Source organism: Phascolarctos cinereus, unplaced genomic scaffold (genome assembly GCF_003287225.1).
Source record: "Phascolarctos cinereus isolate Bilbo 61053 unplaced genomic scaffold, phaCin_HiC Scaffold_9;HRSCAF=440, whole genome shotgun sequence".
Classification (NCBI taxonomy): domain Eukaryota; kingdom Metazoa; phylum Chordata; class Mammalia; order Diprotodontia; family Phascolarctidae; genus Phascolarctos; species Phascolarctos cinereus.
Window position 1 is genome coordinate 255117340 of NW_027556402.1, and position 133707 is coordinate 255251046.

General features: G+C 53.9%; 10 protein-coding genes across 21 annotated transcripts in view; 8 read left to right on the forward strand and 2 right to left on the reverse strand.

The window, feature by feature from the left end:
- Positions 1–2115: 2115 nt before the first annotated feature.
- PLCB3 (phospholipase C beta 3) lies at positions 2116–22965 on the forward strand. Its single transcript, XM_020968221.1, is given in 33 exon segments — positions 2116–2416; positions 5042–5119; positions 5767–5835; positions 6017–6157; positions 6457–6536; positions 6746–6799; positions 6973–7048; positions 7155–7255; positions 8627–8793; positions 9421–9567; positions 12546–12786; positions 12867–12951; positions 13047–13233; positions 13623–13706; positions 13792–13862; positions 13975–14071; positions 14190–14274; positions 14536–14660; positions 14756–14910; positions 14999–15160; positions 15384–15483; positions 15691–15795; positions 16087–16178; positions 17735–17882; positions 18191–18226; positions 18402–18582; positions 19437–19578; positions 20627–20703; positions 20797–20863; positions 20865–20887; positions 21695–21752; positions 21891–21977; positions 22064–22965. Coding segments are annotated over 33 exon segments (3666 nt in total). The 5' UTR covers positions 2116–2317; the 3' UTR covers positions 22310–22965.
- Positions 22966–28359: 5394 nt separating this feature from the next.
- Positions 28360–36381, reverse strand: BAD (BCL2 associated agonist of cell death). Of its 3 annotated transcripts, none has more exons than XM_078148919.1 (4): positions 36171–36256; positions 33372–33571; positions 28804–29027; positions 28360–28574 (listed from the first exon to the last, which is right to left on the reverse strand). In XM_078148919.1, exons 2-4 carry the CDS (start codon positions 33547–33549, stop codon positions 28449–28451), a joined length of 528 nt encoding a protein of 175 aa, XP_078005045.1. In that variant the 5' UTR covers positions 33550–33571; positions 36171–36256; the 3' UTR covers positions 28360–28448. The 3 variants fall into 3 exon arrangements, with proteins under 3 accessions (XP_078005045.1, XP_078005046.1, XP_020823922.1); XM_078148920.1 differs by lacking the exon at positions 36171–36256 and adding an exon at positions 34672–34762; XM_020968263.2 differs by lacking the exon at positions 33372–33571 and having other exon boundaries at positions 36171–36381.
- Positions 36382–41973: 5592 nt separating this feature from the next.
- Positions 41974–45792, forward strand: GPR137 (G protein-coupled receptor 137). 5 transcript variants are annotated; one of them, XM_078148916.1, is made up of 8 exons: positions 41974–42054; positions 43055–43427; positions 43701–43750; positions 44104–44329; positions 44457–44606; positions 44722–44850; positions 44964–45082; positions 45516–45792. In XM_078148916.1, exons 2-8 carry the CDS (start codon positions 43071–43073, stop codon positions 45766–45768), a joined length of 1284 nt encoding a protein of 427 aa, XP_078005042.1. In that variant the 5' UTR covers positions 41974–42054; positions 43055–43070; the 3' UTR covers positions 45769–45792. The 5 variants fall into 5 exon arrangements, with proteins under 5 accessions (XP_078005042.1, XP_020823621.1, XP_078005043.1 ...); XM_020967962.2 differs by having other exon boundaries at positions 45410–45664; XM_078148918.1 differs by having other exon boundaries at positions 41983–42681.
- Positions 45793–47086: 1294 nt separating this feature from the next.
- On the forward strand, positions 47087–53630 carry KCNK4 (potassium two pore domain channel subfamily K member 4). Of its 3 annotated transcripts, none has more exons than XM_020967966.2 (7): positions 47087–47338; positions 48976–49251; positions 50675–50795; positions 51308–51468; positions 51859–52045; positions 52250–52389; positions 52993–53630. In XM_020967966.2, the coding sequence occupies exons 2-7, from the start codon at positions 49063–49065 to the stop codon at positions 53350–53352; spliced, it is 1158 nt and encodes a 385-aa protein (XP_020823625.1). In that variant the 5' UTR covers positions 47087–47338; positions 48976–49062; the 3' UTR covers positions 53353–53630. The 3 variants fall into 3 exon arrangements, with proteins under 3 accessions (XP_020823625.1, XP_020823626.1, XP_020823631.1); XM_020967967.2 differs by lacking the exon at positions 47087–47338 and adding an exon at positions 47469–48630; XM_020967972.2 differs by lacking the exons at positions 47087–47338; positions 48976–49251 and adding an exon at positions 49305–50013.
- A 733-nt stretch (positions 53631–54363) lies between these two features.
- Positions 54364–56607, forward strand: CATSPERZ (catsper channel auxiliary subunit zeta). The gene is made up of 5 exons (XM_020967975.2): positions 54364–54534; positions 54965–55298; positions 55597–55670; positions 55817–55883; positions 56404–56607. The coding sequence occupies exons 1-5, from the start codon at positions 54397–54399 to the stop codon at positions 56502–56504; spliced, it is 714 nt and encodes a 237-aa protein (XP_020823634.1). The 5' UTR covers positions 54364–54396; the 3' UTR covers positions 56505–56607.
- A 740-nt stretch (positions 56608–57347) lies between these two features.
- On the forward strand, positions 57348–62712 carry ESRRA (estrogen related receptor alpha). Of its 2 annotated transcripts, none has more exons than XM_020967960.2 (7): positions 57348–57452; positions 58964–59321; positions 59931–60047; positions 60181–60309; positions 60411–60578; positions 60658–60927; positions 61448–62712. In XM_020967960.2, exons 2-7 carry the CDS (start codon positions 58979–58981, stop codon positions 61711–61713), a joined length of 1293 nt encoding a protein of 430 aa, XP_020823619.1. In that variant the 5' UTR covers positions 57348–57452; positions 58964–58978; the 3' UTR covers positions 61714–62712. The 2 variants fall into 2 exon arrangements, with proteins under 2 accessions (XP_020823619.1, XP_020823620.1); XM_020967961.2 differs by lacking the exon at positions 57348–57452 and adding an exon at positions 57559–57665.
- TRMT112 (tRNA methyltransferase activator subunit 11-2) lies at positions 62561–64067 on the reverse strand. Its single transcript, XM_020967977.2, has 4 exons — positions 63899–64067; positions 63704–63805; positions 62956–63048; positions 62561–62837 (listed from the first exon to the last, which is right to left on the reverse strand). The coding sequence occupies exons 1-4, from the start codon at positions 63992–63994 to the stop codon at positions 62730–62732; spliced, it is 399 nt and encodes a 132-aa protein (XP_020823636.1). The 5' UTR covers positions 63995–64067; the 3' UTR covers positions 62561–62729.
- A 3411-nt stretch (positions 64068–67478) lies between these two features.
- PRDX5 (peroxiredoxin 5) lies at positions 67479–71012 on the forward strand. Its single transcript, XM_020967976.1, has 6 exons — positions 67479–67650; positions 69369–69503; positions 69818–69949; positions 70049–70087; positions 70447–70508; positions 70774–71012. The coding sequence occupies exons 1-6, from the start codon at positions 67504–67506 to the stop codon at positions 70877–70879; spliced, it is 621 nt and encodes a 206-aa protein (XP_020823635.1). The 5' UTR covers positions 67479–67503; the 3' UTR covers positions 70880–71012.
- A 23461-nt stretch (positions 71013–94473) lies between these two features.
- CCDC88B (coiled-coil and HOOK domain protein 88B) lies at positions 94474–121445 on the forward strand. The gene is given in 28 exon segments (XM_078148597.1): positions 94474–94590; positions 94824–94948; positions 95111–95222; positions 95482–95551; positions 95642–95700; positions 96000–96083; positions 96930–97073; positions 97466–97611; positions 97949–98030; positions 98284–98442; positions 99082–99228; positions 99382–99490; positions 100524–100581; positions 100583–100658; positions 100783–101982; positions 103920–104047; positions 104486–104597; positions 107184–107315; positions 107398–107538; positions 111539–111795; positions 114037–114180; positions 114372–114558; positions 114651–114796; positions 115153–115251; positions 115434–115588; positions 120363–120563; positions 120731–120787; positions 120940–121445. Coding segments are annotated over 28 exon segments (4446 nt in total). The 5' UTR covers positions 94474–94530; the 3' UTR covers positions 120996–121445.
- Positions 121446–128869: 7424 nt separating this feature from the next.
- RPS6KA4 (ribosomal protein S6 kinase A4) overlaps positions 128870–133707 on the forward strand; it is a 16931-nt gene continuing 12093 nt past the window's right edge. For all 3 annotated transcript variants that reach the window (XR_013484104.1, XM_020968226.2, XM_078148620.1), the window contains exons 1-8: positions 128870–128976; positions 129108–129179; positions 130052–130270; positions 130351–130466; positions 130644–130751; positions 131817–131897; positions 132001–132104; positions 132297–132447. Coding sequence is in view for 2 of the 3 variants with exons in the window: in XM_020968226.2 (XP_020823885.1) it covers positions 128922–128976; positions 129108–129179; positions 130052–130270; positions 130351–130466; positions 130644–130751; positions 131817–131897; positions 132001–132104; positions 132297–132447 (906 nt within the window). In the remaining variant the exon portion in view is untranslated. The remainder of the gene's footprint in view (positions 128977–129107; positions 129180–130051; positions 130271–130350; positions 130467–130643; positions 130752–131816; positions 131898–132000; positions 132105–132296; positions 132448–133707) is intronic.

A 133707-nucleotide genomic window follows, 5' to 3' on the forward strand; every position in this document is an offset into this window, starting at 1 on the left:
GTAAGGAGAGCAGACTTTCCAAGGGGCATCCTGGGTATGAGACTCGAAGGGCTGTCCTGCCCAGCCAACAGGCAGTTTGTCAGCTGAGGCTACGATAGAAGCAGGCCGAGTAAACGGGCAGCTCAATGCTAGTGACTTGTCCAGGGTCACACAGTCAGGATACCTCAGAGGCAGCACACAAACCGAGGCAGCTAGGTGGCGCCATAGTGCACAGAGCCCCCAGCCTGGAGTCAGTGAGACCGGAGTTCAAATATGGCCTCAGACACACTAGCTGTGTGACCCGGGGCAAGTCACTTTGCTTTGATGGCCTCAATTTCCTCATCTGTAAAATGGGGATAATCATGCCATAAGACTTCTCTCCAAGGGCTGTGCTTAGGAAAGGGCTTGGCAAACCTCAAGGCACTGTAGACATGGGAGGAATCGTTATTGCAATTTTTATAGAAAAGGAAACAGAGGTCCAAGGAGGCCAAGAAACTGGCCCAAGGTCCTGAAGGTAAGTGGTGGGGGGAAGGGACCCAGTCCTACACTCTCCCCTCCCCCCCAGCATCGAACTTTTTGCAGGCTGGCGCCCTCCTGTTGCTTCTGCAGCTGGAGACCTCACCACCCTCCCCCTCTCCCCACCTCCCTGTCTTTCTGGGTTTCTAGGTCCAGCCTTAGGTAAAATTGTGGCCTGCACAGAATTTGTGTTCAGCCCCTCTAGAGTTGTCCTGCTCGGAGCTCCAGCTCTGGCTCGGGGGTGGGGGGCCCACAGGCAGGTACACTCCAGGCAGAGGCCCCTACAGTGGTAGCTGTCCACACAATCCCCCTGCCCAACCCTCTCCTCCCCGCCCCCATCCCTTTATTTTTCTGCAGGAGGGCTTTTTTCCCTCCTTGGAGGTTAGCTCCTTGAGGGCAGGGGCGGTGTCTAGCCCTGAGCCAGGAACACCGGATCCGGTAGGTTAAATGGCTTCGAGAGTCTTCTGGTGGGGGCTGCTTTTTGCATGCCTGCAGACACACCCACCCACACCCACACATTCAAACTCCATTGTTTCTCTGGGTCACCAGAGTTTGGGGACCCCCTCCCCCATGGGTGCAAGGCCTCAGGGCTAGTCAATTTGGGGGTGGTGTCCCTTCCCCCAGGATAACTATCATTGAGGCAGAAACGCTATGGTTGGCTTGGGGAGGAAGCCTGAGATTGGAGGGGTCCGGGTGTCCCACCCCTGGTGTAAAGCCCTGCGCCATGCAGTCTGAAGACTGAGTTTGAATCTTCTTTCAGCTTCTTGCTGTGTGGCTTTGAGCAAGTGACCTCCCCCCTCTGGTTCACAACCCAAAGATTTACAAATTTATGAAGGAAACAAAGGGGTGGGGTGCATGGGACTAGCCACTATCTGGGCTCTGAGTGCTGGGGCTTTGGGGCCAGCACCCCCAGGGCTTCTGTGGTTCTGCGGGGGGAAAAGGGCCATTAGGCAGCTAAGTGCTTCCGACCATGGGAGGGATCGGGGCTGCAGATGAGGGGGGGCGGATGGCTGGCTGGGGGTGAGAGGAGGAGGGATGGGGGGCTGACTGGGGAAGGGAAAAAAGGGTTGGGGATGGCTAGCTGGGGGAGAGAGGAGGGATAAAGAGGTGGGGGGATGGATGGCTGGGGGTGAGAAGAAAAGGGGTGGGGTATGGTTGCGGGGGAGAGGAGGAGGGATGGAGAGGTGAGGCATGGCTGGGGGAGAGAAGAAAAGCAGGGGATGGCTGACTGGGGGAGCGAGGAGGAGGAGTGGAGGATGGCTGGCGGGGGAAGAGAAGAAAAGGGGTGGGGGGTGGCTAGCTGGGGGAGAGAGGAGGGATAGAGGGGTAGAGGGGATGGCCGGCTAGGGGAGAGAGGAAGAGGGACAGGGAGCTGGGGGTTGGGGCAGGACCCCGGGCTTCCAGGGCAGAGCGAGCCTGCGGAGAGCCCAGCCGGGACCCCAAGAGCCTGGACCCCGGCTCCTGGACCTCGGGCCGGGCCTTCCCAGCCTGGCCGCCAGGGGGCGAGGGCTCCTGCCCCAGCCCCAGTTCCAGCCCCGGACTCCCGGGTTCTGGGAAGGCAACGGGGCCGGAGGGGGCGGGGGGAGAGGAGGGGCGTGGTCTCCGCGGGCCCCGCCCCGCCCTGCCCGGGCCGCCCCGGGAGAAAGTCCCGGACCGCGCTGCCTCCTCCTCCTTCTCCTCCTCCTCCTCCTTCTCCGCAGCCTCCGCCGCTGCGCTCGGGCGCGGGGAGCCGGACCAGGACCGGGACCGTCGGGGTTCGAGCTCCCAGCCCGGTGCGGCTCGCCCTCCGCCCTGGCCCCCGGCCCCGGCCCCTAGGGGAGCCATGGCCGGCGCCCGGCCCGGGGTCCACGCGCTGCAGCTGGAGCCTCCGACCGTGCCCGAGACCTTGCGACGGGGCAGCAAGTTCATCAAGTGGGACGAGGTGAGCGCGGGGCGGGGGGCCGGGCCTCTGCGCCCCAATTCTAATCCTCTGCACCCGAGCCCCCGCCCAGGGCCCCCGCCTGGGCCTCTATACCCCGAGCACCCGCCTGCGTCTCCGCGCCCGGCCGCCCCATCTCCCCCGCGGCCGGTTCTCACGTCTCCCCGGGGCCTCTCTGTGCCTTCCTCCCACGTCGACTTTCCCTCCCCCCACCCCAGTCCCGGGAGCTCGGGGGACCATCCGGCGCCGCTGTCCAGAATCCCCAGAGCCCCCCTTTTCCTCCCCGCCTAGAAATCGAAGAGGGAGACTTTGGCTTCTTTCCCCCCAAAACTTCTACCGGAGCAGTCTTCCAGGGACTTAGCACCTCCCATTCGCTGGAGAAGAGACTTTGAACCCCAATAAATCTCCCCAGCGTCTTTGCCCGCCACCCCCCCCCACTCTATAGTCACAGCCGCTCTGTGGGCGCTCCCGAAATCTCCACCTCCAGTCCTCACTCCAAACACTCACACTCGGGGTCCCCGGGGCTCTGCCCCGCGCCGCTCCCCTTGTCCCCCTGCTCCCCGCGGCGCCCCGCTAGCTACTACCTCTCTCTGCGCCTTCCTCCTTTCCCTTCTTCTCCCCATTCCGACTTTTTCTCATCAGCCTTCGGACCTCCTTTCCTCCGAGACCCTTTCTCTTCCCCAGGCCTGCTCCCACATGCCCGTTTCCTCCCCGTGTCCCAAAGCCCCCCATCCTTGCCCCAGTTCCAGGCCCTCGGGTCCCCTCCCAAGCCGAGCTGGGCCGGAGGCCTGGCAGGATTCCCTTTTCCTTTCCGGCTGGGTGGGGCTGGGGGAGCTTGATACAGCTTTGGGTGGCCAGGAGAGCAGAGGGAGGGGGCCGGGGGGTGTGGCCAGAGGTAACAGGTGTGGTGGGGCTCTACACTTGGAGAGGAATCAGGTGCTGGGGAGGGGGACGGGAGAGGGTGCCCTGAGTCTGGGGGAGACCCTGCCCCTGGCAGGCCTCAGGCAGGAAAGTTAGAAAAAGTTTCTCCTTTTCCTTCTGGTGTGATAAACCCAAATAAGGAAGTGGGAACCAAGGAATGAGCCTGGGGGGGAAGGGGGGCTGTGGGGGGCCAAAGAGGAGCGCTAAGAGTCTGTGAGGCTTGGTCACCGGGCTCATGAGATGGCTGCCCCCATCCGAGGGGACCCCTTGCTCTACAAACACATACTGTATTAAGGCTGACTTCTAGGACAAGAGGGGAAAGCTGAGGATTTGGGGGACCCTGGAGAACAGAAAGCACCTGGGGGAGAAAGGTTCTCTTATGGCCCTCTTATTCGCTTCCCCTCCCCCAGGCGAGAGCTGAGAAAGCCCCCTCCCTCCCTCCCTCTGTCTCTCCTTGGGATTGGCTCCTGCTGGGAAGGCTGCTTCCTCTGGGGTCAGAGGTCACTGTCACCGAGCACTGGGCAGTGGGTGGGTGGGAGGGTTGAGTTTACTGCCTCTCGGTCTTGGACATCCCCTGCCGGGCTGGCACTTGGCAGGCTGGCCGTCCTCCCCTGCCTCTGCTCCTTCCCCACTGCTCCACCCTGGGGGTCTGAGCTCCCCAGTGCTGAGTAAATCTGCCCTGCAAGGGCAGTAAGGGTGGGGTGGGGCAGAGGGTCCTGGCATTAGGGCTGAAGCTCTGGGGGGCAGGGGTTTGGAGCTGGGAGTGCTTGGCTCCCTTGCTAGGAGCTCCAATCCTCGTGGTGACCTCTTGTCCTGCTAAGCCCCACAGGTTCAGACTTGTGGTCCCCCCTGCCCCCCCCCCCCGGCTGCCCTGGTATGTCAGATCCCCACTGGGGTGGGCCCTGGAGCTGTGTATGTGGGGGGGGGGGGAGGTACGGTGGCAGCCTGGAAGTGCTGTTAGAGTCAGAGCACACCCTGAAGCCTTATAGTTAGTCTTAGACCTCCAGCCTAATTCTGGATGGGACAGATCTTTCCAGAGGGTTTGATAGAAAAGGGGTGTGTGTGTTGGGGGGAAATGGACTTGTGGGTCAGGAAGACCTGGAAATTCTGGCTCGAGTGATTGCTAGCTTGGTAACCCTGGGCAAGTCACTTTATTTCCAGTGAGCCTCAGTTTCCCCATCTGTAAAATGGGGGCAGCATTAGCATCTGCCCCACAGGGGTTGTTGTGAAGATCAATTTAGACCCCAACTGGCTTGTGTGACTCCGGGCAAGACCCTTAACCTCTGAGCCTTCTCTGTAAGCTGGCACTGCCTACCTTGCCCCATAGCTGTGGGGAGTCATTCCATTGTTTCAGTTGTGACTGACCCTCCATGACCCCATCTGGGGTTTTCTTGGCAAAGGTGTTGATATGGTTTGCCGTTTCCTTCTCCAGCTCGTTTTACAGGTGAGGAAAGTGAGACAAGCAGGGTGAAGTGACTTGGCCAGGGTCACCAGCTATGAAGTGTCTGAGGCCGGATTTGCACACATGATGATGGATTCCGGACTCCAGGCTTGGCATTCTGGCCATCTAGAGGAGTGTTTGCAGCAGGCTGTGGTCACTGAAGGCCGTTGCTATAATGGTTTTACTGGCAGGTCCAGATTCCCTGTCTGGTCCCCAGCCCGTCCCCCGTGGCCCAGCCCTCACTGGCTTCTTTCCCTACTGTCCAGGAGGCTTCTAGTCGGAACCTGGTCACGCTCCGAGTGGACCCCAATGGCTTTTTTCTCTACTGGACCGGACCCAATATGGTACGCATGAGCTTCTGGGGCTTGGCTCCCCAGGGCTCAGGCCCGGATGCTCCATCCCCTCCTCCATACTGCAGCCCCCGGATCCTTGCCCCCTGCCCCAAATTCCCAAAGCCCTCAGGGTGGAGGCCTCCTAAGCTGGCTGACCCTTCCCACGGCCTGGCTGGACAGGAAGTAACCTCCCACCCTTCCCCACCCCTGAACAGGAAACATCCTAGCCCTCTCCTCTCCTACCCAGAACCGCCCCCTGAGCACAGAGGTGAGCTTAGAGACCGGAGTCTAGGCCCAGGTTAGCCTACTAGTATCCCGCGGCAGCAGACTTTGTGGGGCTCCCTGTTCCCCCTGTCTCTTCCTCATCTACCCTGGACACCCCTTGTTTCTCTGCCTCATGGAGTCAGATGGCTCCCCCTGCCACAATCAGTGCTGGGAATCTCTCCAAATATTTTGTTTATTTATTTGGGTCTATGTCATGTCCTTTGGACAGAACATAAGCATCTTGAGAGTAGGGGCTTTACATGTTCTTTCTCTCTGGATCCCCAGCCCTCAGCACACAGTAGGCATTTCTTAAGTGCTTACTGAGTGCAAAGGCATCTCGCCCTGCTTCCCCTCTACCCTCGTCCCACCCCCCTCCAATTTCGGGCTTTCCCTAGGAAGTGGACACTCTGGACATCAGCTCCATCCGGGACACACGGACAGGCCGTTATGCCCGGCTGCCCAAGGTGGGTTCTGTCATCCCCTGGCCCCTGTTGGATCCTGGCCCAGTTTGACAGCCGTTCATTAGAAGCTGGCAACATGCAGAGCCCCAGTGCTGGCTCTGAGATGGGCTGGGAAGGGGGAGGAGGGAGTGGGGTAAAGGCTGCGTGCCCAAGAAGGCTGGCGCTCAGACTCTGACTCTTACAGGACCCCAAGATCCGGGAAATCCTAGGTTTCGGAGGTCCTGAGACGAGGCCAGAGGACAAGCTGGTGACCATAGTGGCTGGCCCTGACCCTGTAAACACTACTTTCCTCAACTTCATGGCTGTGCAAGAAGATATTGCCAAGGTGGGGAGTGGTCCTAGGGAGGGACCTGGGAGGGGTGCTTGGGTGGGACAGCAAGTCCGGTAGAAAGGAGCCTGGAGCCAGGAGCCAGAGGATCTGGCTTCCAGTATGAGCCCTGCTCTGGCCTGTCTTTGGGACTTTGGCCAAGGTGTGGGAGCTTTCTGGGCCTCAGTCTCCTCATTTGTAAAACAGTCAGGATTTTGGGATCTGAGCTCCTGTGAAAGCTAAGGGGGAAGGACTCTTGGTGGGAGGCAGTGCCCCCGCCCTCACTCCCTCCTCAGCCTCTTCTCTGTTCCCACCAGATTTGGGCAGATGAGCTATTCAAGTTGGCCATGAATATCCTGGCCCAGAACGCCTCCCGGAACACCTTCCTTCGAAAAGCGTGAGCTGGGGCTGGGGAGAGGGGGCTCCCGCTAGCTGGGGTGCGGGCCGGAACGTCTGGGGAATGTGCAAGGGGGAGCCAGAATGAGAGGGAAGGGGGGTCCCCAGGGTGGGAGAAGGGAGAAAAGGTAAGGGGTGGGCCCCCGGCATCCCCGGGGCTCCACTGGGGCTCCCCGAGACAAGGCTTTTCTGCCTCCCTTGTTGTTCTAGGTACACCAAGTTAAAACTTCAGGTGAATCAGGATGGGCGAATCCCAGTCAAAAAGTGAGAACTGTTCTGGGGGGAGGGGGGGGGGGGGAGGAATCGTCCCCCAGAACCACCACCACTTTGTACCACAGCGAGAGGTCTGCCTTCACCCTTGGTGACCTTTGAGCCCCTTGACCCCAGCGGCACCCCCTTCTCGCCCCCTTGTCTGACTCCACACTCCTCACCCCCAGCATCCTTAAAATGTTCTCTGCTGACAAGAAGCGAGTTGAGACGGCACTGGAGTCCTGCGGCCTCAATTTTAACAGGGTACGTGGGGAGAGGGAGGGGGTTCGGGTGGAGGCAGAGGGGGGCCTGGCCCCTCGGCCTCCCCGGGCTTCCCTGCTCACCCTTCCTCCCTCCCCCCTCCCCGCAGAGCGAGTCAATCCGGCCAGACGAGTTCTCCCTGGAGATCTTTGAGAGATTCCTGAATAAACTGTGTCTCCGGCCCGACATAGACAAGATCCTGCTGGAGATGTGAGAAGAGGGCAGGGGACCGCAGGGGGCAGGAGACCCCTCCCTGAATAGGCTGCTGGGCCTCCGTTGCCTTGTTTGTAAAATGAAAGGGTCTCCCTCTTTAGAGCCATTATCTGATTACTTTTTGCACACATTGAGATTCTTGAAAACAGGGACCAGGCAGGCTCCGTAAAACAGGATCGGTCCTTCTCCCCTCCCCCACCTGTCCTCTCCGCCCAGCACCAGGAGGGCTCGGTGCCCACCGTACTCATTGATCTGCACAAGCAATTCACAGATATTTACATTTGTGGTTGGTGTTCTGTCCTGTCTGACTCTCCGTGCCCCGTTTGGGGTTTTCATGGCAGAGACACTGGAGAGGTTTGGCATTTCCTTCTCCAGCTCATCTGACAGATGAGGAAACTGAGGCAAACAGGGCTGAGTGAGTTGCCCAGGCTCATTCAGCTAGTGAGCATCTGGGGCTGAATTTGAACCCCAGTCTTCCTGATTCCAGGCCTGGCTCTCTATCCACTGTGCCACCCCACTGCCCCGAGTGACTGTCAGCTCTGATTATTACCTTCTTCTTGCAGCCCATTGTCCTAGGCTGGAGCTGAGATAATATAGACAGGGGCTCCGCCTTCCAGGAGACCATGGCCTAGTTTTAGGGTAGAGAGAATTTCTTTCTTTTTTTTAACGTTTTTATTTTTTGCCAGATCTGAGGTTTAATCAGCCTCACACTCAGCACAGTCTGAGAGCACTGGCTGGGGCACTTTGTGGTGAAAGGACTTGCCCAGGGTGGGTCAGGCAGGACCCGAACTAAGGTCTTCTGGCTCCAAACCCATTCTCCTATCCACAACTCTGCAATGCTTCCGAAGGCACCCACGAACCGAAGAACAGACGCTCTTGCTTTTATGGGGCTCTCATAGGGTGGACAGGGGGCATTCCTGAGGTAGGGAGTTAGAGATAGAAAATCCCCATTTCACAGATGAAGATACTTTGGCCAGAGGCAGAGCAGCTTGGCCACGGCTGCCCAGCAGATGGGAGCAAGGGCTCTCAAACCTTTTTTTGCACCCTGGCAAAACCTAGAGACCCCTTCTAGGGATGCATGAAAAGAATTGCATGGGGTAACCAAGGGAGCCAGTTATACTGAAGGAGGGAGCCCAGGCAGAGAACCCCAGCTCTAGATGCCAGGGCCCTACAGGTGATGTGAGAGGGCAGAGGATGCCCAGGGAGCAGATGTTCAAGGCTCTGGTGAAATTAGACTGGATTTGAAGGTTGGGAGGAATTCTGAGACCAAGTGTGGGCCTGAGGAGGAGGAGGAGGCCTCTGCGGCCACAGCGCTCTGGACCCGAATGGGGCCTGACCTGCCATGACTCTCTCTCTGCCCCCCTCAAGTGGTGCTAAGGGGAAGCCATACCTGACCTTAGAGCAGCTCCTGGACTTTGTCAACCAGAAGCAGCGAGACCCCCGGCTGAACGAGGTCCTGTACCCGCCACTTCGCCCGGCCCAGGCCCGCCTGCTCATTGAGAAGTATGAGCCTAACCAGCAGTTCTTGGAGCGAGGTGAGGACCGCGGCCCCTGGGCTTGTGGGGCGATGGAGGGCGCATGTGGCCTTCACAGGCACCCCAGGTCCTGGTATGGTGACGTTAGGCGAGTCACAAAATAGGGGCCTGGACTAGGTGGTCTCCATAGCCCCTGCCAGTTCTGATGGTCTTAGATCAGCATTCGTAGCATTGAAATTGTATGTTCTGAAGCCTTTTTCATCTCTTGACATTCTGTGTTCTAAGGCCCTCCCAGCCCCGACCTTCCATGTTCTAAGATCCCTCCCAGCCGTGACCTTCCATGTTCTAAGGCCCTCCCAGCCCTGACCTTCCATGTTCTAAGATCCCTCCCAGCCGTGACCTTCCATGTTCTAAGGCCCTCCCAGCCCTGACCTTCCATGTTCTAAGATCCTTCCAGCGCTGACCTTCCATGTTCTGAGATCCCTCCAGCCCTGACCTTCCCTGACGTTCGCTGATTCCTGCCCTGTGCAGTATGGTGGGGAGAGCCACAGATTGGGAGCTGGGAGCCCCAAATCCCAGTCACTTCTCTGTGTGGCTATGGAGTCACTTGCCCACTACCCTGGCGGGGGGACGAAGGGGGCCTGTAGGGCTCTGACCTGACCCCTTCTCCTCTGGCCTCCCCCCCAGACCAGATGTCCATGGAAGGCTTTAGCCGCTACCTGGGTGGGGAGGAAAACAGCATCCTGCCGCCAGAGACCCTGGACCTGAGCAGTGACATGACCCAGCCCCTGAGCTCCTACTTCATCAATTCCTCCCACAACACCTACCTCACAGGTACCTCCCAGGTCGGGCCCCCCCCCAACCCCGCCCCCCAGCACTGACCCTCCTGAGCAGCCCAGTCTGAGGGTCACGTCGGGCCTCAGACGCCTCATCTCTAAAATGGATACAGCACTGCCTTTGTTCACTGGTGGGGTGGGGGGGAGGGCTCTGTGGGAATGAGAGTAGTTGGTGGTTTTACCAGTGTGGTTACTGTTTCTGAACTTGACCCCAGCTGTTGTAAGAGGCAGAACCTCTCCAAAAGCCAGGAGGACCAGGGCTCAAGGCCTGTCCCTAATACCTGCTGGCTGTGGGAGCCTGGGTATCCTCTCTGTGGCCAGGAAGCTCTGCAGATAGAGTTCTTAACCTGAGTCCTTGATCAGAGGGGTTCGTAAATTGTCTTTAATATTTTGACCATTGGGTTTTAATGTGATTGGTTTCCTTTGTAATTCTATGTATTTAACAAGATGATTCTGAGAAGGGGTCCTGCCCAGGGGGTCCAGGACACAAAGAATCCCACTTGAAGGGGCAGAGAAGCTTCCAGCCAGGATGGGTAAAAGGACTTTCCTCCCCTGGGTTTTCACTGTTATCAGGGAAGTCATGGGTCTAGGCTCACTCTCTTCCAAATGTGAAATGTTTGTCCACTGACTGATGATGAAAGTTGTCCCTGGACGTGAGGGAGGCTCCTGTGAGCTCCCTATGGGGACAAACAAAGGGATAGGCACCTTTGGCTTCCCAGGGTTCCCAAAGGTAACCAGAAAGAGCCTCACGTGGGACGCTTGGGCATCTCGTCCGGCGCACGAAGGGTGGATGTCAGCCAGAAGAGCAGAGGGAACAAAACTGTGGCATGTGAACGGGCCAGCTTTGGTGTTAGAGCATGGGGAGACAGAGAAATCCTACAGAGGAGACAGGATTCTCCAAACCAAGGCCATCTGGACCAATGCTGGGTCACTCACATGCAGTGATGGAAAACGGGGATCAGGTTGAAAAAGTGGAGGTGTCCGCGAGGCTGTAGACTACCCCGGAAACCTTCTGTCGATGTAGCATGATCACTTTTTCTTTTGTATTACTGTCTCCCATCAAAGTTCATAAGCATTTAGTAGGCACCCAGTACATGCCAGGCACTGAGCTAAGCACTTCACAGATATCTCCTTTGGTCTTCAAGTACTTGACCTCTTTACCAAGCAGAGAGATGGCAGACGAGGGCAAGTACTAGTTTAGAGAAAAGCTGGTTTGTAAGGCTGTGAGCACCACGGCCTCTTGACAGACCCAAAAGCAGGGAATGCAAGAAATTAGGTCTGAGAAAACTTGACGCAAGACCCGACGAATCCCCATCATTTCAAGAAGTAGCTTGGACCGGTAGAAGGACGACAAATAGGCGGGACATGGAACATATTTGCCCAGGCTTCTGTCACCTCTCGTCATAATCAGAATAACAGAACCACCATATTTGGGCCCTCACACTCTCTTTGGGATGGATTATGGAAAGACACTGTAATGACATTCAAGAGGTAGTATTAAGATGAGCATCTGAACCAGACTATGGAGGAGAAATCTGTTCTATAGACCACACAGTCTTGAAGCCATTAAGAGATCATTTTACAAGATATTTCGTGAAGGGCAGGATGCCAAAGTATGGGGCATGGGGGAATGAAAAGTAGTACTTGGAAAGGCCAGTTATGGACGTCAATAAAGGCTGGCCCATCCCCCTGCTAGCTCATCTCTGTGATAACGTTCTGTCCACGTAGAGAGGGTGTCCTTGATGAAAACAGAAGAAAGACACAGGCTCCCCCGAATGCTTTCTGCAGCAGCCGCCATCTTTGCAATCCTGCAGTTGAATGCATGGAGTGGAGAACAGGAGACCCGCTTTGTTCATTGATTTTGAGGAGGCATTTGGCTTAGTAGAGCGAAACTCAGCCTTCAACGCCTTCCTTCCACCGGAAGTCTCATGCACACGTAAGATCTTGCAAGATTCCTTGGGTTTGCAGTCAGGACCTCCGCTTGGTAATGCCAAGGGAGGCGTGAAACAGGTAGGCCTTCGCCAAAGGGGCTGGTCACTGCTGTGGAAGGTGTTAAGCTGAAGACCAAGACGCTCTGGATTGGAAGTGCTGGCGTGCTAACGTCAGCGAGTCCCACGGAACACGAGATCAATCAAAGGATGTTGACTTAACAATCCATATAGCAAAAGCCAAGTGGATGAGAAATGTCTGTTATCTAGACTATGTCATGGAAGGGGATGGCTGGACCGTTGAGCTCTCTGGGGCAGGCTGTACAGATGGACAGTGAACAGGAGAGGCCCAGAATCGAAAAGGAGGAATAGAGAAGGCTGGGTTGCACTCAGCAGCTAGGGGGCACATGGACATGGAGTCAGGAAGACCTGAGTTCAAGTCCTACCTCAGGCTGTAATTCTAAGTAGGACTTGATTTCTGTCAGCCTCACTTTCCCCATCTGTACAATGGCATGATAGCACTTACCTTATAGGGTTGTTGAGAAGATTAAACGAGATAATGTGGACAACACAAACGTTAGCTATTTGGGAAGCAGAAGGGTACTTTCAACCATCCCAGGATGCTCTCTGGTAAAAACAAACAGTTATCGTTTTCACACAAATGTTCTGCTGATATGGTACGGCTGTAAATCCGAACACCGCTGTCTCTGAAGAACCAATTTTGGGTGACCCAAGGGGTAATGGAGAAGGGCATGGTGGGAGCCAGTAAGGTTTCACTGATGATATGAACAAGTGTCGGTGGAAGGGATGAAGCTGCCATGTTTGAGCAGAAGGGGGGCGGGCTGGTCATGTGAGAGGGATGGGGCCTGGACTGCCCAAACACCATGTTGGTTCCCATGGATGGTCTCCAGCCCACTGGGGATGGGATTCACGCGCATAAGGCTAAGATGAATGAGACCCCAGGTGCTAACGTGCTCCCTGGGCTTCAGGAAAGCCAAGCGCAGTGGGGTGAACATCTCCCCATGCTGACCCCAGACCTTTCCCACAGCGGGGCAGCTGGCAGGGACCTCGTCGGTGGAGATGTACCGGCAGGCGCTGCTTTGGGGCTGCCGCTGCGTGGAGCTGGACGTGTGGAAGGGCCGGCCCCCAGAGGAGGAGCCTTTCATCACCCACGGCTTCACCATGACCACAGAGGTGCCGCTGCGTGACGTGTTGGAGGCCATCGCGGAGACAGCCTTCAAGACCTCGCCCTTCCCCGTCATCCTCTCTTTCGAGAACCACGTGGACTCGTGAGTTTCCTCTGCACAGGGCTCCGGGCGCTTGCGGTGTGTGCCCCTTGACCCCTGCCCTCTGTTTTCCCCTCAACCAGGGCGAAGCAGCAGGCCAAGATGGCCGAGTATTGCCGCACCATCTTTGGGGAGGCGCTGCTCATAGATCCGCTGGATAAGTACCCGGTAGGGGCTGCTGGGGGCTTGGGGAGATGTGGGGAGGCGGGCAGGGCCGGGGGCTCTCGTCTGCCTCTCACCAGACCCGTGCCCTCCTCCCCCAGCTGGCCCCGGGAGTGCCCCTGCCCAGCCCTCAGGACCTGATGGGCAGAATCCTCGTGAAGAATAAAAAGCGTCATCGCCCGCCCCTGAACCCCTCAGACGGCTCGGTGCGCAAGCGGCCCTTGGAGCAGAGTAACTCGGCCCTGAGCGAGAGTTCCGTGGTCACTGAGCCCCCTTCCCCGCAGCTTGGTATGACCCCACCCAGTCCACCGTCACTGAGAGCCCTTTCTTCCTGCCTGTGCATGACCCCTGACCTACGACCACCTCAGCAGACCAAGTCCCTGGGGTCTTCCTGCTCTTCCCACAATTGGGTGCGATCACACTCCCCCCCCCACCCCGTCCTTCGTCACAGATGGATATAGGTTCTGACCTCACCCAACTCCTGGCCGCTGGCCGCCTTCTCTCTCTGGCCTCTCACCTCATCCTCTAGTGCTCTGTCATTCGTTGGCCCTCGGACCCCCTCTTAGTCCGGCCCGAGGGTCACGCCTCAGCATTCCACCGATGCCGGGGCCACACTTGGCAAGCAGATGTGGTGTGTGAGCTGGAGGCTTGTGTCTCTGCCCTTCCCCCAACCCCAGGCTCCCCCAGCTCTGAGGGCTGCTCAACCCTGAGCAGTGGAGAGGACCATCTGGGCTGCAGTCCTGAGCCCCGAAAATCCATTGGTGAGAGGAGGGGTAGGCGAGAGGGAAGGGCTCGAGGTGGTGGAGGCGGAGGAGAAGGGGCTGCAATCCTTGTTCCTCCCCACAGACCGAGAGGCTGAAAGTGAGGAGGAGGAGGAGGAAGAGCAGGCCGACCCCAAGAAGACCTCAACAGACGAGGTCAAGCTCAGGAGGTGGGAGGGCGGGGGAAGGGACGGGGACACGGTGGGCGGGGGAGGGGAGACTGGGGGTCCTGGGATGGAAGTCGAGGTTTGGTTTGGGGGTGTTCCAGGGCACGGCCAGCAGCGAGGTGAACGCCACGGAGGAGATGTCCACCCTTGTCAATTACGTCGAGCCCGTCAAATTCAAGTCCTTCGAGGCGGCCCGGAGTGAGTGGGGGCGGGGCCGGGGACACCCCAGGCTGGGCGGCGGGCGTGGGGGCCCGAGGAAGGGACACTGGCCCTCGCCCTCACCCGCAGCTCTAATGCGGCTCTCCCCACCCCACAGAGCGAAATAAGTGTTACGAGATGTCGTCCTTTGTGGAGACCAAGGCCCTGGAGCAGCTCACCAAAAGCCCCATGGAATTTGTGGAGTATCCACCCACACGAGAGGAGGGGAGGCTGGGAGCGAGGGAGCTAGCAACCTAGAACATCAGCTGAGAGGGGATCAGAACCCAGAATGGGCGTGGTGGAGCTGGGAGGGGCTTGAGACCATGGCGTGGGAGGGGCCTGAGAACATGGCATGGCAGGCGGCGAGCAGCCGCTCGGCGCCAGGCGGGGCGAGTGTGGCGTGGGTCCCAGGGGAGGGCTTGAAGTGCCTTCTGGAGAGTGTGGCCCGTGACCGCCTCCGTCAGATACAATAAGCAGCAGCTCAGCCGCATCTACCCCAAAGGCACCCGCGTGGACTCGTCCAACTACATGCCGCAGCTGTTCTGGAACGCGGGCTGTCAGCTCGTCGCCCTCAATTTCCAGACCCTCGGTAAGCCAGCCCGGGGCCCCCCCGAGGCTCCGCTGCCCGGCCAGGCCTCGTGCTGACGTGCTGACGGCCAGCCGTGTGCCCTCTGCCTCCCCCAGACCTCCCGATGCAGCTGAACGCCGGCGTGTTTGAGTACAATGGGCGCAGCGGCTACCTGCTCAAGCCCGAGTTCATGCGGCGCCAGGACAAGTCCTTCGACCCGTTCACGGAGGGCATCGTGGACGGCATCGTGGCCAACGCTCTTCGGGTCAAGGTTGGCCGTCTGCCGGGGGGGCGGGGGCGGCCCGGGGTGGGGGCGGGGCCGGCTGGCGCCGTCATGCCCCGCCCCCCGGCTCTTCCAGGTGATCTCGGGCCAGTTTCTGTCGGACAGGAAGGTGGGCATCTACGTGGAGGTGGATCTCTTCGGCCTTCCTGCAGACACACGGCGCAAATACCGCACCCGGGCCTCCCAGGGCAACTCCTTTAACCCGGTGTGGGACGAAGAGCCCTTTGACTTCCCCAAGGTGGGTGTTCACGGGCCCGGGGCCGTACCAGGTGCTCTGGGGACAAGGTGAGTGACATGGAGCAGCCTCTGCCTGCCCTCGGGGTGCTTCCAGTCTAGTTTCAGAAATGAAGTGGACGTTCCAGAAAGCTGTGGGTCAAACCACCTTCTCCCAGGCCCTAGCTTCTGGGAGGGCTCAGTTCGTGCTGGCCCCCTCACAGCCACTGAACTCTCGCCCTCCCTAGGTGGTACTGCCCACACTGGCCTCCCTCCGTATTGCCGCCTTCGAGGAAGGGGGCAAGTTTGTAGGGCACCGCATCCTGCCGGTCTGTGCCGTCCGCTCAGGTGAGGCTTGCCAGACTGGCCCTTCCTTTCCTTCCTTTCTCCCTCAGCCCGAGTGTGGGGGGGTTGGCTCCAAGGACAGGGGTAAGAGAGGGGGTCCTCAGGAATCAGACCAGCAGGGACATGGGGGAGGAGGGTGGTACCCGCCTCCCCTTCCCTGCTGGTCTCCACCTTTGCCTCGGCCCCTCCCCGCTTCCTGACTCCACACAGGGTACCATTACATCTGCCTAAGGAATGAGGCCAACCAGCCCCTGTGCCTGCCTGCCCTGCTCATCTACACGGAGGCTTCTGACTACATCCCTGACGATCACCAGGGTGAGGGCCCAGGAGGGGAGGGGTGAGGGAAGGAGGCCAGAGAGATGTGTGGGGATGAGAACGCTGCAGGAGAGTACGGGAGCTGGGCCCGAGTCTTGGCTCTGGCCCTTCCCCCCCACTTAACCTTGGGAAGGCCACAGTGCCAGCCTCAGTTTCCCCATCCGCAAAATGAGGGATGTGTAGTAGGCGTTGCCCAAAATCCTTTTCTAAGAGTGACCCACGACCTGGGATGGAAGGAGGGAGGTGGAGATGTTGGCTTGGTATGTGAATCTCCCCTTTCCCCTCCCCAAGACTATGCCGAGGCTTTGTTCAACCCCATCAAGCATGTGAGCCTCATGGACCAGAGGTCAAAGCAGCTGGCCGCACTGATTGGCGAGAGCGAGGTGAGCACAGTCATCTTAGTGCCTCCGGGACTGGAGGGGAAGTAGCGAGCTTAGCTCTGGGCGCCACTCCTCCCTCCTGTTCCACGGCTCCTCCCTGCAATCAGTCTGTGTTCCAAAGTCCCTCCCAGTCCTGACAATCACTTTTGTGCTGTGGAGGAGGGTGTCAGCCGGACCCATTAGTGGCCGTGGGCGGGTTCCATTGCCCCAAAGCAAACATTGGCCAGGTGCTTGAGAGACAATCGGGCCTGTATTACCTCTTATCTTCCCGGACCTGCTGTGTTGCTTCCCCAGCTGCACTGTGCCACCCATACCCCACCAGAGACGCAGGGAAATTACATCCAGCCAATCAATTTAACAGATATGTCATTTTAAAAAGGAGCTTTATCAAAGCCTTTCTTTTTTACATCACAGACATTTCGGGGCTCCTGCCTCCATTCAAATTCTCCTTTTAAACAAAGAACAGTTAAGCAAAGACACCAATTGTGTATGCAGCATTCTGCCCTAGTAGTCCCCCACTCTCTGCTGAGAGAAGGGACCCATGCTCTGCTCTTGGAAAACGTTATTAGTTCCTTGATAAGGGTCAGGTTTCATTGGTTTTTACTGGGCTGTGATTGTACTGGGGTAATGCAGATCAGCAGTGCCAGTCTGCTTAGGGAGATGCCTGGGCCCCTGACGGGCTGAGCAGTTTCCCCCAGGGCTACAGCCAGGTGTTGGAGGCAAGCCTTGAACCCAGGTTCAAGTGGACTTGGTTTTTAAGTTGCTTAGAATTTAGCTTCTCGACAAACGTTGACTAATCTTATGCTGAGGCTAATAAGAAGTGACAGTGTTCCCTTCCCTGCAGGCCCTTCCATTCTACGGGGCGGGGGGGGGGGAGGACAGAGGCCTTGAAGGAGAATTCGGGGCCACGTGGGCTGAAGCAAAGGGGGTGAAGAGGAAGGAGCAGAACAGCTATGTCTGAGACATATTCGGGGACAGCTAGCTGTGCAGTGGATCAGCAAGACCTGAGTTCAAGTATGACCTCAGATTCTGCTGGCTGTGTGACCCTGGGCATGTCACTTAACCCCAATTGCTTCAAAATTAAAAAAAAAAAGATTTGTACATGTGTAATCACTTCCTCCTCTCCCCTCTCCCCCATAAACATGCCCCAGTAGAACTCTCTTACAACACCAGTACAGTTATCCAAAGGAAGAGCAACATCTCGGCTGGTCCAAGGGTGTATGCCTCATTCTGCACCTGTAGTCCACCACCTGTCTTGCCAAAAGGCATCATGCTTCGTTTTCCACCCTCTCCTCCAGGTGACACAGTAAAATAGCAGATTAGCAAAGCTGCCTGACATGCTTCCTAGGCAGGCCTTTATTAAGCACCTACCATGTGCCAGGCAACGTGCTAAATTAAGCACTGTGGAGATACAGTGCCTGCCCTCAGGGAACTTACAGTCCAGCTACGATGCCAGCATGCAAGTGAGGGCACAGACACGGCCAGCCCCGCCCCCTTCAGAAGCCTGTGAAGACGGGCCCTGGGCTTGTTTTTAGAAGATGAATTTCTCCTCCCTGTAGGCTGCTCCTGAGAGCCCAGAGGAGTTGCCTGCTCGACCACTCGGACCGCAGCTGTCCACAGGCTCTGTACAAAGCTCCTTGGACTCTGGAGCCTCCCGGCCTCCGGGCTCATCTACCTCACCCACCAGCCCTTCCATGAGCAGACCAGGTACGGGGGCGATGGGGAGACAGCTAGGTCTGCAGGACCTGTGGTGCTGGGGGGAGGGGAAGAAGGTGGCAGGACCTGGGGGGAGGGGGAGGTGTCCTCCCCTTGGTCATGGGCACCAGCTGCTCAGTGCGCTGAGCACTAGTGAACTGGGTGGCCTGCTGTATTCAGAGTCCTCCCAGCTCCGGCTCTGCCCCCACCTCCCCAGGCCTCAGTTTCCCCATCTGTAAGGTGGGGGTTGAAGGCCCGGTAAGGTGGTGGATGCTTGTATAACAAGCTCCCACCAGAGATCATTGTCCTCTTCTCCCCAGGTCAGTGTGATGAGCTTATTGCCAGCATCCTGGGAGGTAAGGCACAGGGGAAGCCTTGGGGAGGGCTGGGATGGGTCCAGGTGCCCATCCTCAGATCCCTCCCTCTCCCCGACATCACCCATCAGCCTGTGTGGTCTGTGAGCCCTGGGGAGGGGAGCGTGCTTCTTGTGGCTCCAGCTCTGACATCCTCCTTCCTGGCCCTGGGTTTCAGAGGTGTCCGTGATCCCCCTGGTGGAGCTGCAGGCCCACAAGTCCCTGGGGAAGCTTCACAGCCGGCAGGAACGCGACCTGCGAGAGCTGCAGAAGAAGCACCAGCGAAAGGCAGCAGCACATACGCGGCGGCTCCTTGGCCACCTGGCCCAGCATCGGGGGGAAATGGAAAAGAGGCGCAAGTAAGGGTCTTGGGACACTCGAGGCCATCAGGCCATTCTACAGGTGGGAAGACTGAGGCCCGGAGAGGAGAGGACTTGTCCAAGGTCACACATCTAATAAGGAGTAGCAGAGGGGTCTGACTCCCAGGGCAGAGAGTGAACTGCCTCCCTCCTGGAACCTCAGTGTCCAGAATGAGGGAGGGATTGGTCCTGCTGTCCTCTGTCCTGAGCAGGCCACTTCCAGAGTTCAGTGTTTGGCTCTGGGCACTGCATTCTGGGAAGGGCTTGGGTAAACCGGGGAGTGTTGAGAGGGGATGGGGAAGGGTCTGGAGTCTGTGCCATGGGAGGGTCTAGGGAAAGAAGTGGGGACATATTTCCTGGTGGAGAAAGGTTTTGGGGTGTGTGTGTGTGTGTGTGTTTGTGTGTGTTTGTGTGTGTGTCAGAGAGAGAGCGAGAGAGAGCCTGATGGTTGGAGGTGTCCATAAGTGGATGGGGCTGCCTTGGAAGGTAGTGAGTCCTCATCGCTGGAGGTATATGACTACCTGTTGCTTGTCGAGGCTCAAGAAAGGGATTCTGTTCCAGCTCAGGTTGGACTGGCTGAGAGCTGCTCCAGCTCTGAGGTTCTGGGACAGTTCCCTCAGTGAGTGGTACAGGTCAAGGGCCTCCAATATTGGATATCTCCCCCCAGGGAGGTCCAGAGAGGTAGGAAGGGTGTCCCACTTTTGTCAGGCCTGGCAGAGAATGTGGGCCCAGTGGATGGAAATGTGAGCAGGGCTGGGCCATGGGTCAAAGGGGCCAGGCAGTGGGGTGGGGCTGTGGCTGTCAGGACACCGAGTCCTCCTGTCCAGATACAGTCAGGGGGTCTCTGTGCACAGGAGTGGAGTGCTGGATGAGGAAGAGGAGGAAGAGATGAGGAAATACCGGGAGCTACAGAAGAAACAGCTTCAAAGTCTGTTGGATTTGAGGGAGGCCCAGGCTGATGTGGAGGCAGAACGTCGTCAGGAACACCTGAGACAGGTGAAAGGGACAGGTGGGGGAGAAAATACCTGAGACAGGTGAAAGGGTTCCACACACCTGAGACAGGTGAAAGGGACAGGTTGGGGGGGAAACACCTGAGACAGGTGAAGGGTCCCACACTCTGAGAAAGAACTGGAGTCTGAATGCAGATGGAAGCAGACTGTTTTTTCTCCTTTTCCTTTGTTGTTTTGTTTTATTGCTTCATTCTTGTGGTTCCTCCCATTAGTTCTAATTCTTCTCTACATCATGACTAATGGGAAAATGTGCTTAACGTGAATGTAAAAGTAGAGCCTATACCAGATTGTACAACGTCTGGGGAGGGGAGAAAACTTGAAACTCAAAATCTTATGGAAGTGAATATTGAATACTACAAATAAATAAATTTAAAAAAGAAAAAAAATCCAGCCTGTAAACCCCAAGATATCCAGTGAGTTTTCAGCGATCAAAATTAGAGGGAAGGGAAAGAAAGGAGATAATTATTCTTGTTATGGACATACTAAGCTTGAGGTACCCACTGGCAATCTAGTTGTAAATGTATTGTTCCGAATGGAAGAAACCCATTTTTATAGTACTTATTAAATCATGATATTTATTTTTCAATAGTTTTTTTCTAGTTTTATTTGCTGTATTAACATCTTTCCTGATAACAATCAGTTGTTTTAAATTAATTAGAATGTATTCAGGGAGGGGGGAAGGGAGGAGGAAAGGGAGGGAGGATAGAATTTGAAACTTATAACTTTAAATAAAAATATAAAAAAGAGAGAGAGAGAGAGAGAAAAGTGAAGGGTGAGATGCCTGAGACAGGTGAAAGGGACATGTGGGGAGGAGAGAGAAAATGCCTGAGAAAGGTGAAGCTGAGACACACCTGACTGCCCCTGAAGCAGGTGAGGCTTCCCTGAGAGAGGTGGGGGAGGAAAAGGAAACCCCTGAGAGGAGTGCGGGGGAGCCCACTTTGGAGGTCAGTGAGGGGGTTCGCCATCGAGGCAGCTGCGAAGGCCTTGCCCAGCCACTCAGTCCACGTCTCTCCTCTTGACTCTGCCGTGGACAGGCCCAGCATCGCCTTCGAGAGATTGTCCTTGAAACACACGTGGCTCAGTTGAAGAAACTGAAGGAGACCAGTGAAAAGTGAGTGGGAGAGCACGGGAGGGCACAGCAGGGCACAGCATGCATTCCCCCTCTGCTGCTGGCTCTGCAGCCTGACGACCCTCCCCAAACCAGGGAGAAGAAGGAGCTGCAGAAGATCCTGGACCGGAAGAGACACAATAGCATTTCTGAGGCCAAGACCCCGGGAGAAGCACAAGAAGGAGGCGTAAGCGGGTGGGGTAGGGCGGGGCAGGGTGGGGCTTTGTTTTGCTGTTCAGCCAGATCACACTCTGGGAACCCCATTTGGGGGTTTCTTGGCAGAGATGCTGGAGTGGTTTACCATTTCCTTCTTCAGCTCGTTTTACAGATGAGGAAACTGAGGCACACGGGGTCACCTGGTTAGTGAAGTGTCTGGGGCAGGATTTGAATTCAGGTCTTCCTGACTCCAGGCCTGGTGCTCTATCCAGTGTACCTAACCTTGCTACTGTGGCAAGAAGGCTGGTCTGGTTCAAATCCTGGCCCTGCCACTCACACTGCCTCCGGCCTCGTCTCCAAACCTTCCTTTCTTCCTTCATAAAGTGACAGAGGTAGATGCAAGGGTCTCGGAGGTCCCTTTTAGCTCAAAATCCATGACCTCATGAAGGAAACCAGCATTGGCTAAAGGCCCTCCTCACAGCCATCCCAGGAGGTAGGGACTGTTATTGCCCTCATTTTACAGATGAGAAAACTGAGGCAAACGGGTTAAGTGACTTGCCCAGGGTCACACAGGTAGCAGAGGTCTCGGACTGGGTTTGGACTCTTAAGCCCAGTGTTCTCTCTACTCACTGAGCCGCCCAGCTGCCTAGTGACTGCGACATCACTGCCCTCTCCTGGGCCTCAGAGTGGATTGGGTTAGAGGACCTCAACGTTCCTCACTGCTCCATGACAAGCACCCCAGAAATGCCTGCAAGGCTTGGCGATATTGTGAGAGGTGGGTGAAGGGGACTCAGTGGGGAGGAAGGGGGCTGAACCCCCATCACCTTTCCCTCCACAGGGAGCTAACGGAGATTAACCGGCGACATATCACAGAATCCGTCAACTCCATCCGAAGGGTGAGGCTTAGACCCCTGCCAGTCCCTGGGGAGGGGGCGTCCTGATGCTGGCACCCACCTTGCCTCCCCCACTGCGGGTGTCCCTGGACCTGCTGGACACCCGGCCCCTGCTGACCCCTGCCCCTGCTCACCCTGTAGCTGGAGGAGGCCCAGAAGCAGCGCCAGGAGCGGGTGGTGGCCGGACAGCAGCTGGTCCAGCAACAGCTGGACGAGGAAGAGCCTAAGGTGAAGGGTTGGGGAGGCCCGGGAGAGGAGGGCCATCTGGGCAGGGGCCTCGGTGTCCAGGCCCTGATGGGGCGTGTCCCTTGCAGGCGGCATCCCAGCTGGCCCAGGAGTGCCAGGCCCAGCGGGCACGGCTGCCTCAGGAGATCCAGCAGAGTCTGTGGGGTGAGCTGCGTGTGGACGAGGACGGCCTGGCCACCCACGATGGGTCCAGCTTGGGCACCGGCAACGGGCACGCACTGGGGAGAGCTAGCAACGGGCACGCCCTGGGGGGCAGCACCAGCAATGGGCACGCTCTGGGGAGGGAGAGGCAAGAGGAAAACACCCAGCTCTGAGCCCAGAACGGGCGGGGGCGAGAGCAGAAAGGGAAGACACTAAACTGGTTTTTAAAACTTTATATTTTTTTTTTAAATTTTTTATTTTTTTAAATTCAGGAGGGCAAGAAATCCCCACTAACCCTCCTCCTGAACCCTCTCCAGTCCCATCTGGTATGTGCCTGTGTCTGTGTGTGTGCATGTGTGTGCATGACTGTGCAGGCGTGTGTGTATGTGTGTCTGTATGTGTGTGTATATGTGTGTGTCTGTGCATTCCTGTGTTCCCTGGCCCCCTCCCTAGAGCTGAGAACAAGAGTGGGCCCTGTCCTGCCCAGGGCCAAGGATCAGCTGGGGGGGTGAGGAGAGAAGGGATTAAAATGGAGCCTGCCCCCGCCCCCTTCACTTGATGTCCACACTCCAGAGGCAGGAATGCTCCTCCCCTTGACCATACTAATTTTGGAGGGGCTGGGGTAGGGTAGGGGGTTGGAAGTGTCCCCCTCCCCACACTGTGCTCCCCAGACCCAAGAGGCCTTTGTGTTTTGGGGGCCAGGAGGGTGGGGCTGGTTTGGGGGCACATGTCCTCCCCAGCTTTGGGGATCAGAAGCATCAGTTTCTGTCTCTTACCTTCTGCTTGTTTTTGGTTTTTATGTCAATAAAAGTGGATTCCAAGGCCTGTACCACCTGCGCCTGTGTGCTCTGGGATTGGGTGAGGGTGGGGATCTGGCAGATCTCAGGAGCCTTATCCAGGCCGGGTCACTCACTTCCAGAAGAAAGGGTTGCATGGATGAGATGATTCTGAGGTCCCCTCTAGTCCTGTACCTCTAGGTGTCCCCTCTGTCTCCTCAGGACTGTCCCCAGGCACAGTTGGAATGCCCTTCCCCTCCTGCATTCCAACCCAACCTTCAAGGCCTGGCCACCCCAGGCAAAGGCCGGGACCTAGCTACATTGCTACAAACAAGTCCTAGGGTGTGTCCCCTGAGGCACAGGACCTTATCTTCTAGCTGGTACCTGTGCGGAGCAGATCTTGGAAAGCTGGGATGCTGTGTGTCCCCTTGTCCCTAGAGGGCCCAGAGCAGTGCTGCTTAATTATTCAATGCTCTTTATTCAGGGCTTTCCAGGAGGGACTTGAGCAGCCCCTTTGGGGAATGATGGCTCACCCAAACCTCTGAGGCTCATCCTTAGAGAGTATTGTTCAACAAACATCCTCTACCCAGATTCCACCCTCTTCCCCCCAAATTAATCAATAAACCAGTGCCTGGGAATTAGGGCTGGTGCTAAGAGTTGGGGATATAAAGGTTTTCCCCTCAAGGAACTCAGAGTCTAATGGGGGAAGACAATAAGCAAACATTGTATAAATAAGCTATAGACAGGAAAAATAGGAAATAACAGAGGGGAAAGCACTGGGATTAAGGACTGGGGAAGGCTTCCTGTAGAAGGTGGGGTTTTAGTTGGGATTTAAAGGAAGCCAGGGAGGTAAGTGGTCAGCAGAGCAGGGACAGACAGCCTTAGGCATGGGGGACAGGCATGCCTAGAGAATGCCCAGATGGAGGGTCCCGTTCATGGAACAGCCAGGAGGTCGGTGTCACTCGAGTAGTGTTGGGGAGGAAGGTAGGAAAAGTTGAGGAGGGCCAGGTAATGAAGGGCTTTGAAAGTCAGGATTTTGTGTTTGTTCCTGGAAGTGATAGGGAGCCACTGGAGTTTACTGAGTAGGGGGTGATAAGGTCAGACCTTCCTTTTAGGAAAACCCCTTTGGTGGCTGAATGAAGGATGGACTGGAGGATAGACACTTGAGGCAGGAAGCAGCTGTTGCAATAGTCCAGGTGTGAGGTGATGAGGGTGTGTATCTGGGTGGTCATGTCTGGGGTGGGGGGAGAAGGGAGCATCTTAGAGGTGAAATTGATGAGAGATGCACAAAGGTGAAATCTAGAGCTGTTAAAAAAGATGAAATGTACAAGAGATCTACAAGAGATGTGCCAAAGGTGAGATCTACAAGAGATGTGCCAAAGGTGAGATCTGTAAGAGATATGCCAAAGGTAAAATCTACAAGACATGGTACAAAGGTGAAACTGATAGGCCTTGGTGATAGCTTGGATATAAGGGGGATGGTGGAATGTAAGGGGTCCAGAAGGAATCCTAGGTTGTGAGCCTGAGGGACTGAGAGGATGGTGGTGCAGTAATAGGGAAGCTAGGAGTAGGGGTGAGGGGAAGACCATGAGTTCTGTTTTGGACATGTTGAGTTTAATCTATCTACTGGCATCCAATTGGAGACATTTTCAAAGGCAGACGGAGATGAGAGACATTGGAGGTCAACAGAGAGACTGGGGCAGGAAAGGTAGATTTGAGAATCAACAGCATAAAGATGGTCGTTAAATCCATTTTTTTGGGGGGGGGAGCTTTTTGGCTATGCAATGGGGTTAAGTGACTTGCCCAGGGTCACATAGCAGCAGGGGTGCTGAGGTCACATTTGAATTCAGGTCCTCCTGACTCCAAGGCTGGAGCTCTATCCACTTTGCCACCTGGCTACCCCATCATCAAATCCATTTTTAAAAAAAATTTATTCATTCATTTATTATTTTTAGGCAATTGGGGTTAAGTGACTTGCCCAAGGTCACACAGCTAGTCAATGTGAAGTGTTTTGTCTGAGGCTGAATTTGAACTCAGGTCCTCCTGACTTCAGGGCCAGTGCTCTATGCACTGCACCACCTCGCTGCCCCCATCAAATCCATTTTTAACAAAAAGGATGGATGTGCCCCTTTAAGTTGGGAGCCTGGTTCTAACCTTGGCCTTCATGTTTGACTCATGTTGGCTGCAGTTTCCTTAGCTCACATCAGCACAATCCTGTTCTCTTCCTACTCTGACATTTCCTCCACTTCTTCCTGGATTCCTCACAGTGTCATTTCATTCTAGGATGTTCACCTCCCCTACCGGTTGTCCCTTCTTTGGTCATACATCTTTGGTCCAGTTTTTCATTACCTTAAATACTGCGGCTGTGATATTTACTTTTGTCCATATGAGTCTCTGACCTCGCGGTATTGTCCTAAGAGTGAAATGTTTAGGTCACCGTAGCCCTGGGGTTCTCCAGACCAAGAACAAGTACCCCTCCTCAACATCAAAGACTTCTGAAGAACCTATGTTTGTCACAGCATGTAGCCAGAGAGAAGTAAAGATAACAATGACAGTATTTGGTCTGCAAAGGATTCAGAGATTCCTCATGATAACTCTCCAGGCACCTTAGGTCCCCATTTTGGAACCTACTAAATCTAGTGCCGTCGCCTCCTCGTTTTACACGCTAGGAGGGAAACACGCAAGCAGCAGAACCAGGCCTGGAGCCCAGGTGTCCTGAATCGGGGTCCTTGGCTCTTGCCGGCACCCCTGCTGCTCTACCCCAGCCATCAGAAGCTCCCAGGCTGCAGGTGCAGGGGAGCTGCCTAATCTACTCCACTATCACTTTGCTGAAGGGCTGAACCCTGGGGAGAGCCTCACCGCTGGGCAGGGTCCCTGGGGCAGCTATTTCTGGAGTGTACTTTCTATTTAAGGTGCATCAAGCTGGCGAGCTGTCCCCCAAGCACGTGCCTCCCAGTATGGCTGTGAACCTGTGGCCCAGCTGGGGCTCTAGGCAGCAGCAGAAGAGCTTCGGCCAGCCCTAGGAGACCAAGGTAAGGGCCACCAAAAGGCTGGCCCAAGGGGAAGGCAGCCTGGCCTGGTGGATTTGAAGTCGGACGACCTGACAAAAACCCAGGCTTTGGGATGGTGGGAATCTCAGGTGAATCATTCTCTGCTTTGGCCTTCAGCTTTCCCTTATCATAAAAGTAGGGGGTCAGATTATCCCTCCTAGCCCTGATATTCCATGTTCTAAGGTCCCTCCCAGGCTGACATTTCCTTGCTCCAAGGCCCTCCCTGTAGGGACATTCTCCCTTCTCAGGCCTTCTCTAGCTTTTGTGTCCTGTGCTTTCAGGTCTCCCCAGCTCCGATGGCCTGGGATCCTCAGTTGACCTGTTTCCACAGCCCCTGGGTCAGACTGCTGACTGAAAACTCTCCCTAACCCCCTCTTGCCTTCCCACCCACTAGGGCTTAAATGCCTGAGCTGGGAGAGGAAGGCAGCTTCTTATCTCCTGCCAATGAGCCGTCCTCTCTCTTTCTCTTTTTGCCAAAGTCCAGAGCAAACAGGAGATGGGGTGGGAAGGAAGGGAGGCACAGGGAAATTACAAAGAAGTAACAGCTTTGCCAAGGAGTCCCTGCCCCAGCTCCTTGGTGGTCACATGGATCAGCAGGATGGACAGACGGAGCCCTTCAGGACTCCTTGCTGGAACCAGCCAGTTTCTTCCTTGTCCCCCTCTCCCAGGGTTTGCTAGTATAGTTTTGGGTTGGATAATCTCAGCTTGGCTACTTGTCAGTTCTCAGGGCCTCACTTTCCGGATCTGAAAATGAGGCTGGACTAGATGATCTGTCCCAGCTAGCTCGTAAACCTTTCTTTTCAATGTTAAGTCCACATGGACCTTCCTGACATTCAAAGCTTCCCAGCATCTGGCTTCCCCTTCTCTCTGGGTAATCAATCCCCAGTTATGACCACCCTTCCTGGCTCCCTCCCTCTTGCTTACATTCCCCTTCCCCTTCCCCTAAAGCTTTCTCTCCCAGCCCAAATCCAAGCTCTCCTTCAATGCTCATCTTCAGTGGAAAGCCGTTCTTGAACAGGAAAAGGTCCCAGCTGGAAGGCACCAGGGAAGCCATCTACTCTCTCTCCCTCCTTTGACAAAATGAAGAAACTGAGGCCCAGAGAGGAATCATAGGATCCCTGAAAGGGAACCCAGAAAGGGTCTAGTCTCACCTTCTTTAGGAATTAGGATTAAAAAGTAAGCTGGTTTTGCCTTTCTCCGTAGGCTTAGCTCAGTGCTTGGCACAAAGCAGTCAATTACTGGCTTGGGACACTGAGGTTGTTGTGGTCCAGTTGTGCCCGACTCCCTGTGACCCCATTTGGGTTTTCCTGGCAGAGATACTGGAGTGGTTTGCCATTTCCTTCTCCAGTCCATTTTACAGATGAGGAAACTGAGGCACACAGGATAAAGTGACTTGTCCAGGGTCGTCTTTTTGACTCCAGGAACAGCACTAGCTACCCAAGGAGGGACAGAGCACATGGGTCCAAATTCCACCTTGTGTGACCTTAAACTGTCCAAGTCAGCTGCTCTGAGAGATGATAAGGTTGGACATTAGATGCCATGAGGTCCCTTCCAGCTCTAGAAACACCATCCTATGAAGCCTTTCTGACAACAGATCAGTTTATGATTCTAGCCATGAACTGGGAAGGCAAAGATACCCCACCCCTCCCAGGCTTCCTGCCTTCAGAGGGCTTATATTCTACAAGTGATAGATCAGGTAAGCAAATACAAGGGATTGATGAGGCCAGATCCATAAAAAGGACTACTATGACAACCTGAGGAAGGAGGGGGGAGAAGGGTCAATCAAAGAAGGCTTCTCAGCAGAGGCAGCACCTAAATTGGTCCCCAACAGAAGAGGACTCTGCATTCTGAACCTGGTCCAGTCTGGCTGGAACCAAGCGGGCTTGAAGCAGGAGTAAGATGCCAGGACAGGAATGGGGAGCCACGGCAGGTTCCTGAGCTTCGGAGCAGGGATCGGGATATCAGGGACCTGAACTAAACAGGCCTCGAGTGCCTGGGCATGACCCGGGGTCGGCCCAGCCCCAGGCGTGGGAGAAGAGAAGCTGGAGACACAACAACAAATGATCTCGTCTTTACTGCCACGTTCACACGGAGAACCTAATAGTCAGCTCCAAGAGCAGCTCCCCGGGGGAGAAATGGTTAATCTCGGCTCTGACCGAGGCGCAGGCGCAATGAGGCACCGCCCACAAGCCGATTGGTAAGGGCGGCCCTGGAAACGTAGTAGCAGCCCGCTTCCGGCGACCATGTTGGCTATGGGCGGAAAAAGCCTGACTACTGTCATGTTGAGATGCCGGCGCCCTGGCTCCCCAAATAATTCGCTTGGCTCGGGAAAGACTGCAGTCACGCCATAGGCTCTTCGACTCCCTGAACTTTTGCGCTTGCTCCTGGCCCCGGAAATAGCGGCAGAGCACTTCCGCCCTTACCCAACATGGCCGCCAAACTACTTCGCGGTCGAGATGCCTGGGAAAGAGGGGAAGGGGTGGGGGTCAGTGGGAAGGACCGGCGCCCCCTTTCCCCAAATTCCGGGTGAACCAAGACTGGAAGGTCCGGGCCCAGCCGTGGCTCCGACGCATCTGGCTCGTAGTGCCGGCGCTCTTCGGGCGTGGAAGACCCTGTGGGAGGGCAGAGTGACAAGAGCAAAGGCGTTACCGTGATTGGCCATCTCGGGCATTTGTGCCACCTCCCACCCGACTTCCGGCATCCGCCCTTTTTCCTCATTTCCGCCCACCGGCTTTCCCTCCCACCTTCCCAGAGCTTCCTTTTCGAGAGGAAGCCTCCAGGAACTGTGCGACTACAACGACCAACGTGCCCTGCGGCCACCTGGACGCCCTCTACGGATACCTTGAAGGTGCAATCGAACTCGTCGCTCATCCTGCGCAACTCGCTGCCATAACGCCGCGCAGCCCAGAGGATAGGGGGCGCTGAGCTGGAGCGGCTCCGGAACAGGCCGCGCTCCTCCTCCCCCTCGGACCACTCTGCCTCGGGCTCCGCTTCGGGACTCGCCTCCCCGAACCCCTCCCGAAGTGGGGGGTAGGAGATCAGGCGGGGCCTCCTGTCCCCTGCGCCTGCGGAGGAAGCGGGGAGAGCGCCATTCATTCATTCACTCACTCATGTGTTCCTGCAGTCATTAATTCTCCCAGACATCATTCGTTCCTCCCTTGGTTCTCCCATGGGGCTGCCTCATCTTCGGCCTCTCCTTCCCTTCTACTTACCCACCCCTTATGCTGCCTTCTCTCAACCTTCTTCATCAACACTTATTAGGCACCAATGGTGTGCCTGGCACCATTGATGCAGAGAGGCAAAAGACGGCCCCTGCCCTCAAAGCTGCACCCCCCCCCCATGCAGCCTCTTCTGTGCCCTCAGGTCACCTCCAAGGGCACACTGGGGCTCTACCCTAGTTCGGGTCTCTATCAACCCTTCCCAACCGATACACCCAAGACACAGACGTCTCCTCGCTTGGGCACAAACATCTTTCAGTGGCTTTGAGAACTTGAGAGTGCCCCTGCCACTGCAGCCCCAGACGGCTGACTCATATTGAGCTTGGAGTCCACTCAGACCCCTGTATCTGTTTTCCTGACAATATGCTCTCTAATTGATGCCTCCTCAGTCTTAGTACAGCTTTTTTTTTTTTTGGTACCCAAGGGTCAGACTTTACATTTAACCCTACTGAATTTCATCACTCCCTTGGGGTCCCCAAGGACCTTTCAGGGTGTCACCAAGGTCAAAACTATTTTCCAAATAATACCCCGACATTTTCATTTCTAACACACTGACTACTGACAGAGAAAACCCATATGAACAAGAGCTCTTTAAGAGTGTAAAGGCTCCCTGAGGCCAAAAAGATGGAGTACTAAATGTGAAATGGCCCAGCGCCCTCCCGGATGCCTGGGGACATTCCACTGGGGACCCCCTGGGGCACTGACATTGAACGATTAGCAACAGCGCTATCATTCCGGCAATCCAAGCAGTTCTGAAGCCCTCTAATCACATTCTCCTTAAAATCCAGATCTCTCCATCTTCTCTACGAGAACAGCACGAGGCTTTGCTAGAAAACGGGCAAAACTGACAAAAGGGAATAGGCAATGTTGGAAGACAGTGCACGCTGATGCATTGTTGGTGGAGCTGTGAATGGATACACCCATTTTGAAAAGCAATATAGAAATTATGCAAATAAAGTGAGATTCCACTGCTCAGCTCATACCCCAAAGAGGTCACTGACAAAAAGAAAGGGCCCCTCTAGACCAAAGGATTCCCAGCCCGACAAATGGGGGCATGTGAATGTCATGGAATATGACTCTAAGAAATGACAAACATAAGGAACACAGAGAACACTGACTCATGGAAATCGATCAGGGCCAGGAGTGCCATGTGAAAGGATTACAGTATAAATGAAAGAAAACCATCACAAAATAATGGAGCAAGGATGCCCCCGAGGAAAAGATATGAGAAAAGACCTTCCCTCTTCTCGGCAGAGGTGGGGGCCCAGGGGTGTGGAACAGTGTATATGAGGTTAAACTTTTTTTTGAAGCGTTGCTTGGTTTTGCTGAATTTTTTTTCTTGCTCTCTTAAAAACATTGTTTTTTAAAAATAAAATAACAAAAAAATATTTAATAAAGGATGGCTCTCTGGCAGGGTGGGTGTTGGTGACAGAAAAACAAAAGATTAATATCTGATATATAAGATGGTATTATTATTAAATGTGTTGGAAATCTACTTATTATATTTGTATTTTTCTATGTCATTTACAGGACCACAGAACGAGTGCTGGAAGGCCCCTCAGACACTGTCTGGTCCAACCTTTTCCTTTTTCAGTTGTGGAAACTTAGGGCTAAGTCAGTTAAATGATGTGTCCAAAGTCAAAACTGCTTTGATCCTCACAATGACCTTGGGCACTAACTATGATCACCCCCATTTTACAAGGAGGAAACAGGCTGAGACCGGGTTACTTGCCTAGGGTCCTAACTGCTAAGTGTCTCAGGGGCAGGATTTGAACCCAGGTCTTCCGGATTCCAAGGCCAATCCTCTTTTCTCTGTGTCATGCTGCCTCACTTGACTTAAATCCAGGACCCCTGCTGTATGGCCAGTGGCCATCCCACTGCCCCTCACTAGGGTCCCCCCTTCCTTCAAGAGCTGGAGGCTTGAGGCCCAAGCAGGGGTCAGCAGAGCTGCCTGGGAGCGTGACCCGGGGAGCATTCTTGGATGAGGCGTGCCAGGCTGGCTGGGTTTTTCCAAAAGCCGCTTTGAAGGAAGGGAGGGTCATGGCTGGGCAGTGGGTGGGGTGATCAACAGAAAGCATTAGCTCTTGCAGTCCTGCTCTCTGCTACAAGCACACGGTGTGCCCGGAAACCTCATGGGATGGGGATGGGCTGGGCTGGCCCCCAGACCTTAGCAAGGACACCGGGGAGGCCCAGGGGAAGGAGGCCGTTCTCTGTCCATCTAGTAAGGCTGAGAAGGGGGGTGTGACCAAAGGAAGACCTGAGTTCCAATTTCACCTCTGACGCTGTGTGGCCTGGTCTTGTCCCTCCCCTATAAACCAGGGATGAGAATGCCTGCCTCCAGAGGGTGGCTTTGGGGTCAAAACTGATGGAAAGGGTTCTGCTGCCGGAGGGGCTCTGGAACCTCTGAGGTTCCTCTCAGCCAGTGTCCAGCCTGTCCTTGGCTGTCATCTCAGATCTGGGTTCCAAGAGGATTCCCGGGATAGCCCGCCTCCTGCTCCTCCTCCTCTTCCTCCTTGGATGCTCTCTGCTGCCCTGTGCCTTTCCTCCTCCTCCTCCTCCTGCTGTCCTCTCCTTCCTCCTCTTTCCCCTTCCTTCTCCTCCCTCCTCCACTCTCCCTTCCTCCTCCACTCTCCCTTCCTCCTCCTTTTCCCTTTCCTTCTCCTCTCTCCCCCTCTTTCATCCTCTTCCTCCTCCTCCTCTTCCCCTTCCTTCTCCTCCCTTCCTCCCCCTCTTCCTCCCTCCCCCCTCTTCCTCCTTCCTCCTCCCTCCCCCTCTTTCTCCTTCTTCTTCCTCCCTCCCCCCTCCTTCTTCTCCTCTGCCCAGGCCTCTGAGGCTCTCTGCTGCCTAGCTCCTCTCCCTTCCATCTCCTTGGACTTTTATACCTGCTTTCCCAGACTTCTAGCCCTAGAGGAGGCCATGGGGTGTGGGGACAGTCTAAGGAACCCAAGGGGAAGGCCTCAGAACCTTGGATTGGTTCAAGGCTCTGGACAGCAGAGGCCCTGGGGTTGGCAGGACCACGCATGAGATGATAGACCCATCTTTGGAAGGCACCGTGAGGCTGGTCAGCTACTCCGAGGACCTCAGGGCACCAGTGATAACGTGCTCATGGGCCTGGGGCCTGACTTTCCTGAGACCCTCCTTCTAGTCCCTAGGTCACACCTGCTGCAGTAAGGAAGTGTCTTCTGGAGACAATGCCATGGGATTTTGACAGGATCAACTTGTATAAATTCAGTAATTACAAAGGAGCTTGACATTCATTCACTAAGCAAGTCAGAGTGCTGGGGTAGGGGAAGGGGAGCTCACACTTTTTTTTGACATCCTCTAGTCCCCACACTCAAATCCAGGGCATCTGTGACCTCACTTATTTGGAATGCAAGTCCTAGGCCACCGAGGCTCGCCCAAAGTAAAGGTTAGTCCAGTGAATAACAGCTTGGGTGTTCGAGGTGGGGACCAAGCCTAGATTTAGATCTGAACGGAGCTAATCCTGGTCATTCAGGAAAAGGCTCTCATTTTATGGGGCCCCAGGGCCCCAGAGGGAAAGGGCAAGCCTTGAAGACTTCACCGGGCCATGCTGGGGCTTGGGGAGCTGGGCAGCGTGCTCCCTCCTTCAACTCTAAATCAGGACTTATCACAAAAGGACCTCCGTCCTACAGGGGTCAGCTCAAGGGGGGCTTTCCCAAGCTGGGGAGGGTCCAGGCTCCATCCCTTCCTTCTTTCCAGTGTGCCTCTGAGACTAGACATTGAGAAACAGCTTTTCCAAGTCCCCGAGGGTCTCCTCAGAGCCCCCTCCCCAGTGCCTCAGGAGGCTGGAAAGAGGCTGAAACTAGGGGATTGAGTATCTTTGAAATATAAATCAATGAAACTGTGTCAGGAAGCGTTTCAGCAGGGAGGTGGAGGCTGGCAGACAAGCTGGGCAGAGATCCTCAGATAAGAACAATGAACCCGGCTTCTTTCACAAGGTGGTGGCTGAGTAGTTGCAGACCCTGAGTCTCAGTTTTCCCATCTGTAAAATGGAAATAAAAACAGCCCCTCCCTCTCAGGTGTCCCAAAAGTCTTCAGTTTCCCATGTACAACACGGGTGGTTCTGAAGCTGGGCTTTGACCACCCCGGGGGGTATTGGCCATCTAGACCTACCACAGCCTAGACTAGAAAGAAGCCAAGATCACAGCCAGGCTCGGGGCGTGCACCTACCCTCATGGTGGTGGGCTCCAGGTGCGGGTCTGGGTCCAGGCCTGACTGGGGCCAGGCTGGGGGCAGTGGTGCTGTGTTTGCCCAGCCCCCTGGACTCCCCTGGGGCACAGGCAAAGCCGTCTTCTTTGGGATTTTCCTGCTCACTGGGCTCAAACTCTGAGATCTGAAACATGCTCATGGGGTGGGAGGCATCGTCTGGCCTGGGGAGGAAAGAGAGTAGAGGGGCAAGGTGGGTAGGGTGGGGGCAAAGCCAGAGCCGTCTTCAGAGGAGGGGAGAAGAGGAAGTGGCGGCCTGGTGCCAGGGCAGGGCTGAGAAGAGGGAATTCTGATGAAGACCAGCTAGGTTCCCTTCCCCCTTGCTGGGCTCCAGCATTATTTCTAACCCAATAATAAACACATTAAGAAGGCAACAAGGCACAGTGGATAAAATCTTAGCCCTGGAGTTGGCAAGACTTGGGTTCAAATCCTGCCCCAGATGATTACTAGCTATGTGACTCTGGGCAAGTCATTATCCTCTCTCTAAAATGTTGTTATAGATGGCCAGACATCGGTCCCACAGTGGGTGGGGAGCTTCCCTCACTAATGGAAGCACATAAAAAAGATCCGGATCCCTGGTGCCCTCTAACCCCCTCATTTGACAGAAATGGAAACTGAGGCCCAGGGAGGTGGGGTCTGAGGTCACCCAGGTAGTGTCCCAAGGAACGCCCATGGGGTTGCACCCCCACTCCTCAGACCCAGGCTCTTTCCATTGCCCTACTGCCTGAAACCCCAAGGCCTGCTCCTTTGTAGGCCTCAGTTTCCCATCCATAAAAGAGGGAGAATACCATTTTCATTGCTTCTCCCCCAAGGCTGTTTGGAGTTGAAGGGGGGAAGGGGCTGTCTTTCACTATTTGGATGGGCCCTGCTTGTTACAGTGAGTCTGAGCCACTCCAAATCCTAAAGAGATAAGGTCAGTAAGTGAAGGGACAGCCTGAAATTCAACAAACATCTATTAGTACACCCAGTGGGCCCCCATGCTCTGGGGGTACAAGGCCAAGAAGGAAAGGTTCTTAGCCCAGAGGAGCTACCAACCTGGGGAAAGACAAAGAAGCCATCCACCAGGGTGTGTGACCGATCACTGGCCTCACCTGGCCCAGCAGGACCCACTGTCTCTCTGGCCATGCCCCAGACAAGTAGGTCCCTCCCCTCTTCTACCTCTGGTGGGCTCAACTGTTCCTGCCAAGGACATACCCGCAGCTCTCCTCGGGCTCCCCTCTGCAAGAAGCCCTCCCCAGCCCTTCCTGCCTCCTCTCCCACTGACCCTGTCAACAGCCCTCAGCTTGGACCCAGTGGTTGGCGAGCTGCTTCCCCATTAGATTAGGAGGGCAGGGGCTGTCTTCTGTCTTCCTGTGTATTTCCAAATCTTGGCACAGCACCTGGTATACAGTGGGTATTTAATAAATGTTTGTTGACCGACTGAGCTACTAGTAAGGGAAGACAGCACCTATTAGGGAGTGGTGTTCTTCTGGTACCCTTGTAGTTTTTTCATTGTTTGACTCTGCGTGACCCCACTTTGGGGTTTTCTTGGCAGAGATACTAGAGTGATTTCTCCAGCTCATTTTACAGATGAGGAAAGTGAGGCAAACAGGATGAAGGGACTTGCCCAGGGTCACACAGCTAGGGAGTGTCTGAGGCCAGATTTTAATTCAGGAAGATCAGTCTTCCTAACTCCAGGACCAGTGCTGTATCTACTGTGCCATGTAGCTGTCCTTCTGGCACACAGTAGGGTGTGTGTGGGGGGTCAACAAGCATTTATTAAACACCTACTCTGTGCCAGGCTCTGTGCTAAGAGCTCCAGATATAAAAGAAGGCAAAATATATCAGACTACCTAGAGGTCTTGGGGAGGGAGGTGGGGAAGGAGGGGGAGAAAAATTTAAAACTCAAAAGCTTATGGAAGTGATTGTTGATAAATCAAAACAAATTAATAAAAAAATCAGAAAAAAATAAAAGAAGACAAAAAACAGCCCCTGCCCTCAAGGACCTTACAGTCTAATGGGGGAGACAACCTGCAAAGAATGAGGTAGAAATGAGTCACAAACAGGAAAAAATTGGAGTTAATCAAAGGGGCAGGGACTGCCTCTCATTTGCCTGGCACAGTAATTAATCACTAAAATCCTTCGTGCACGTGGCCAGATAAAGGTTGGGGGTGGGATCTGAACTCAGGTCCCCTGCCTGGAAAGCCAGAGCTCTTTGTATGGTTCCAAGGTCACTTGGGGAGCAGAGGGTCCAGCCTAGCTCCTGTGACTTCCAGGCCAAGGGTCTGGGACTCCGGCCCAGCTCTCTACAGACGGATGAGTCCGAGGTAAGAACTCCCCTCTCTACTGCCCAGTACTCTCAGCTCAATGATATTTACTCCCATTTGACAGAGGGGAAAACTGAGGCCGGGGAAGGCGTGCCTTGCCCAAAGCCGCGCACCCTCAAGTCCCGTGCCCCAAACTCTGTCAAGGGGGTCATGGGGAGCGACCCCTCTCCCAAGGATTCAGGGCAAGGCTGGGGCTGCAATCCACACCAGCAGGGGGCGCATCCACTCCGCGAGGAGGGAGGTGGGGCCGAGATTGTTTTCCCCGTTAGACAGAGGAGGAAACTGAGGCTGGGGAGGCCAGCTCCGCCTCCATGCCTCCCGATTTCCTCTTCCCCCGGGCAGCCCCAGGACTTCCTTCCCTCCTCTCCTCCCTCCCAGTCCTGGGAGCCCGCTCCCCGGCTCCCCCCAGCCCAGCCCGGGCTGGCCCAGGCCGTGGCCGTGAGTGCAGGAGGCTTACCCGGATGGGCAGCCCCGGCCTTCTCGCTTCCTCTGGGTCTCTGACGGGGGCAGCGCTGGGGCTCCCCGCACTCGGGCTGGCCTCGCTCCTCCTCCTCCTTCCCTCCCTCCTGTTTTCCTGGGAGCCCGGCCCCCGTTGCCTGGGTGAGAGAAACTGTCATGAAGCTGAGCCAATCAGCTCCCGCGATGTCACCCCGGCTGGGAGGGAGGAGGACGGGAGGAGGGGGAAGAGGGAGGTGGGAGGGCCTCCCCCGGGCCCCTCCTTTTCCCTCCCCCCCCGCCCCGGCCCTGGGCCCCTCCTGCCCACCCCACTCCACCCCCGGCCCCGGGGCACGGCCAGGGCCAGGCTGGCTGGCCCCACTGTCCCCTCGGCCACTCTGGGCTCTTCTGATTCTTCCTTCCTCTGGTCCTGAGCTCCCTTCCTCTGAGGACCGAGGGCTGGGGCTGGGGGGGCGCCGAGACTGCAGGAGCCTTGGGGCCCCGTGGCGGCCTACCCCCCCCCCCCCAGCCGCCTTCCGACTGGCTCCAGTCCCCTCCCCCTGAGAACCCTCCCCATGGACACAGTGTCCCCTCGTGTCCACTCGTGGCGGTGGCTGTGGTGGTTTTCCTCTTTAGAAGCTAAGCTCCCCGAGGGCAGTTACCTTTTTCTTTCCCTTCTCCCTGCACTTAATAAATGCTTGTGAACCAATTTTCTGAATGACCCACCCACAGTCGTGAAGAGTAGGAAACCGAAGCCCTTGGAGGGTGAAGTGACTTGCCCAAGGTCACCTCACCTAGATGGGGTGAAGAGGCAGGTTTGAACCTGGATGCTGTCCCCCAAAGCAGAGGTTTCCATGAGGAGAACGTTAGACCCCCCCCCACACACACACTTTTTCACCCACTCCTGCTTGGACGTCTTGGCTGGTCTCGAAGTTATTTTTCTCTGCTTTCTTCATTGCAGGATGATGACTCAGTTCACTTCCCTGTCTGAGTCAAGAACCTACTCATCTTCAGTTTAAAACCAAGAGTGGTTGTCTGGGGATTGTCTTTGGAGTCCAAGGACTTGGGTTCCAATCCTGCCTGCAACACATTACCTGTGTCACTCAAAGCCTCAGTTTCCTCTTCTGTAAAGTGGGGATGCACCCTTTGCTGGCTGAAAAATGCTCTCCCTGGCTCATCTCCGGACCCTCGGACCTCCCAACTAAAACCCCACTCTCTACAGGAAGCTATGCCTCCCCAGCGCCCTTAGGCCTCTTTCTCACTTCTTATTCATCCTACATATCGTGTTCACACCTCTTGACTTGCTTGTCCCTCTTGGATCGTGAGCTCCCAGAGAGCAGGTCCTGTCTTTTGTCTGTTTTTGAATCTCTAACACTTAAGACAGAGCCTAGCACGCAGTAGGTCCTTCATTGTTTGTTGACTGACTAAATGATTGTCACGAAGAGTAATTAATGATAATAATAGATATTATTTAGTTGGGACTCATGAGGTCCTCAGTAGAAGGGACCTCCTGGACTCTCTACTAATGTAAACCTGCAAAAAGGTTGGCAGTTGTAGGCCAGGTACAGTGGACTGATGGAGATTGGAGTCCAAACAGGGTCCAAGGATCTGGACTTGACTCTTGGGTGTCCTTGGGAAAGTTGCTTCCCTTCCCGGGCCTCCCTTTCCTCATCTGTAAAGAGGTCTGAGGTCCTTTTTGGCTCTAGGTCAACGTTCCTAAATTAAAATACTCTTGGGGCATCATATGGGGACCACTTGGAAGTCAAGCAGTGACTTGCCCAGGGTCATACAGCCAGGCTGTGTTAGCATCTAGACTTGGACCCTGCCCTTCTGACTGCAATCCCAGCTTTCTAGCTACTCCCCAACACTGCCTTTTACGTTCTCAATGTCATTAATGTAACTATAATAATTATTTTCGCCATTGTCCAGTTGTTTTCAGTTGCGTCTAACTCTTCATAACCCCATTTGGGGTTTTCTTGGCAAAGACACAGGAGTGGTTTGCTATCTCCTCCAGCTCATTTTACAGATGAGGAAACTGAGGCAATTCAGGGTTAAGTGACTCGACCAGGATCATACAGCTGGCAAGAATCTGAGGCCAGGTTTTAATTCAGGAAGATGAGTCTTCCTGACTCTGGGTTCAGCACTCTATGCACTGTGGTGCCTCCTACCTGCTCATAATGAAATAGGCCAGCTGGCTGGTGCAGTGGCTAGAATGCCGGGCCTGGGCTCAGGAAATCTCATTTTCCTGGGTTCAAACCTGGCCTCAGACACTCCCTGGCTGTGTGACCCTGGGTGACTCACTTAACCCTGCTTGCCTTAGTTTCGTCATCTGTAAAATGAGCTGCAGCAGGAAATGGCAAACCATGTCAGTGTCTTTGCCAAGAAAACCCCAAATGGGGTTGTGAATTGTGGATTGGACCTAACAGCAGCGACAGAGAGATAGCACCCCCTCCCCACTGTAATGTACGCCCTAGGAAGTCCCATGGGGCTGAAAGACCTCGGAAAAATAAAGAGGAAGGCCTTCAGATGCAAAGTAGGCATTCGCCAGCTTTAGCTGAGTCAGAGGCTTGAGTAATTCACTTGTGTGGAAGAAGCCGTTTAGCCTGAGAAAGGGCTTCTGGGGCACAGACTGAGGTCCTGCCTTTGTCCAGCCACTCAGCCCTAGAGCATCCCAAACCCTGAAGAGCATCGACTGGCTGGGCTGGCTCTGATCGCTTTGAGCCAATCAGTCTGTCAAGCCGACAATGACTGAGCTTACTAAATGCAAGACTGTAAATTCTGGGGACAAAGAAAGGCAAAATGCTACTGCCGCTATCACCACTAACAATAATAATCTACTACTACTGCTACTCCTCCTCTACCTGCTTCACATTCTCATAGGGGAGATATGTCAATAACGGGCATCTATGAGAAATATACAGAGTACATGAAGATTCATCTCAGGGAACGGCACTAGCAGCTCCTAGGACTGGGAAAAGCCTCCTGCAGAAGGTGGGATTTGAGGTCAGTCAGTCAGTCAGCAAGCATTTATGATGCACTTACCAGTGCCAAAGGCTGGAGAGACAAGAATAGGCAAAAAGAGGAGCTCACAGCTTACAGTCTACCAGAGAAGACCGCCTCCAAGCAACCACCAGGTACTTGAAAGACACACATAGAGTGAATACGAGGTAATGCCAGAGGAAAGGTACAGTGTGGGCAGGGATGACCTGGAAAGGCCCCTTGCAGAAGGTTGCATTTGAAATGAGCTTTGAGAAGTGCAGGGAAACCAGAAGGCCAAGGTAAGAAGGAGAGAGTGTGTTCCGAGCATGGGGGACAGCCAATGCAAAGGTCTGGAGTCTGGAGATGGGTGGTCTTGTTAGAGGAACAGAAGGAGGTCATTGGAGTTAGACCCTAGAGTCCTGTGGAGGTGAATAAATCGTCAGCAGACTGGAAGAGGCCCCGTCGCAGAGAGGATGGTCAGACTGAGTGAGGGTGCCTGCCTTTGGGAGGCCTGGGCATGTTTGTAGGTAGCTGGGAAGGAGCTGGTAGCCAGGAGGAGACTGAAGAGCAGAGAGAGGGAGGCTTCTGGAAAGGGATGAGAAGGAATGGCTCCAGTGGAGGGTGGGGGAAGAATACAAGGTTTGCTTTGTGGCAGTGAGGGTTCAGGTGAGATCAGATGCGGTCAGTTTGTAATGGGCCCAATCAGCCTGGTTTTGTGATCCCTACCCCCCCACCAATGAAGTGGAGCAGAGGAGGCAGGAGCTTGGCCAGATGTGATCCCCAGTAGGGAACTGAGGGTAGAGAAGAGCATGGTGTTCACTGAGTTGGTTCAACAAGGGGCTGAAATATTGAAGGAAGGATAGTGTGGCTGGTGTAAGGGTGATAGATGATGTCACGAGCTCAAAAAACAGGCTCAGGGGTTTTAAGGCTGAGAGGAAGTATGGAATGATTGGATGAAAGACTTTGGGAGTTTGTGAACCTGGAAGTGGAACAGGGAAGACCAGCATTGTGATCATCCATCTCTTCTGCATACAGTTGGGGTGTCATGGAGGCTTAGGTCCTAGAAACTGAGTGGGTTGGGGAGTGGAGAAAGACAGTCGGCTAGGCCCAGAACTCCAAGTGGAGTGACTTACTGAGGGAATGGGCTTTGAATCACGAAGGATGGGCTACAACTCTTCTACTCCTGCCTGGACTTGACAGGTCTCAGAATTAAGGCTCCTAAGGGGTCAATCCTAAACTAAGGGTCGTTGCCCTAGCTGAAAGAACATAGCAGGACTCCAGCTCAAAAACTACAGTGCCAGTGAAGGGAAAGGGAATAAGCATTTATTTATTAATGGGGAGGGGGAAGGTATTGGGAATTAAGTGACTTGTCCAGGGACACAGCTAGTAAGTATCTGAATCCAAATTTGAATTCAGGTCTTCCTGACTCCAGGCTAGGCACTCTATCCACTGTGCCACCTAGCTGCCCCAGAATAAACACTTATTATGTACCTATTATATGCCAGGCACTGCGCTATGGGCACAGCCATCCTGGGAGGTAGGTCCTATTATTATCATCTCCATTTTATAGATGAGGAAACTGAGGTTAAGCGACTAGCCCAGGGTCACATAGCTAGTAAATTTCTGAGGCTGGATTTGAACTCAGGTCTTCTTGGCTCCAGGCCCAGGACTCTATCTACCTTACCACCGGACGCCTCTGAAGATGATGAAAGACCACCACAGGGGGAATCTGGGCTAGCTAAGACACTGTGGCTTGTGGGGAAACAGAAACCCTTCCATGTCATCTTCGTGAGTTACCTCGGTGGCCACGGGTTCTGTGCCTCCCCTCACGGGGATGTTTGTGGGAATGTTTTGTGACTCCTGTTCTTGCTGGGACATTTCACTGAAATATCTTTACTGAAGAAGAGAGGATACACTGAGATATTCATGAAGCGCTTTGCAAACCTCAAATGTCTGGCTGGGTGCGAAGGGGAAGCCCGCCAGTGGGGGCTCGTGAATGAGTATTTTCAGAGGACGTCCGCCCACAGGGTCACCCCTAGAGACCTGGTCTCACTAGTGACTGCTCCTCTGAGACCCCACAATCCAGTCTGAGAACAGATGGGGATGTGAGTGTGGCGTTACGAGCGTAATTAATAGCTCCCATAAGTAAGAGCGTGGTTACTATCAGGATTATTAATGTAAAGAAAAGCACCCCAAGGCCGTGCTGTGACTATAATCACAGGCTCCTGCCCTGGACGCGTCAGCAAGTGCAGCAGCTCTGGGCCACGCTCCAGGAGACCTCCTGCACTGGTCTGTAAAGGGTTAACTCCTGAGGAGGCCAGAGCCTGGCGGCCATCTTGGGTTGGGGCGGAAGTCCGTTACTCTAGCTCTGTAAGTAAACTACACTGCTCCAGGCCCCTCGGGAGCCACAGAGGGATCCGGCCTTGACCGGGTTTGGGGGCGGAGCCAGGGTTGCCGGCAGGGATTGGCTGAAACGGAGCGGGCTTCCGAGGCTAGAAGTGCGGCCGCTGCCTTGTCTCCATGGCGACGGCCGCTCCTCCCCCAGGGCGCCCGCTCGACCGCGGCGCGGCGCGAGGCCATTCCCGGAAGCGGCTACGCCAGCGGCGGCGCGCGCACTCCCGGCGCCCTCCTCCCAGCCCAAGGCCGGGGCGGGGCGCTGCGCACTTTGCGTAGGGCCGGGCGCAGCGCATGCGCGGCGGCCTCCGGAGGCGGAGGCGGAGGCGGAGGCGGCTGAGGAGGCGGCGGAGGCGGAGCCGGGGAGCCGGGAGCCCGGGAGCCGGGGAGCCCGAGCCCGGTCCCGGCAGCACCTCCGGCTCCCCCGGAGCACAGCGGATCGCGGGGGCTCCGGCCCGGGCCGGAGCCCGAGGAGGCTCAGGGGCCTGGGCCGCGCGGGGCAGGACGCGTCGTGACGTGACGGGACGCCCGAGGCAGGGCCCGGGGCTGCGGGGAGGCCGCGACACACACCCCGGAGCCCCGGGGCAGAGACCCTGAACCCTGCCCCCGAGACCCCCGGGCAGCCCTGGCGGGGAGAGCCCCTGGGCCCACCCACAGAGACCCCGACACGAGCGGACCGAGGAGAGCCCCGGGACTCAAGCTTGAGAGACCCCCAACCCGTAGGGGTCCCAGAAGACCCCAAGACTTCATCCCCTGACAGGGAGACCCCAGACCTGCCGGCGAGAGCTCCCTGATCCACGGGGGCAGAGCGGACCCCTCCCCCACATCCACTGGGAGGGGGCGCCCTGGGACCGCTGAGGGGCGCCCGCAGGTCCCTGAGACCCAGGCGGAGGCATTGGCAGAGACACACCCTAGACCCCCGAGATTACAGCCCGGCCAGAGCACTGTAGACCTCATCCTTGCCCGGGGTGACCTCCAGACCCCCAAAGACTCTGGGGGACACCTGAGTCCGTGACAGACCCCCCAACCCCTCCCACGGGCTGGGATAGACAGACTCACTCCCGAGGCCAGAGGGGCCCTAGAATTGTGGGCCAACTCATCCCACTGGGGGTGACACCCCAGACCCAGGAGAGAGAGATCCCTGATACCGGGGAAGGGAGGTGAGGACGCCTAGGTCTGTCTGGGAAGGCTGGAGGGAGGAAGGACTTCTCGCGGTCTACTCCGGGCAGGGATTACCCAGAACGGTGGCAAAGCCAGGGCTGCCCAGCCAGGAGCGCACCCAGTGTTGCCCCCAGACCCCTTTCCCTTCCCTCTACTCCCAGGCCCCAGTTGGTTTGAGCCATCCCAGGCTTTGCTCTTCATCTGCAAGGGAGGAGAAGCTGATTTAGTGCAGCAGGGACTCGGGGGAGAGGGAGCTAGCCTGAACCCTGCTGCCCTCTGGCATGCCCTGCTCTGCCCCCATCTTTATTACCCTTTCCTCCCAGGCCCAGCTTTCTTAAGCTCTGTCTTGTCTGATTCATCCTGTCTTCCCAGGCAGCCGCTGCTTGGCATGGAGGGCAACCTGTCTGGGCTAGTTCCTGCTGCGGGGCTGGTGCCCGCGCTGCCCCCGGCCGTGACTCTGGGGCTGACCGCTGCCTATACCACACTGTATGGCCTGCTCTTCCTCTCGGTCTATGCCCAGCTCTGGCTGGTGTTGCTGTACGGACACAAGCGGTTCAGCTATCAGACGGTGTTCCTGGCCCTGTGCCTGCTCTGGGCCGCCCTGCGCACCACCCTCTTCTCCTTCTACTTCCGAGACACGGCTCGAGCCAACCGCCTGGGCCCCCTCCCCTTCTGGCTGCTCTACTGCTGTCCCGTTTGCCTCCAGTTCTTCACCCTCACGCTCATGAACCTCTACTTTGCCCAGGTAGCAATGCCTGGGATTAAGGGCAGGAGAGGGGGCTGAGGGAGAGGGAAGGGGTGAAGGTGGGCAGCCTGCCTTGTGACCACAGTGGCCCCATTGTTGGGCAGCCCACCCCCAAGTGCTATGGCCCCTACTCTGGCTGTGGGGTCAGGGGCCCAGCCTGGGAGTTCCGTGGCCCCTACTGTGGCCCTGCTGTCACGTAACCATCTTGGGAGCGCTGTGGCTCCAGGGTTCTGCAGCCACGGCTGTCATTTACGCTTACCCACTGTGGCCTAGGTGGTGTTCAAGGCAAAGACAAAGCAGCACCCAGAGATGAGCCGGGGCCTGTGAGTATTCCTGCTGAAGGCCCAAGAGTGGGTAGGTCATTGGCCATTCCTCCCATTCCTGCCCCATGAGCCAGACAGGGTGGTTGTGAGACTAAGGTGGACAAGGGGCTCTATTGGGGCAGCTTTATCATTTGCAGTGGTGATGCCCACCTGGTGGCCTCCTCATGGCATGGAGGGCACCTGAGGTCCTTGCTGGCTCCCATGGGGCCTGCAGGTTTGTGGCCAAGGCCTGTCCCCAGAGGCTTGGCCACTACAGCTCGTGAAGCTGCTCAGGTCCAAAGGGTGGGGGTATCCATGTGGCTGACGTAACGGGGGAGCCGGGGAGGGGACTGACCGGAGCCTGTGGGCCGTAGGCTGGCCGTGCGGGGAGCGTTCGTTGGGGCCTCGCTGCTTTTCCTGCTGGTGAACGTGTTGTGTGCCGTGCTGTCCCGTCGGCGCCGGACACAGCCCTGGGCCCTGCTGCTGGTGCGAGTACTGGTGAGCGACTCGCTCTTCGTGATCTGTGCCCTCTCTCTGGCTGCCTGCCTCTGCCTGGTGGCCCGGCGTGCCCCTTCCACCAGCATCTACCTGGAGGCCAAGGTAGGGGCTTGACTCATGGGCTTCTGGGCTGACTGGGGCCTGGGCAGAGAGCTGGAGCCACCAGTTAGGGGGCTGGGTCAGACCCAAGAAGCCCGACTTAAGTAAGCACACTTCTCTGTGTGTCCAGGGGACCAGTGTGTGCCAGGCTGCGGCCATGGGCGGGGCCATGGTCCTGCTCTATGCCAGCCGAGCCTGCTACAACCTGGCAGCCCTGGCGCTGGCCCCCCACAGCCGGCTGGACTCCTTCGATTATGACTGGTACAACGTCTCTGACCAGGTGGGTGAGCTGCTGGGGATCCTCCTTGTCCTCTGAATCTTGTCTTTGGCAGTCGCATCGTCTGCCTTCTCAGTCCTCGGTCCGCCACAGGTCCCTTTCCTCTCCCCCTCGGCAGGCTGACCTGGTGAATGATCTAGGGGACAAAGGTTACCTGGTCTTTGGCCTCATCCTCTTTGTGTGGGAGCTGCTGCCTACCACCCTGCTCGTTGGCTTCTTTCGGGTACACCGACCCCCGCAGGACTTGGTAAGCTCCTCCCTTGCCCACCCTCCAAGGTCCATAGTGGGGGCCGAGGGCACCTGATGGGGGTGGGGAGAGCTTGCACGGAGCCGCTAACCTCCTCTGGCCTCCTCCTGAAGAGCACCAGCCGAATCATCAACGGGCAGGCCTTCGGTTCTCGTTCCTACTTCTTTGACCGGGCTGGACATTGTGAAGACGAGGGAGGACCGTGGGAGCATAGCCGGGGAGAGAGCACCAGGTATGGGGTGCCGTGGAGATTGCAGTGGCTGCCAGGGCCTTATGTGAGGGGGGCCAGGATGCCTTTGTCCATGGGGACCTCAGGGTTTGTCATACACCATCCTTTGGGGGCACTGCCACCTCTGGTCTCCCTGCTTTGGCAGCCATCACTACCCTTCCCGCTGCCCCTTGCCCGTTCACCTTGGGATAAAGGACGAGGATCCAAGCTTCCCTGGTCTGGGGCACCTCTGGCCGGCTGCCTGAGGAACTCCAAGTCCCATCTTGCTTTGCTTTCTATCCCGTTGCTTGTTGGGGCCTGTGTGTTCAGTACCCCTGTCTCTCCCTGCAGCCTGTCGGGGAGCCTGGGGGCTGGCAGCTGGTACGGTGCTATTGGGCGGGAGCCCGGCTGGTGTGGGGGCAGCCAGAGCCGAAGCACACCGCTCCTCTTCTCCCAGGTGGCTGGGCCTGCTGGTCACCATCACCACAGCCTCTACTCCACCCCGCAGACATGAGCTCCCTGCTTCCTGGGGGTGGGCAGGGCCTTCTCCTCCTGCCTGCCTGCCTTCCTGCCTTCCGCAGCCCTGTGGCAGCCCTGACCTCTGCCCTGTCCCGTCTGCAGCTCCTTGTAGTGAGCTTCTGCCTTCTGCTGGGGGTGGCACTGTCCGCCACGTGGAGCCCGCTACCTCTCTTGTGCCTGCTGCTCAATAAACAGTTGCCCGTGCCCCCATTGGAGCCATGGTCTGGTGCTTGTGCCCCCTTGACTCAGACTAAAAGGGGGGGGGGTTAAAGTCACAAAGGCAGGAACTAGGAAAGCTGGGCTTGGAATCTGGCAGTGACCCTGACTCCCAAGTCAGGGTCTTCTCCCTGCTCTTCCCCCCCCCCATCTCTGGATCTCCAGTGATTCCTTCTTATCCTTGGAACAAGGGCCTGTTGTGGGGGAGGGTTGCAGATCCTTCCCTGTCTCGGCTTCCTGGAATTTAGAGGGCCCAGGAGTAAAGAGGGTCAAAGGGAGGTAGTGGGTGGGCCTCTTCACTAAAGTGGGCCCTGGTTTGAATCTCCCCTTCTGAGGAAGGATAGATTACTCTGCTTCAGAGGAGTTCCAGGTCCTTGTCAATCTGCAGGGCTCCATAGTAGTGGTGGTGGTGGGGGGTTGATTGTCCCCAATGAGGACACTGAAATCAGGGCCTGTCTAGACCTTGGAGGGTTGGTTCTTCAGGGCTGAGCAGCTAAAGAACCATTAGCCTCTCCAAATTAAGGGAATTGGACAAAAGAGCTTCCAGAAGGAGCCAGGGGCAGGGAGAAAAGGGATGAGGCCTCAGATGGAGGGGCGGGTGCAGGCAACCCACAGAAATGTTGGGTAGCAGATTGGTGGCAGTGGGAAGAGGGTGGAGTTTGGAGCCTGAAGACTCAGGGTCAAATGCCATCTGCAAAGTGGAGCTGACGCTTTGGTCGTTACTCACATATTAACCCCAAGAAAACACTACCTTGCACAACCTATGGTGCAGGTGAGGTCACCCGCTGGGAGGATGAGGCGTCCATCCCAGCCTGGCCTGGCCGCTGGCCCTGTCTCCCTCCCCTCAGGTGCTCTCTTCTGGGAAATGATGGCAGTGCAGAGAGCCAGAGAGCCAAGCCCCTCCGGTGTTCATTGGGTACTCCCCTCCTAGCTTGGTCCCTGCTGCACCACCCTGTGCTTAGGCCAAGGCCCTGCTGAAAATGCTAAACAGAGGGGTTTGTCCGTCCCCAAGGGCCCAGGGAGATTAGCAGGAATCCTGAAGATTGGCTGGGTGGTGCCTGCTGAGCACACTGGCTTATTTCCTTTGGGCACTTTCCTGACCCCTCTCCTCCGGGAGTCGGGCCTGTCCTGGTTTGTTCACTGTTGAGCCGGGCATAGCTGTAGGATAGCTGGCCTGGGGCCTGATCGAGGTAAGGAAGGGGCTAAATCCTGACGGCGGTGTGGGGTGTAGGGACGACAACGATGGAATGTAGTAGTGCTGGAGAAGGCATGGAGGGCGGGGGCAGGAAAGGTGGGGAAGTGGGGGTCTGCCGTTGGCTAGCTCAGAAAAGGTTAGTCACGTTTAGCTAGCATGTTCCCATGTTGGAGGAGGGTGCTTTCTCTCTAGGTGTCCCAATCTCAGCCCCGGTTTCCCCACGCCCCCGCCGCTGCTGCACACAGTTGGGACTTCGAGACGCGTCTGCAAGGCAACGAGGCGGCAGGCGGGGGCAGGAGAAGGGGCTGACTGCCAGGAGGAGGGGGCCAGGGACGGTCCAGGGTTCACAGGTTGGTCTCCAGCTCCAAGGGATGGTGCTGAGGGTCACAGGAGACCGCGTGTGTCTCCGTGTGAACGTGAGCGTTGGCAGTGGGGTGGGGCGGGAGGGACGGTGACCATATTTTGTGTGTATGTGTGTGGTGCGGGAGAATGGCGAATGGCTAGCTGGGTGAATCTCAACGTGTGTGGCGTGAGTATTGGAGTGGACAATCGGTGACTGTGTGGATGAGCCCACGAGAAGGTGGAGTGTGGGACGTGCGTGGACGCGTGTGCGCCGGAGTGTTCCGTTTAACCGTCTGTCTCCACCTCCAATGGTCCGTGGGCTTGGGTCTCCAGCGGGGGCGCTGTCTGTGGGGCAGCTCCTGCGGTCACTGCGGTCTCCCGACAAGCTCATCTGTGGGTTCCTCAGGCTGCCTCGGGAGCTGTCACGCCCTCCCCCGGGAGCCTTCCAGTAACTGGGACCAGCAGAACCTTTTTCCCACCCTCCTCCCACACGGGGGGTCGAAGGTTCTGGCTGTGCGGGAGCTCTTGACTCCTTTCCCTCCCGGGGGGCGCCTCCTGCATTGCTGGACTCCGCCCTGCGGCTGTTCCTTGAAACCCTGGGACTGAGATGGGGGTGCGGGGGCGGGGTGTTTATGCGCCGTGCCCCTGGAGAGGAGGAGTTCTGCACCCGCCGTTAGGGTTGGGGCGCAGGGCCAGAGGGGTCTCTCGGACCAAGTTCCCAACTCGGCCAGGCTCCCGTACCCCTCCCCCGCCCCTGGCCAAGTGGGCGCCCGGCTCTGTCTGCGGGAGGATGTTGCAGCCAGACACGGAGCAGGGTGGGGCCAGGGCCAGGTGTGGCGGCAGCCGAAGGAGGAAGCCTTGGGGCTGGGGGCTTGGAGGGCTCGTCTCTCAGCAATGGACTCCTCCCTCTCCCCCTGGCTCCCCGAGGTTTCTCTGTCCCTCCCTCGGAGCCGCCTCTTCTGCAGCTCTTCATCACTCTCTCCTGCTGCATTCCTCCTTTTCCGCTCTGCTTAACGCCTTTGGTCTCAGCCTCCCTCCCTCTCCCCTTCTCGGTGTCTCTCCATTCAGCCCTTCACTCTTTCCTTTCCTCTTCATCTCCCATTCTCTTCCTCCTCCTCCCTCCACCTCTTCCTTGCTGTCAACCTTATCCTCCCCCTCTGCCCCTCTCCCTCCAGCTTGTCTGGCTCCTTCTCCCAATCTATTTCCTCTTTCTTCTCCCCCCTTTCCATCTCCTCTTTTCCCCTCCCCCTCCTCCTATAACGGAGCCCCAAGAACAGGGCTGATGAAAGTGGCAGAGGAGGTAAGGGAAGGGGGAATGATGCAGGTGAGGAGAAGGGAGAAGAGAGGCAGCGGAATTGGGCACAGATTAGCAATGAGTACAGCTCAGAGAGACGAGATCAGTCCCAGGAGTGGGTGAGCTGAGGACCCAGGACTAATGGGGTGTGGACACTGGGACATCTATGGAAGGTCAGCATGGGGATGAAGAACAGCAGAAACACAGGGCAAATTCAAAAGGGGGGCTCCAAGAGGGAAACGTGGGGGCAAGGAATGAGCATAGACAGGGAAGTTGGGGGAATTGCTTTTTCGCAAGGGGCGTAGTTGGCATCAGGCAGATTCTGCTGTAATACCCCCTCCCTGTCCTCAGTGTCCATGCTTGTCACCACTCTGACCAGAAGACTTGGGGCAAACCCGGAGCTACCAGCAGAACATCTGCACGTCTTCAGGCTGTGCCATGAAACCCACCACCCTCCTGGCACTGCTGATTCTGGTGCTGCTTTACCTGATGTCAGGAGCCCTAGTGTTCATGGCATTGGAGCTGCCAAAGGAACAGCAAACTCAAATGAATTTGGAAAGGACCCGAGAAAAGTTCCTTCAGGCACACCCTTGCGTTAACCTGACTGAGCTGCAGGCTTTTATAGAGGTGAGGTGGGTGGGGGGGAATGGGGGGGAATTGGGAGGGGGTATGAGGTGGGGAGACCACTGCCTGGCTCATGCCATGCTGTGGTGCTCATGGGAGGAGACTAGGGGCTCACAAGGGCCCCAGGATTTTTGAATGAGGCCTGCATATTCTCAGTGAAACTTTGGAGTGACAGTCGACCACAAGACCTCTTTCTGGGAACTCAGTTAGGGGTATGGGTTGGGGGAGGCCATTCCCCTGCTCAGAGGTGGGAGCTGAATAAGGAAAGTTCTCCTATTTATCTTCTAACACACCCAAACGATCAATGGATGGAAATGTGCTGAGGAAGAAAAGGGGAGCAGGGACCCAGGAAAGGGGTGGGGGAGGGTTTGAAAACAAAATGCATCAGTCAGGAAGGCACAGCTAGACCCTAGGGGGAAGTCTTCTTCTCCTTCTCCCTCCCCCCACAGCTTTGTCACAACTTACCAATACATTAGGTGTTAGGCTGAGACCCCAGGGAGACCTCAACAGGTCTCTGCTTGGAGGAGAGGGCTGGGAAGTGGGGGTGCTACCAAGGAGGTTTCTTCCCTTTGATTTAATTTTAGACTCAGTCATTTAAAACTAACATTAAACTGTAATAAATGATTTTTAAAAAAATCTATGCCCAACTCCTTCCCCCCTCCCCCATTCCTCTGGGCTTGAGGAATACTAGAGTCAAGATGCACCCACAGGGGACTGAGAAAATCCAGTCCATTCTGGAGAGTGGAGCAGCTTTGGTGGAAAAAGGTATGTGTGTGTTGGGAAGTGTCGCTGGGTCAGGGGTAGGGATCTGCTGTCAGAAGAATCTCTCTGGAGTGCTGACGCTGTTCTCCAAGAGGCCAGGACCTGGGCTTTCTACACAGACCACAGAGAGAAGTGACCCATTTTCCTCATTGCAATGGAAATTTTATCGTGAAAAACTGCTGAGGAGCAGAGCCTGGAGATGGGGGTGGAATCCTTCTGGATTTCGGGGGTAGGAAGTCTCTGAGTGAAGTGGCTGCTGAGCCACTGTTGACAGGACGAGTGAGGCTGGGGCTGGAGTGGCCCGCTTCAAACGGGAAGAGCTAGGAGGGATGGGCAGCAGTCAAAGCTCTGGGGGGAGAAGCTAAGTGTGTGAACCTGGGAGGAGCTATGAGGGAAGGAGAGGTAGGCTTTGAAGGGGACCAGCTGGTCTTATGGGAGATTGGCTTAGCAGAAATGATTGGGTGCTACCAGGTCTAAGATCCCCTCAAATCCCTTCCCTCAGGCTGGACCGGGACAGCTCTAAGCGCTCATCCATCTCCTAAGTTTAGGAGAGGCAGGGTCTGGTTTGGAGAAGCTCAGAAAGCAGGGGAGTCAGACTCCAGTGGACTCGGCAGGGGATAGGGCATGTTGGCGAGCCTTTAATCCCTTCCTTTCCATCCTGTAGCAGGTGGCCAATGACCTGGCCATGGGTGCAGACCCTGGGGACTACGTCACCAACATCTCCCGCTCAGCCTGGAATCTGGGTAGTGCCTTCTTCTTCGCTGGCACTATTGTCACCACCATCGGTGTGCAGGGCAGGGGTGGTGTGGGGAGGGTCACTGGGGTGATAGATCACCAGCAGAGCCAGGGTCTGGAACAGTAGGGGAGGAGAGGAAGGGAAGAGGGAAAGGGCACTTAAGAGGCCTGAGCCCAGGTTCTTCAGGGGCTCTTTCTTCCTGTCAAGGGCCAAGCAGCCCCCTGACTCTCTCTATGCACCTGTCTTCTTTACTGGGGCCAATCGTCTCCTCTACCTTCGCTGGGGCTAATTAAAGTAGGGACAAAATTAGAGGAAGTCTCCTGAATACCTCTAATTCCTGGTGCAGACTGCTCCCCACCTTCCTGGCCCTAGTCCTTACTCCCCGGGGTAGCTTCCTGCACCTCCTCAGGGCTAGTCTCCGCTGGTTGGGATTTTCCCAAGGGTAAAGGGCAGTGGCCTGTGTCCAGGTTGTCTCCTCCTCCCAGACCTTAGTTGCTGGCACTGAGGAGGTGACTCGGTGAGACAGGCCCGGACCCTGGGCTGATCCTCACTTTTGTCCAGGCTATGGTAATATGGTTCTGCACACGGACGAGGCTCGCCTTTTCTGCATCTTCTATGCGCTGGTGGGGATCCCACTTTTCGGGATGCTGTTGGCAGGGGTCGGTGACAAGCTGGGCTCTACCCTGCGCCGGGGCATTGGCCACGTGGAAGCCATCTTCTTGGTGAGCGGCCCTGTGTTTGGGGCCCTGTCAGGTCCCCACATGGCTTCCTCCGCATCCCTATCCCAGAGGGTGTCGGAGCCTGACCTAACGTGGATGTGCCACCCCCCAATTGGCGAGCCCTCAGCTCCTTTGAGTCTCAGGTTCTTTATCTGTAAAATGGGGGTAGTTGTGAGGAAAGCGCTTTAGAGACCTGAAAGTCCGCGAGAAAGGGGAGTTGGGGTTATTCATAACAAAATGAGGACTCTAAGATTCTCTTATCTTGGGCGATGGCCAGCTCTTCCCTCTCTGGGCTGGCCTAGGGGCCGTCTAATCGAACGGACTCGAAGCCTCTGGTCCCAGGCTGACTCGCGCCGGGCTCTCTCTGTACCACGCCCCCTCCCCCGCCCCCAGAAGTGGCAGGTCCAGCCGGCTATGGTCCGCTCACTCTCCGCGCTGCTCTTCCTCCTGGCTGGCTGTCTTCTCTTCGTTCTGGTGCCCATGTTCGTGTTCCGCTACACCGAGGGCTGGAGTACTCTGGAGGCCCTCTACTTCATCATCGTGACGCTCACCACCGTGGGCTTCGGGGACTTCGTGGCCGGTGGGTGAGAGGCCCGAGCCAGGGAGGGAGGGACCCGGCTGTTCGTACCCGGAGCCGTGGACAGATGGTGGCAGGGCCGGTGGCGGGCAGGGGAGCGGAAGCTCGACCAGGTTCGCGCCCTGGGGGCGAGGGGCAGGGGAGGAGAGCCGCCGGTCCGCAGCGGCTTCGGCCCGGCCCGACCCCAACTCCGACGGCTGCCCCCAGGCGCGAACCCTGAGCAGGAGTTCTTGGCCTACCAGCCCATTGTCTGGTTCTGGATTCTGATGGGCCTCGCCTACTTCGCCTCCATCCTCACCATGATAGGGAACTGGCTCCGGGTCGTGTCGCGCCGCACTCGGGCTGAGGTAGGAGGCTGCTCTCCCTGACGGGGCGGGCGAGGAGACGCTTTGCGTCTTCGACCTCCCTCCCATACCCAAACAGAGGTACACCCACATCGCCCCCGCCTGGCCTTTCGGTGTGCAGGGTACTCGCCTGGGGGTCCCAAGGCAGCAGGGATTCCTAGGAGGCGCCACCAGGGCTCTCGGGAACTTGTTAGTGTCACGGGAGACCTCACCCACTCTCACGCGCTAATAATCACTCTTCTCCCCACCCCCACCCCCCCATCTCCTCCTCTAGAGCTTTGTTTTCAAAACATTTCTTCCTCACAGCAACCCTGGCTAGGGGTAGGGGGGAGCACACCAGTCTGGTTTATCACCTACCTCCCCAACATAAGACAGCGGAAACTGAGCAGAGTTAGCCATGGTCTCACCAGACCTCGCACTGAGACTCTGGAGGAGTGGGTTCTAATCCCGCCTTCAAATGCCTGGAGGACTTCGGTATGGAGGTTCAGATAGGATGCTTAAAACGCTTGGAAGTCCCCCAGGCGCAGACTGTTTAATCCCCGCCCCCCCCTCCGCGATGTGAGACATTCCGGTTGCACCCCGTCCTTCACTCTTTTCGCCCCGCAGATGGGCGGCCTTACCGCTCACGCAGCCAGCTGGACAGGCGGCGTGACAGCGCGGATGACGCACCGGCCGCCACTGCCAGAGAAGCCAAGCTCCGGACCACCCCAGGCGCCCCCTGCCAAGCTTGAACCGAGGCCGCAGAGCCAGGAGAAGGTAGAGGCACCTTCTTCGCCGCTCACAACCTCTGTTTCTGCGCCCTTGGATTACCCTGGAGAGAACTTCGCTTTCATAGACGAGTCGTCGGACACGCAGAGCGATCGGGGTGATGTACTCCCCCGCAGCCTCCAAGCCGGCCTCAAGCAGCCCAGGAAACCCGCCCGGCCTCGGAACTCCGGCCGCCCCCCAAACAAGGATCTCGCGTAGTCCAGGGCTGGGCATGGGGAGGACTGGCCGGCACTGCCCTCTCCCGCCCACGGATCCTTGTTTCAGGCTTCCCTCGTTCTGCCCTGCTTCTCTCTCCACCCTCCCGGTTTTCGTTCAGCCAAAGAGCTCCCATTCCCCATGGGGGCATCCTGGGAACTGGGGCTCCCGATTCTGGCTCCTCCTTCTCTAAAAGCTCTCCTGCCTGTCTCCTTTCCTTAGGTCCCCACGCCTGGGCTTCCTAGCCTGGCTCAATAAAAAAGAAGGCTTCTGGCCGCTTCCTTTTGTCTTCCGTCTCTCCTACCTCTAGGGGCCCTAGGACGGGTCAGGGGTGGGGTGGGGCGTGTGCGCTGGGCTGTGGCTCTGGATGGGGTCCCTCGGGGGTTCGGGGAGACTAAAGCTCACAAGCGGCTTGGATTCGACGGATCACTCAGAGGACCTCGGTTCAAATCTCACACCTTCCTTGACCTATGTGACCTCGGGCAATAAAGAGGCACTAGTTAAGTGAGAGAAGTCTCCTTTGGTTTAAGTGACTGGTTTTCTCGGTCTGGTTTTTGATCCCCACTCCTCAGTTTTGTCATCTGTATGATGGGGGAAAGCCAACCAGTAGCACTGGATAGAGCACTGGGCTTGGAATACTCCTGAGTCCAATTCAAGCATCAGGCACTTAACTATGCCTTACTTACTGTGTGACCCTGGCCAAGTCACGTAACCCTGTTTCCTCATTTGTAAAAGGAAAAGGCAAACCACTCCAGTATCTTTGCCAAGAAAACCCCCAATGGGGTCACCGAGTGGGCCACAGCTAAACATCAACAATGACAGGGGGGTGGGCTAGATTGCCTCCCGGGGCCCCGCTGGTACGGCAGTTTCTGATCCCGGAAGCCTTGCAGAGGGAGAATGGCCTTTGAGCGGTAGGGTCCGAACTCCCACCTCGTGACTCAATCCCAACGTCTCTTCCCGCCCCCACCCCCACCCCTGCCTCACTTCCTGAGAGCACGACCCTCAGAGATCAGTTGTTCTACTGGCTCTGCCCGTTGGGGAGCAGGGATGGAGAACCAAGACTCCCATTTCCCGGCGAAAGTCCAATCACAGGACCAAAGCAAAAGCCAAACTTCTGTTCAGGCGGGCAAAGCGACCCTGGAGGACTCGATCCTGGGCTTTTGCTCTCTCAAGGACTCGAACGGAGTAAGGTTTCACTTGGGACCACCGGCTTCCAGGAGCTCCCTGGACTCCAGGACCTCAAACCCGCGCCCCCCACCTCCCCATCTCCGCAGCCAACTTGCAGCCTGCTCGGGCCCCAGTCTCCAGTTCCTCCGCAATCTCCAAACCAACCTTTCTACCATTTCCTTTCTGTTCCTCGGGGCCCTTCACCTAGCATCATCGTTCCTCGGGGTCCTCTGCAAAATCTTCCTCGCTGCCCTACCCCTCGAACTCGCTCACGGACCCTGGGCCACCTCACCAGGGAAGGCGGCCGAAATGTGCTCTAGGTCCTTTAGAAAGAGGGGAGGGGTGGGATGGAGCGACCTCCCAGGAATGAAGCAGAGGTTCGTGGCTCCCGCTCCTTCCCCTCAGTCCTCCCTAGCCCCGTGACTCCCTCTTCTCCTTCCGTCGGTAGGAGTCGGTAGGTTCCCAAATGTCTCCGGAGGAAAGCCCTGCAACCCGAAGGGAAGTCCGGAAGCTTGGGTCGGTGGCAGGCGCGGCCCAACCAAAGCAAGAAGGCAAGCCGAGTAGGGAACGGGACAGCAGCGTCGACTCCAACTCGAGCAGGGTTGCGCCCCATAGCTGGGGGACGCAAAGTAACGGAGCGGAAGAGGATGAGGACGAAATCGACTTTAGCCGCGCGTCGCTTAGCGCCCCGCTCGACGGAATCATGAGCTCCCCGCAACCGCGCCGGATCCTGACTGCTGTGCGGGGAAACCGAGAGTTTGTCGATAGGAGCAAATACCCTGGTCGGTCCGGGCTGGGGAGGGATGCGTCCTGCTGGGCGTCTCGCCAAGGCCCCAGGCGGGAGAACCAGGAGGGTCCTCTGAAGGTCTAGGGGGAGGGACCCGTCCCCTTTAGCACTAATCCAAGTCCCTGGAGGGGAAAGAGGCCCGGCACTCCTGGGCTAGGGGAAAAGATATGATCCCTTTAGCGACCACCCCAAGCCCCTCAATGGGCTGGACGCGGGGTCCAAGGCCTCCCGAAGGGTCTATGTGATGACTATAATTACTCTCTCACCGCCTCCCCTCAACCCCACCCTCCTAGAGTCATCTGACCAACAGTACGTGGAACTGCGTGAAACTGCGCACCGTGCCTACTGGGCTGAACTACAGAACCAAGTGCGTGCGGGTTGCAGGCTGCGAGCTGCTCGGGGCTGGGACTCTGGGAGTGGGTCTGGCTGGCGATTCTCCCCTCTCTGGCGGAGTCTGGGAAGCTTCTCCCTGAAACTTGCGCCCTAGCAGCTATTTTTCCCTTTCATTCCCAGCTGCCCCTGCCTCTGGCCAACCTCATGGAGGAGGAGGCGCTGGAAATCCTTACCAAGAGCCTCCATAGTGAGCGCCCCGGGGGATAACCTGACTTCGGGACAAGGGCGGGGGTGGATGAAACCACTAAGCGCGGAGGAAGGTCCATGGAGGTGGGGTTCAGGAGAGGGGCGGGGAGGTCACCTATAGGGGTCTTGCCCCTCTCCAACGTACATTCCTACATCTCCACTACATCCCCGAGACGCCGGCGGGTAGAAAATGGGTGGAAAAGCAAGGTGGCCGTGGCGGACAGGGCTAGCCTGCTCAGGCGTCAGATCTGGGTTCAAGTGCTGCTCCAGCCATGCGTAGGAGCTGCGGGACCAGGGCACGTCCTTTAGCTTGGAGTGCCTGGGCAATCTTTCAAGTGCAGGAAGGGCGCCGAGGTGTACGCGGCGGAAAGCCCCGGTCCGGACCGAGCCAAAGAGCGGATTGGGGAAACTGAGACCCGGACAAGGGGCGACCTCGGCGAGAAAGGAGCTGTGGGGACGGGCGGGTGCAGGGCAGGTACCCTCCTGCGCGCCCTCCATCCCGCCTCCTTATCCCCGCCCAGGTTACAGCAGGGGCATAGGGAAAGACCACAAGCTGACCCAGCAGCTCCGGCGGCACGTGGAACAGCTGCTCACGAACCTAAAGAGTCGCAAGTGCACCTGAGCACCTCGTGGCCCCCCACGGGAACCCCGCCCCGCCGGGCGCTGGCCCCGCCCCCAGGACTCCGTTCCCCCCGATAAATAAAGGCGCTCCGCCCCCTGCTCTATCCAGCTGGGTGACTGCGCCTGCGTGGGACGCTTGCGGGGCGGGAAAAGTGGAGGGGGGGTCGTTCCTAGTGCCTCGTGACAGCGACGCCCCGCCCCGCGACCTTGAACGGTCACCGCAGTGACCTTGGGCGCCTGTGAGCCCCTGCGGGCTCCGCCCCCTCCGGTGCGCTGTCCTGCCGCCCTGCGACCTTGAGTGACTTTCGCCTCCGCCCCCCCTCTGTGCCATATAAGGCGCCGGTCCCGCCCCCAGGAGGCTCGTCCGCGCGCGAGGCCGCAGCCTCATTTGCATACGTGGGAGGCGAAGGAGACAGCCTCTGCGCTCCCCTCTGACTCCACCCAAACAACGTCATACCAAGGCCCCACCCCCTCGCCACCGCCTCTTTAGTTTGGCTCCCACGTCCCGCATCTAGTTACGAACGGGTACGCAAACGCCTCCGTTTTACCGCAGCCACACGTGAGGCGGAGCTGGCAGGGCGCGAAGGGGTTTCTGGCTGTCCCGCGAGCGCGTGCGCTCACTCCCACGGCAGATTTCCACGCGCCTTATTTCCATGAGGACATTTCCATGTCCGCCCAGGCGCCCCTCGGTTCCGCCCACTGTGTTGTTTTGCGTACGCTCCGGGGCCGCTCCACTCCTCCCATCTCGGCTTTGCATAAGCACCGCCCAGTCCGCTCCCCGCCGCGTGCTGAGAATGCTGCTTTGCATACGCGCCGGGCCAGCCCCGCCCCCGGCCCCCTGCTTTGCATACGCGCCGGGCTGGCCCCGCCCCCCCTGTCAGCTGGAGGAAGCCGAGTAGGAAGCGGCCGCGATGTCCTTTTGTGTCCTACAAGCCGCCGGTGGCGCCGAGTGAGCGACGGGCCGGGCCGGGCTGGGCCGGGACGCGGCGGAGGCGGCGGCGGAGGAGGCGGGGCCCGGGCCGGGCGGCTTCCGTCCAGCACCGCGCAGCCCCGGCGCCGCGGGGCCCCCCATGCCGGGCCGGCCGCCGCTGCTGCTGCCGCTGCCGCCGCTGCTGCTGCTGCCGCCGCCGCCGCCGTCGTCGCCGCTGCTGCGGAGCCCCAGGTCCGGGGCCGGGCGGGGGCCGGGCGGGCAGGGCCGGGCCTAGGGCCCGCGGCCATGTGTGGCAGTCCGGGCTCCCGCCGTCGCGGGGCGCCCGGGCCGAGGCCGCGCGGCCCCGGGAGACACGTGGGGGCCTCGGGCCCGCGTGGGCGGGTGCCCCTTCCCGAGGCTGCGCGGGCTTTCTGGGTCAGGGGTCATGGCTGGCGGGTGGGGGGGGCAGCAAGTTTGTAACCCCTCCAAAACTCCGGGAGTTGGCCGTGGCGGAGGGGGGACTGGGGGGGTGTTATAGGAGGAAGAGCAAGGCCCCGCCCCTCCCCCTCCCCCCCCCCGCCGGCGTACTCGCCAGGTGAGCGGGGGGGGCAGGTGAGTGCGCAGGACCTTCGGGGGAAGGGAGGGAAGTTCGTGCCCCTGGGGTGGGGGCGGGGAGGGGGTCCCCACCGTCCGATGGAGGAGGTGAAAGGTGCGCTAATGTTGCGCCTCGGCCGCCCTGCCTTCCAGGAGGCCAGGTGTGGGCAATAGCCAGGGAGCACCTATGAATACGGGGGGGGGGGGCCCGGGCAGCCGGTTGGGTGCTGAAGGTCGCCGGCTTGTAACTTTAATCTGGGGCTCGAGATTACTTACACATAGGGCCATGGATGCTCCTCACTTACTTTCTGGGATCCAAGAATGGGGGGCCAGTTAGTTTCTTGAGACTTTTCTCCTGCTGCCCCCCTCCCCCCAGCCTGTTTCCCTGGTCCCAGCATAGGGCCTATCTCTTTCTGGGAATAAAATTCCTCTGGACTCTGCTCCCTGCCTCCTTTCTTCCTCCCCCCCCAGGTGCTGGCTCTGTGCCTAGCTGTTGGGCAACCAGGATGGATGGCTCCCCCTTCTCCTCCTGGAGCCTCTTACCACTCCGGGCCAGCTGGAGGCATCCTGGAGGCTTAGTGATGGCTTGAACCCTGGGCTGGAGGGGAGGAGACCTTGGCTGCTAATCCAGGCTCTGGCCCCATACATATCCGGCAAATCATTTCCCTTCCCCAGTTATAAAATAGAGGTCTTTCTAGCTCCTGCAATTTCTGAGGGTCCTCCCAGCTCTGACAGTTTATAATTCTGTGGTCTGGTGAGATAAGTCCACACTTTGCTCCTCAGGTGGCCAGGCCCCTGCAGGGCCTCTATCCCAGTGACAAAGGGCACCTGTACTTCTCCCATTACTGTTTTCCCTCCACTTTGTTTCCCCCAGGTATCTTTTGATCTCTAAGTCAGGCCTCCCTGGGTTAGGGCCCTCACTCACCCATTTCCCCTTTTTCTCCCTCTTCCACCAGGTGATCAGCAGCGCCATGTCTGGCCGGGAACGAGGGTCAGAGCCACTCTATATCAAGGCAGAGCCTGCCAGCCCAGACAGTCCTCGGGGCTCCTCCGAGGCTGAGCCTGAACCGCCGCCTGCCCGGCCTCCTGGCCCTGCCCCTACTCGGCGACGACTCCCCATGGGCAGGGAAGAGGATGAGGAAGGGGAGGGCACAGGGCTGGGTGAGAGGGGCAGCGGTGGTGGTGGGGGCAAGCTGGTGCTGAGCTCACTGCCCAAGCGCCTCTGCCTGGTGTGTGGGGACGTGGCTTCTGGCTACCACTATGGCGTGGCCTCCTGTGAGGCGTGCAAAGCCTTCTTCAAGAGGACCATCCAGGGTGAGCATGACCCCAGTATTTCACGGTCTTGGGCTCTTCTGGGTTCCCAGTAGTGGGTGGGTTGGAAGCCAGGGCCAACATGCAATGAATCCTAGCCCTGCTGCTCACTGTGCGACCTTGGCCTTGACCTTCTGGGCCTCAGTTTCTTCAAATGAGGATCTGACATCCTTCCTAGCACTAATTGTATGATTCTCTCAGTCTGTGACAAAGTAGGGTGCACACATCTGAAGCCCTTGTCCTCTCAGGGCTTATGGTCTAGAAAAAGTCATTTTGGTGAAGATGGGAAAGACCCTTCTGGGAGAGATGACTTTCTCCTTGATCGCTAGTGTCAGGGCAGATCTTGAAGGGATCTTAGGATCGAGAAGCGTGCTGGGAGACAAAGGGAATTCCCTGAGATCATCCTGTAGCTACTGAAAGTCAGCTATGACTTGAACTCAGGGGATCTGACTATGAATTCAGGGTCCTCATCATCTTTGCCATGTGGCTGCAGCCTCCCTCACTGTGGCCCCTGCCCCATGCAGATTAGAGCCCTGTGGAAGTTGGCAGAAGTTTCTCCTGGGTTCATGGGGGGCTGCTGCCTGCTGTGAACCTCATCTCTTACCTTGCCAGGGAGCATTGAGTACAGCTGCCCGGCCTCCAATGAGTGTGAGATCACCAAGCGGCGGCGGAAGGCCTGCCAAGCCTGCCGCTTCACCAAGTGCCTGCGGGTGGGCATGCTCAAGGAAGGTGAGTGAGTAGAGAGGAGACCCCGGCCTGAGGGAGGGAAGGCTTGGCTCCTGCCTGGGAGAGACCTTGGTAGTCTGGGCTGAGGTGGACTCGTTATACTGAACCTACTCTGCCCCACCTCTCCCTTTTTCAGGGGTTCGTTTAGACCGGGTCCGAGGCGGACGGCAGAAATACAAGCGTCGGCCTGAGGTAGAGCCCCTGCCCTTTCCAGGACCCTTCCCCTCTGCTCCTCTGGCACCTCCAGGGGGGACTCGGAAGACAGGTGAGAAGCCGCTTGCCTGGGTCTGGGGCAAGCCTGGTCCCGGTGCGGAGGGCTCTGCAGGCCCCACATGTGACTACACCCCTGCCTCTCTGTCCCTGCAGCCCCTGTGAATGCCCTCGTGTCCCACCTGCTTGTCGCAGAGCCGGAGAAACTATATGCAATGCCTGACCCAGCAGGCCCTGACGGGCACCTGCCAGCTGTGGCTACACTGTGCGACCTTTTCGACCGGGAGATTGTGGTCACCATCAGCTGGGCTAAGAGCATCCCAGGTGAGGGGGGTGTGGCCAGGGTGTCTGAGCCTCACACTGGGCAGGGCCTCCTGACTCAGTTTCCTCGCCCTGATTGCAGGCTTCTCTGCCCTGTCCCTGTCGGACCAGATGTCGGTATTGCAGAGTGTGTGGATGGAGGTGTTGGTGTTGGGGGTGGCCCAGCGCTCGCTGCCCCTGCGGGATGAGCTGGCCTTTGCTGAGGACCTGGTTCTGGATGAGGAGGGAGCCCGGGCAGCCGGGCTGGGCGAGCTGGGGGCCGCACTCCTGCAGCTGGTTCGCCGGCTCCAGGCCCTTCGTCTGGAACGGGAGGAATACGTGCTGCTCAAGGCCTTAGCTTTGGCCAACTCCGGTGAGACATGTTCCGGGGATGGGAGTGTAGGGGTGGGAGCAGCCAGGGGTGGGCTTTGTTCCGGGGTGGTGTCTCATGGTACCCCCAGCAGCCCTTGAGCCTGGGTGATAGGTGAGCGTGCAGGGGCTCCCACAAGAGAGAGGAGGGGAGCCCGGACCTTCTGGGCCCCGCTCAGCTTGTCAGCTTGCTCACTGAGGTCAGAGCTGGAAGGGACCTCGGGCATCGTCTTCTTACAAAGGAGACGGTGAGGCACGGAAAAGAGAAGTGACATTCCCTGAGCCACGGACTAAGTGGACCAGCCAGGATTTGAACCTGGGTCTGGTGAGCTCTCTTCACTGAGTTATCCTGTGGCATGCAGAATCCAGTTGGGCCCAGTCCTAGCTGGCTCTTCTGTGTTGGGCCCACACTATTTCATTGGATTCTCAGCTTCCCCCTAGATACAAAGCAGGGTGGGCTCCCTGGAGAGGGGCAGGGCAGGCTGGCTGCCCCCTGAGCTGAGCCCTTCCCTCCTCTCCCCCAGACTCAGTGCACATAGAAGATGCTGAGGCCGTGGAGCAGCTGCGAGAAGCCTTGCATGAAGCCTTGCTGGAGTATGAAGCTGGGAGGGCTGGCGGGGGCCCCGGTGGGGGGGCCGAGCGCCGCCGGGCTGGACGGCTGCTGCTCACCCTGCCCCTCCTCCGCCAGACGGCGGGCAAAGTGTTGGCCCATTTCTATGGGGTGAAGCTGGAGGGGAAGGTCCCCATGCACAAGCTTTTCCTGGAGATGCTGGAGGCCATGATGGACTGATGCGGGGAGGGCTGTTGCTCTAGTGGACATGTGTGTGTGGGGGAGGTGCTGGCAGGACCGGCAGGGGTGGGGGGGGGAGGGGGTTGAGCCCCAGAAGAAGCCCAGGGGAGGGCATGGGCAATGCCCACAGCCTGCTGGCAGTGCCAGGGCAGTGTTAACAGCCCATGGGAACCAGGCCCATGCCCACCCTATCCCCTTCCATAGGCACCTAGAGGAGCGAGGCTAGGTGGTGCTGCTCCAACCAGTAGAGGGAAGCACTGCCCCTCGCAAGCCATAATCTACCCCCGGATTGGGGGGGGCCTTGTGGAAGCCATAAAGGGGGGCTGCTGGGGAGACTGGGGTACCAGGGGAGAGGCAAGAGATCTCAGGGAGGGAAGGGTCGGGGGCCCCAGCTTCCCCTTCGGTTAATGCTTTTTGCTGCTGCTTGGCCCACCCCCAGGGGCCTGGCTCCCCCCTCTAGCAGAGCCGGGGCTGGAGAGCAAGTACCCCAAACCCTTCCCTCCTTGCCATTTATACTGGGCATTATTACTGCCCCCCAAACCCCAACCCTTCTCCCCCTTTAAAGCAATAAATCAGAGCTGGCTCCTCTCTTCCCCTCCCCAACCTGTCCCTGGAGCTGGGCCAAGGGATGATTCCCAGACCCCTGGGGGGGGGGGGCCACAGCATCTACTCTATCCCCTGCATAGCAATAACACTATATTTATTTTTAGGGTTTGGACTGAGGGAGGAGCAGGGGCCACTGGGGTAGGGCCTGGGCCCGCCTCCTCCCAGGACTGAGTGGGGGAACAGAGCTGTACAGAGACTCTATTTTAATGTATATTTGCTGCAAAGAAAAAAAAAACATGCGTTCAGTTTTGAACCTTTAATGAGGAAAAAAAATATAACAGCAATCATACCATCCCCCCAGGGCTCTGTGTGGTCTGGGGACTGTGGACGGGAGGATGACAAGCTCATCCTGGATGAATGATAATAAAAGATGGACACAAAGTGGGGGGGGGGGAATAAAGCTCTGCAACCTAGGATGCTGCCTCTTCATCACTCAGCAGCATGTTGGGGATCCCACGGCTGATGGGGAACACGCGTCCAGATTCTGGGCACTGCAAAGTGCCCTCGACCACCTCCACCTGCAGGATGACCACAAGATGAGGGCATGGCAGGGCTGGGCCTGGCAAGTGCAAATGCCACCCAGAGGCCGGGAGAAGGGTGAGAGCCGCAGTGCCCCGGCCTGCCTAGGACCCTCACCTCTAACAGGACGTGGTGCACCTTCCTCAGAAAGTCTTCATCCTTCTCGTAGCCCTCCTCCAGCTGCCTGGGCAGCTCAGACAGGTGTCCCAGCTGTAGGAAGGGACAAAGGCAGCTTGGATTACAGGCCCGGGGCTCTGTCCTGCCCAGGACCCCCGGATGTTCACATTGTTAACTCCTCTGATGCCAAACCCAGAGGCTGCTGAGACATTTCCCAGTCTCCGCGAGAAACCTTTCTCCTGGGGCCCTGGGCCGTCCAGCCTGGCCTCTGCCCTTCCTAGAGCAAGGTCTGACCCGCTACTGCCCAGCATTTATTAAACACCTGCTGTTTGCCAGACTCTGGAGGCACCGGGGCTCGGCCCTGTCCAGCACTTCAGCATGGGGTCCCCAAGTGCCTTTGGGCCGCCAGCGGGGTCCAGTTCTTTCCCTTAGAGCCCTCCCTCACTTGGCGGATGGGGCCTCGGGGGTCCGCTCTGTCCACTGCCCCCTGACCTCGGAGTTTTTACCCTTCTCTACCCAGCATCCACTTGGAGATAAGCACAAACCACCGCGGCTAAAGCCTGGACAAATATTCCGTGCAGGGCCGGTCCGGACTTGAACTCGGGGCCTCCCGACACTGAGCCACCCGAGGATCGTCTCTCAGTGTGTGCTTGTGGACCGACCAAGCGCTTTACTCAACACCATCTCAAGGCTCGGGGCGGGGTGGGGGAGGGGCACACGGGGGGAGGGGACGTGCGTGGGCCCTCACGCTCTCGGCCGCTTCCACCAGCGCCGCCCACTCCATCTTGGGGATCATGCGCGTCACGAAGTCCGGATTGAAGTCCACGGGGCTCACGCGGATCTCGGTGGCCTGAGAGTGGGGGACACACCGGGCTTGTCACGTGGGCTGCCGGCCGGGCATGGGCCCTTTCCCCCCCACCCCGCCCCACTCCGCCTCGAGTACCTGGATACGCAGCGGGAAGCCCCGGGGCCCCACCCCACGCACGTGGGAGCTCAGCAAGTTGTGGGTCAAGAGCTTCATCCCGGCCTGCGCGCGCATCCGAACCGGAACCGGAACCGGGTCTGCGACCCACACTCGTCACTTCCGTCTCCTCTCGCTACTTCCCCCTCCCGTTCGAGAACCCCTTTCCTCCCCCTGGCCACTTACGGAAGAGGCGGGGCACCCCTCCCCAAACAGGATGTTGCGGGAGCCGCAGCTGCCCCGCAGCTTTTAGTTCCGGAAACTTGTCGTTTTCCCGCCCCTAAATGCAAATAACACAGTTAGAGCCAGATGCGCATGCGCATCCTCGCTGCAGCCCGAGGCTAAGCTTCCTGATGCTGCAAGAGGGCGGTACCAAGCGTAGGTCGGCAGTGCGCGCATGCGTTCTTATACGCCTTTCCCGGCATTTGCACTCATGCACGTGCATTTCTGCGCAACTACACGTGTGTGCCGCTAGGTGGCTCAGTGGAGAATGTGCGGGGGAACCCAGCGGAAAGTTGTCTTGACACTTTCCCTTTCGGCCAGTTGCCCAGCCTGTCCCAATCTCGGTTTCCTCATCTATAAAATTGGAATGATAATGGGCCTGGTTCTCAGGGATGAGGACCAAATGGGATAAGTCATAATAAGAGCTAGCGTTTACATTGCTGGCTTTGCTGTTTGTCCTTCTCTAAAAGGAACATATGACATGTAAGTGAACTGGATTTGTGAGGCAGGGCTGTGCAAAGTCACCAGCCTCACGTTCTCCTGAGTCATCAGGGGCCAGTGAGAAGTTATAGATCAGGACAACTGGAGATGGCCCAGGATGCGGTGGGAGGCCTTGGCCTTTCAAAACTGAGGTCTTTAACAAGTCTCAGCAAATATGGCCTTATTGAATCCTTGCAACCGTAGGAGGAAGGTGCTATTATTAAAGGGGACGCTAGGGGGCGCAGTGGATAACTCGCGGGGCCTGTAGTCAAGAAGACCAGTTCTACGTTAATACATTATTGGTGGAGTTGTGAAATGATCTAACCATTTTGGAGAATAATTTGGAACTATGCCCAAAGGGCTACAAAAATGTGCATACCCTTTGATCCAGCAATAGCACTTCTGGGGCTATATCCCAAAGAGATCAAATAAATGGGAAAAGGACCCACATGTACAAAAATTTTCATAGCAGCTCTTTTTGTGGTGGCAAAGAATTGGAAATTGAGAGGATGCCCATCCATTGGGGAATGGCTGAGCAAGTTGTGGTATATGAATGTAATGGAATGCCATTGTGCTACAAGAAATGATGAACAGGCTGACTTCAGAAAAATCTGGAAAGACTTGTATGGTCTGATGCTGAGTGAAGTGAGCAGAACTAAGAGGACTTTGTACTCAATAACAGCCACGTTATGCAATGACTAAGATTGTTAAACTGAACCCTTCTAAGCATTATGAGGATCTAAGACATCTCCAGAGGCCTCGGGATGGAAAATGCTGTCCATATCCAAAGAAAGAACTATGGAAGTCGAATCGCTATCACTTATTTTTCTCTTCTGTTTAGTTTTGTTTCATCTTTCTGATGGTTCCTCCTATTGGTTTTAATTTTTACTTACAATTTCACTAATGTGAAAATATGTTTAATGGGTATGTAAATGTAAAGCCTATGTCAGATTGTGTGCTGTCTTGTGGAGAGTGGGGGAGAGGAAGGGGGAGAAAAATTTTCAACTCAAAAGCATATGGAAGTGATTGTTGATAAATCAAAATAAATTAATAAAAATTTAAAAAAAAGACCAGTTCTAATCAAGCCTCAGACATTTCCTAGCTGAGCTAGACACCTAACCCTGTTTGCCTCAGTTTCCTCATTTGTGAAATGAGCTGGAGAAGGGAGTGGCAAACCACTCTGGTATCTTTGCCAAGAAAACCCCCAATGGGGTCAGGAAGCACTGGGCTGAGCACGTGGCTCCCTGTTGCCTCCAGGAGCAGATACAAAGTCCTCTGTTTGGTATTCAAAGCCCTTCACGGCCTGCCCCTCCTCCCTTTCTCACACCTCACTCCCAGACCTTCTTTGATCTAGGGACGCTGGCCTTGAAGGAGACCCTCCGTCAGCTGACTCAGAGAATTTCCACTATCTGTCATCCATGTCTGAAATGCTTCTCTCCTCACCTCCGCCTCCACTGGCTTTCACGCCCCAGCTAAAGTCCCACCCCTTGCTTATCTCCAATTTATCTTTTGTTTTCTGTATTCCCCCATTAGACTGGGAACTTCTCGAGGGCAGGCACTGTCTTTTGCCTTACTTTATATGTCCAGTGCTTAGCACAGTTCCTGGCACATAGTAGATGCTTAATAAATATTTTCACAAAGAATCTATGGGCGATACCACATATAAACAAAGAAGCTATAGACAAGGAACAGAGATGTGGTATTGTGAATAGAGAACCAGCCCTGGAGTCAGGAGGACCTGAGTTCAAATATGGCCTCAGACCCTTCCCACTCACTAGCTGTGTGACCCTGGGCAAACCACTTAAGTCCAAGTGCCTCACCAAAAAAAAAAAAAAAAAGTACAGAAGCTATAGACAGAATTAACTGGGGTTAGTCTGAGAGGACTGGAAAGGTGGGCGGGTTCTAGGTTATGAAAGGTTTTGAGGATTTTGTATTTGCTCTTGGAGGCCACGGGAAACCATTGGGGGTTGTGTGTGTGTGTGTGTGTGTGTGTGTGTGTGTGTGTGTGTGTGTGACATCTTCTGACCTGAACTTTAGGAAGATCAATTTGGATGGACTGGAGTGGGCAGAGACCTGAGGCAGACAGGCTGTCGTAACAGAAAGAAGCGGAGGCACCCAACGTAGAAGGCTCGAAGGAGAGAGATAGAAAGATAGCTGGCAGGGATGGAAGGATCAAGAGAGGGTGGGGAAGCCACGGTTGTGCTTGTAGGTAGCGGGGCAACGGGCACAGACAGGTAAGTGACAAGAGTCGGGGTGCGGAGGGACCAGATTCTGGAGGAGATGGATTGGACCGGATGGGATGGCTTGGCTTGGAGAAGGACCACAACACCACGTGAGATGGGGGTGAAGGAGGAGAAGGGGGCACAGGGCACCTGGGTGACGTGAACCTAGAAAGAGAGAGGAGAGGGGGCTCTTGTTATGTGCGCACGGGCTCAGGTTGAGGCTGTCAGCTGAGAGAGGGCGCCATGGCAAGTCTGAGCAGGGGTTAGGAGGCTGGCAAGAGCCACTGCGCTAAGCGTGTCATTGCACAGGAGTGCGCATTCAAACGCCGGGCCCTCCCGGCCTCCTTCCACGCCACATGTCAATCACACGCTGACAAGCTGGAGAGAAAGAACGGTGCAGCCAGACTAATGAGTGGCGAGCCCCACAGTGGTTCGTCCCCGGCCCCCTTCAGCACTTCGCCAATGAGGCTCGGGACCGCCCCCCTCACGCCGCCCCAGCCGCCGGCTCTGGTTGGCTCGCGGAGGTGCCCGCCCCTCCCCTCCCCCTCTCTTCCCAGTTGCTGAGTGGCTCGCAGTCTCTCGGCCCTGCTCCTTCATGCAAATGAGGAGTGCCGCAGGGGCGGGGCTTCATCCAGGGGCGGGCCTACGCAGAGCCGGGCGGGGATGAGGCTGGCCCGGCTGCTCGCCCTCGGGCGCCGCGCTGGGCCGGCTCTTAAAGCGGCGTCGCGAGCTGCCCGGGCGGCTCAGACCTTCCCTGCCGCGTCGGTCCGGACCCTGCGCAGCGCACCTGCAGCCATGGCCCCGATCAAGGTGAGCCTCGGCCCCAGATCTTGACTTTGAGCTTCGCAGTCCCCCCTCCCCCCGGACCGACCCCCCAAGCGGACTCATCCCCATGTCAGACACCCACTTCATGGACTGACACCCCCAGCGATCCTCCGTGTTAGTGACCCATTTTGCTGTTTGATCCCTCCATCCGCCCCCCATATTCTGGATTCCCCGTGCGGACCTATCCACTGACGCCCCTCCCCTTCTAGATGGAGTTTCTATAGCAGTTGACCCAGGGGCCTCTTATTATTGACCCTCCCTGCCCATCTTCCTGCCTCAGCCCTTTGCAGCCCCCTCCTTGTGAACTGACCGTGGTGGGGGTCCCTTCTCTGGACTGAGCCTCCCCCATTACAAATTGATGATAAATATAGACGGAATTCCTCACTGCACGTGACTGTGCATCTCTTCTGGCTCCACAGGGTCATAGATTGGGAACTGGCCCGAGGGTAGGGGTTATCTCCCTTTGGTGAGTACCTGGCCCTTAGCTGGGGCTGCTTTGGGAGTGCTTCTTGATCGACTCATCTGATCTAAGCGTCTGATTTTACAGATGAGGAAACTGAGGCCCGCGCAGTTTTAAGTGATTTGCCAGGGGTGGTATAGGGAGTGCACAGCAGAACTGAGTTTTACCATAGATCTTCAGACTGCAGATTTGCTTAATGTGCCGAACCTCTCAAAAAGGAGGAATTTTCCCTGGATTGACCACTCATTTAGACTGATAGCCCCACCTTCATCCAACGTAGCTCGGACATCTCCTATGCAGAATGATTCTTTTCTGATCAGTCCCCATTGTGGACTGATGCCCCATCTGGTCCAACCTGTACCCCCATATAAACTGACTCCTCGACCGGTGAGCTCTTCTTCCTCCTCCTGCTGCTAATGTCCTGAGATATTCATTCAGCCCCAAATGCCTCAGACTGGTGATTTGGGTGGTGGAGACCCAGATCCTCCCCTCTGATCAAACCTGAGTCACTCCAGTTCCCCGAGCCATTGTTCTCAGTTACTTAAAGAATTAACGGTTTCCTCTCTCCCATTCTGTGCCTCTGTATGGAATTGCTCCCTGCCTGGTCTGTCCCTCTCCCTCCCACCCCTGAGGTTGGGATATATTTCACCGGTGTGTGTGTGTGTGTGTGTGTGAGAGAGAGAGAGAGAGAGAGAGAGAGAGAGAGAGAGAGAGAGAGAGAGAGAGAGAGAGAGAGTTTTAGACCTTGTTTTGGACCATTTCCCCTCACCTTCTTCCCAAAGCCAGAAATTCTGGTCACTGTGTCTTCTTCCAAGCCCCAGCATCCTGCAGGGGCACTCAACCGGGCAAATCCCAGAGGCTGGCATGACTTTGCCCTCTTCCTTCCAGACTGCAGTCTTTCTGCCCCTCCCTGCCGCTCCCAGCCCCATCCCACTCCTTTCCCAGAACGAAGGCTTCCGTCTTGCCCCACAGAAGCCATTCATCTGGATTATGCAGCACCTGTTTGCCCACATAACCGTCTTCCATATGCCCAAGGGAAGGATCATGACTTCCTGGAAATTTAGAACTGCTTGGGTGGGGATGGGCTGGGGGGTGCTCCGACTGTCCCTGGTGGCAGGGAAGGGGCCAGGAAACTGTCCTGGGAATTTCCCTTTGCAGCCCTGGTCACCGAGGCTGTGAACCCAGTCCTGGCTTCCCCTCAGGGTCTGTCATCCCTCTAGCTCTGAGCCTTCTCCTCCTGCAGGTGGGTGATGCCCTTCCGTCTGTGGAGGTATTTGAGGGAGATCCAGGCAAGAAGGTGAACCTGGCAGAGCTGTTCAAAGGCAAGAAAGGGGTACTCTTTGGGGTCCCCGGAGCTTTCACACCAGGCTGTTCCAAGGTAGGGGAATGATACCCAACAGTATGACCTAGTTGTCTGAGAGTGAAATGGGGTATTGAGGCCTCTATGACCAGAGGATGGGTGACCCCTTGTTTTGGGAATGGAGGAGGGGGTGGCTGGTGAAGTACAGGCTAGATAAGATGGGCTCTGAAGCCCCTTCCCACTCTCTTGTAAGTGAAAAATGATAACATTCTGGGGTCCTTGTAGATCCAAGGGAAATGAGGGAGGGCTTGGGGAGGTCTGAGGAGAAGGAGGGGGAGGGAAGGGTGAGAAAGGACATAGAGCTGCTAACCCCTGTGCATTTCCTTCCCCAGACCCACCTACCTGGCTTTGTGGAGCAGGCTGATGCCTTGAAGTCCAAGGGGGCTGAGGTGGTAGCCTGCATCAGTATCAATGATGTCTTCGTGGTCAGTGAGTGGGGCCTCTCACAGAAAGCTTCGGGCAAGGTAAGGCCCTTGGGGAGGGGGCATGGGTTGAGGTGGAGGCTGATTGAGGGGAGGGCAGAGGACGAGGCTGACACCCCTCCCCCATCCTTCTGTCTCCAGGTTCGGCTCCTGGCTGACCCTACAGGGGCCTTTGGGAAGGTAAATGTCTGTAGTCACTATTGGGGACCATCTTGGGAAAGGGGAGGTAACCACCACAGAGGGGAATAGGGGACTCCTGGGGCCTGGCGCAGTGCTGGGAGAGGCAGGGCTAGGCGAGGGGAGTCGTGATCTGGGTCCACATCCCAGTTCAGTCATTTCCTAGCTGTGTGACCTTGGGCCACTCCCTTCTCCTCCTGGGGCCTGTGAAATGACTGGGATGGACTGAGAAAGCAGGGCTTCAGCTGCTGAGGGAAGAGGAGGCTTGATTTTGGTGGGGGCAAGGGGCCGGTCTTCTGGGGGGGACCCTCCTGGTGACCTTGGCTTCTCTCTCCATCTGGTCACCTTCTCCACTCTCACAGGCGACGGAGCTGTTACTGGATGATTCCCTTGTACCCCTGTTTGGAAATCGTCGTCTGAAGAGGTGAGGCCTGTGGAACCCTCTGCTGGGACTCCCGTCCTGGGCCCTGACCACACTCCCCCATTGGCCCTTGGAGTCCCCACCCTGGGCCCTGGGTGCCCCCTGACCCCACTCCCCCATTGGCCCTTGGAGTCCCCTCTTGGGCCCTGGCACCCTCCAGCCTGTGTCCCCCTGGGCCCTGGGTGTCCCCTGACCCCACTCCCCCGTTGGCCCTTGGAGTCCCCTCGTGGGCCCTGAGTGTCCCCTGACTCCCTGTGACCATCTGCAGGTTCTCCATGGTGGTGCAGGATGGTGTTGTGAAGGCTCTGAATGTGGAGCCGGATGGCACAGGCCTCAGCTGCAGCCTTGCCCCAAACCTTCTGTCCCAGCTCTGAAGCCAGAGCCTGCGTGAGACTGGCTCTGGACTTTGGGCTGTCTCCACAGGCCCGCCCAATTGGCATCGAGTCCACCAGCCTTTCTGGGTGCCTCTCTTCAAGGTTCTGCAATAAAATATTTCAGTTTTCTGTCTCTCAGTTCTCCTTTTTGCTGGGGAAGAATTTTCTGTGCCCATCTGGTACCATCTTAGGGCCTGCCCTCAGGGAGGCTACACTTGTAGGGGACAGTGGCAGGCCAGCCACGTGTGGAGTCACACCCATAGGTCATAAACAGAACAACCGATGGTGTGGGTCTGCAGCCCAAATGTGGAAGCTTCTGGATGTGGGGGCCCAGTGCAGGGTCTTGACTCTGGCAAATGTAGGGTGTTTTCTATGCTTGGTGGGCTCCTGGGTAGACCAGGGGGTGTCTGGCTTTGGGTAACCAAGGCTGAGCCTGGCCTGACCATAGAACCAGCTCGGGGAATGAGTGTCCTTCAGTTTCTCAGACCTCTGGTGGCCACTCCATTCTTCAACACTGCTGCCTCCACTCCCGGATCCTCCATGCCCGAGTTCCGTCATTTACCTGGTCTCTTCCCCTGTGTCTATAAGCTCATTTGGAGCCCCAATCCCTCCATCCCGGCTGGCCCTCGGAGAAGTGGCATCTGCTTAACACTGATTCCTTTGCCCACTCACTCCTTAACACCCGGCCTCTGTCTCGCTGCAGGCCCCACCACTTGGCCCAAGCAACTTCCTCCATTTTCTCTTTCTTTCTTTCTTTCTTTCTTTCTTTCTTTCTTTCTTTCTTTCTTTCTTTCTTTCTTTCTTTCTTTCTTTCTTTCTTTCTTTCTTTCTTTCTTTCTTTCTTTCTTTCTTTCTTTCTTTCTTTCTTTCTTTCTTTCTTTCTTTCTTTCTTTCTTTCTTTCTTTCTTTCTTTCTTTCTTTCTTTCTTTCTTTCTTTCTTTCTTTCTTTCTTTCTTTCTTTCGCAATTGGGGTTAAGTGACTTGTGCCAAGCCACACAGCTAGTAAGTGTCAAGTGTCTGAGGCCGGATTTGAACTCCTGACTCCAAGACCGGAGCTCTACCACTGTGTCACTTGGCTGCCTCTACTTCCTCCATTTTCAAAAATAAGAGCCTCATGTCTAAGGCCGATGGTCCCTTTTCTGTTCCTATCCTTGGTTTTTCTGTGGAATCAGATGCTGGACCACTCCCTTCTCTCTTGGTTTCTTTGACCTTGGACTCCGATGGTTTCCCCCCAGCATCTCCAACTAGTCTAAGTTTTGTTTTTATCTCACAGCTGATCCTGGGAGTGTTCCCTTCTCTTCCCTGTCCCCCTCGATGGAATTGAGCCCCACTTTGTAAGAAAGACCACGAAGCCAAAATAGGATACTGTGAGCGCGTCCGATGAGGTAGACAGCATTCTGACCAAGTGGCTCCCCACCTCTCTGCCTAGGGGAGAGAAGTGTGTTTTGTGAGCTGTTGCTCCTCTGGCTCACTGTTGGCGTTTTTTTCCGTTATTTAAGAGGTGGGCTTCCTTTTAGGGATCTCATCAGCAGGCAGGTCAAATTCAGAAGTATTTGTTCAGCACTGACTCTGCCAGGCCTCATACTAAGCACTCGAGATGCAAAAAGAGGCAAAAACCAATCCCTGCTCTCAGGTAGCTTGCATTCTAATGGAAACAAGACACAAGCCCCCATGCACCAATAAGTGGTATGCAGGCTGAATCGGAAGTAATGGATAGGAGGAGTCTTTAGAATCAAGGGGCTCCCGGGGAAGCTTCCTGTAGAAAGTGGAATTTTATCTGGGACCTGAAGGAAGCCGGGGCGGGGAGGGGCGGGGGGAGATGAGGTGGGAGAGGGTTCCAGGCATAGAACTCAAATATCACCTCTCTCATGAGGCCCTCTCTGTCCCTGGCACACGGTAGGCACTTAATAAATGCTTGTTGGCTGTGATGAATGAAAATTTTGGTGAGACAGAGTTTCTAGGTAATTTATAATCAATTTTATTAATTATTGCTAGCAGATAATTAAAAGATAGATTATAAGTTACCTAGAAACTAAGGTTATTTTTTTTCTCCCTGCTTGGGTTTCTCATAGCTTTGCCTTTGGTAGAGCAGACGGAGCTGTGTGCACAGACCCGCCTCTGACACCAGCTCTCAAGTTATGGACACGTCATTTAACCTTACTCTGTCTCAGTATCTTCATCTATAAAATGGGATAACAGCTAGAGTACTTCATTCACAGGGATGATGGGAGGATCAAATGGAAACCTGTATTGAGATAACCCATGCAAAACACTGTTTTAAATTTTAAAAAAATTTCTTTTTTGGCTAGGCAGTTGGGGGTAAGTGACTAGCCCAGGGTCACACAGCTAGTAAGTGTCAAGTGTCTGAGGCTGATTTGAACTCAGGTCCTGTGCTCTATCCACTGCACCACCTAGCTGTCCCTTAAATTAATTTTTTAAAAAATGAACAGAAATCTGATTTTTCTTCCCAACCATGTTGGAACAATAACAGCCAAGATCCTTCAATAAATATCTGTAGCCAGGCACGCCAAATTCCCTCGTTGGCTATGTCCCCAGAGATCTGGCTTATTCCGTGCCAAGGCACTCACCTCTCTCCTCATGGTCAGGAGGTGGCTTGCCTGCTTCCTCAATGGGTGCTCTGTAATTGAGGGCGAGCATTATGTGGGTCAGAGCTTTTGTGGCTTTCACACTTGTTTGTTTTTATGATGTTGATATTAAAGGAGTAGGGATTATTCTCTTGGCTCTGCTCACTCCCCTCTATATCAGGTCAAACAAGTCTTTTCAGGTGGCTTTGAAAACATCAATTTCCTCATTCCTTACAGCGCAACAGGACTTCAAACCACAGTTTGTTCAGCCAGCCCCTAATTGAAGGGCATCCCCCTCGTCTCCAGTTTTTCTGCTGCTACAAAAAGAGCCGCTATAAATATTTTTCTCCAGTAGGACACATTTCTCTTTTTTTGATCTCTTTGGGGTAGAGGCCTAGCAGGGGAATTGCTGGGTCAAAGGAAATGCACTGTTTAGCAAATTTTTGTGTATCATTGCAAATCATTTTCTTTTTAAAAAGTATATAAATATAGGAACACAAATAAGTTTATTAAATAGTTATTCATCCAGAGTAGGACTCTGAGGAGTAAAAAATATGATTTATTTTTGACATTCATTTTTTTAAAATTTGAGGTCTGAATTCTTTCCCTCCCACTCACCCCTCCCCTACCCATCAGAAGGCAAGAAATGTGATATCAATTATATGTGTGAAATCATGCAGAACATAGTTTCATATTAGCCAGGTTATCAAAAAAACCCCAAACAAATAAAAGCAAGAAAAATAAAGAAAGTGAAGAAATTATGCTTTAATCTGGATGCAGACTCTGTCAGTACTTTATCTGGAGGTGGGTAGCATTTTTCATCCTAAATCCTTCAGAGTTGTTCAAGATCATTGTACTTGAGCAGAATAGCTAAGTCATTCATAGTTAATCATGGTATACTATGGCTGTTTCTGTGTACAATGTTCTCCTGGTTCTGCTCATTTCACTTTGCATCCGTTCACATATGTCTCCCCAGGTTCTTCTGAAACCACCCCCCTTGTCATGTCTAATATTCCATCACAAGCATGTATCACATTCCCCAGTGGATGGGCATCCCCTCAATTTCTGATTCTTGGCCACCACAAAAAGAGCTGCTATAAATACTTTTGTACACGTGGATCCTTTTCCTTTTCCTTTGTCTCTCTGGGATACAGACCTTGTAGTGGTATTGCTGGCTCAATGGCTATGCAGTTTTATAGTTCTTTGGGCATAGTTCCAAATCGCTCTCCAGAAAGTAAAAATTATTTTCCAGAATGGTTGGACTAATTAATGACTCTACCAACAAGGTATCAATGTGCCTGTTTCCCCACAGCCCCTCCAACATTAGTCTTTTTCCTCTTTTTGGCCATTTTTATCAATCAATAAAGCACTTTGCGAACCTTAAATCTCTATACGAATGCCTGCAATTATACTTTTAATTTAATTGGGAAAGACCCTGAGGATGATATGAACAGATAGCATCATGGAAACAACAAATGTGAACTGGGCCAGACTTTGAGAGATAGTGGAGAACAGAAGGGCTTAGCATGCCATGGTCCGTGGAGTCAAGAAGAGTTGGACATGATTGACAATAACAACAAAACTCTTTTAATTGGGAGGCTATATCATATTGAGAAGCAGAGAGCCTACTTATCCTGACTTGTGTTTGCCTTTATCAGACACCTTCTTGGGTCTGCTCTCTCTCCTCCTTCTCCCTGAACTGCCCTTCCCCTGCTTTCTAGTCTGAATGATGTCTGGGACTGGAGGAAGCTCAGATAGTCAGGAAAACTGACCACAAAGAAAGGCATTGTGGTTTGGTAGGTAGAGCACAGAGGTCAAGAGGACTTTGGTTCAAATGCTGCCCCTGCCTCTCCCCAAACTGTGAGGAGGTGAGGAAGTTGTGAGGTGAGGAAGTTGTGAACCGCTCTGAGCCCCTTCTTTTCCTCCTTTGTACGTAATCCATGGTACCTAGTGCCCTAAGTTATGGGTTACACAGGGACTAGGACCATCAGTAGCTGGGATCTGCTTAAAAAATTAAAAAGCAGACAAGCCTGGACCTGCTCCCAAGATATGACCTAGGGCCTTAGGTTTTCTCTGGGAAATCTCAGATTATAGATCTCCTCACAGATATGAGTGAAAAAGGTTCCTAGATTCTGTACTTGCACTCAAAGGAACAGAACGTATTGGGTATAGGACAGCCTTCCTTTGTCCCACAGAAATTATAAGATGATAATCATTTAAGATCAATTGAGCCTCAATAAAGGCCCCAAACCTGAATTAATCTTTTCTCTCGGAGTGAACTAAAAATGTCCCTTCCTGTGTCGGCAACTACAGGACCAGATGAAACTGACCAGCATTCTTCCTGTCTGGCATCACTAAGAACCAAACACTGTCTTGAATACTGGGACTTTTCTTATCTTGGTATCCTATGGACATATGTTATGTAGGGAAAACACAGATATCCTGGATCTATAATTTCAATTGACACTTTGACATTCTCCTATTTGATTGTATTTGCAACCTGATCAACTAAGAAACTTCCTTTCCCATACTATATGTTAAAAAAACAAATGGAGGCTGTACTTTTTTTTTTTTAGTAACACAGACATCCTGAGTCAGGGCTTAAATGTCCTCCTAAAATTGCTTGAGTCAGTCAGAGTTAAAGCTCTGGCTCCAGGTACATGTCACTAACTTAAGGGAATAAACAATATGAATTTACTTATCACCTAGATTGTTGCCTCTTTAACCAACTTTCAGGTCAACAAAGAGAATGCAGCAAGGACTTCCAGGTTCCTGCAAAGAATCAGGCCACTTCTCCTCCCTCTTCACACCAAGAGTTCATGCCGATCTCCAGCCTCAGGAATGAAAATTCATTTATTAAGTGCTTAGCCTGGGCCAGGCTCCCTGCTGAGTGCTGAGGATACAAGTACAAAAGAGGCAATCCTTGAGGTAGTGGAGCTTGTGTTCTGGTAGGGGGATACCACACATGTGGCAGTGATGGCATGGAATGGGAGTTTAGTCCTGGAAAGTCACAAGGATGGTGAGTGGAGCCATGGGACGGACCATTGACAGGCTTTTCCAGAAGTCAGAGTGGAAGTAGAAGGAGTAGGGGTCTATATGCACTGCAGCCTGGCAGGGAGTCTACCTGTGGAATGTAGGCAGGTGGTTGGAGCCTGCCTAGAACTTCCCTAGTCAAGGCTTTGAAGACCTCAGGACACTTAGGGCATTCCCACTTCTTTCCCAACTCCCCTAACCCTGGACAATGCTAGAAAGGCCCCTGCCCACCTGACCGGCACCATCCGAATAAGTTGTACTTGTTTTTTCCTCTGACATGTTGTGGATTGAAGCCTTTGCGCACGTCCAGTCTCATTATGTGTCATCCACAGATTAGAAAAGGCAATACATGGACACTCTCAAGCTCTCTCTGAAGAACTTTGGAATTGATTGTGTGACACAGGACCACCCAGCATGGCATGCCCGAATTAAAGAAGGTGCTCTGCTCTATGAGCAAAGCAGAATTGCAGGAGCTCATAAAAAACTCAAGATGCACAAATTTAGAGCCCTCTCTACCCCAAATGTTCACGTGCACCATTTGTGCCTGACCTGTGGTAGAGACGTCTGAGCACCCATTGGTCTGATCAGCCACAGTCGGACACACTGGACCTTGACCCTGACATAGTGATGTCATTTTGGCCCCCTTCCAGAAAAAAGGAAAACCACCACGTTTCACCCAGTGTTGTTATGAGGCTCCATTGGAATAATGTCTGTAAAGTGCTTTGCAGACCTTAAAGTTTTATGTAAATAACAGCATTTATGATAACTAATATTTGTGTAACATTTTGAGGTCTGCAAAGCACTTCACAGATATTACCTCATTGGATCCTCACAACAACTTTGTGAGATAGGCACTATTATTATCCCCAGTTTACAGATAAGGACTGGGGCTGAGAGAAGTTAAACAACTTGGCCAGGGTCACCCAGCTAGCTGGTGAGTGTTTGAGGCAGTATTCAAACTCAGGGCTTCCTGACTCCAAAGTATGCATTCTGTCCACTCTGTGACCTAGCTGCCTCCATACCAGCCAGTGTAATTATGAAGCCCCCACCTCTGCATTCTCTGACCTCCATCTTCCTGCTTCCTTCTTAGTTTTAGTGTCTACTTTGTCTAGGGCCTGAAGGCATACCCAGAAATGAGAGAGAGAGGGAGGGAGAGAGAGAGAGGGAGAGAGAGATAGAGAGAGAGAGACAGAGAGAGAGAGAAAGAGGGAGAGGGAGAGAGAGAGAGAGAGAGGAGAGAGAGAGAGAGAGAGAGAGAGAAGAGGAGAGAGAGAGGAGGGAGAGAGAGAGAGAGAGGGAGAGAGAGAGCGAGAGAGAGACAGAGAGACAGAGACAGAGACAGAGAGAGACAGAGAGGAGAGAGGGAGGGAGAGAGAGAGAGAGAGAGAGAGGGAGGGAGAGAGAGGGGGGAGAAAGAGAGAGGAGGAGGGAGAGGGGGGGAGGGAGATCCTGTCTGAGGCTCGGCTAACTCTACCTGGTGAATTGGACAAAGTCTCAAGCTGTAGATCTGAGAATCACGTGCACCAAAAAAATAATTGCCCCCATGGGAGTTGATAAGATCATTAAGTGAGGTAGCATGGAGAGAGAAGCCTGAGCGTAGACGCTTGGGTGACCCCCACAGTGACTGACAAGAACCAGCAAAGAAGACTGAGAGGGAGAGATGGGCCAGATGGGAAGAGAAGCAGTGGCCCAGAAACCCTGAGAGGAGAGAGGATCTAAGAGGAGAAGGCGATTGACAGCGTCAAGGCTGCAGAGGTCAGGGAGGATGAGGACTGAGAACAGCCTACTGGATTTGGCCACTAGGACATCACTGAGTTACATGCTGAGATTGAGGGAGCTGTCCTTCCTGAAAACCCGGCTCAAATCTCCCCTCCTTCAGCAAGCTTTCCTGATCCTTTTGGTGTGTGACGTCCTTCTCTCTGGCGTCTCACCTAACATTGTCATTACTCTGATGGTTTTATCACAGCATGCTGTATATTAGGGTTGTCTGTGTTAGTATCTTGTTTCCCTACTTGACTATGAAGGCAAGAACCATGCCTTATCTTAATTTGGGGTCTTTTCTCAACCTCATACAGAGTGCTATACACAGGAGGTACTTAACAAGTGCACGTCGTATTTTGTTGGGATATTCACTGGCTGTAGGAAGAGACATCTCCTCTTGGGTCTACAGGCAAGGGCTGTAAGATCCCTTCTGGAAAATCATGGTAGGCCCATGGGTGAGATACTAGGAAGGTGATGACCAGAATTAGATCCCAGAGTTCCTTAATCCTTTCCTATTCCACAGATATTGAAAACCTTTCACCCAGATTCTTTCCTAGGTCATCATCACCCCTGTTGTACTGGCTACACTCTTCTCTCTTCCCTCTCTTGACTCCTTGATGAAACAGTTCAACTTCATGCTCTCCTCTGTTCTCGAACTCTGTGTCTCCTTGTCCCATCACGGACAAGGAGTCCTTTTTCCTGGCCAAGGCAAGCTTTCTAAACACAAAAGGGGTCCCAATTTCCTCCTCTTTCATAGCTACTTTTTTCCCCAATCTGTAATCACTCCCTGTCTACTGGCTGCTTCTCTGTTGCCTATAAACGCCTTCATGTCTTTTCCATCTTTAAAAAAACCCCATTTGATCTGAGCTTTCTGAATAAATATCATCCTATATTTCTCTTCCCCTTTGTGGTTAAACTCCTCGAGAAAGCCATCTACACTCACTGCCTCCAGTTCTCCTCCTCACTCTCATAAGCCCTCTGCAGTCTGGCTTCCAACCTCACCACTCACCTGAAACTGTTCCTTTCAAAATTACTAATAATCTCCTAATGGGCAAAACCAATGGCCTTTTCTCAGTCCTCTTTCTTCTTGACCTCTCTTCAGCCTTTGACACTGTCTAGCACCCTCTTCTCATTGTGACAGACATTTCGGGTACAAACGAACCCGGCAATCCCTACCCTTGTGGGATTCACAGTGAGGGGAGAGGACATATGTGCCAATACCTATAGAAAGAAATGACATGTGTTGAGTGCCTTAAAGGGGACTAGTTGTCTTTGAGGTCGAATGGGGGAAAGACATTAAAAACATGGGCTTTTTTTGATACCTTTAATATTTATATCACCTTTATTTCTCACTATATCCCTTCTTACTCTAGATGGCCCAGTGGATGGAATGCTGGGCCTGGAGTCAAGAAGACCTGAGTTCAAATCTAGCTTCAGACTCTTGCTATCTGTGTGACCCTGGGCAAATCTCATAACCTCTGTCTGCCTCAGTTTCCTCATCTGTAAAATAGGGATGATAACAGCATCTGTCCCTCAGGGTTGTTGTGAGGCTTAAATGAGATAATATTTATAAAGTGCTGCACACAGTGCCCAGTACATAATAGGCATCTAATAAATCCTTCCCTCTTCTCCTCCCTTCTTTTCTTCTTTCTTTCCTTCCTTCCTCCTTCCTTCCCTTCTTCTTCCTTCTTTCCTTCCTTCCACAACTAAGAATTAAAAAAAGAGAAAATGAAGCAATTCAGCCAGGGAGACCACTCCTCACCTGCGTCAGCCATTGCATTCCACACCCATAGGTCTGTGTGTTTCCAGGTGGATCATTGTGAAAGTTATTCTCTTGTTTCTACTTCCTTCACTTTGCCTCAGTTCGTATAGGTTGGAAGGATCCCCATGATGGGGAGAGGGATTAAGGAAGGCTTCCTGGAGGTGGTGCCACTGGAGTTGGGCCTTAAAGGATGTGTAGGATTTCAACAAGCTGTGCTGGGGAGCGAGATCATTGTAGTCACAGAGAACAGCCCAAGCAAAAGTGAAGAGGTGGGACATTGTGGGGTGTGTGCAGGGGTTGGCTAGGACCATGAAGGGGAGTTGGCATGGCAGGAAGGTAGGGAGGGCAGTCCCAGGTAGTGGAGGGCCTTGAATTCAGGGTTAAGGAATTCCAGGTTTATTTGGGGGGAGACAAAGAGCCAGCCACTGAAGGGCATTGAGCAGCGGAGTACCATGGTCGGTTCTGTGCCTTGGCCTGGCATAAACAAGAAGGATGGACCAGAGCAGAGGTGAGTGTAGGAGATGAGCCCTGGTCTTGCTCTTATAGGACGCTACATCCAGCCCCTTAAAGTGGTTTTCCTGCGTTCCCATCTTGGCTGCCTCCTACAGCCGGGAGCTGTCTACCCCCTCCCCCCTGGAGACCTCCCCTTCCACCTCCTGATCCCTCCAGGGAGCTCATTATAATACCAGCCTTCCACTGTCTCATCACCCTTCTGCTCATGACCATGTGGGCAGTGGGAATAGAAGGAGGAGAGACTTGGGGATTCACAGACCCTGACAGCTGAGTAGATGTGGGAGGTGAGAGACAGAGGAACCTAAAGTGAGGAGACCAGGTGTGTGACCGAGGTAGAAAAAGCTACCAAAAGGAAGCGGGCTTAGCAGGAAAGACAGAAAGCTTGATTTGAGACAAGTTAAGATACCTGTAGGGCATCCAGGGGAAATATCCTGAATGCTAGTCTGGAGCTCCGAGAGGCCAGGGCTGGAGCTTTGGAATGTCTCTGCAGACAGGTGGGAGTGAATGAGACAGGAGAGAGAGAGAGAGAGAAGAGAGAGAGAGAGAGAGAGAGACAGAGAGACAGAGAGAGACAGAGAGAGTGGGAGAGAGAGACAGAGAGAGACAGAGACAGAGAGAGAAATGGACAGAGAGATGGAGAGAGACAGACAGACAGAGAGATGGAGAGAGAGACAGACAGAGACAGAGAGAGAGACAAAGAGACAGAGAGACAGACAGAGACAGAGAGACAGAGAGATGGAGAGCGACAAAGAGAGACAGACAGAGAGAGAGATGGAGAGAGAGACAGAGATAGACAGAGACAGAGACAGAGACAGAGAGAAATGGACAGAGAGATGGAGGGAGAGAGAGAGAGAGAAAGAGGAACTCAACATTTTAAAAAAGGAGTGTGAAAAATTTTTTACATGTAATTGGGACATATTTAACAAAATAAATAAACATGTATTTAAAAGAGAGAGTTACAAATAGCTGTCAATGACCTTTAAAGTCTTGGGAAGTTGGGGGTGGGGGGCAGTGCAGTGGCGGGGAGAATTAGGACAGGGTGGTGTCTCAGAAGTTAAGGAAGAAGAGAGGATGAAGTTGGGCGGCTTGTTCCTGCTGTCAAAGGTGGTCCACGGCCCCTGCTGTGCTCCTCCTGTCTCATGTCTGCACCAGCTCCCCTGACATCCCGGCCTTCTCTGTAGCACATGACGCCACTGGTCATCCCCTCCATCTTGAAGCTCTCATGGCATGTTATCGGCTTCTCTTCTTACTTCTCCCTCTCAAGGAGGGCTCCTCTTCCACCATCCATCCTCTAACTTGGCTTTTCTCTCTGTGTCTTAGTCTCCCCTCCCTCTCCATCTCAGGGTTCAGCCCTCCTCCACAGTCCTATCCTGGCCCCTGGTTCCAGGCCTCCATCTCTGCTCCCTTTTGGGCAATTCCATGTGGTTACCTCTGACCCAACACATCCCTCCCTCTCCATTTCCAGGGCCATTCTCTTCAGTCAGTGTGGACGCCACAGCAGATTTCCTGCCCATGTCAGTCTGGCTTTCCTTGGGCCTTCGGTTTCCTGACTTTAATCTTCTGACCTGGCTCTCTTGAATTCTAGGTCCTGGCCTTTGGCCTTCTGCACTGGGGACCTTTGGCTGAGCCTCCTGGCTCATGGGCCTTACCAGAAACCATGGACTCAAGTCCTTGAATCAGGAGAGACCCTAGACATCACCCAAGCCTATCCCTCAGGTATTAAAACTTTCCCTGATATCTTTTGTTTTTACATTTCATTAATTTCCTAATACCTTGCTCTCCCTCCCTAGTGAACCCTGTCTTGTAAAAAATGAGAAATAAAGAGAAGGGAGAAAAAAAATGCCTGTTCAGCAAATCCAACCAATACTTCAACTGAGTATGACAGCGTGGGCGGTGTTCCACCGTAGTCCTCCACCTCATTTTATAGAGGAATCTGAGACTTACAAAAGGAAGGCGATATATCCATGGTCACACAGTTAAGTTGTGGATGCTGACAAAAATCTATGTTACATCACACGTGAGGCCACCTCCCCTGCTCCATGCCCCGCCACACTGGACTTCATGTTTGACATCCTATCCTCTTTCCTCCAGCTATTGTCCCCTATCACTCCTCTCTTTTTCAGCCAAACTCTAAAAATACTTGTCTATACCTGCTGCTCCTACTTCCTCTCCTTCCTCTCATCCCTTAGCCCTTTGCAATCTCACTTCCGACCTCATGGCTCAACTGAAACCGTCTCTCCAAAGTAAGCAACGATCTTCTAATTGCCCCATCTGAGGATCTTTTCTCGGTCCCCATTCCTCTCGGCTCCTCTGTAGCATTTGACACCACTGACCATCCTCTTTCCTCTCTGGTTTTTCCTGGTTCTCCTTCTACCTATCCGCCTGCTCCTTTTCCATCTGTTTTGCTGGTTTCTGGCCACAGCATGCCCCCAACTGTCCAAGGTCCCCAAAACTCTATCCTGGGACTTCTTTCTCTTCACTCTCTTGGTGATGTCATGAGCTCCCTTAGGTCTCATTATCATTTCTATGCTGTTGACTCACAGCTCTATATATCTAGCCCCAGTCTCTCCCCTGAGCTCCAGTCCCTCATCACCAGCTGCCTATTGGGCGTTTCAAACTGATGTCCCAGAGACCTCTTCAAATCAACAAGTCCAAAACAGAACACGTTAGCTTTCCCTCCAAACCCGCCCCTCTTCCAAATTTCCCCGTTTTTGTGGAAGGCACCGCCATTATTCTACTTTGTCTTATTCTTCACCCAAACGTCGTCCTTAACTCCTCACTCGCCCTCACCCCACATATCTTACCAGTAGGCAGATCTCACCATTTCTGTTTCCCATGCGTCTCCTCTCCACTTCCACAGACATTCTATTCCAGGTCTTTATCACCTTCTCTCCTGGATCATTTCAGCAGCCCCTAACCATTGTCCTTGCCTCCAATGTCTCCTGACGCCAGTATGTCCCACCCGCTGCTGCCCAAGTGATTACGTATAGATCTGACCAGGTTACTCCTCTACTTAAACTCCAATAGCTCCCTTGCCTTCATTAACATAAACCATAAACAACTCCATTTAGCTTCTAAAGTTCTTCCCAAGGTGGTTGCAGCCCATCTTTCCAGCCTTACTGAACATGACTCACTCTGTGATGCAGCCCAACTGTCCTCTGTTCTTCAAGCACAAAACTCCATCTCTGTCTCTGCGTCTCTGTATTAATCATCCCCCATGCTTAGCATGCACCCTATTCTCACATCTACTTCAAAGAATCCCTCTCTTCAGGACTGAACTCAAGTCCTACCTTCTAGTCAATAGTGATTTAGAGCATGTTTTCATATGACTATAAATTGCTTTAATTTCATCATCCGAAAACTGCCCATTCATATCCTTTGACCATTTGTCAAGTGGGGAATGACTCGTATTCTTATAAAAGCGTTACCTTCTAGAGAAAGCCTTTCCTGATCCCCTCAAGTGCTAGTGCTAGTGCTCTCCCTCCTCAACTACTTTGTATCTATTTTGTTTACATTGATTCTGTATGTAGCATCCTTTCTGGCTTCACTTACTTTAAACTTCACTTGTATCCACAGGCTAGCTCCCCAGAGAGAGGTTGACTACTACCTCCATTGGAATTCTAGAGCTAACCCTGAGGAGGATGGAAGTCTTCTAGTATTGGTGATCATGAGCCTCTACCAGTGTGCATGTCACTGATTATCAGCCAGATTTACTTAGATTTTATTTTTATTTTTCTCACATTAAAAAAAAAGTATTTATCAAGCACCTACTTTGTCCCTAGCTCTGTGCTGGGTGCTGAGGATGCAAAGGCAAAAATGAAAACAGTCCTGGCCTTCAGGGGGCTTACATTCTCCTTTCATCATCTAGATATCAATAAAGTCAGTAATAACTAAATTATTTTTTAATAGGAGATTGCCTTGGAAATCTTCTTCAGAAATGGTTATTCCAAGTTTCTTGTCTTCCACAATAGTGACAGGAGCAAAGCCTTCAAGAGGTAATGACTGGGTTAAAAGTTTGTGAAATTAGATGTGTGGAGGGTGGGGAAGGGAGTGTGAAAGAGATTGTATAAGTTAACCAGAACAGGCGAAGGCTGGGGGAAGACTGACCACAAGTATATGGTGGCCATTTGGGACATGACAATGTTGGACAACCTGACCCAAAATCTCATTCAGACATCTCATATTGGCATGGAAATAAGCCTGGATTTCCTGCAGACCATGACAGATGATCATTTGAGCAGTACCCTGACCCTGCTGTTCCCCCATAAGGTAGTAGAGGCTCATCACTAGAAGAGTGTCCAGGCGGTGGTACAATTTTTGCAACTGTCTCGTCCTTAGGTGTGAGGGAGTTTGGTCTGTATAACAGTAATAAACTCATGGATTGAAGTAGTGAAAGGGAGATGAGCTAACATTCCTCTTCTCTGTCAATGATGAAAAAGTATGAAATGTCCTCAAGCTTCAGTCTTAGGGATTTAGGTTGGCTATTTCCCTGTGGTTGATCTGGAAATTGTCAAGAGAAGCCACAGCTCTTCACGTTCCACTGGAGTCCTGTATTTGAAAGTCAAATTTTCTATTCAGCTCTGTTCTTTTCATCAGGAATGCTTGAAAGTCCTCTATTTCACTGAATGACCATTTTTTCCTCTGAAGGATTATACTCAGTTTTGCTGGGTAGGTGATTCTTGGTTGTAATCCTGTCTCCTTTGTCCTCCAGAATATTATATTCCATGCCCTGCGGTCCTTTAATGTAGAAGCTGCTATATCTTGTGTTATCCTGATTATGTTTCCACAGTACTTGAATTGTTTCCTTCTGGCAGCTTGTAATATTTTCTCCTTGACCTGGGAACTCTGGAATTTGGCTACAATATTCCTAGGAGTTTTCCTTTGGGGATCTCTTTCAGGAGGAGATCTGTGGATTCTTTCAATTTCTATTTTGCCCTTTGGTTCTAATATATCAGGGCAGTTTTCCTTCATAATTTCTTGAAAGATGATGTCTAGGCTCTTTTTTTGATCATGGCTTTCAGATAGTCCAATAATTTTAAAATTCTCTCTCCTGGATCTATTTTTCAGGTCAGTTGTTTCTCCAGTGAGATATTTCACATTGTTTTCTAATTTTTCATTCTTTTGGATTTGTTTTACAGTGTCTTGATTTCTCATAAAGTCACTAGCTTCCAATTGCTCTATTCTAATTTTTAAGGAAGTATTTTCTTCAGTAATCTTTTGGACTTCCTTTTCCATTTGGCCAATTTTTCTTTTTAGGGCATTTTTCTCCTCATTGGCTTTTTGGACCTCTTTTGCCATTTGGGTTAGGCTTTTTTAAGGTGTTATTTTCTTCAGTATTTTTTTGGGTCTCCTTTAGCAAGACTTGTTTTTCATGATTTTCTTGCATCACTCTCATTTCTCTTCCCAGTTTTTCCTCTACTTCCCTTACTTGCTTCTCAAAATCCCTTTTGAGCTCTTCCAAGGCCTGGGACTGATTCATATTTTTCTTGGAGGCTTTGGATGTAGGAGCTTTGACTTTGTTGTCTTCTTCTGGTTGTATATTTGATCTTCTTTTCACCAAAGTAAGATAATATAGTCTGACTCTTTTTGCGCTGCTTGCTCATGATCCAGCCAATTACTTGAGTTTTAAACTCTTTGTTAAGGTAAGAGTCTGCTTCCAATGTGGAGAATGTACTGTCCCAAGCTTCAGGGGTTTGTAGCTGTTTTCAGAGATACTTGTAGGGACCTGTAAATTTTCAGTTCTTCCAAGGTGGTATGATAAGGGGCGAGGTGTTTACTCCTTTCCTGGCCTGTGACCACAAGTATTCCTTTCTGTCCTGTAACTGTGAGGAGGGTTCCTCTCACAGCCACTACAAGCTCCACCACGCCAGCTCCTCCTCACCCCAGCACTGCGCCCAGAACTGTGACCCAGATCCAACACGGGCAAAGCAAGAGATTCCTGCCTCAGCACTGGCAAAGAGATCCCTGCAGTCCCTCTCTGATCAGCCACTGGATTCCCCCTCAGTCTGTGGGCCGGAAGCTCGGGAAGCTGCTGCCCCCCACCCCGACCACACTCTTGGGGAATGAAGCTGAGACCCCGCCTTCCTCTCTGACCACCGACAGAAACAGACTTTTCCCACTGACCTTCTAAGTTGTCTTTGGCATCTGTGGATTGAGGAGTCTGGAAACCTCCACAGCTGCCCACGATTCACTCCTCTGAGGCCTGCTGCAGGTTTGCTGTGGCCTGCGCTTCCAGCCCAGCGTGATACGCCTTTCTGATCAATCATCCAGGTTGTCTTGGGCTGGAGATTTGTTTCACTCTGTCTTTGTGTGGGTTCTGCTGTTTCAGAATTTGTTTAGAGCCATTTTTTACGAGTATTTGGAAGGGTTTGGGGGAGAGCTCCAGCAAGTCACTGCTTTCACTCCGCCATCTTGGCTCCGCCCCCCCCAGATTTACTTAGTTTTTACAAAAGGTATTTACTAAGAAGGTACAGCCAGGACAATTGTTGTTCAAAACAACAATAATCTCCCCAAACCACAACATGCTCTATTCTTGCACATAACTTCCTTGGGGACAGTGGACTCAGTCCTGGAGTAAAACGGTGAGGAAATAGTAAAATGTGTAGGGAAATAGAGTGATAAGGGGTAACTCAGTTCCTGGCTACTAGAAGTCCTGTTCTGTCTTTGTAGTCTTCATTAAGTTCCCCTTGGGATATCTCTCTGCTTAGGGCCAAAGTTTGGAGACCTTATAGAGTCCTAATGATGGGGGCAGGGCCCAAGCCAAGATCTTCACCCTTTGCCCCAAAGGGAATCGGAGTCACAGGCCCCAGACCCTCATCTCCCTTTGAAAGCCTTAGCCTTACCTTTTAATCTTATTCAGATCTGGCTCCCTTTTGTCTACAGGCCCCAGAAAGGCCTTCCTTTATCTCCTTTTGAAAGTCCTAGCCCCACCTTGATTTTGTGCAGATGCCTTTCAAACTTCTGCCTTCCTGTTCCTCCATTATCTATTCCCATTGTCTATTCAATCACGCCTGACCTCCCCAGTTAGAATTGTTACCTAGAGCCTTTTCCCAACCCCCTTCTCTGGCCCCTTAAATACTTTAGTATTTAAGATCCACCTTGGCCCTGATTCAGATGCTGAGAATCTCAGGCCCACAAGGCTGAGAACCTCTCATGCTGGCTCGTCTTTATGGGTGTCACCCGGCCTATATGTTTTACCACCAATAAACTTTTCCTCTGGCTGAAGAAGATTTGAGTCGAATTCTTCGAGGCAGGGCCCGGTACCGCGATCTTGGGGTCCCAGCACCCCAAAATCCCTAGACCTCTTCACTAAAGTTATCTTTTTGTGTGTGTGTGTGTTTGGTTTGTCCCTGATGGATATCTTTGGTCCTGGTTTTCTGATGTTTGTGTTAATTTTGGCCTAACAATTAACACCAAGAAAACACACACTACTCATAAATGAAACCACTGTTTACGGCAAATGGAGAAATTTTGAATGCTATGGTTAAGTTCACTTACCTTGGTAGCATACTTTCCAAGGATGTACACATAGGCGACGAGGTTGACACATGCATTGCCAGAGCTAGCTCAGTGTTTGGGAGGCTCCGAAGGAAAATGTGAGAGAGAAGAGGGATTAGATTGCCTACCAACCTGAAAGTCTTCGGAGATGTTGTGCAGACCTCATTGTTGTATGCCTGTGAAACCTGGACAGTCGACCAGCGCCATGCCAGGAAACTGAATTGCTTCCATTTGAATCGTCTTAGGAAGGTGCTGAAGATCACCTGGCAGGATAAGGTACTGGACCCTGAAGTCCTTCCTCGAGCTGCCCTGCCAAGTATTCAAACTCTACTGCAGGAAGCACAACTCCCATGGGCTGGCCGTGTTGTTCAAATGCCAAAAGTACATTTGCCTAAAAGACTATTTTATGGAGAACTCACAGAGGGCAAGCCCTCACAAGGAGGTCAGAAGAAATAACACAAGCCCACTCTCAGGGTCTCTCCGAAGAACTTTGGAATTGATTGTGAGGCGTGGGAGACACCGGCTGTTAGAGTTAGAAGGGCTTAAGTTCCCACAGGTAGAATAATGCAGAGATTTAAAGAACAAAGGTCCCAGGAGGTGGCACACTGTAGGTGGGCTGGGCTTGACCAATAGGAAGTAAGTGGATTGTTCCAAGAAGACCCCAAAATCAAGACAGGGCTCGAGCCAGCTCAGACCAGTTAGGGTCAACCTGAGGACACCTGAAAAGTGTTAGTGCGCCTGCTTAATGAACTTCATTGCTATTATCTGACACACCCTGCATAAAAATAGAGCCTCATTAATGAGTCATGGGACATATGACCAAGGGAGGGGGAACATACTTGAGCATATCAAGGGGAAACATGTAAGGAAAGGTGCAGCCTGGGAAGGGTTGGACCAATCCTGGCCTGGGAGGTTTTGCCCCGAATTCAACTGCATAAAAATAACACACTTGGCCTTGCACTCAGGGCCCACCCCTCCTGAAGAGGGGTGGAACCTGCTTCTGGCCAGAAACGTCTAAATCCTCTGGACTTTCTTTCTAATAAATTTTCTTGATACTAAATTTTTGGTGTCAAGCCTATTTCTAACACTGGCAAAGGACTACTCAAAATGGCTCGGAGCAGCGAAGAAGCACTGTGCTCTGTGAGTGAAGCAGAATTGTAGTAGCTCAAAAGAGACGCCGACAACCTGGGTTTCTCTAGGGGACTGTTCCCTTCTTTGGTGGACGGTGCTACCAAAGTTGATAAGAGCTTCACATCTGCTGATTTTGTGAAGTTCGCAAGGCCAGAATCTGGTCAGTCCTGTCTCTGGACACTTGGCTGTCCTTTCTTGGGATAACTTATCTTTCTTATCTATATATCCCTGCTCCCAGTGGATGCATGGTCCAGTATTTCTGTTTATGTGACAGAAGGAGAGAGGGGTGGGAGGTCAGAGATGCACTTTTTCCTGTTCTCCTCCCTCCAAGTGATTTCTTTTCAGGGGCTTGCAATGCTCAGGTCTCACATCTGGAGCCTTCTCCCCTTGGATCGACTGGCTCTGAACTAGCTTGTTGTTAGACAAAGTCTCACAGTATTACTGATTCTTTCCAACCAAGATATTTCCTGTGCTGAATTAGCTATTTTCATGCAATGACCCCAAACCACCATGATCCTTTCAAATTCATCCAGGACTAATTCATGCTTGCTTTACTTCTGATTGATTCTTTTGAGATGCCTTGGTCTTCCAGGATTAATTGGTGGTGGTGGTGGTGGGGGGGTGTTTTCTGTCTCTCCCATTAGAATGAAAACTTCTTGATGGTAAGAATTGTTTCATTTTGGTTTTGTGTCCCCAGTGCCCAGCTCAGTGCTTGGCAGAGGGGAAGGCTCAGTGAATGCTTATCAATTGTTTACCCATACTGTTCCCCCTCCTTGGAATGCCCTCCCTTCCCACCTGAGCACCTCTGTTCCCTTCAAGAAGTCAATCTCTCTCACTGAGATTCTGTCACTTGGAGATGTCCCATCCCCCCCATTTCTCTTTTTTTGGGGGGGAAGGGCCTGGATCTTTGACTTCCTTGAGGAGGAGAACTTCCATAAGGAAACTACCTCTAACAAAAGGAGCCGTTGGGCACAGTAAATAACGTGCTGGGCTTGCAGTCAACAAGACTGAGTTCAAACCCTGTCTCAGCTCTTTACTAGCCATGCGATGCTGGACAAGGCACTTAAGTTCCCCCAGCCTTGGTCTCCTCATTTATGAAATCATATTGCTGGATTTTGGAAACCTTTGTTCTTGTTCCATCTGTGAAGTAAATATTCTTTGGTAAAAGCTATTCGTTGTTGAGTGGATAGATGGACTTCCTGGCCCCCTGAAACTAGGGGGCACATGTAAGGCTGGTCCTATCCCAGAGGCTAAGCTAGAGGGTGAGTCCCAGGGCACAGGGCTCTGTGGACCCAGCTGGCCAGTGATAGGCTCAGTGAGCCCCAAGGGGGCATGACCTGAATACTGACAAGGATTAGAGTAGCTAATATTTAGTAGCGCTTTAAGATTCATAGAGGGCTTTACATGTATTATCTTATTTGATTCATTGTGTCCCCATCGTTATAATCACCATGTAGATTGCTTACTGGGTCCTGCTCACTTCATTCAAATGACCCTAACACACAGGGACCTAATCCTTCCTACATCTTTAGGTCTGAGGGAGGTGGGGATTTGGTTCACAGCACGGTTCATTCAGCATCTCCATCGCCTTGGCCCCACCAAATTCCCGTCCAAAGGTGGTATCGCTACCTCATGAGTCATGCTGCTGGGCTGGGATCCCGGAGGTCACTCCCAAAGATCACCTCTTGCTCCCTATTCCCTGAAGCAATTTAAGTTGTGAGGGCTGTAAATCTAACCCAGATTCCAACTTTGGGATCTCCCGAGGTTGGGAACTCTACTCCTTGCCTCTAGAATGAAGAAGGCTAACTTGGTCTTTTGGCCAAGAAGACCCGGCTCCTTGGGGGTCCACATGGGGCCATGGGGCCTCAGTGAAGGAAGGAGGATGGGAGATCTTTCTGCTTCTGTCCTGATCTCCCTGGATGCAGGGAGTGAAGGCGCCCCCTTCTTCCCCCAGTGCGAATGCAACCAAGAGAAGTCTGGGGTTGACTCTGGTCCTTTTGAAGACACTCACAGGTCTGGATATCTGTGGATACCAATGGAAAAAATCGTCTTTCCATCCACTCTCTTTTTGTAGAAAGTTGTTTGTGTGTTATCTGCCCCATTAGACTGTGAGCTCCCTGAGGGCAAGGACTGCCTTTTGTCTTTCCTTGTAACCCTAGTTCTTGGCACCACTCAGCTGTTTGTCCTTGAGGACCATGACATCAAGGAGGCGACATAATAGCTCGCGAGTGAGTTGGGTTTAAGTGAGGGAGGGCTGTGCAAAGTCACCAGCCTCACTGTCTCCTCTGGAGCCAGACCTAGATCAGGACGACTGGAGATGGCCCTGGAGGCCAACCTGACCCCATTACAGACTCTCCATGGATACTCCAGTCATCATGACTCTCCCAGAAGCAGCTCCCTAGCATAGGCCATGTGGAGATACCACCTTAACAAGGTGCTGGGGTCTGTACATGCCCAGACCCCTATTGAATGATAAGGGAAAGCAGAAGGAAATGGCATGGCATTGTCAAATATGGCCCCAGAAAGAGATAAGAGAAGGTATCTTTTCCCTTTCTTGACAGAGATGGGGGCTCATGGGTGTAGAATGCTGCCCATAGAGTCAGATTATCTGATATGTTGATAAATTTTTGTAAAGTCCTTTTCTTCCTGTTTTAAAATCCTTTGTCATAAGGAATGACTGGAGGTTGGTGTCAGGGAGACAAGGGAAACATGGGGAAATGTAGGTGATATAAAACCAAAAATTAAAATTTCTTTAAAAAAAAACAGAGTCATGAACAAAACATTAAAAAAAAAGGAGAAAGTTTTTAATGAGCATCTACAGTCCTAGGTACAGGGGATGTGAGAACAATGGGAGAGACGAACCTTCCCCTGAGGAACTGAAGGAGGGGTGTGACTGCAGTCAGGTTGGGTAAGAATCATTTGAGAGCAAGTGCTGAGGGAAGGATGACTCAGCAGCCTTGTGTGGGTGTGGGGGTGCCCTGGCCATAGCTCCCTTTTGCATCTGCTTGGTTGGAGCCCAATCCCCACCTCCCTCCTGTTCTCTTGGCTTCAGCCCTCAGAAGCCACAGGTAGCCCCTTGCATTATCTCCAGTTTTGCCATTTTGGCTCCGTGCCCACAACCTGGAGATATTTCCTTTGGTCCCCTAGGGAGGTCCCCTTCCACCTCCCCATTTCTACAGGGAGCTCGTTACAACACCTAGCCTCTTTCTGCACCACAGACTCCTCTTCCTGGGCCAGCTCCCATAGGCAGCCAAAGGCCTCATCTGCAGGGTCCACACAATCGTAGTGCTAGAAGGCTCCTTTCAGAGCATGTAGGCTCACCCCTCCTATTTCACCGAGAAAGAAACTGAGGCCCAGAGAAGGTAAGAGACACAGCAAGGGAGCTGGGACCTGACCCAGGCTCTCTCAGTTCCTTGTTTGGGTCCTTGCTAAGCTAGGTACATGTCCCCTCCCTTTTGTTAGAGGGGGAAAAGGAAGGAGAAAGAGGAAAGAGCTCTACAATATGGTGGAGTGAATTGTTATTTTCTTGAAGTCAGGGACTGTTTTGTTTCCCAGCAGGAACATTCTGCCTGGCACATGGTAGGCTCTTAATGCTTTTTTTTTTCCAATTACACATAAAAACAATTTTTAACCTTCATTTTTTTGCAATTTTGAATTCTTCCAAATTCTTTCCCACATTCTCTTACCTCCCCCCTCATTGAGAAGACAGAAATTTGATATAGATTATACATGTGCAGTCATGCAAAACGTATTTCCATACTGGTCATGTTGTGAAAGAAACCACAGACAAAAACCCCAAGAAAAATAAAGAAAGTAACAAAAAGGAGGCTTCGGTCTACATTCAGACCCCAGCAGTTCTTTCTCTGGAGGTAGAGAACGTTTTTCATCCTCAGTCTTTCAGAACTATCTCAGATGATTTTGTGTTGCTGAGAATAGACATTCACAGCTGATCATCATACAGTACTGATGGTACTGTGCACAACATTCTCCTGGTTCTGCTCATTCACTCAGCATCAGACCATACAAGTCTTTCCAGGTTTTTCTGAAGTCAGCCTGTTCATCATTTCTTGTAGCACAATGGCATTCCATTACATTCATATACCACAACTTGCTCAGCCATTCCCCAATGGATGGACATCCTCTCAATTTCCAATTCTTTGCCAGCACAAGAAAAGCTGCTATAAATATTTTTGTACATAGATTTTTCCTTTTTCAAAAATCTCTTTGGGTGTAATGGAATACTATTGTGCTATAAGAAATGATGAACAGGCTGACTTCAGAAAAACCTAGAAAGACTTATATGGTCTGATGCTGAGTGAAGGGAGCAGAACCAAGAGGACTTTGTACACAAAACAGCCACGTTATGCAAGGACTAAGATTGTTAAACTGAACCCTTCTCAGCATTACAAGGATCTAAGACATCTCCAGAGGCCTCAGGATGGAAAATGCTGTCCACATCCAAAGAAAGAACTATGGAAGTCGAATCGCTGTCACTTATTTTTACCTTCTGTTGAGTTTTGTTTCATCTTTCTGATGGCTCCTCCTATTGGTTTTAATTTTTACTTACAACTTTACTAATGTGAAAATATGTTTAATAGGAATGTAAATGTTAAGCCTACATCAGATTGTGTGCCATCTTGTGGAGGGTGGGGGGGAGGAAGGGGGAGAAAAATTTTCAGCTCAAAAGCATATGGAAGTGATTGTTGATAAATCAAAATAAATTAATAAAATAAAAAAAAATCTCTTTGGGATACATCACTTAAAGTTTGTTGATTGAATTTTAAAAGCCCTGGATTGGACAGAGCACCAGGGTTCAAATCCTTCCACCTGTGTGACTTTGGGCAAGTTACCCCCCCTTTCTGGGCCTCAGTCTCCTCATCTGTTAAGGGAGGGATTGGACCCAGGGATGTCTAAGGCCCCTTCCAGCTCTGTAGCCAGCACACAGCTGATGTTTGGGGTGGGATGGAGCAAGAGGCGGGGGTTCTGTCCCCTGCCAGGGCCATAAGGTCCAAGGTCTCCCAAAGGGTTTGCTGACCGGTCCTGTGGGGTGTCCTTGTATTCACTTTTTTGAAGGGGGGGGGTATACACACTATTCATATGGGAGGCATTAGGGGGAGGAGTGTTTTAGAATGGGGGAAGAGCTTGAGAGAGGGAAAGGGGTGCACAAGGCAGGCTCAGGGGGTACCTCATGGCTCAAGCAGCCTCGAAACCTGGGATGTGGCCAAGGGTGAGTGGCCTGCCCTGGTCTCACCACCGGAAGGAGGAAGCTGCCGTGCCAGAATCAGGCAGACTGGGTGTCCCCTTCCCCCTGGGGACTTCCTCTTCCTCCTCAGGGGCAGGTGTAGCTGTGAACGTCTGGGACCCCGGGGATGGCTGGGGGCATGGGGCCCAGGCTCAGGGACTTCCTGAGCGGGAGCCTGGCCACCTGGGTGAGGTAGAGGGGAGGGGAGAGGACTGGGGTGGGGGGGGAGGCTAGAGGGGATGTGGCGTAGAGGTGGGGGAGGAATGTCCCAGGGAGGGGAGGACCAGAGGCAGGGTCAGGGCATTAGGAGGAAGGGGGTCCAGGCAGCTCACTGTGGTGGGCCGGCTTGTGTGACCCAGTCGTGGGGATGGTGAGAGAGGGGCCAGCTTACCGAGACCTTGCCCAATCTTCTCCCCACAGGTGCAGGGCCTGGCAGCGCTGGTTGGGGACGGGGAGGAGGAGGAAGAGGAGGAGCCCCTGAGCCCTGAGGATCGGTTTCTGCGGCTCAGTGATGGAGCTCTGCTACACCGGGTCATGGGCCTCATGTAAGGGGGGTGCGGGGAGGCCCCAGCCTGGGAGCAGATGTCGTGCATCTGTTGAGGAGGTCTGCAGGAGAGGGGAAGGAAAAGGCCAGTGGTGGGTGGAGCGGGAAACAGCCTGTGCCAGCCTGTCCCTGCCTCTGGGTGACGTCTGTCCCCTCCCCACAGAGCCCCCAACTCCCGAGGGGGTCTCCGTCCTGGAGGATCTCAGGGGGGGCCCGGGGCTCGTCGGGTGACACTCCTGAGCCACCTGCAAGCTCGACTCAGAGACTTCTACCAGGTGAGAGGTGGGGCAGGGCACTGGGGAAGACCGGGGGTGGGCCAGGAAAAGTCCCCCCCTCCCCTCCCCACGGATGTGTGTAGCCTCCTTCTGACCCCCTTCATAACAGAAAGCCTGCGACCTGGGCTTCAATCCCAGCTGTGTGACCTTGGGCAAATCCCAGCCCTCTCTGAGCTCTGTTTCCCCAGCTCTCCCAAGGGGGTGGTGTCTGCGGTCCCCTCAGGTTCCAGAGTCAGTTCTTAGCCCTCTCTCCCCTCAGGAAGAGCTGCAGCTGTTGATTCTCATGCCGCCCCCAGACCTCCAGATGCTGGGCTTTGAGCCCCTCTCAGGTACCCAGGGCCCCTCTCCTGCTCCCTTCCCCTGTGGCATCTTCCCCATCCTCCCTGTTGACTGACTCCTTGTTGTCTGGATGTCTGCAGAGGAGGTCATAGAGGAGCTGGAGGTGACCCTAAAGCTGATGCTGGGGGCCTCCGTGCAGGTGAGACAGCGGGGTGGGGGAGCCTGGGGGGCCCAAGTGAGGGACTGAGGGGTGGGGGAGCCTGGGAGACCCAAGTGAGGGACTCAGGGGTGGGGAGGTGGGAATGACTGAGGGGTAGGGGAGCCTGGGGGCCCAAGTGAGGCACTGAGGGGTGGGGGAGGTGGGAATGACTGATGGGAGAACCTGAGGGCCCAAGTGAAGGTGGGGAGAAGAAGGGGCATCTCTGCAGGGGGATTGGCTGAGGGGCCATAAATGGGGATCCCTTCTCCCACGTAAGTCTCCCTCTTCCTCTTCCACAGTGTGAACATCGGGAACTCTTTATTCGGCACATCCAGGGACTCAGTCTTGGGGTGCAGAGTGAGCTGGCAGCTGCCATCCAGGAGGTAAGACTCACCTGGCCTGGGCCTTCCCCTCCTCCTCCTTCCCTATGGTCCAGGACCAGAGGGTCCCAGCTGGACAGGACCTAGACTCATCTTGTCTTCGCCTTATTCTCTAGATGGGAATTCTGAGACCAGAGTGGGGAAGGGCACACTGGTACTGAGTTGGTAGAGACCCAGCCCTTGAAGCGGGTTCTCTGGCTCCCCACCCAATGCTCTTATGTCTCCACTGCACCCTGTTAACTCCCAAATGAACCCTCATTAAAAGCCTGCGTGGTGCCAGGCCACGTGCCAGGCACAAAACCAGGGGTTGCCTCCCAGGGCCTTCCCTTCTTTTGGGGGAGGGTTTACAGCATGAGTCAAGACAAGGCAGGAAGGGACTGGGCTTCTGGGGCTAAAGGTGGGGTGGGGCCGTAGGAAGAGAGCAGGGTTTAGGGCCAAAAGGACCTGGGTTCAAATACCAGCTTGGCTGCTAAGTACTCCTGTGTGGCCTTGGGTAAGTCATGACTTTTACAGGCCTCAGTTTCATCCTCTGTAAAATAAGAGGCTGAATTGAATGACCCCTTCTCACTCTAAAATGGACGATTCTAAATCATTTTTCTCCTGTAAATGAGGGATTGGACCTTATGGCCTTTCAGGGCCTGTCTGGGCCTGTCCAGCCTTGTGATACTGAGAAGAATCTCAGCTGAGAAGCCCGGAGGGCTTTCTGGAGGAGGGGGCACTGAGCCAGCCATGAAGGAAGAGCCAGATTTCCACGGGGGAGGCCCGGCCTGGGTGTTGTAGCCCCAAAGGCTGAAGCTCTTGGACCCCCTCTGCAGGCTAGCTCAAATCTGGCTCTCTCTTCATCCCCAGGTGAGCCAGCCAGGTGCAGGCATGGTCCTGGCCCTGGTAGGGCCTGAGCCCGGGGAGCTGGCAGGCCCAGAGCTGGAGCTGCTGGTCCGAAGCCACACGGAGGTCTTAGTGAAGCTGGCGAGGGAGCGGGACCGGGCAGCCCAGGTATGGAGCAAAGTCCAGGCCAGGCATGGCCTGAGGAAAGGGGCAGGCTGAGTCAGAGAGCTGTGGTGTGGGAGCTGGGGGGGGCGGGGCAGCCAGTGAAGGAGGGGCCTGAGATCATCCCGGTGAAGTTGTGATAAGTGATGATGATAATAATTGCTAATGTTTTATTTTGGGGCACCTTATCTCAGAGCAGCTGGGCTCAGGTGAAGCAACAGTGACCCAATTCTGGGGTCCCAGAGGGCAGAGGTAGTTGGGGGGGGCTAGGGTCCTAGGTCCTAGGAGGATGGGGGTAGGAGTCTGGGGTCACTTTGTGGGTTGTGGGTTTGGGGGGCACAGAGAAGGGCATGGTGACTCCTCCTGTCCTCACACGGCACCCATTCCCATCCCCTCAGCGCCTGGCAGAAATGCTGCAGGAGCAAGAGGTGCTCTCCCTCCAGCCAGAACCCCCCCAGAGGGTGTCTCAGGAGGGACCTCACCACCACCTCACTCTGCAGCTGGCAGATGCCAAGGCCCAGCTCAGGAGGCTGAGGCACGAGCTGTGAGTGATGCTGCTCTTCAGAACAGCTGAGCAGGGGAGCCAAAGTTGCGGGGAATGAGACCGGCTAGAGGGGAAGGGCCAGAGCTGGGGGGCTGGGGCTGGCTGCAGGGGAGGGGCCAGAGCTGGGGGGCTGGGGCTGGCTGCAGGGGAGGGGCCAGAGCTGGGGGGCTGGGGCTGGCTGCAGGGGAGGGGTCAGAGCTGGGGGGCTGGGGCTGGCTGCAGGGGAGGGGCCAGAGCTGGGGGGCTGGGCAGTTAGTGAGGGGGGCTGGGCAGTGAGTTCTCAGGGGCCTCCTATGACCACAGCGCCCCCTTACCGCCTCTGTCCCTCTTTTTCCAGGGAAGAGAAGGCTGAGGAGTTGTTAGACTCCCAGGGGGAGGTTCAGGGGCTGGAGGCTGAGATCCGGAGGCTGCGGCAGGAGGTAGGGTCCCCCCTGCTGCTTCTGCCTTTGAGGTGCTCTCCTCCCCGGCTCACCCTGCCCTCCCTCTCCCTGCATGCCCACTCCATCCTCGACCCTAGGCCTGGCAGCCCCTCTTCTGCTGGACTTCCCTCTGTCTCCCTGGGCTCTGGCATCCTCTTTGCCAGCACGCTGCGCCCTCCATGCCCTCCCCAAGCCTGAAGGGATGCGCCCCTCTGCTCTCTGTCATGTTCCCAGTTTCCTCTTTGCTCTGCAGGCCCAGGTGCTGTCAGGCCAGGCCAGGAGAGCCGCTCTGTACCGGGAGGAGGTCGAGGTGCTTCGGGAACGGGCAGGGCGGCTGCCCCGGCTACAGGAGGACCTGCGGAGGTGCCGGGAGAGGCTCCATATGGCCGAGGCTTACAAGGGCCATTTGGAGGTGAGGGAGGTGGGATGGGGGGGGGAGAGCCAAGGGGTGGGGCTTGGCCATTAAGTGACATCCAGGGGGAGGATCATAGGTAGGGAGGTGGAAGGATCCTTACAATCCACAGTCCTTCATCTGACAGATGGGGAAGCTGAGGCCCAGAGCAGTTATTTGCCCATGGTCACATGGCTAATAAGTGGCAAAGACCAGACTCCTTCTTTCTCAGATATAGGATTCTGGCTAAGGGACTAGAGGCAGCGTGGTCTGATGGGTAGTAAGAAAGTCATGGGTTTAACTCCTGGCTCATACTAGCTGTGTGAGCCACTGGAGAAGTCCCCTAACCTCTGGGTGCAGATGGGGTTGATAAATAGAACCTACATCACAGGCTGTTGTGAGAACCAAATCACGTCAAGTATGGAAAGGTATCTGCACATGTTAAACAGTAATAACGTGAGCTACGGTTGCTATTGTTAGTATGTGTGTGGGACCTGGGATAGGGCACGCAGGGTAGCAGAAGTTGGATGGCTCTGCCACTAGGGACCTGGGACAGCTCCTATCCTCTCTGGGCCTCAGTTTCCCCTTCTGTATAGTCAGGGGCTCATAGTAGACGGTCACCAGGAATAGACCTCTTCCTGATATGTTCTGTCTTCCCAGGAGGAGCGGGCCCTGTCAGGAGCTCTGGAGGCTGCCCGGGCACTGTTAGAGGAGCAGCTGGAAGCTGCCCGGGAGCGCTGCTCACGTCTCCATGAGACCCAGAGGGAGAATCTCTTGCTGCGGGCACGGCTTGGGGAGGCCCAAGTGGTGAGGACAAGATGACCCCAGCCCCGATCCCTGGTGGCTTCCAAACTGAGTGGCTCCTAACTTCGAGACCCCTTGGCTGAGACAGACACCAAGGGGCTCCTGTATGCCCTGTGTGTGTGGGTAAGGAATTCTTTCTCTCTCGGGGATCCCCAGGAGTTGGAATCTACCCGACAACAGCTAGACCAGCTGGTGGAAGAGAATGTGGAATTGGAGGCGGAGTTGAGGCGGACCCTGCAGCCAAGCCCCAGCTCCCCTGGGGATGGTGAGAGGGGTCTCTAGAGGGTGGAGTGGGAAGGAATGACTATTCAGTCTAGTGGGAAGAGCCAGTGGGATCTGGAGTCAAAGGACCTGAGTTCCATTTCCATGTCTACTTCTTCCTATCTGTGTGACTTTGGGCAATTCACTTAACCTCTCTTGGTCTTCCTGCATTGGAAGGTTTGGTCTGGAGGATCTCCTACCAGCCAGAGATGTAACAAGCAGTTTTAACTCCTGGGGCAAGCGGCAAGTATTCAAATCAACTTTGTAACTTATGATGTGGAAAAAAAAATCACACTAGAAGTAATTAGGACAATTTCAGGCAAGTGGGAGGAGGCATCAATTACTACAGTGATTCATAGGTTACCACAGTGGTTCACAGTTGGGTATTATGAACAATGTTCATTTTCTATTTTAACTAATTATTCTTTTTTTTTTTTTGGTGAGGCAGTCGGGGTTAAGTGACTGCCCAGGGTCTGCAGCTAGTAAGTGTCAAGTGTCTGAGGCCGGATTTGAACTCAGGTCCTCCTGACTCCAAGGCCAGAGCTCTATCCACTTTGCCACCTAGCTGCCCTTTAACTAATTATTCTTGTTAAGTAGTGGGCTCAGTAACAGCCAAGCTCAATTGCTTCTGCACTGCTGTTGCCAGCCAGTCAGGAAGAATTTATTAAGTGATTATTATGCACCAGGTTGGAGCTGCAGGAGGGCGTGTGTTCAGTTTCTGCATTTGCTAAATTTTGGTGCCCTAGGACAGAGCTTCGGGCACCCTTTCCTAGTTCCAGCTCTGCCTCTATCTGTGTCTAAATCTGTGACCCTCTTTCTCTTGCCTTAGCCAAAGTGGTGAAAAAAGGTGAAGACACTTTGGTCAGAGCCTCGGCTTTCTAGGCAAGGCTCATTCAGTTAAGATGAGCAGTCTTCCTTATGTAGCTGCCAAGGACTCTGTGCTCATGTCTGGGGGTGAGAGCTGCAGCTGCGGGCCTCTGCCGAGTAGGGTTCGGGATCTCTGAGATCCTGATGTTACCCCCTTCTCCCTCCCCCAGCACCGCAGCCGTGCTGGGCCCCCTCCCTGCAGGATGAAGTGAGACAGGTGGAGGTGGGGTCTCCAGAGCTTGGAGCAAGAGAACCGGGAGCTCCGAGGCCGGCTTCGGGAGCTGAAGGCAGGGAGATGGAGCCAGGTATGGCTCTTCGGGGCTCTCAGCCTCTGCACTGGGCCCAGTTCCTAAGCCCCTGAACCCTCTCCTTTCCTACCCTTCCTCTCTGATGTCTTGTCTACTTCCATGGTTTTTTTTTTTTCCCCAGCCTCCCTTGACTGAGGTGGAAGATGAAGAGTCAGAGATCCCCAAGCTGGAGGAACCCAACCAGGTCCTGGAGCCTTCAGGGCTCCTAGACATTCCAAAGACGAAGAATGAGCCCCCGCCAGAGTCGGACTCTCTTCGTGACGGTCATGGAAAATCTCTCCCAGTCTTAGAAGGGTCTGTGTCTGAGGGCAGCAGGCCCTCAGACTCTCCAGATACCTATCCAGATGCCTCTGGGGAAGCAGGGAAGCCAGTCCGATCTCAGGACCTGGATGCTTTGGCCTTGACTCAGCAGCAATTGGAAGGGAAGTTTGTCCAAGAAGAGCTCCAAGGGAAGAGGCTAGAAGGAGAGATTTCCCTCCAAGGGGACGTGGAGGCTGGGGACTTGAAAAGCAAGGCCTTGAGTGCTGAGCATAAACCCTTGGAACTGAGGCGAGACGGGCAGCCAGGGGGCCAGCCTCCCAGCCCAAGGCTGGAGGCGGGGGAGGGAGATGGGGAATCTGGAGAAGTCCAGTCCCTGGTCCAAGAGCAGAGACCAGAGTGTGAGGTCCAGGTTCAGGAGGGGAAAGCAGGGGGAGCTGGGGACTGGGAAAGGGAGCAGCAGGCCCTGAAAAGGGACATAGAGAGTCTGAAGAGGGCTATGGAGGCTTTGGAGAAGGAACGCGAATCTCTGAAGGGAGAAGTGGAGGCTGGGGAGCGGAGACTGAAGGCCTTGAATACGGAGCGTGAAGTTTTGAGAGAAGAGCAGGAGGTCCAGGGACAGAGGCTGGATGTTCTGGAAAGGGAGCTGGAGAGCCTTCAGCGTGAGCGGGAGGCCCTTTGGGGCGAGCGGGAGGCCCAGGGGAGGAGGCTGGAGGCCTGGGGAGAGGAGGCTGCCCGGCTTGGGGAGGAGCTGGCTCGGGCTAGGAGGGCTGAGGCTGAGGCCCAGTCCGAAGCCAAGGCTGAGGCTCGGGAACGAGAGGGGCTCCGAGAGGCCCTAGAGGCTGTTGGGCGAGAGCTGGAGGCCGCAGGGCGGGAGCGAGAGGCCCTGGCTGAGGCTCTAGGAGCTGCTGGCCGGGAGCGGAGGCAGTGGGAACGGGAGGGTCCCAGGCTGCGGGCCCGGGCAGAGGCGGCCGAGCAGAAGCTGCTGGAGCTGGAGAGTGAAGAGAGAGCCTCGCGGGATCAGGCTGAGAAGGAGCGGCGGGCGGCGGAGGCCGTGAGAAAGGTAACAGAGCCGGCCGGCCGGCACATCCCCTCTCGCTCTTGTTCATCTGTTTCTCGAGGAGCACCAGCTCCACCAGGTAGGCTAGATTAGCCACGTCCCCTCTCTCCCTTCACTGACCGGTGCCATGTGGTGTAGACACAAGAGTGCTGGGTCCAGATGGAGGAGCTCTGCTGACCAGCTGGGCAGCCTTGGACTGGTCATTGTCCATCAAGCCTCTGTTTCCCCATCTGTACAACAGGGAACTAGACTAGTTCTTTTTTAATAAGAAAATTTTCATTCTGAACTTATAGTAAAAGAAAATCAGCATTTCCATATGCATAGTAGGACTGAAAAAGAGGATTGTGCAGGAAACTCCGTATCTTTTGTTATAAACTCCTCCTGAAGTTTTCAAAGCTGTCCTTCTAGTCTGTGCTTCCTTCTGGCCTTCCTTCAGTTCTTTCTTCTCTGCAGTTTTAATCATTTTTTTTTTTGGTGAGGCAATCAGAGTTAAGTGACTTGTCCAAGGTCACACAGCTAGTAAATGTCAAGTGTCTGAGGCCAGATTTGAACTCATCCTCCTGACGCCAAGGCCAGAGCTTTATCCACTGCACCACCTAGCTGCCCCTCTCTGCAATTTTAAAAAGAGATGCCTTAATGACCTTCTTTACCTCCTCTCCCCTTCCCTCCCCTTCCCTTCCTCCCCTTCCCCTCACTACCCCTCCTCTTCCTCCCCTCCACTCCCTCCTCCTCCCATCCTCTTCCTCCCCCTCTACTCCTCTTCCATCCCCTTCTCTTCTCCCCTTCCCTCCCCTCCTCTCCTCAACTCCAAACCAATTTTGTATAGTTCTCATTGGTCAGAAGTTTTCCCTAGGGAGGGGAAACTTGCCTCTCTGCTCTTCCCCTTTCCCTTCAGCCTTCTGGGTCTAAGCAGAATGAGCCATAATGATGGGAGAAACAACACAGTTACTAAGTAGCAGAGTCAGGATTCAAATTCAGGTCTCCTAGAGTCCAAGGGATTTTGTAGGTGCTGCCTCACTAGGGGTTGTAAGCAGAGGCTAGAATTCAGCAATGGGAGCCTGCAGCCTCCAGGCCCTCAAATGTGGCCCTCTAGGTCCTCAAGGCAGCTGGCCACTTGATGGGGCTGTTAGAGAGGGGGTTTGTATTCAGGTGCCTTGCTGCTCCCTGAGATCTGCCTACTTAATCGTGTCTGAGCTGGGACTTGAATCAGATTCTTCTGGCACCACGTCCAGTGCTCTTACAAGACACTGCAGCACTTAACAGTTTACGAGGGGGCAGCTAGGTGGTGCAGTGGATAAAGCACCAGCTCTGGATTCAGGAGGACCTGAGTTCAAATTTGGCCTCAGACACATAACACTTACTAGCTGTGTGACCCTGGGCAAGTCACTTAACCCCATTGCCTAGCCAAAAAGAAAAATTGTAACCCCCCCCAAAAAACCAGTTTACGAGGCCCTGATCCTCCCTTCATTCAGCGAATCAATAAGCCAATAAACGTTTATTAAGTGCTTACTCTGTGCCAGGCACTGTGCTAAGTGCTGGTATTTTGCTTGGGCCTCACATAGTGAGGAGGACACAGCAGAGGCTGCTGTCGTCATTTTGCAGACAGGGAAGCTCAGGCTCTGGGGGTCATAGAATGTCAGGGCCGGAAGGGACCTTGAAGGAATCATCTAGTCACAGCTGCTCATTTGAAAGATGGGGAAACTGAGGCTCATGATAAGGGTCCTGCAGGGACTGTGAGCCGTGTCTTGAGATGTCCAGTCCAAGGCCTGTCCCGGCTGCCCCTTCCCCCTCCTTTTGGTCCAGCCTTCTTCCCACAGCTCTCTGGCCTCTCTTGGTCTAGCAGGGCCTCCTTGACTCCTTTCCCTAAGCTAGATTGCATGGAATGGTGGTTGGCTGGTCTTTCTGTCCTGGAGCTCACCTCCTAGCCTTTGGTCACCCAGGAGCTCCAGGCGGCGGTGGTCGAGAGCCAGCAGCTGAAGACCCAGGTGGACAAGCTGCAGTTGGAGCTGGAGCGGGTGACCCAAGAGCTGGACACACAGCTGAAGGAGCGGGAGAAGCACCAGGAGAGGTGGGGCTGGGCCCAGGAGGGATATGGAGAATGGAGACAGGATGGAGGGAGGGGAGGCAGAAAGAAGGAAGATCAGCCCTGAGGTGATGTGGGGGCAGCCCAGAGAAGGCACATTTCAACTCGACATCAGCACAGACTTCTACCATCTGGGTTGTCCCAGTGTGGAATGGGCTGCTTTGGGAGGTAGTGAGGACCCATTTCTGGAGGTATTCATGCAGAGGCTGCAAGGAATCTCATTGGGAATGTTTTAGAGGGGATCCCTGTCTAGGCATGGCTTGGCTTCAATGGGCTTTGAGTTTCGCTCTTACTCTGAAACACCATAATTTAGGGCCCGAGGCTTCAGGCTGGGAGGGGGCTAGCAGAGAGTTTAGCCTTAGAAAGCTGGGATTGAGTTTTGGGGGAGTATGTGACGTCCTTCCTCCCTCTGTCCCTGGGCAGGACATACCAAGCTTTGGAAAAGCGTCTGGAAGAAGAGAGTGGGTCTGCCTTGGCCGCCAAGGATGAGGAAATCATGTCTCTAAAGGCCAGGGTCCAGGGCCTGGAGGATCAGGTGAGAAGTCATGACCCTACCCTTGAGAGAATAGGAGAGCCAGCCTCCGCCCCAAAGTCTCCTCTTTCCCTCCTTGGATTTTCCTCCTTACCACCTTCTAGCCCTTCATTTTCTGTCTTTCTTTTTAAAAAATCATTAATTAATTAATTTATAGTTTTCATCATTCACTTCCATAAGATTTTAAGTTCCAAATTTTCTCCCCTTTCCTCCCTCCCTGCCAAGATGGCGTACAATCTGATATAGGCTCTGATATATTCATTCATATTAAGTATATTTTCCCATTAGTCATGATGTGAAGAATAATTAGAACTAATAGGAGGAACCACGAGAAAGAAGCAATGAACCAAAACAGCAAAGGAAAAGGAGAGCAAACAGTCTGCTTCCATCTGCATTCAGACTCCTAAGTTCTTTCTCTGGATGTGGACAGCATTTTCCATTGTTAATCTTTTGGAGTTGTCTTAGATCCTTGCATTGCTGAGAAGAACCGAGTCTATCAAAGTCAGTCATTGCACAGTGTAGCCCTTCGTTTTCTTAATTTAATTTTAAAAATAAGTTTTATTGATGACTTTTATTTTTATATCATTGTAATTTCTTGATATAATACCTCCGCCTTCATTGAATATGACCTTGTCGCAGAAACAATTCAGCAAAGACAACTGAGACAGTGAGCTAACCTGACAATGTATTCAGCATTCGGCCCCCTCAGCCCCCCACCTCTCTGTGGAGACAAGGGAGGCTTCAGCACCTGTTTTCTAGGCCCTAATGGTTTTTCAATTGCCTCTATTGGTACTCTTTTTAATGATCTTTTCATTTACATTGTTATGGTCATTGTCTCTCATCCTTTTGGCTTTGTTCACTTCACTCTGTATCAGTTCATATAGATTTTCTCATGTTTCTCAGAATTCCTCATTCGTCCCTTCATTGCCTAGACTTAAAGTTTAGGCAGCTAGGTGGCACAGTGGATAGACTGCCAGACCTGGAGTCAGGAAGACCTGAGTTCAAATCTGGCCTCTATGACCCTGGGCAAGTCACGTCACCTTGCTGGCCTCACTTTCCTCATCTGTAAAATGTGTTGGAGAAGGAAATGGCAGAGCACTCCAGTATCTTGTCATGAAGATGCAGACACAAGTGAAACGACTGAACGTGTTTCTCAGAATTCCTCATCCATCCCTTTGGTTTCCTAGACTTGGCCTTTATAGGGCCATAGGTGTGAAGGTGGAAAAGCCCTGAGAGGCCACTTAGCCTAACCTCATTTGGTAGATGAGGAAACTGGTGTCTTGAGAGCTCACTTAACTTACTCAAGGCCAGCTAGGAGGTACACGTTCGAGGTAGGATGAGAACCCAGGTCCTGTGACTCCCAGCAGCAGAACTCTGTCTACTATATCTACACTATGGAGGTGACCTGAGAGGTCACCTAGCCCCAATCTAACCAGCCACAAAGCATCCCTCAAGCTCTGCTGGAAGACCTACGGACATGAGGGTGTCACTAAACCTAGGGCTGCCCAATTCGCTTTTAGAAAAAGCGTGGTCTCCCTGTAACTTCCTGTCACTGGGTCTAGTTTTGTGGAACGAGGCTCCTGTGTAATTCAGAGGGGCTGCTGTAAGGCATGGGTGGGATGATGTGGGCAGAGCTCTGCAAACCTTCATGGCCGTTGAATGTTCGCTGTTGTGGTTTGGGGGAAAGTCTACCAGGAACATGCCCCCCTCTCGGGATTCCCCTCCTTCTAGAGCATTCTTCCAACGCCTGGCCAGTCCCTACCTGGCTGTGTGGTCTAGGGAGTGGCCCCCACAGTTTCAAGTAATGAAGCACATGACTCTTGAGGGTGTGGCCCCTTTTGTAGGGTTAATTACATTCAACTGTTAATTACAATCCCTAGTTGAGCTGATCGATTGATCAATTGATTGATAAGCATTTATTAATTGTTTCTACGAGTCAGACACTGTGGTGGGTGCTGGAATCGGGTCCTGCCCTGAAGAAGTTTACATTTTATTGGGAGAGACAGCATGTACATGTGTATGTGTGTCTCCGCGCAGATTATGCATGTATGCATGTACATGAATATGGACCAGTGGAGAGGACACACTTGGTCCTGTGGGGTGGAGGGCAGGGTGGAAGAGGAGAGGTGAGCTTTGAAGGGCACTGGGCATTCTAGGATGTGGAGTTTAGGGGAGAGAGCACTTCAGGCTTGGGTGAGAAGACTGGGTAGAGAGAAGGCTGGTTTGGCCTCATTCTAGCATGGGCAGGAGAGTAACAGGAGAGAGCTGGGATGGCAGGTCGAGGCCAGGTTGAGGGGAGTTTTAAATGCCCAACCCCAGGGCCCGTCAGGGTTTACTGAGAAGGGGCCTGGCTGGTCAGACCCAAGCTCTGGGCGGATCCCTTTGGCAGCAGACTGGAGGATGGATTGGAGAGGGGGGCTGCTGCAGCAGTCCAGGTGAGGGATGAGGGGAGCCTAGGTGGGAGCTGGTGGGGCGGGAGGAGGGTGCAATCTGAGGCTGGGATCTTGGTCTGCCGAAGGCTGCGCACCTTCTTCCCCTTGACTCTCTTCCTCGTCTGGCGCTGAGCCTGTGGGGGTCTTGTGCTTGCAGCTCCAGTGTCAGGCTTCCTTGGGGCTGAAGGCAGAGGAGCCCTCGGGGCCCGGGGGAGCCAAGGAGGCCCCCCCTGTGGCACAGGCGGTCCAGGAGACGCTGAGCGGGCGGCTCATCGTGGTGGAGCGCAGTGTGAGTTGGGGTCTGGGCAGGGCTGTGCTGGGACAGGTGGGTGAGCTGACGTGGCCCGACCACACTTCTCCTCCCTGGACAGAACGCAGCCCTGGCAGCTGAGAAGGCTGCCCTGCAGGGGCAGGTGAGGCAGCTGGAGGGCCAGGTGGGGACCCTGCAGGGGCGGGTCCAGGAGCTGCAGCTGCAGAGTCATCGGGCCCAGGAGCACAGCAGTCAGCTCCAGGTGAGTCCCCTCTCCCGGGCCCACCCAGGGAGGACCCTTCTGCCCTCTAGGACAGTTGGCAGTCTCCTTTCTCTCCTTCCCAGCAGCCTTTCCCTTCCCACTTCCCCCACGGTGTAGTCAGGGGAGCTGAGCACTGCTCCCTGGATGACCTTTAGGCTGCTCTATTACTCCATCTGTAAAATGAGATGACCTCTGGAGTCCCTTCTGGCTCTAAGCCTATGACCTCATGATCCTCTTCAGTCTTCATTTTTTTCCCTTCCCTGTCACCTCCTCCATCTCTCTCTGCCCCTCTCCTCCCCTCCTCTTCCTCCACTCCCTCTTCCTGTCTCTCTCCATTAAGGAAAGCACAGAATCTAGGAATAAAGGTGATGGATGGTTAGTCCCATTGACCTCTGTCCTGGTCTAACAGCCTCTGGAGACTTTTTTTTTTTAGGCGATTGGGGTTAAGTGACTTGCCCAGGGTCACACAGCTAGTAAGGGTCAAGTGTTTGGTCTGAGGTCGGATTTGAACTCAGGTCCTCCTGACTCCAGGGCCGGTGATCTATCTACTAGCACCACCTAGCTGCCCCTCTGGAGACTTTTTTCTCCCTTATTTTAAAAAGTTGCTTTTTTACTTTTTCAAGTAACAAGTATTTTAAAAATTAATCTGTCCCTCCACCCTTCCCTCCATCAAGCAAATTTTCAAAAATGAAACAAAAACCTCACCAAAAAAAATCGCATGTTAGCCATGTCAGAAAATGCATGTCTCTTTCTGCATTTTGGGGTTATCACCTTTTTCAGGAGGTGAGAAGTGTTTTCATCTGCCTTGCCATTTCCTTGATCAGAGTTCTAAAGTCTTTCAAAGTCCTTTTCTATGATGTTGTCATTGTATAAAGTGTCCTTCTGGCTCTGCTGCTTCCCTCTGCATCTGTTAATACTACTCAGGATTCTCTAGAATTGTCTCATCATTTTTAAAATAGCACAATAGGATTCCATTGCATCCATGTACCATAATATGTTTAGCCATTCCCCAAGAGGAAACCCCCTTGGTTTCTGCTTTTTGGTGGCCACAGAAAGAGCTGCTAGAAATATTTTTTGCACTTATAGATTCTTTTCCTCCTACTTTGATTTCTTTGGAGCATAGGCCTAGCAGTGGTCTAGCTGGGTCAAAGGACATGCAGAGTTTGGTAATTTTTTTGGACATAGTTCCAGATAGCCTTCTAGGACTGGACCAATTAATTCACAGCTCCACCAACAGTGTATTAATGTACCTAGTTTTCCATAGCCCCTCCATGACTGGTCATTTTGCTCTTTAATTATCTTTGCTCATCTGGTAGGAGTGAGATGAAACTTCAAATTTAATTTGTATTTTTCTAATTGTGAGTGAATTAGAACATAGTTGTTAATAGCTTGAATTTCTTGCTTTGGAAATAACCCACTCATATCCTTTGATCATTTATCTATTGGAGAATGGCTCTCGTCGTTAGAAATTTGAGTCAGAGGGGCAACTAGGTGGCTCAGTGGATAGAGTACCGGCCCTGGATTCAGGAGGACCTGAGTTCAAATCTGGCCTCAGACACATAACACTTACTGGCTATGCGATCCTCAGCAAGTCACTTAACCCCATTGCCTAACCAAAAAGGAAAAAAAGAATAAAAAAAAAAAAGAAATTTCAGTCCGTTCCATTTATATCTTGGAAATGAAACTTGTTGCAAGACATTTTTTTCCTAATTACTTTTCCCCTTCTAATCTTTACTGTATTAGATTTGTTTATGCAAATAGTTTTAAATTTGCTGTCATCAAAAACGGTGCAGTTTATCTGGGGTGATCATCTGTCACCTGTCTGGTCAGGAAGTCTTTTCCTTTCCACAGATCAGAGAGATCATTTCTTCCTCGTTCTTCTAATTTGTTCCTGATGTGACTTTTTGTATCTGCCGTCCCGTTTTCCCAACTGTTTTTGTCAGATGGTTTCTCCAGTAACTGAGGTCTTGGAGTTTATGAAACAGGATGCTTCTGGGTTTGCTTTGGCGTGTGGTCTACTCAAATCTGTCCCGCTGGGTCTTACCAGTACCCGATCATTTTAATGACTGCTGCTTTGAGATCCCATACTGACCCTTGAGATTCTTGACTCTTTGTTCCTCCATATGAATTTCGTTACTGTTTTTTCTAGCCCTAGAATTTTTTTTTTGTGAGTTTGGTACAGTACTGATTAAATAAATAAATAAATACATGTAGGTAGTGTCGTCATTTTTATTATATTGGTCCCACCTACTCATGAGCAATGAATGTTTCTCTAGTTAGGCTTCTTTCTCTTTCTTCCCTCCTTTCTTTCCTTTTTTTTTTTTTTTAGACTGGGTCTCTCTATCTTGCCCAGGCTGGCAATGCAGTGTCCTGATTCCCCTGCTGATTGGCACAGAGACTTTGGCCTACTCTGATTTCAGCTGGGCTGTTCCATCCCTCCTTAGGTAGCCTGGTGCCCCCTCCCCCAACAGTGACTCAACATATTGGTGCCAGACTTGAGAAGCTCTTTGCTTGCTCTCGCCCACTGCAGCTTAGAACCCCAGAGCTCAAGTGATACAGCAGCCTCAGTTTCCCCAGGAGCAGGGATTATAGATATGTGTCACCATACCTGGTGGTCTGTCTTTATTTCTGCGGAGTGTTTTCCAGTCAGATTCCTGTAGTATCTGGGTGAATCTTATAGGATACTCTTCTAAGTGTTTTATAACTTCTGTATTTATTTTGAATGGAATTTCTCTTCCTAATTCTTCTTGCTTGTGTTTTGTGGGGTGTATAGAAGAATGCTAATGATTTATATGATTTATCTTACATCCTTCAACTTTATTGAAGTTATTAATTATTTAAGTTAATTTTTGGATGACACTCAAGGATGACCATTATATCACCTGCAAAAATGATATTTTGTTTCCTCTCTCCTTATGCTTCTTCCCTCAATTTCCTTTTCTTGTCTTTTTGCTACAGCTAGCATTTTCTTTTTTTTTTAAATTTTTTTTGTTTTTTGGTGATGCAGTCAGGGTTAAATGACTTGCCTAGGGTCACACAGCTAGTTAGTGTTAAGTATCTGAGGCTGGATTTGAACTCAGGTCCTCCTGACTCCAAGGCCAGAGCTCCATTCACTGCACCACCTAGCTGCCCCTTACAGCTAGCATTTTGTAGTGCTAGTGGTGATAATGGGTGTCCTCACTTTACCCTCCATTATAACATATGCTCTTGGATTTAGAGAATTACTGCTTGCTATGTTTTGTTTTGTTTTGTTTTTTTGGCTAGGCAATGGGGTTAAGTGACTTGCCCAGGGTCACACAGGTAGTAAGTGTTATGTGTCTAAGGCCGGAGTTGAACTCAGGTCCTCCTGAATCACCTAGCTGCCCCTCACTACTTGCTATGTTAAAGAAAGGGCTGTTTATTGCTATGGTTTATCCAGTTTTTCATAGAAATGAATGTCGGATTTTGTCAAAAGCCTTTTCAGCATGTATTGATAAAATCACATGATTTAAAAATGAATATTATTAAAATGGCTGGTTATATTTATCATCTTCCTTATGTCGAACCACCTGCGTTCCTCAGATAAACATCCTACTGTGCTGTTTTGGTCTCTTTGCTGGGCTTCGATCTCATCTCTGGCACTGAATCCCTATGGAACCTGGGGCACTCAGCTGAAGCTCGAGCTTTTTCCTCTGTGATATGTGGAGTATGAATAGAGTACTGGCCCTGAAGTCAGGAGATCCTGAGTTCAAATGCGGCCTCAGACCAAACCCCTGACACTTAGTAACTGTGTGACCCTGGGCAAGTCACTTAACCCTGATTACAAAAAAAAAAAATGAGGAGTTTGGGCAGATGGTTTGAGAGGCCCCTTCCTGTGTGAGGTCAGTGAGCCCACTTACCTGCCAGCGCTTTGGAGGTCAATTCGCTTCTGAGGCCTCGGCTACCCATTACTGTGCTCCAGGAGGATCACTACCAGTACTCCTTCTCTTCCTCTTGCCATTCCTTCCTAACTCACCCTCAGGCAGAGAAGGCTGTGCTGGAGACACAGGGCCAAGAGCTGCGGGAAAGAGTGGGGGCTTTGGACAAGGAGGTGCGAGGGGTGAGGCAGGAGCAGGAGGCGGCTTGGCTGCAGCACCAGGCGCTGCTGAGGGACCATGAGGCTCTGGGGCGCCTGCAGCAGCGGCAGGAGGTGGAGCTGGAGGGGCTTCTGGGCCGCCACCGGGAGCTGAAGGCCACGCTGCGGGAGCTAGAGCTGTCCCACAAGGAGCTGCAGGGCAGGTGAGCCGAGCCCCCTGCCGACCCCTTCCCACCCCCATGACCCCTCCCCAGCCCCTGGGGGCTCCTTCCCATCCCCCCCATGACCCCTCCCCAGCCCCCGGGGGCTCCTTCCTATCCCCCATCTCCATGGCCCCACCTTAAGGCTTAGCATTTGAGATGTGGGAGAGTCCCCATGGAGGAAATGAAATCTATGGGCTAAATTTATGAAATGCTTCTCGTGGGCCAGGCTCTGGGCAGTCAAAGAGCAAAACCAGCCCCCGACCTCAACTCAAGGAGCTTACTTCTAAGTAGAGGAGCTGACATGTAGAGGAGTCGGTAGGCACAAGACAGTTCTGTGGCCGTAGAGGAGAGGGCATTGGCAGCTGGCAGCGGGGGGACCGGCGGAGACCTCCTGCGGAAGGTGGCGCGTGAACCGGCTGCAGGCAGCCGAGGCGTGCTCGGCGGCAGAGTGAAGGAGGGGGAGCGGTTCGGGTGACGGGGCAGCCGATGCAGAGGCCACGACGTGTGCGCTCCGGGGAATAGTGTTTGAGGAGTCGAGAAGGATAGGAAAGGGCCAGGCTGTGACAGACGGAGAAGTCCGTGCTTGACCGTGCAGGGAGAATGGTGCCGCGGGGGTCTGCCGAGCGGGGAGGGGTGGGACTTTAGGAAAGGCGCCTTACGACCTGCACGGAGGACGCGGTCAGGGGAGAGGCTGTTGTGATGACGGGCTGTGAGCGGGCAGGAGGAGATGCTGAGAAACTAGTGGATAGGACCTGGCGATGCATCGGCTAGCCAGAATGACCGCGGGCTTATGAGCCGGTATGCCTGGGAGGGTCCATGAGAGTCGCGGGAAAATCGGGACTGGGGGGAGAGAATGAGCTGTGTTTTGGTCAGGTTGAGTTTGAGACGTCTATGGGACCGGTCCGGTTTAAAATGTGCACTAGGCACTTTGTGACGCAGGACGACCAGAGCTCAGGAGAGAAGGGAGGGCTGGCCGTGTAGATCTGGGAGCCATCCACAGGGAAATGATCATTGAGGGCGGCTAGGTGGCCCAGTGGCTAGAGCACTGGCCTTGGAGTCTGGAGGACCTGAGTTCAAATCTGGCCTCGGACACCTGACACTTCCTACCTGCGTGACCCTGGGCAAGTCACTTAACCCCGACTGCCTCACCAAAAAAGAAAAAAAAAAGGAAATGATAATTGAAGCCATGGAAGCTGACAAGTACAGAGGGGGAAGAGAAGAGGGCTGCGAAGAGGGTCTTGGCGGACCCCTGTGATTAGTGGGTGTGGTCTGGATGAAAATCCAGCCTATGAGATTGAGGAGGAAGGGTTGGGGGAGTGGGAGGAAATCCAGGCGAGAGCAGTGTCGAGGAGGAATGGACAAGGCTGGCAGAGGCCGAGGAGAGGTCAGGAAGGATGACAGGGAAGAGGCCATCAGGTCAGCAGTCATGAGATCATTGGCAGCTCTGAGAAACTGAGAAAGATGGTTTGCCAGGAGAGGCCACACTGGGTGGAGGAAAGAGAGCTGGATCTGGGGTCTGGAAGAGCCTTTGATCCTTGCCTCTAGCAATCCTTACTGAGTGGCCCCGGGGGAGCCACTCTGAGCCTCCGTTTTCTCTTCTGCAGAAATAGGAGGTCAGAGTAGGTGGTCCCTAAGGTCCTGTCCAGCATTAACTCTCTGAGCTGGTCCAATCAGCATTCACTCATTCATTTGTTATTTTTTTACAACCAGCATTTACTACGGGCCTATTATATGTAAAGGCCCTCTTGGGCTCTAAGGCTATATTGGTGTTCAGCCATTTCAGTTGTGTCTGACTCTCAGTGACCCCATTGGGGGTTTTCTTGGCGGAGATACTGGAGAGTTTGCCATTTCCTTCTCCAGCTCATTTTGCAGATGAGGAAACTGAGGCAAATAGGGTTGAATGACTTGCCCAGGGTTGCATGGCTAATAAGTGTCTGAGGTAGGATTTGAACTCAGGGAGATGAATCTTCCTGACTCCAGCCCTGGTACTCTATCCACTGAGCCACTTGGCTGCCCATTAAGGATACAAAGGGATGACAGATACATAGTTCCTTACATTCTACGGGAAATGTCAGTTATACTTTCCTGAGACAGATGGGGAAACTGAGGCCCCAGGGATGGCTGTGGTCCTGCCCTCCTACCCTTTGACAGGATCTCAGTTTTGTCGTCTCCCCCCCCATCCGTGGGGGTATGTTTCCTTCACACGCCTTCCTCTGTTTCCCCACCCCTCCGACCCCGCAGGTATGAGCAGCTGCAGGCCCAAAGGGCCCAGGTCGAGGCCCAGGAAGTGGCTCTGCAGGCTGAGCGGGAGAGGCTGGCCCAGGACAGGCTGCATCAGAAGGGCCTGGAAGAGGAGCTTCGTCGGCTGCAGAGCGAGCACGAGAGGTGCCATCCTCTAGCTGAGCCCCGACCCAGCCCCTTTGGCCCCTCCCCACCCTCTGGCCTCAGTCTCCCGGGCTGGTGAAGACCCTTCCCCTCCCCTGCAGAGAGCAGGCCCTGGGCATCAGGGTCCCAGAAAGCATCCCTTGGGAGAGGAGAAAGGGAGCGCCCTTCCTGCTCACACCTCATCCTCACAGGACCCAGGTGTCCTTGGCCGACGCCTCCAGGGAGCGAGGCGAGCTCCAGGGTGAACGAGGTGAGCTGCGGGGCAGACTGGCCCATCTGGAGCTGGAGCGAGCGCAGTTGGAGGCCCAGGGCCAGGGCCTCCGCGAGGCCAACCAGAAGCTGGACCTCAGTGTCTGCCGGCTGACCACACAGTGCCAGGTGGGGCTCGGGGTCGTGAGGTAGCTGGGCTGCGGGCTTGGCCTTGGCGCCACACCCTCACTCACCCCTTCTGGTCTGGGCTGGGGGTGCAGCTGCTGACTGAGCTGAGGGCCGCCCAAGAGGAGGAGAATCGGCAGCTGCTGGCCGAGGTACAGGCACTGAGCCGGGAGAACCGGGGTCTCATGGAACGGAGCCTGGAGAGCCGGGACCACCTGCACAGAGAGCAGCGGGAGTACCTGTGAGGGGCCCCCCCCACCCCCGGCCTAGTCCATCCTGCCCTGCTCCCCAGCCTCCTTCCCATCGCACCCCGCCTGGCTCTCATCCCTCCCTAGGAAGTGGGGGTACAGTGGAGAGAGCTTTCAAATTGGAGTCAGAAAAACCTGGGTTCAAATCCCACCACAGATACTATCTACGTTTGAGCAGGGTCTGTCATATTGAACTTTTCTAGAATTCTGTTGCAAATTCCTTCACTTTTCTGAGCCTCAGTTTGCCCCTCTGTCATAGGAGGGCCTGGGTCTCTTCCTGCTCTAGGTCTGTGACCCTGTGACCTTTCCCTCCTTTCTGAGCCCCTCCACAATTCCTGTCTCCTTGCAGGGACCAGCTCAATGCTCTGAGACGAGAAAAACAGAAATTGGTGGAAAAGATCATGGACCAGTACCGTGTGCTAGAGCCTGGACCCCTGCCCCGGACCAAGTGAGTCCTCCCCTCTGACCCTGGCTATGACCTTTGACCCATTTCTGGTTCCCTTTGTGCCTGGGCCTGAGGCACCCACAGCCTTGGGTCCTTTTCTCTACCCCATCTTCCTCTGGTCCTGTTGGGCCCCTGGCCACCCTATTCCCTGTACTCCATCTCTGTGCCTTCTTCTTCCCTCCAAGGAAAGGCAGCTGGCTAGCAGACAAAGTCAAAAAGCTGATGAGACACAGGAGGGAAGGGGGACCCCGACCTGGGGCCGAGGGAGTCGGTAGCACCGAGAGCTTGGGAGGCCCCCTGGACATGGAGCTCCCCGAGGGCAGGGAAGCCAGTGAAACAGGTGTGTATGGGATTGAGCTGGGGCTGGGGGTGGGGGGCTCGTCCTGTCCTGTCTCTTCCCACTGCCATCCATTGGCCCACCATCGCCGCCAACTCAGGTCCCCTTCACTGTAAGCCCAGTGTCTGTGAACAAGAATGCTGGGGTGCTCATGGAACTGCCCGCCCATGGCCGGTGACTTCTCCCACCCCCACTGTAGACTGTGATCCATCTACAACTTAAAGGCTCAGCTTTGTCTGAAGCTGACTCGTCCAGCTGGAGGACGAGGCTGGAGCGTTAACAATAATGATAATAACCCGCCATCGGGGGAATTACCAATAATGATGGTAATATTTTCTGGGAGTTGAGTCTGCGGCTTCATTGGTACAGGGAGGTGCTGGTGAGGGCCTTCTGCTAGCAATGCGAGACTGGATTTTCTCCAGAGCCCAGGGCACTGAGAGGGTCAGGGACTTATCTAGAGTAACCCGGTCACTGTGTGTCAGAGAACGGACGGGAACCCAGGCCTTCCTGATTCCAAGGCCAGCTGGCAAGTTGTTAACAATCATGACGTCAGCACAGTTCAGGCAAACACACACAATCGAAAGAGAACAGGGCTAGGGAAGCAAAGAAGCCAGTGTTGTTACGGTCTTAGACAAGTTAGTATACATGTTTGATTTTTCATCTTTTAATTGTTATCTTTTGTTTTTCATCACCATCATTTCTGAATATATCTTGCTCCCTCCCCTCCCCTCCTTGTTACAAAGGTTAAAAAAAGAAGAGGAAAAAAATCAGATAGTTCATCACAAGCAACCAGCCCATTAACTGTGTTTGATAGTATCCCACAGCCTTAGTCCCACGCTTCTGCAAAGATGCCTTTCCTCAGCTCTTGTCTGAGGCCAACCTTGTATAATGGGCATTCATGTGGCATATGAGGCTAGGGGACTGAACTTGGGGTCAAGAAAACCTAGGTTTGAATCCCCCCTCTGATAGTGGCCAGCCCTTTGTCCTCATCTGTGAGACGTAAGATTCCCTCAGATTTGTTTGGGGATAAAATGAGAGAACGTCTGTGAAGCCCTTTGCAAACCTTAAAAAGTGCTGGATAGGTGCTAGCTGTGAATGAAATGATTGTGTCCAAGAGCACACGCAGCTTTCCACTCTTCCAAAGGCACCGTTTTTTAACAGGAAAGGAAGGAAGGGGGTTCTGATCTCGGCCGTCTGGAGCCAACATTGGCCAGCGTATGTGGGCAGAATCTGCTTGTCTTTCAATGTTGTTTTCATTTGTTATTACTCTTCTGGTCAGCTTATTTCCCTCGGTATTTCCTCTTTTATTGATGTAAGTATTTAGAAAGAGAAATTTTCCCTTAAATTACTGCTTTAGCTGTGTCCCACATGTTTTGGGATGTTATCTCACTTTTGCCATTCTCTTTAATGAAATTATTGATTGTTTCCATGATTTGTTCTTTGACCCATCTATTGCTTAGGATTAAATTATTTAGCTTCCAATTAATTTTTAATTTCTGCTTCAAAGGTCCTTTACTGAATATAATTTTATTACATTGCGGTCAGAAGAGATGCATTGAATATTTCTGCTTCCATGCATCGGTTTGTGAGTTGTAAGCCTACATCTTTTGCCTTTTGGATAGCGTGTTTCAAGCCCTCTGCATCTTTATAGTGGTGGCTGCTAAATCTGGGGTGATCCCGACTGTGTCTCTGTGGCACTTGAATTCTTTCTCTCCGGTTCCTTGCAGTATTTTTTCTTTGACATGGGAGTTCTGGATTTTGGGTATTCTATTCCTGACAGGTTTTGTCTGGGGCTTCTTTAATGAGGTGATCAGTGGACTCGTTTAGTTTCTATTTTGCCTTCTAGTTCTAGAATATCTGGGCAGTTTTCTTTTATGACTTCTTGAAATATGTTGTCTAGGTTCTTTTAGCTGTCAGGTTCTTAAATTATCTCTCCTCAATCTGTTTTCCAGGTCAGTTTTTTTCTATGAGATATTTCACATTTTCTTCTATCTTTCCTCAGTCGTTTAACTTTATTTTATTGTTTCTTGGTGTCTCATGGAGTCATTAGCTTCCATTTGGCGAGTCTAACTTTTAAGGAGTTATTTCCTTCAGTGACATTTTAAAATCTCTGTTCCTAAGCTGCTAATTATCTTTTTCTATCTTTTTTTGTAGCTCTCATTTGGTTTTTAAAATCATTTTTAGTTTTTTGTTTGTTTCTTGGCAATTGGGGTTAAGTGACTTGCCCAGGGTCACACAGCTAGTAAGTGTCAAGTGTTTGGTTTGAGGCCGGCATTTTTAGTTTTAAAAACAAAAACTTATTGCTTTAACTGTTCTGGGGATTCTTATTGGACTTTTGTTCAGGTTGCATTTTTCTTTGAGGCTTTGTTTGTGGATGTTTTCAAATAATTCTCTTCTTCTGGGTTTGTATCTTGAGTTTCCTTGTCACCAAAAAACTCTCATAGGGTCGAATTCTTTTTTTGTTTGCTCATCCTTCCAGTCTGCTTCTTGATTTTGGACCCAGTGTTAGTGCTGGGCTTTGCAAACTTCAGGATGTGTGTGTGTGTGTGTGGGGGGGTGTTTAGAAAGTTGGCCAGAACTTCTGTTCTTTTATATTCTTCTGCTGCTTCCACAGCTTGGGCTGGGGGCCTGCAAGCCTTCAAAGTGGTGTGATCCTGGGACAGATTTGTTCCCTGCCCACCTAGTCTGAGCTCTGCAAATTTCTGACCCACGTATGGGCCTGCTGGCATGTGTGTGGTTGAGTTTTCGCAGACCGCTGCTGGGACTCAGTCACTGTTCTGCAGGTTCAGAATGACTGAGCTGCTGGCTCTCTCGGTCTTGGCTTCCTGCTTGGGTTTATTCTGTTGCAGGCTTTTGTGCTGGGTTGAAGATTAGAACTGTCCCTCAGCTATGATTCTGGAACTTATTCCTTGCTTCTGTACACAGTGAGGGCTCCTGCTCCCTTGAGACCGGGACCAATACTCTCTGCCCTGGATCTGTGATCCAGAATTGGGTGTTGGGGGACAGAGCTTCCAGATGGCACCTGTTTTTTTCACCTAGTGATGGTTCAGGATCCCCTGAAATCTCTTTTAAAAAATCTTTGTTTATTTCACTAAATGTTTCCCAATTACATGTAAAAAAATTTAAATAATAATTAAAAAATTTTTTTGGTGGAAATCTCTTTTTGCATATATGTCCTGCCCTCATGCCCTGTCTTGGACCTTTTTCTGTCCCTGTGCACTGGAATAATACCTACTGTTGTTGCCATGTGCACTCTTGGTCAGCCCCTGTCCCCAGTGTCTGTAGATTTCTCTGTTTCTTTAAGCCTCCTTGAGCTTGAAAAGGACTCATTGTGACTTCTTGGCTTTCCTGGTCAGAATTTGGTCTGGTGAATTTTCTAGGTCAGTGTGGAGGAAGGGTGCTAGGTGAGCTAGATAAGAAAGGTTTCCTCTCATTCTGCCCTCTTGATTCTGCCCTCTGTATCAGTTCACATCAGTCTTCTTATGCTTCTCTGAATCCTTAACATTTGTTTATGTGCCCTTATGCTACTTTGTGACATCTACATGACATATTGTGTTCAGCCATTCATTGCTTTTTCAATGGACCCCTACTTTGTGACATCTACATGACATATTGTGTTCAGCCATTCATTGCTTTTTCAATGGACCCCTACTTTGTGACATCTACATGACATATTGTGTTCAGCCATTCATTGCTTTTTCAATGGACCCCTACTTTGTTTCTCATGTTTATCTGTTTGTATTTTTGATTACCCCCCCCCAAAGTGGTGGTAGTTCTATTTTGCTTTATATTAGTGTCTTACTTTCTATCTTCAGCTGACTTGGGGTAAATGTCTAGTGGTAGGATTATTGGATTATGTCAGTACAATTCCATCCAGTAAGTATTAAATCCCTATCACATGCAAGGCACTGGAGTCAGTCAACGAACATTTATTAGACACCTACTCTATTCCAGGCGCTATGCTAAGCACTCAGGAAACAAAGAAAGGCAAAAGGCAACAGCTGCTCTCTAGTTCATGTCTAATCCCAGAAGGCACTGGGGATCCAGAGACAGAAAAATTCAGTAGTCCATGCCCTCAAGGGGCTTATGTGCTGTGGGACCAAAGGGCGTGAATGGTATATGCACTTTCTTAGTATATTTTCAATTTTTTTTCCCCCAGAATGGTTGGGCCAGTTCACAGCTCCACCACCTCCACATTAGTGTGTGCCTGTCTTTCTACAGCCTCTCCAACACTGACTGTTTCTACATTTTATCATCTTTGCCAACTTGAGGGAGTGTGAGGAGAAACCACAGAGATGATTGAAGTCGCCCTTTTCTTATTATTTATGATTTGAAGCTCTCTTTCCTATGGTTGCTGATGGATTGCATTTCTTCTCCGAAAGCGCTTCGTCTCCTTTGGCTGCTAATCTATTTAATTTAATTCCATGAACATTCCATGAAATATCTATTATATGCAGGGCACTCTGCTAGGTGCTGAAACAGCCCTTGCCTTCAAGGAGCTTATGTTCTTCAAGAGAATGGCTCTTAGCTTTGGAGATCTGTCCACTCCCAATAAATCTTGGAAGTTCTTATTATCCTCCCCCTCACAGGAAGGGCCTGGATGCCCCGCAGGTGCTCAGTGGAATTGAATTGAGTCGGGGAGGAGCCACTTTGGGTCCAGGTGCCCAGGCTGGGTGGTACTGGCTCCTCGTCCTCATCTCTCCCTCTGTCCTTGCACCTGGCCCTCTCCCCACTCCTGGGTCCTGCTCCTCATTGCTCTGCCTCTCTCCTGGTCTAGCGTCTCCAGGGCCTATGCGCAGGGCCCAGAGCTCTCTCTGCCTTCGGGAGGACACCTCGTCTGGCGGGCAGAGGAGGAGGCTGAGTTCCCGGCTCCCTGCGGTCCGGGGCTCTGCCTCCTTCAGCCCTGGGGATTCCCCCCGCCAGCGTTTCCGTCAGCGTCGCCCTGGGCCTTTAGGGGCCCCCAGCTCCAGAACGAGAGGTGAGACAGACACATTCCTTCCCCGCAGCCCCAGCCCGGCCACGGGCCTCTCAGGACTGGCCGGGTCTTCCATTCCTTGTCCCCGCCTCCTTTCCCCATTTTGGTTTTTTCGTCACTCTTTCCTTTGGCCTCCCCTTCTCCCAACCAAACTCTCCTGTCCCCTTCAGGATGGGATGGCTCAGAGGACATCTTGGAGGGACCAGAAGCTTCTGCTGACCAAGAGAGTGAGACAGGCTTGGGAGCTGAGTAGGGGGAGTGTGGGTGAGGCAGGGAGGAGAAGGGAGGCTGGGCTGGGCGAGAGTATGGGTGGGGAGGGGCAGCTGGAATAATGGGGGGCCTCCCGGCCCTGCCCCAGCACCGTGTCCCCTCTCTGCAGGTCCTTCAGAGCATGAGCCCCAGAAGGCTCCTGTCACACCTTCCCTCAGCCAGTGACCCCATGATAGACTCAGGAGTCCATCGGACCGGGAGGAGGCCCAGAGCACCAGCCCAGAGGGCCGCAGGGCTCGCAGCATGGCTGGAGATGGGAAGAGTCTCTGTGGCTGGCTCGTCGTGGGGCCTGGACCTTGGGGGGAGGCTGCTGGGCCCACCTGCTCGTGTGAGTGCTTCAGGACGGCCGCCCCTTTAGCCTGAGCCTAGAAGCCTGTGGCCGGGCGTGGGGGCCCTGAGGGGGGCCCTGGGCCACGGGCGCTGGAGTGCCTGGCATGAAGAAGAGCAACCTTTGAGGAGAGGGGCCCGGAGGAAGCTTACCTGGCTTTGGGTTCCACTTCGTTCCATAGAATTCAACCCCTATGTATTAAGTGCCTACCCTGGACGAGGCCCCATTTCTGTTATTTAAACCTTTGCTTTGTCTTTGGCAAGACTGGAATAAAGCCTGTGACTGAATGGGGCCTCTGCCTCTGGCCTCTCCCCAGACAATCTGATGGGACGAGGGTCCTGCTGACCCCAGAAGAATGTGTGTTTCATCTGTTTGGGGATGATTTTAGGTAGTGTCTGGGGAGGGAGGAGCCAAGACAGGCTCAGGACCTGGTGCCTGGCTCTGTGTGTGTGTGTGTGTGTGTGTGTGTGTGTATGGAATATGTGTTATGTGTGGTCTACGTACAGTGTGTGGGTGGGTGTGGGTGTGTAATATGTATGGCACATGTGGTGTATATATGGTATGTGTGTGTATGTGGTATGTGTGATGTGTATGTGTGCGTACAATATGCATGGTGTGTGGTACATGTGTGGTGTGTGTGCGTGGGATGCGTGTATGCGGGGTGTGTGTATGTGTGGTATACGCATGTGTGGATGTGTAAAGAATGAGGCTCAGTCTAGGGCAGGAGACAGAGCTGGGCAGGGGTTTGGCATGAATACTCAGGGCCCTTTCCCCTGGCCTAGGGAGGGGAGACCACCCCCTGAGCATAGGGGCAAGCCTGACCTGGCAGTCCTTGGCCACAAAGCTTTGTCCGGCCCATGTTCTGAACTGGTAACGAGTCGTCCGGCGCCTCAGCATGGCCCAGGGGTGACCTGGGTTCTCTGAGGCTCTGCCAGATGGGCACAAGCTTGGCCAGGTTCTACTTTACTGGGAAGGGTTCTAGTAGAGTCCCAGAGGCCAATGAGGACCAGGAGGCTGGCCACTTGCTGGCGAATCCTTTGGCCGTGCCAGCTGGCAAAAGAGGGACAGATACAAGTGTCCTGTGTGCCCTTCTGCAGTGATCATGGCAGAATGCCAGAAAAGCGGGCAGAGGGGGCTGAAAAGCCACAGTTTCTGGACTGTGTGAATGTTAACTCGGCTGTCGGCTTGGTAACTGGAAACCCTTTGTCCAGTGGTTACCAGACAGGGGTGGGCATGAGGATCAGAACATCACAGCATCATGAGCGTAGAGATGGAAAGGCCTTCAGAGGCCACTTATCCAACCCTCTCATTTTGCATATGAGGAAACAGAAGCACAGAGAGGCCAAAGTGACCTGCCCAAGGACACACAGGCCATCCTAGAGAAGGTGAATCATGCTGATTTGGGCATTCTCACTATGAACCAAGCCAGAAGAAAGAAGGAGGGTGGGGCTCAGTGGAAGGGTGGCTCCTGGGCTCTCAAGACAGAAGGAGTAGGCAGGGTTGCTTTGATCCAGCATCTGAAGGCAATAGGACATTTGATCTTCTCATAAGGAAGAGCTCAAGAAAGGTATTTGTGAGTATTTAGATCAGCACGAAAATCATTGCAGCCTGCATTGCAGAGAATGAGGAGGTAGAGAAATTCCCTGAAGAGCTCACTACAGCCCTCCAAATGAAGTCAGCATACAGTTTGATTCTCCATGACCTTGGCATAAAGGCGGGACTAGAGGAGGCTGGTGAGAAATGCATCAGAAGGAGAAGGAAGAAGATACACTGAAGGAGGGCCAGCTGCATAGGAAGAAACCTCACCTCTACAGACGGGGAGCATTTGTTTTCAAGATAAGCTTCAGTTCGGGCTCCATAAGCCATGAACTGAGTAACGTTTGCAAACATCCCATTCTAACTAGCGGGAAATGACTCATTCCCAATGTGGGAGTTGATTCCTGAGCACAATGTGGTTGAGACCACCGACTTGTTAAACTAGAATGAGGCTAAAAGAAAGAGGAAAAAATGAGGGAAAAAAGGTCTGGGAAGCATTTGAAACAAATCAATCCTGACCTGTTCAAACTGGTTACTGATAACAAAAAATGGGTAACAGACAGAAGAAGGGATATAGAGCAGACTATAATCATTTCATCCGGAAATTTAACTGAAACGAATCAATTAACATCACAAGAACCTAAGAAAGAATCTTAGACATCAAAAATCAGGTTGACTTGTTAAGCAGAGAAGTATGGCAGCGAGAGGCAATATTGGTTTGTAACAGATGCCTGTTCACAAAATCCTGGGTGCCAGTGGTGGGTTGAAAGGAAGCTTAGTGGGGTATCCAATGGAGCCAAGTTATCCCGCGGGCACGTAAGGTTGGGAACGGAAGGGGGACGGCAAACAAGGAGAAAAGATCTGCAGAGATTTTTCATGACAAGCCCTTTTCGTCACCAAGGGCAGTCCAACTCTAATGTCATAGTCTTGGATGGGCCTCTAGAGGGGGCAGAAGCAGCTTGTTAAAGAGAACAAAGGCAGGAAAAATAGCTGTATCAGACCAAGTGTACTCAGAGGAAGTTGTCCCTGCTGGAGGCACTGCCATGGTGAGGGTGGTAAGGGATTGGAAGAAGGGGAACACAACAAGATGGTGGAAAAAAATCTTGGCTCTTATCAATGCGAAAAAAGTTTGCTCTCAATCCTATTTGATGAATAGCTGTCGTTCAGTCGTATCCAACTCTTCCCGACCCCATTGGGGGTTTTCTTGGCAGAGATACTGGAGGGGTTTGCTATCTCCTTCTCCAGCTAATCTTACAGATGAGGAAACTGAGGCAAACAGGGTAAAGTGACTTGCCCAGGGCTACACAGCTAGTCAGTGTCTGAGGCCAGATTTGAACTCAGGAAGATGAGTCTTCCTGACTCCAGGCCTGGCACACCATCCACCTCAAAGATCTGTCAAATACCTCCTATATGCAAACAATGTGACAGTCCCTGACCTTGAGCAGCTTTGCTGGAACACCACGTAAGTAGATTAACAAATACAAAATGTGTCAGAGTAAATGCCAAAGTACTTTTGGTGGTGGGGAGATCCTTTGGGAAGTGACTCTGATGGGGGCTGGAGGGTCAGTGCAGGGATGGACGGGAGAGGTCTAGAGGGAAGCTCAGGGTTCCAAGAGGCAGGGACGGCCTCAGCCCGTCTTGGGACTGTCTATCTACCTCTCTCTTTGGTAGCTACCAACTGCCTTCATCTTTCTGAGCTGTTCAATTCCTAATTCTCTTTCCCTTAACCCTAGGATGGTGAAGTTTGAGGCAGGGAGGGACCACAGAGGGCAGCCCAAGAAACTGCCGTAATCTCTTTCCTGAGCCTCCGAAGGTTGGTTCAGGAAGAGCCTCCTTTCCCCACAGAAGGGGGAAGGCATCTTACCCCCAGACCTGGCCACTTTCCCAGCTCTCTGTGTCCTTACTTGCAAAGGTCACTCTGTGCATCTGAGTAGCACTCAGGCCTGGCACCGGGCTCCCTGGCTGGGCGGGCCATGGTGGCCCGGCCGGCCCTGAGCAAGGCCTGCACTAATGGGCCGAACCGTCTTGTAACTGAGCCGCTCTCCTACAGAGCTGCCCGTTCTTGGCTTCTGTCCAGATGGCAAGGAGTTATCTTCCCTGGGATGTGTGGCCACACCCCCTGGCGGGCCCAGGGATATGACTGGGGTACAGGGCTGGCTTGACATCCAGCAGGGAGTGGCCTGCTTGGGCAATGGAGCTGGGATTGGGGTGGGGAAGGACGTTTTAGGATTAGCTGAGTTGGGAAGCTGGCCTATAAAGGAATATAAAGTTTCAAGCTGGAGGGGACCCCGGATGCCATTTAAGTTAGTCCAAATCTTTAAAACAATTTAAATTTAATTTTTTCAATGAATAGAAATCTATTTTTTTCTCCCCTTTGCCTCCTCCCATTAGAAACCCTTATAATAATTATGCAACCGAGCAAAACCAGTTCCTTCATCGGTCACATCCAAAAAGGCAGGTTGAATTCTGCTGCGGTCAGTCATTCCCAATGATCAGAGTTCTTGCATCTTTCAAGACCTCTTTACAACGTGACCAACGGCCTGCCCATCAAACTTGGGCCTCAGTTTTCGCATCTGTAAAAGGGGTTTGGGCCGAGAGATCTGTGACGTCTGGCTCTGACATCTCATGGTACACCGGGCCATCTGGGTAACTCCTTCTCCCTCTCGTGGTCATTCCCCAGGTTTAGGAGGATGGGGTTGGAGTAGAGGATTCTCTTGAGTTCCTGACCTGGGGCCCTGATGACTTACTGGGTTTGTTCAGCACCACTGCAGTGCCCTCTGCTGGAGAGGGAAGCGTTCAGCTCCTGGCCCCATGGGGATGGCGGGGTGGGGAAGGCAGCCCTTCTCTCCCCCGGGGAGTCCCTGGGGGCACAAGGTGTCTTCCTGGACATAGGTCTAGCTGATGAGGCTACTTCTCCTTTTCCGGAGTGACCATGCTAGGCTAAGCAGGGCTCGGGCAGTTTTCCTTCTGAGCCTCTGGCTCTTGGCAAGTAACCAAGAAACTGGTTTTGTGCGGGATCTGGGGCATCTTCCTAGTGCAGGTGTATGACCGCGCCATGCTATCGTTATTATCACCCCCATCTTACAGATGAGACAACGAAGTCTTGCAGGGCAAAGGGGTTCCCCCAGGGTTGGATAGCTGTAAGCATCACAGGCAGGATTTGAATCCAGACCTGTCCTCATCTAGGGGACTGAGAGGATTTTCAGGTTTACATCATGCTTTCTCTATTGTCACTGGGCTGGCTCTAGCACAGAAAAGCCTCTGTGGAGACACGGGCAGAGACGCTGATCCAGCCCCAGCCCTCTGAGGCCTAGAGAGGGGAAGGGACGGGCCCAGGGTCACACAGCGATTTGTCTAGCATGAGGAGCTCTCCTCATGCTGCCCTTAGGCTTCCACAGCTCTCAGTGGCCAGGGGAGGAGGCTGGGTCTACAAGGGGGACAAGCCCAGTGCTGGGAGGGAGAGGCTGTGGGCTGCTTTCTGGTGAGAGAAGGGATGTAAAGTGCTTTGGGAGCTTTAATGCACGGCGGAACGGCAGGCAATGTCATTATTGCTAATCCTGTACAGCCTGAAACACTCAGGACCTCAGTTTCCTCCTCTGTCCAGTGAGGATAATACGCCCTGTCCTCGTGACTCACAGACCTGGCCACCATTCTGGTGCACCCCTGGACTACTGCAGTAGCTGCTGGGGGGGGGAGGGTCTGCCTGCCTCAGTCTCCCAACTTCAGTCCATCCTCCATTCAGCCACGAAAGGGATTTTCCTCAAGCCCAGGTCTGACTGGGTCACCCCTAGTCACCAAACTCCAGGGGCCCCCCATGGCCCTCACAATCAAATACAAAATGAGCCCTCCTTCTTGTACTCTACTCCCTGTCGTGCGCTCCAATGGCATTGGCCTCCTGGAGTTCCTCTATCAGGATCCCCCAGCCCTGGCTACCCCTCCCCCAGGCCTGGACCGCTCTCCCTTCTCTGCTCCGACCACCCACCTCTCTGGCTTCCTTTGAGCCTCGGCTAGAGGGCTGCCGCCTCCTACAGGAAGCCTTCCCTGATTGCTGTCCCTCTGTTAATTATTTCCTATTTACCCTGTTATGTGTTGTTGTCGCTCAGCCATTTTCCAGTCCTGTCTGACTCTCCGTGACCCCGTTTTGGGTTTTCTTGGCAGATACTTGGGGTGGTTTGCCATTTCCTTCTCCCGCTCATTTTACAAATGGGGAAACTGAGTTAACCAGGGTTAAGTGACTTGCCAAGGTCATACAGCTAGTAAGCTGTATCTGAGGCAGATTTGAACTCGGGTCTTCCTGACTCTGGGCCTGGCTCTATCCACTGCACCCCCTGGCTGCCCATCCTGCATATGGCACGTAGCTTCGCCTGTATCTAACATGCATGACTGTGTGTGCATTGTGTCTCCCATTACCCTGGGAGCTCCTTGAGGGCAGGGACTGGCTTTTGCCTTTTGCTGAATCCACAGGGTTTAGCACAGGGCCCGTACATAGTCAGCACTTACGAAATGTTTGCTGACTGACTGATGGTGATGGATGGAAAGTCACTTGACAAAGGTCCAAAGCACCAGCAGAGGAAAGGCACATTGCTGTCATTCATTTGGAGGTGAGCCCTCTAGGCTTGCCTGCTCCCTAGGGTCTGTCTGATCCACCTGTGCAGCCATCCCGGCCTCTCCTGCCCCAGCCCTGACTCCTCTCCTGCTGGGGATATCCCGGCCGGCCTCTGAACCCCAGGTTTGTGCTGCCCCTCCAGCATCAGGCTTTGGGGCAGAGAGCCAGGCTTGTAGGGCCTGGTCTGGGGAGCCCTACTGTGGTCTGGGTCTGGGCCTGGCTTTGGCCTCTACTTCCTTCCTGGGGCAACTGATTCTGCTGTCTGCTGAAGGGCCCTGAGTGTTTCACAGGGGGAGCTAGAAACTAACCTGCGACTACAGGCAGGTGCTGCCTAGCTGCCCGGGCATCACTGTTTCAGGAGCAGTGATTGAACTACAGAGAGCCCAGGGTGCATGGTCCTGGCTGGGGGGCCGTAGGGCTTGGGGCTCCCAACCCGGTTAAGCTGGGGCCCAGGTGCCAGGTGCTGGCCCCATGGCACTGGCTTTTCCCTTTCCTGGGTAAGCTGAAATGCCAGGTACAGGGTCCTGGATGAGGCTCAGGGCTGCTCTGGGCTGGCCATGGGAGGTCAGAGCTGCCCTGGGGCAAGGTGTGCTATCCCAGGAGTCACAGTTAGGCAGGTCGGTTTTGGGTCAGGTCCTGGGCAATGCCCACCTCAGCGGAAGCCAGCTTGGGGGGTATGGGGAGGTGGTGGTGCCTGGACCCCAGTGCCCCAGGTTGGAGAAACACGGGCATGGCTAGGAGTGGGAGCTGTTAGGCCCTGGCTCAGCTAGTGTCCAGGTACATTGGGACCAATGCAGTTCTGAGGTAACCCTAGACCTGCTTACTTGGGGTCCTGGGGGAGTGGGGGCAGGAGCGCCTGGGCCTTAGGTAGGCAGAGGCCTCAGCTCCATGACCCCTAGGGAAGTGGTCTTGGCCACACCCTCCGGGATGGGGGCCAGAGCTGTCCAGTCCTCAGTTTCACCTGCTCAGGTTTAGGGGGGTCTGGCCCGCCTTGGAGGTCTCCAGGTAAATCGTCTCCGACTAGTCCGGCCTCCTTCTAGCTTAGTGGGTGGGGAGTTCGCACAGTCGGGGTTGAGAGGGGTCCAGCTCCAAGGCAGCATGGTGGGTTTGGTGAAGAGCCCAGGGGCTTGGCTTACGGCTCTCCGGTTAAGCAGGACCACGTGGGTACTCGTACGGGACTGGGTCGCAAGGGGGTCCAAGCCCAAGGGGGTCCTGCAGTCAGGGCGGGGGCCCGGGAAGTGGAGCTCGGTTTGTACGGTCGCTCGTGGTTAGGGTTAATGAGATGCGGGCAGCGCCGTGGAGCAGGGCTTTCGGCTGCACGGTCCGCACCGAGCAGGGGGTCGCGTGGGGTGCAGGCTGCGCGGGGCGGACGCAGGGCGCCACGGTCGCCTCAGCGGCCGGCGGGCTGTCACATTCCGGTGGCCTGAGTCAGGCCCCGCGGGGCGGGGCGCGCCGGCCGGGCGGGCAGGGCCGGGGCTGGCGCAAGCAGCGCGGGGCGGGAGGCGGCACCAGGAAGCGCCCGCCCCGGCCCCAGCCGCCATGTAACCGGCGCCGCCCGGAGCCCGCAGCGCCGCCGCCGCCCCCGGAGCCCCCCCCCCGGAGTCCCCCGGAGCCCCCAGCCATGGGCGACGAGGACGAGGACGAGGGCTGCGCCGTGGAGCTGCGGATCACTGACGGTGCGCCCCGGGGAGGGCCCGGCACGCCTGGGAGGGGAGGGTGGGGGGCTCCGGGCCGGGGAGGGGGCGCTCGCCGCTGCCTTGCAGGGTCAGGCCCTCCAGGCCGAGCGCTGCCCGTTCTGTATCCACAGCCAATCTGACCGGGCACGAGGAGAAGGTGAGCGTGGAGAATTTCGAGCTGCTCAAGGTGCTGGGCACGGGAGGTGAGGATGCCCCCCTGGCCCGCCCCCGCGGCCCCCGGCCCGCCGCGACCCACCCCCCACAGCCCTCCCCACCTCTCCACTCCTCTCCTCTCATCTGCACTCCGCAGGCTCCCAGCCCGGAGGAGGTGCTCCTGGCCCGGGAACCTCCCCGGCCAAGCCCCTCCCTCCCCACGCTCCCCTCCAGGGGCGGGCCGGTACCCCCCCTCCTCCTACGCTGGTCTGCACCCCCGTCTGTCCAGCTGCACGGTGGGGGCTATGGCCAGGCCTCCCCCTCCTCGGTTTTGCAGCGTTCTGGCCTAGCCCAGGGAAGGGCCCAAGCAAAGGGATGCCTGTCTTCCCTGGGACCCAGACCTTCCCTGCCTGGCACTGGCCCCCTGGCATGCCGCTTCGCCCGTTCTCCAGCTTGGTCTCCAGGTCCGCACACTCCCCTTATGTGCAAGGCCCCTCTGTGTGCAAACCTATTTCCTCTGATCGGCAGCGTTCTCCCGCAGGATTCTTCCCTGGCTTCGTAGGCTCCCACTCTTTCCTTGGGTTTGTGCTCTTGCCAGGGCCTTGCACACTTCCCTTGTGAGTTTGCACGTGGGCATCATCTTTCTCTGGCTTTGCACATTCGTACCCTGGCTTTGCACAACCCTCTTCTTTGCGCCCCCCCTCCCCTCAGGTTTGCATGCTTCCTAGATTTGCACGTCCCTCGGCTTACATAACGGCCCTCCGGCTTTGCACAGCTCTATGCCCCACACCCCCAGCAAGCAAAGTCTGGCACACTCGGTGCCCTGGGCTTCACGCTTCCTCCCTGGTTTTGCCCGGGGCGCTCCTTGGGGTGGCCTTCTCCAGGCCCTCACAGACCTCACCTTCCCTTTCCTCTCCACCAGCCTACGGGAAGGTATTCCTGGTGCGGAAGGCCGGCGGGCACGACGCGGGAAAGCTTTACGCCATGAAGGTGCTGCGCAAGGCGGCCATCGTGCAGCGGGCCAAGACGCAGGAGCACACTCGCACGGAGCGCTCGGTCCTCGAGCTGGTGCGCCAGGCGCCCTTCCTGGTCACGCTGCACTATGCCTTCCAGACTGACGCCAAGCTGCATCTCATCCTGGGTATGGGCCTTGGGGGCTGGGAGGGCCGGCAGGCCGGCCCTGCCCGGCCGGCTGACCGCTCCCCAACTTGCCCCTCCCAGACTACGTGAGTGGGGGGGAGATGTTCACCCACCTCTACCAGCGGGAACACTTCACCGAGGCCGAAGTGCGGGTCTACGGTGGTGAGATTGTGCTGGCCCTGGAGCACCTGCACAAGGTAGGGAGCGGCTGAGAGGGGCCCCCAGCAGGGCTCGAGTCCCCAGGGCACTGCTCACCGTGTGAGCATGGTGGGAAGGGACGAGAGGGTTGGGATTGGCTGGGCCGGGCTTGGGATGGAGCTTGGGCGAGGTCTCCGTGGAGGTCCCAGTGACCCAGATCTCCCCTCCCACCCAAGCTGGGCATCATTTACCGAGACATGAAGCTGGAGAACGTCTTGCTGGACTCGGAAGGCCATATCGTCCTCACGGATTTTGGCCTCAGCAAGGAATTCCTGTCTGAGGAGGTGAGCGAAGGGTTAAACTCTTTTGCTGGGGCCTCCTCCCAGGACTAGCACCCTCCTTCTTCCAGGAACTCCTTCCTCCCTAGCCCCACCCAGGCCTCCCTGGCCTCCAACCCCACTGGGGCAGCTGTGGAATGACCTGGACGATTAGGGTTGTTCTGGGTCAGGCCCAAAGACTGGGACGGGGCAGGCAGGGCTCAGGGCTAGGTGGGGTTCTAGAGCTTGGCTGGTGTTGGGGGGGGGTGTCTAGGGACAGGGAGAGATGGGTGTCAGGCAGCATGGAAAGAGCCTAGAGTTGGAGTCTGGGGACCTTGCATCCTGACTGCCAGTCACCCCCAGTATGACCTCAGGGAAGCTTCTGGGCCTCAGTTTCCTCATCTGGAAAATGGAGGGGTTTAGTTGGACTAGAGATCTCTCAGGTCGCTCCGAGCTCTGGAATCTAGGACATCTAGGGGATACACCATTGCACGCAGTGTGTCTTCCTGGATAGAATGCAAACTTCCAGACATTGCCTGGCGCGTAGTAGGTGCTTAGTGAAATGCCTGGATCAACTGGCGCCTATGAGAGGGGAAAGGGAATATTTATACTTTGTGTGGCTACTTAGATGCCTCTTGGTTGCTTGAGTCTATGAGAAGGGAAGGGAATACACATTTATGTGGTGCCTACAATGTGCTAATGCTTTACAAATCTTATTTCATTTGAGCCTCTTGACAATCTTGGGAAGTAGGTTCTATTATAATCCCCATTTTACGTTAAGTGACTTGTCCAGGGTCACATGTGTCTGAGGCCGGATTTGAACTCGGGCCTTCCTGCCTCCAGGCTCAGTGCTCTATCCACTGTGTTACCAGCTGCCTCTGCTGGGAGGCAGTGTGCTGTAGTGGACAGAACACTAGATGTTGAACCAAGAAGGCCTGGGTTCAAATGCCCCCTCGGACACTAGATGCATGCCTGTGGGCCAGACTTGGGACTGCGCTTGTAAAATGGCGGGGCTCGGTTGATTGAGTGAGCCCTCGGGTCCCTTCCACTCTAACCGTGTGATTCTGTGACGATGGGCCGCTACCCTGCTAGAAAGAACGCACCTTCTCTTTCTGTGGCACCATTGAGTACATGGCTCCCGAGATCATCCGAGGGAAATCCGGCCACGGCAAGGTCAGTTGGGGTCTGGGCTGGGAGGGGCAGATGTGGGGGGCAGGGCTGGAGGGCAGCTGGCCTGGGCTCTGACCTCACCCCTCTGCCCCTCTGGCTCCCCTAGTCCGTAGACTGGTGGAGTCTGGGCATTCTCCTTTTTGAGCTGCTGACCGGGGCATCCCCCTTCACCCTGGAGGGTGAGAGGAACACGCAGGCTGAAGTCTCCCGGTGAGGCGCTTGGGGCCGACGGGCTGAGGAGGGGCTTAGTGTCCCAGTGAGGCAGGGGATGCCAGGCCGTGGGTGTCCTGAGGAACGGGAAGGGCGGCAGGCTGGTTGGGATCTAGGCTACGAGGCCGGGGGTGGGAGCATAACAGGGGGGCGGAAGGAGGGCTGTCTGTGATTTTCCTCCCACGTTCCCAGGCGGATTCTGAAATGTACTCCTCCCTTTCCCTCTCGGATCGGGCCAGTTGCTCAGGACCTACTGAAGAGGCTCCTGGAGAAAGACCCCAAAAAGCGGCTGGGGTCGGGGCCCCAGGGGGCACAGGAGGTGAAGGATCACCCCTTCTTCCAGGTGAGGTCCACAGCCCGGGTGGCAGGATGAGCCCTCTCAGGGTAGGTCCCTTCCCGCCCCAAAGCTCTCAGTCACCTGGGGGCTCTGCTCGACTCCTGGGGATAGGTGGGCACGGCCCAGGGAGTTGGGCAGGATTCAGAGGCCAGGTGACTCACAGCACCGCAGCGCAGCGGTTCTTAACCTGCAGGTTTGAAAACCAAAGTTTGCTCAGTAGCTTTGTTCTTTTCATCACACACATTTCCCAAGATCCTCCTCCCACCCCCAACTGCTGTAGAAAAGGAGCTAATGCTATCTCTCAAGCCCTTTGCTAACATTAAAGAGGTCATTCTCAATTGGTTTAATTAACAAAATATAATAATAATCAACAAATAATAAGGTATAATAACATGATTAATAAAATGATAATCACACGCTAGTAATTGTTGCTATTAATTATAATGATATAAAAACATGAGGATAGGGACCAGACCTGTGATTTCATTAGGATAAGGAACTTCTGATGAACAGATTTCCTCCCTTCTCTGAAACTGAGAGATTGACAGCACTCAGAGGTTAAGTGATGGGCTCAGGGTCACACGGCCTCATGTGTCAGAGTCAGGACTTGAACCCAAGACTTTCTGGCTTCAAGGCCATCTCTCTATCCACCATACTGTGGGCACCTCTATAAAGATAATAAGTAATTTAAAAAAATAATTTAAATCATTTTATATACATAGGTCCTTTCTGTTATTATGGACTTCCTTGGGGTGACTGCCCAGTAGTGGGATGTCTGCGTCAAAGGTCCAAGCAGTTGAGTACTTTTCTTGAAGTCGAGGCATTGGCCGTCTTGGCCTTTAAGATGGTGCTGCTCTTGTCAGTTTCTCCCAGTACCTACTGGTGGTGAACCCATAGCATGTAATTTCCAAGAACTCCATGCTTCCTAAGGAGAACATGGAGCATGTTACAGATGGATGTGTGGCTGGGTCCAGATGGGAGGAAGAAATGGAAAGCAGGCTGGATGGCCATTGGGCAACTGGACGGTTCTCCAGCATCTCCTGGAAATGGAGGCCCGTGTTCTGAATGGGAACACCCTTACTGCTCTGTGTTCCTGAAGTCTATGGAATGCTGCGCCTCTGGGAAGTGGGGTTATGGAGGGCAATGGAGGTAGCACTGGAGGGACACAGGGCAGGAGTGAGTGGTCTGTGATGCCTGATTCTACACGAATTTTGTATCAGTGGCTTAAAGTTTTAACAAGGTCATCAGAGAGATGAGACACCTGGA

What these genes read in the sequence shown, in the direction of transcription:
- BAD (XM_078148919.1), bottom strand. Translation starts at nt 33,549, where the DNA reads ATGAGCATGTTTCAGATCTCAGAGTTTGAGCCCAGTGAGCAGGAAAAT. An exon ending in TGGAGCCCACCACCATGAGG is followed by an intron (nt 29,028 to 33,371) that starts GTAGGTGCACGC and finishes CTTCCTCCGCAG; the next exon opens with GCGCAGGGGACAGGAGGCCC. An exon ending in AGTTCGATTGCACCTTCAAG is followed by an intron (nt 28,575 to 28,803) that starts GTATCCGTAGAG and finishes GCCCTCCCACAG; the next exon opens with GGTCTTCCACGCCCGAAGAG.
- GPR137 (XM_078148916.1), top strand. Translation starts at nt 43,071, where the DNA reads ATGGAGGGCAACCTGTCTGGGCTAGTTCCTGCTGCGGGGCTGGTGCCC. An exon ending in CCAGAGATGAGCCGGGGCCT is followed by an intron (nt 43,751 to 44,103) that starts GTGAGTATTCCT and finishes TGTGGGCCGTAG; the next exon opens with GCTGGCCGTGCGGGGAGCGT. An exon ending in GGTACAACGTCTCTGACCAG is followed by an intron (nt 44,607 to 44,721) that starts GTGGGTGAGCTG and finishes CCCCCTCGGCAG; the next exon opens with GCTGACCTGGTGAATGATCT.
- KCNK4 (XM_020967966.2), top strand. Translation starts at nt 49,063, where the DNA reads ATGAAACCCACCACCCTCCTGGCACTGCTGATTCTGGTGCTGCTTTAC. An exon ending in CACTATTGTCACCACCATCG is followed by an intron (nt 50,796 to 51,307) that starts GTGTGCAGGGCA and finishes ACTTTTGTCCAG; the next exon opens with GCTATGGTAATATGGTTCTG. An exon ending in ACGTGGAAGCCATCTTCTTG is followed by an intron (nt 51,469 to 51,858) that starts GTGAGCGGCCCT and finishes CCCCGCCCCCAG; the next exon opens with AAGTGGCAGGTCCAGCCGGC.
- CATSPERZ (XM_020967975.2), top strand. Translation starts at nt 54,397, where the DNA reads ATGGAGAACCAAGACTCCCATTTCCCGGCGAAAGTCCAATCACAGGAC. An exon ending in CGATAGGAGCAAATACCCTG is followed by an intron (nt 55,299 to 55,596) that starts GTCGGTCCGGGC and finishes CCACCCTCCTAG; the next exon opens with AGTCATCTGACCAACAGTAC. An exon ending in CCTTACCAAGAGCCTCCATA is followed by an intron (nt 55,884 to 56,403) that starts GTGAGCGCCCCG and finishes ATCCCCGCCCAG; the next exon opens with GTTACAGCAGGGGCATAGGG.
- ESRRA (XM_020967960.2), top strand. Translation starts at nt 58,979, where the DNA reads ATGTCTGGCCGGGAACGAGGGTCAGAGCCACTCTATATCAAGGCAGAG. An exon ending in AGGGGGGACTCGGAAGACAG is followed by an intron (nt 60,310 to 60,410) that starts GTGAGAAGCCGC and finishes CTGTCCCTGCAG; the next exon opens with CCCCTGTGAATGCCCTCGTG. An exon ending in CTTAGCTTTGGCCAACTCCG is followed by an intron (nt 60,928 to 61,447) that starts GTGAGACATGTT and finishes CCTCTCCCCCAG; the next exon opens with ACTCAGTGCACATAGAAGAT.
- TRMT112 (XM_020967977.2), bottom strand. Translation starts at nt 63,994, where the DNA reads ATGCGCGCGCAGGCCGGGATGAAGCTCTTGACCCACAACTTGCTGAGC. An exon ending in GCTTCCCGCTGCGTATCCAG is followed by an intron (nt 63,806 to 63,898) that starts GTACTCGAGGCG and finishes CCCCACTCTCAG; the next exon opens with GCCACCGAGATCCGCGTGAG. An exon ending in TGGTGGAAGCGGCCGAGAGC is followed by an intron (nt 63,049 to 63,703) that starts GTGAGGGCCCAC and finishes CCCTTCCTACAG; the next exon opens with CTGGGACACCTGTCTGAGCT.
- PRDX5 (XM_020967976.1), top strand. Translation starts at nt 67,504, where the DNA reads ATGAGGCTGGCCCGGCTGCTCGCCCTCGGGCGCCGCGCTGGGCCGGCT. An exon ending in CAGCCATGGCCCCGATCAAG is followed by an intron (nt 67,651 to 69,368) that starts GTGAGCCTCGGC and finishes CTCCTCCTGCAG; the next exon opens with GTGGGTGATGCCCTTCCGTC. An exon ending in CACAGAAAGCTTCGGGCAAG is followed by an intron (nt 69,950 to 70,048) that starts GTAAGGCCCTTG and finishes TTCTGTCTCCAG; the next exon opens with GTTCGGCTCCTGGCTGACCC.